Genomic DNA, 118,801 nt, shown 5'->3' on the forward strand with positions numbered 1-118,801 from the left:
CTCCTCCTTTCATTAGTTATTTCATTAATTATTTCTTTCAAACTATGGTTACATGACCTAATTACTATACCTTCATTCTTTGAGTAATATATTTACACTTAACTTATTGTCCCTATTCCATACAGTTTCTTTATATCAATAATTAAAGTTCACGCTTTCTTGGCAGGTAACTACGAGTTGCTTCATTTGGTTGCTCTCAGTTCTTGGCCTTGGTACAGGGCTGTACAGAGGATTTCATAGCAGCTTTTGTTGTGCAACTACTAGTTTCATTAAAATATATTTCTTATTCCTCTATATTTCTATTAAAGCGATTTTATAAAATCAAATAAAGTTGATGAATTCTAACCATCAGCAAATCTGTAACATGATGAGATGGCGAAGGAGGTGACGGGTGAGTAAGCAGGTGATAGAACCGTGTAAAGTAAGGAGTGGTATGGAATGGTAGGAAGAAACCCCCTTCAAGGGCAGATGAACATCTGGCTAAAATAAATGATGTCTTAACTCAATGGATGATAGGAAGCATTTTCCACCCAAGCTGGAGTTCCTTTGGAGTCATTGCTGAGGCTAAGAATTTCTCAGGAGCCTAAAAGGGAACATACGTGTATGTAGAGGATAATAATAGTCTCTTTGTTATAACGTCAACAACCATAACCGCTTCATGTGGCAGGGCCCACAAAGGCAGGCGGGGGCGCCGCCCGCAGCCCGCGGTGAGGCCCCGGCAGCCTTTGCCCGGCACCTCAGCGCTAATACGAACACGGCGCCCGCCCACCCTGGATGCGACGCCCCATTTCCCACCGACAAATAAAGACCAGCGGCTGCCCCACGCCTCGCGATACTCTCCTTCCCTATCGCGAGAGCCCTGCCCCCTCCGCCCGCTGCTGCCCGCCCCAGCCCCGCCTCCTTCCCGTGACGTCGGAGGCGGAGGAAGGCGGGAACGGCGGGCGCTCCCGGTGCCTTGGCGCCAAACTTTGAACGGGGTGGCGGCGGGAGCGTGCTGTGCGGTGGGGCCGTGCCCCCCCCACACACACCCCTACCGCCTGAGGCGATGCTGCGGCCGCCGCGCCGCCTGAGGGGCCAGCGGGAGGTAAGGGCCCCGCGTGTGGCTCGGCCCTGCCCCGGGAACTGCCCCTTCGCCGTGGTATGTGTGGTGGGGGGTCCCTGCTGCCCTCTGGGGATTTAACCCCGCTGGGGGGGTCCCTCCCACAGCCGCCTGTTCCCTCACAGCCTGGCTGGGGGGCCGCGGCGGACGGGGCCCGGTCTCTGAGGCACCTGCCCGTGACCCGGTGGCGGCTGCACAGGCCCTGCGTGTGCGTGGGTGCCCGGCGGGAGCGTTCTCTAGCGGGAAGCAGCGTGCGTGGGTCGCTTCGCCTTTTAAAATGCAGTTTTGAGGCAATTTTAAATTGCTTGGCTTTCTGGCTTAGGGTAGTCTTTATCTGTTTTTTTTTGTTTGTTTGTTTTTTTTTTCAATGCCTGCCTTTACCATTTTTTTTGGCAAGGCATCGTGTGTAAAACATCCATCTCGTGGGAAACATTTTACTGTGGAAACAAGATATGTACCAAAATAAACAGGGATGTTTCTGTGAAAGTCTCCTTTATGCCTGTTTTTTAATAGAACTGTGAAACTGGCAATGTCAGCTCCACTTGAAAGCAACTTTAAATCAAATTCTTGGCACATAAGTTATAATGGTTGTAGGAGTTTGTATGTAATAGCATACATTCTATTCTAACATATATTAGGGAATGTAGATTTTTTTTTTATTTGTGCTTAAAATACCTCAAAAGTCTTCTGTTGGTTCCATTTTGATTTTCACCTGTATTCACTGAGGTTTTTTATTGTCTCTGATACGACTCCTTATGCTTTTCTTGTCTGTTGTTTTCATACCAAGTTCATCGTTGGCAGTGTTTAAATACATCAGAGTCCTAAACCTGAATAGGTTGGGTTACAACACACCTACCAAGAAATGCAGGAAAGCAGGCTGAAGACTTGCAGCCCTGTGACATTAGAATAGCACTGTATGAAGTAATTCCTTATTTTATCTCAGGTTTTTCAGCAACTGTTCCAGTAATGTTCTGAAAAGAAAATGGCTTGCAAACCTGTGGAAAGACCAACTTTCTTTGAAATATTTAAGGCACGTTGCAGTGAATCAGGTACAGCTTCTCTATAGTAAATAACTCTTATTAAGCTTATTTTCTTGACATTAATACTTTGTACACATCTGCTGTATATTCCATAGAAAAGCATTATGCCGATTAGCATAGCTGGTTAGCTGCTCCTCTTGCCCCAAATCTGTATTTGCTAGTATATGTTTCTTGAAATTTCTATTTGTAGCTTTTTTTCATCATGTGTACTCAGTTACTTTTTTGGTACTTGCTTTTTAGCTGTGGCCTCCTTAATGTACCCACATGCAGCCTGGGTTTGGTCTTTTGCCAGATGCACCTGTAGTAGTATCATTTGTTGATATTAAAAGGAACCTGTTTAACTTGGTAGTCTGAGTAGAACAAGAGATAAACTAAAAGTCGGAAGTATATTTTTCATTGTAAACAAACTGGATATTTATCTGCTCTTTGGTTAGTTTTGTTAATGGTCTGAGAACTTGGGCAGGCATTATTTTATACTCGGGTATCAAGAGTTCAAAGCTGTCTAGAAACAAAATAAACAGAAGTATGACAATGGAATGATCAGTGGGATTTTGCTGCTAGCATTTAAATGCCTAATGTATTTCCACATCCTGCATGGAGGATCCTTTTTTTCTTTTTTCATTTGTTTTTCTTTATGTTTTTCTTCATAGACTTAGGGCCTATCAGTCTCAACTGGTTTGAAGAGCTCAGTGCAGAAGCACCTCCATATGAGCCTAAATTGTTGGGAGAACTTGATGGTCCCTTTGGCTGGCTTGATCCAACATCTTTTAAAACTCCAAGGGCAAAACCTACCTACAGTCAGCTGGCATCAACTCCACTGATTTTTAAAGAACGAAATATAATACTGCCACCTTATTCTTCTCCTGGAAAAGAACTGGATCAGAAAAAAACAGGAGCAAGTAAGTGATTTTTATTTTTTTTTTTAAAGTGTTACTTAAAGGCTGCTTTTGCTTTCCAGAAGCAAGAGACTTTTTTTTAAACCTGTTGTGTTGTACCTGATGATTATTAATGGAATAGATAATGCTACTGCAGAGATTGTATGACTAAAAAGATTATCTTAGTAGGCTTCTGAGGACCACCTATAAAAATGCAGAATGGATCTTAATGATTAATTCAGCCTTGCAGTGAACTGGTAATATTCCTCGCAGAAAAGACATTGTAATGGTCCTTATACTCTAAATACTGTTAATATATGGAGATATGAGCTTATTAGTGTAACCCGTTGACTGAGAATCAGAGTGGATTTTTTTTAGCAGTCTGATTTTTGCTTTATGCAAAATCTGTGAAAACCTTCAAGAGAGAAAAAAGTTCCTTATCATGCTGAAGCATGAAGCTGTCTGTAGGGTACTCCTTAATCTTTGTTAGAAAGATCTAGAAGCACTAAGCTCTTTTGAGTTAGTAAAACTGTAAGTCATGGAAAGAAGTTACGCTTTTCCATTTGGAAACAAGGAATGATTTCCAAGTCTCAAGTACATCATGAAAGTACATGTCACACTGCTCCTTTTTGATGTACCTGCAAGGTAGTATCAGATTTGTACATCTACCATGTCTGTACTCTGCTAACAATACAATAAGCTTTTCTAAACGGGTCACAGACAAACATAGGACTCCCTTTATTACCAGAATTGTTCTTAGATTCTAAAGCAAAGTCTGTAAAGGTGCAGAACTGTGCGACTGTTCAAATACACTTTACAACATTGCTTCCATTGAATAGCGTTACCCGGTTTGTTTTTCTTAAGTTTGCTTAAGAAAGTGAACTTCTGCTCAACTTATTCTCAGCTGAGAGCGTTTTTCTTCTAAATGTAGCTATTTGGCCTTTTACAGTGTTATGTTCCTAGTGAATTATTGGTAGCGTTGCATAAATTGCAAACAGAGGAACCTTATGATTCTTCCGTTTCAAAATGGCTTACTTTTGCTCTGTGTTTGTGCGTGCAGACATTTGTATATGCTCCCTAAGGAAGGGAAGATGGCTATTGCCAAAGTTTACCTGTGGCTGGCCTGAGATCTCCTGGTTTTCTTAGCTAGACCCAACTGGCTCGTGTATCTAGATTTTCTTCTTGTGAAAACAAGAGCGTGGATGGAGGCTGATGGTTTTCACCGGGGTATGGTACTGAGCTGCAGCTGTGCTGTGCATGTGGATTTGGGAACTCGGAAGCAGAGAGAAATGCAGAAACCTAGGTGTAATTTCTGATACAGAAGTTGTTTGGAAATATCTGCATAGGAATTCTTTTGAGTAGTTGCTTGTTCGTGTGAGAGGCTCACTCTTCAGAGCATTCTGCTGCTTTGGTGGGCATGCTCTTTCTCTTTGCTTGGACGTGCATAGTACATAAATAGCTACTGCCACCAGTGGCGGTGCCTTCACTAACGGTTCCATAAATAATTTTTCCTTTATACTGCTTATTCAAATCAAGATGGGTATGTCTCAAGTAAATTTGAGGGAAAGCTGGTACAAGCGCACGTTTGCATGTATTGAGTTTCTCCTAAGAATAGCTTCTGCAATGACAAGAAAGGCACAATATAGTATATTAAAACTGAAATGGAACATTCAATGACTTGAATAATATAAAGGAAATAGACTGCAACACATCTGTATTAAGTGAATGAAGTGACATAATGAGGGTTTTTTTGGCCATGCAATTGAAATGTGTTTAGCATTGTTTGGATATAGAATTGTGTTCAAAACTCTAGAGAAATAAGTAGTGTTGGGTTTTTTTGTAATGAGGGTTTTTTTGGCCATGCAATTGAAATGTGTTTAGCATTGTTTGGATATAGAATTGTGTTCAAAACTCTAGAGAAATAAGTAGTGTTGGGTTTTTTTGTTTTTTGGTTTTTTTTCTAAAAACTAAAGGTCAGACATTGCATAATTTTTTTTAAAGCTTTTCTTTAAACTTCAAAATTGAAACTGTTACCTGTAGTTTTGCAAAGTTGTGTTGATTATTATATTCTGTATTGTAGGCAAAGAGAATTTGTTAAGCCCGGATATCACAAGAAGAAAAATAGATCAAGAAAATGAAATAGATCAAGAAAAATCTCCTGGTACCTGCTGCAACTGCCTTGCTGCTAGGTATGCTAAATATGTCAACACAAACTAAACTGCACCTGAAGAAAAAAGCAACATTAAATCCACCTTATTTGACTGGTAGATTTTTTCAGAGCAGTGACTAATCTTGTATGTCCAGTATGTTTTTATGATACTTGTAGGTAGCTAAGTGAGTTGAAAATAAAATGCTAGCTAGTTTTGAAAACTTCCTTGCTTTCAGGCTTTCTTCCTTTCCATTTTTCTATTCCTTCACAGCTGGCATATAGCATTTGTTGACATTATTTCAGCTTCCCAAATCCCCAACATACTGTGCAATGTGTCCTGTACTTCTGAAGTAGTAATTTGTAAAGTATTTATAATATTTACTGAGGGTTTTTTACTACTAGCCTTGACTTTTACATTTAAATTATATTTCAGATAAATCTGATCAAAGTACTCATGTTGTTTACAAGAACAGTTAAACTAATTAAAATAAATTATGCCAATTTTTGTAGTTTCATATAGCTATTTAAAAATGTATGGTTATGTTGAAATCTGTTATGTGTCAGACAAATCATCACTGAAAACTAATGTATTTAAAAAAAAAAAAAAAAAGTATTTTACAGTTTGTCATAAACTTATGGTAAGGTTTAAAATCCTGACTGATGGTTAGGAGAAATCTATTTTATTTAGTCAGGGAAATAGCCATTGTTGCAAAGAAAGAAAACAATGGAGGTAGTAAGTAAATATTTCAGATATTATGTATATTATTTTAGAAATTGAGAAGTGAAATTAATATTTTTATATTTGATTTCGTTTTGCAGTCCAGCTATTGTAAGGAATACTTATAGAACACCTCAGAGAAATAACATGCCTGGTTTGTATTTTCAATTTTTGCTTTTACAAAATATTTGACATCTGTAGATATAAATCCTTATGTCTTGGGAATTATTTAATTTCCTTATTACATAATGTTTTTTAGGACCATATGGAAGCTTGTTTTGCACACCAAAACTTTTGGAGGTGAGTATTTTATTCTTGTATTTTGTTTCCTTTTTCCCCCCTGAGTAGTACATTTAGAATTCTGCATATAAATAATACTTGTTAAATATATTCCTAGGTCAGAACTCCAAAATGTATTTCTGAAAGCCTGGGAGCAGAAGTGGATCCAGATATGTCCTGGTCAAGTTCTTTAGCTACACCTCCTACACTTGGTGCAACAGTCATAATAGGTATTTCTGAAAATGAACAGTTGCTAACGGTTAAAAACTTCTGGGTTCGACACACTGGAAGTTCACTTGGTGTGAACTGTTGTTTGGTTGGTTGGGGTTTTGTTCATTAAAAAGGGAAAAAACTCTTATAAAGTGAAGCTTTGTGGGTGTCTATATATAATGCAGCCCTGAAAGGAAGAAATTGTGTCATTGCTTTCCAAAGGTTTTCTTCCTTTGTATAATGTATTAGGGAATAAAGATATAGCAACAACATAGCAAAGCATAGAAGGAGGATTAGATAATGATTGCTTTGCAGTATTGCAAAACTAGATACTATTAGGTTATGTCATGTGATTGTTTATGAAGTCTGAGAAGGTAGCCTGTTGAGTAAACTGTCCGGAAGCAGTGCTGGCTTCAGCATTTTCAACCCCTCTCGCTGTGCCTATCATCACACTGATGCAGTGAGAGGGACTGAGATACTGGTCCAGTTGAAGACCACATTTCCAGGACAGGGCAATTCTTGGACCTTATTTACTGTGCAGCTGCACAAACAGCTGTGCCACCATAACTGTAAACAAGAATGAGTGGGTGGTAACTGTGTAATTGGTAACTAACAGCAATGCTAAATATCGAGCCTTGACTGGAGGCATTGCTGTAAAAGGGATTTCATTAGCATATGGTAAGCAAAATGAAATTTGGCTGTATGACTTTATGAAAAACCCTGAGAAAATGGGAAGACCTGGATGTCTGCTTATTTCCTGACACTGCTCTTCCTAATGTTAAACTGTCACTGTCTAAAGCATGCAAGCACATAAAAGATACTAAGAATGAATGCTAGAATACCTCTTGGGAGGGAGGGGTGGCACTATTTACAAGACTATTGAGTTTGTGCCATTTTGGGTGTGTGTTGATTTGGAATGATGTGACCTGAAAAGAAAGGCTGGGGGAAGTACCCATAGCTGATTATTGTTTTGGGAGATGAGCCGTGGTTTGAGCTCTCATTCTTCCACTTCCTAGATGAGCCTGGTATTTCATAGTAGTGATGCCCACTCTCTGCTGTCTGGCACATGTGAAAGGGAAGAGCGAGTCATTTGGTTACTATATGGAATCTAGATGCCATGTCTATGAAATGTTATTTGAATAGACACTTCTTCAGGCATCTTAAAAATAGGGTTCACTTTCTCCTATTGTAATGTAGGTGAAAGGTATTACTGCTCTTGTGGGAGGAAATGAAAAAAACCCCAGAATTTCCTGACAAAGGCTTGAAGATCTCATCCAGGTCCTTTGACAGAAAAATACCAGGGAGTGGTGCCATGAATAACTGCTTGAAAGTGGAATGGCAATGGTGGTGGTCTCAGGGTGGTAACTGGTCTAACTGCGCAGCAGAAACAACTTATGATTTAGGGTGTTTTGTGCTGTTATGAAGCTGCTTTTGTACCCTGTCTTTGTCTCACATGGCAGAACTTTTAGCTAGTTTTCAGTAGCTTTTTGTTTAGGGATTTCAATTGCGTTTAAAATAATCCAACAGAAACCCTCCCAAAACACAACCATATTTGAACACGCTCAGCAAATTCTTTAGGAGCAAATGAATTTACTTGTGTGTCTTTCTTCTAAAGCTAGAGAGAATGATTCTATATCTGGAGCAAAGCAACAGGATGAAAGAGCTGATATAGTAAGTAGCTTTAAGAGCTATGCTGTCCTTTAATTTCACTTAAGCTATTCAGTTACATGTTTACGTTTCTTGAGCCAAGAATTAAAAAATCTGTCATTTTCATTCTAGGCTGTCCTATATAGCTATTTTTGAAACTTACTGCTCATAAAACTAAACTTGCAAAACCTGGCTGTAGACTATTCTCACAAATAACCTCCTTTGAGGAATGTTTTTGCTGTCTTAAAAAAAAAAAAACAACAAAAACCACCAAACACCCTCAAACAACAAAAAAACCCAAACAACCCCACTTGGATTCAGCAGAAGTGAGTAACTCAAAGAGAAATCAAACCTAAGAATTGCAATATGCTACTTACCTGTGGGTTTGTTTGGTTTTCTTCCTCTTATGTCAAAGTTTTGGGAGTTATTTGGCAATAACATCTTGTGTTCAACCCCTACACCAAGAGTTGAAATTGGGTATTACTTTTATAGTACTGGGGAGAGTTCTTGCATAATTGTAATTCTACTCTGCATATATGAAAGCTGAGTGATTAATCAGACTGAAAACCAAGGATAGATGCTAATAGGATTCAATTATAAATTTACATTTGATTCTTAACTACCTGAAACTTCACAGTTAAACCATTACAAGTTAGAATGAGCAAAAAGTCTTTCTGCTTCCTCCTGTCTCTTTTGTTCCTTTTTTTGAGAGGCTCACTTGCAGTTAGCTGCTGAACCTATTTACAGCCCTTAATTTAACTGTAGGATGGAACCTGATTTGCATTGAAAATGGGGTTTATCTGCTTATTTATTTTCAAGCGTACCTGTGAAAATGTTACCTTTCACTTTAAGGCATGCAGCATTATGCAGATACTGCAGTAAATGTTCTGAGTTGCATGTTTTACTATTAAAGTAACACTTACTGGTATGTAATGTAACAGCTTATGTCTTTGGTTTACAGATTTTGCACAACTTTTTTTCCAAATATGACAAATATCCTGGGGTGAGTGATAAAAGTATGCTATCTGTTCCAGAGACAGTTAAGCCGAATGCTGAAGATGATGTCAAAGATTTTGGTATGCATTGATGCTTTACTACTGAGTATGCTTTGAAGCAGGACTGAGGGTAAAGTTACACTGGATGATTTGAGCTAATCTTAACTGCGTATTTCCTCTGCCAACTGTGTACTCCCACTTCCTGAATTGATTCAACTTTGTAAAACTGATCTGGCCTTAAAGGGAATCAGTTTTGACTGAGTCAGTGAATTAAATCAGGTTACCATGCCAGTGGATGACAGCCAGATTAGTACTGGTGTAAGTGAAGGCATGATGCTGTATGGGAGAGCTGAGAGAGAAAATGGTACAGTGTCAACAGGGAGCAAGACTACTACTTCTAGCTATTGAGTAGGTTTGTCATGAAGTTTCACCCAATACTCGTTATTCTGTGGTGAACTTGTTTTTTGTTTTTTAATCCTGCTATATATTTATTATTATATACCTTTAATTCATTTACTTCCTATTAGTAATTCACAGCTACTACCTATCAGTAGTTCAAAACATGACAAATTGGGCCCCTTACGATGAGAAAGACATTGAGGTGCTGGAGCCTGTCCAGAGAAGGGCAGTGAAGCTGGTGAAGGGTCTGGAGCACAAGTCTGATGAGGAGGAGCTGAGGGAACTGGGGCTGTTTAGCCTGGAGAGGAGGAGGCTCAGGGGAGACCTCATTGCTCTTTACAGCTGCTTGAAAGGAGGTTGTAGCAAGGTGAGGGTCAGTTTCTTCTCCCAACTACCAAGCAATAGGACAAGAGGAAACGGCCTCAAGATGTGCCAGGGGAGGTTTTGACTGGATATTAGGAAAACTGTCTTCACCAAAAGAGTTATCAGGCATTGGAACAGGCTGCCCAGGGAAGTGGTTGAATCACCATCCCTGGAGGTATTTAAAAGACTTTAGTTGTGGTGCTTAGGAACATGGTTTAGTGGTGGTCTTGGAAGTGCTGGGTTAATGGTTGGAATTTGATCTTAAAGGTCTTTTCCAACCTAAATGATTCTATGGTTCTATGAAATCATTTAGGAGAAAGAAGTGTTTATTTTTTAAATGAATGCAGAAAATACTCAGCAAGGGAACAAAATGTTTTCATTCTGTGGTCTCGGATATGTTAGTGGACAAGTGAAAATGTACACTTCAGTGTGAGTTTCTTGATTTTTGTTGAGAAATTATAGCAAAAGGGAAGACTATTAAGAGGCATTTGTTCAGCACATGTGAGCGTAATAGGGTGCTGTAGAGGCCGATGCAAGCTAAACAGGGTGGTATATCCTTAGGATTGTATGTCTGCTTACCTGTATCAAATGGGCTGCCCTAAAAATAGTTCAGTGGTACGTGTAAAAATTGTGAAAGAATCAGTTTAGAATTTGATGGGAAGGGCCAGGAATGCTGAGGTCAGGAGGCATTGTTGCTTGGAGTGACATATACTGCAATTTTTATATTGTAGGTTCAAACGTGCAGAGAAAACATAATTGGAAGTAAACATATCCAAGTATCTGTAATCAGTAAAATACTTCTAGAAGTTAAGGACAAATTTATGTCCTGTTCTGTACTCCAGAATAGCTTATTACATCCCATACTGCAATAGAGAAGGCTAGTTAAAACAGTATCTGATTAAAAATAACAGGAAGAAGAAACCACTTCTCTAAAAGTACAAAATACTTTTGCAAATGTTTTTGGGGTTTTTTTTTCCTTGTATCTTCCCTTTTTGATAGTAGTGAACTTTGCATTTGAAGGTGCAATATAAAAAGGATAGCTCAAACCTCCATATGTGTAGTTTTCAAATGTGTGTTTTCTCTGGAATAGTTTTGTATGATCGTGAGATACAGTCAATTTTATTGGATATGTTTTGTTTCAGTAAAAGAAAATGAGAGAAAGAATACTGAATTGAATATCTACATGATTTTAAGGATATGATGAGATTATTTATATTGTACTGGTTGTGTTCTTTATAGCAGTGAGACTGAATACATGCACTCAGTCCAAAGTACAAGAACTACAAAGTATTTAAAATACTAATTTTTTTACTGGATTAATTTGGCTTTCAGTTGTAATAATTTGGGGGAAGAGGAAAGCTTTTAACTTTTAACTGTTTACTTTTAGTATAACCATGGACTGAAAGGAATGTACTCTCATGTAATAACATTCAGCTCCTTTTGTAAAATTCTGAAGTTTGCGTATAGTCATTAAGTATACTCATTCATAAGCCAGTCATTAATTCCTAAGGTTCACGTCCCTAGTTTAAGGAAGTCTAAGACAGGTCTAGCAAGTCTTAAGGAAGTCTTAAGACTAAGCTTTAGGTATTTGGCCCTTGTAGCAGAATTCACAGCTTTGCTGTAGGTATATAACCATGGATTCAGAGTTAAGTTGCTTCAAAAACAGAATAATCAGCATGTTGACTGGGAAGCTATTTAAATTGAAAAACTAACGGGAAACATGAAATTCTGTAACTTACAATTTACTCTGACATGTTGCTCAGAACTTGATATTTTAACTCTTTAATTCAAGAAAGAAAATTGCATCATTCATTCAGTTTTTAACCTTGATCAGAGTAAATGGTCTGTATTTAACCTCAGTGGCTAGAGCTGTTCATGAAGTAGGAGAAAAAGGTTCAATACCCTCTGATAATGACCGCATTCTAAAATGGGGCAGTATGTTCTAACAATCGGTTAGTATGTGACTGCAGAGTGGAAACATCTAACTTTCAGAAATATCTAAAGCCCCTCTTTTCTGAGTATTATCTACCCAGAAGGAGAGGCACTGAGAAAACAAATTAGGTAGCTAACTGCCAAGTTAGGGCACTTACTGAGAAAACAAGAGAATTCTGTTGTGCAGTCCTTTTTTTTTTGGAGTTGTCATTTCACTGACCCTCTAGTGAGATTAGAAGTCAAAATGAACTTCCCTGTCAGTCTACAACCAGTAATTTTACAGTCTCTCAGATGCTCCTGGTTTTCTTTTTCAATTAAAGGTAATGGGTCCTGTTTAAATGAAACAAAATACATCTGTGTCTTTTTAGAAATCTCTGTTGACAAATTATTACAGGATAAAAGGATGTGTACATGGGCGTTACTCCAGAGGAATGTAATAAGGAAAAGGACCTGTACACTCAATCTGTAGTGTTACAGTTTTTTCCTTTCCGTATCTTGGTGATGCCTTCTGCCACTCAGGCAAGAAACAGATGATAAAGAGAATGATTAACTGTTCAAGAGAGGTGATGAGAGAAGTTGTTTTGTGCCTGTAGTGTGGGCATGAGGCCTTAATGGCTGTATTACAAATAGTTGGATATGTGTGAACAAGTATTGGGAAGTCTATGGACTTCCAAATGGCAAACCTTTTGGACAGTAGATTATTTAAAAGTTTTGATAGGGAAAACTATAGAATTCTAAATTATAGAAAAGGCTGATGGAAAAGTTAAGCTGTTGGCTGTGAGCCCAAGGAAAACAGAGGACAGCGATGGTTTCTAGGTGATTCATTATTTTTTTTCTTTGATATGAAAAAGCCTTAAAAAGTACTTTCAAAATAAAACCTAGCTTTCTTTTTGAATGTAAACTATTTTGATAGCTGGGTCTAGTTTCGTACATTTGAGAAGGTAATATTTTATTTGGTATGTGTAAGCTTTTAAGGCTCTCTAAAAAGTAGAGTTTATGTTATTTTTTCCGCCACTGCATATTGTTTCTCTACACAAACAAAAAATTCTCATAATTTTTCTGATATTTGTGCCAATCATGTGGAACTTCTTAAAAGCTTCCCAGTCAATTAAAAAATTGAGGTTATTCTCTAAATCTTTCTAGGTACTATACTATTCTATATCAAATCAAAAGTTTAATAAAATAATCCTTAAAGAAGTTTCCTTAGCTGCCAGTTATAGACAAAATATACAGCTTCTTAAGGTTTTTAGTGCCTATCATCAGGTATAAATTCTGGAAGGAAAACATCTAGACTTTTATCTTGTAAAGTTTACTACTCATTCTTTTGTCTGTAGGGGGGGAAAAAATAATCTTTTGAGACAGCTAGGTTTCATCTTGGAAACCTGCTTAACCCACAGTCCTCAGGAGGCCAGGGCATCTGCATGTATATCCTTTGCCTCCTGTTTCCTCTAACAGCTGCTGTTGGAGGGCAACCTCTACTTTAAAGACATGTAGGTGTGCCTTTCCAAACTCTCTCCTGAGTAAAGGTAATTACCATAAAATTGAAAGCTGTGTTTACCTAAAAAAATGCCAATGCTGTTGCCAAATTATTTCCTAAAACTTGATTTTTTTACTTCTTTTTCTCTCCCCATCTTCTCTAAACTATTTAGAGTCGGAGATGTTAGACGGCTTATTTGGTGAGATGAATAGCTTTGAGGATACATTCAACATGCCTGCTAAGTCCAATGGAACTCTCCTGCTGATGCCACATGGTCTGGATGCAGTTGAGAAATGTGAAATGAATACAGATAAAGCTCAAGGAAAGGGGGATGTTCCTTCTGAGCAGCCTAATAGAAGAAAGACTGGCATTTCACAGGAAATGAAAACAACTAACTGGACTGAAAAAAGCCATTCTATTGAAGTGAAGGATTCTTTACTGAGAAACACAGGTGAAGATCCGTGGGATGGTAAAGCAGCCTGTTTAATAGGACAGGAAAAGGAGTCTGAGTCCCTTATGATCACAGGAGATGTGCATTACAGAACACACAAGTCATCTGAGAATGAGAAGCCTGTGAAAGAAGATGTGCAGTCTTCAAGCCAGTGGTCTCAACTGAACTTATCTGATCTTGATGTAACTCACTTGGAAATGTCTGTTTGTAGCTCTTCACCCTCTGACTTACGTAGAGAGAAAAATTTAGAAGAGAAGTCAGTACTAATAACTGAGGATGATACTCTGGAAACATCTTTACTGAATACTTCAGACTTGATAAAAGCACAAAAGCTGTTGAGTATCAATTTGTCAGAAAAGTGTTATGAAATTAAAAATTCTGAAAACAACCCGAAATTGGAAGTAACTCCAGTAAATTCAGTGTGCCTGAGCGTTCGCGATCCAAAGTTAGCAAAAGGATGTGCAGCTGAGAAGGTTTCCAAAATGAGCTTCTTAAACTGTAATTCTTTTTTAATTGAAAGTACAAATGTCATGGAGTATTCCATAGTCTACAATGGCAGCTTTTCCACACATTTAAAAGCAATTTCTAAATCTGTCATAACAGATGTTGTGTCTCACCCAGTTGTATGTGGTGCTACATCTCCAGATAACTGCAATGACCTGCATTTAATAAATAGAGAAAATACTCCTACAAAGTCTGGCTTTAAAAGCCTGAATATGTTATCCAGCTTGAGAAAGAGATCCAAGAGACTTATTTATACAATAAATAATACTTTACTGTATCAAGAAGAAAAAATACAGAAAGAAGTAACCTCTGAATTGCCTATTCATCCTGTATTAATGCACTCGGAATCTGATTTGTGTGAATTTAAAGGCTGTCGTGTGGCCAGTGTTGATAAGCAAGGTATATTATTGAGCTTTTCATCATTTGAGGAGGATTCTTTACTTATTAAGACTCTCTTTATGTAAATGTTTCAGATAAAATTGTGTAAAATCCTGCGTTAGTGATAAAGTAGCTCTGCAACTGGGAATTAAGGTATGGAATTGGTCTGTTATAATAACAGTGGCAGAACAGCATTATTGTCAAGTAGTTTGATGCCAACTTACTGGTTTAGTCTCAGATTAGTTTTTGGAATAGAAACTTCCACCTTGAACTGTTACTCTAATAAGGAAACTTAGTTATCTTTGTCAATGCTGTTTAGGCACCCATAGTGTTGAGGGCCATCCTGTCCAAGTTGACAACTTCTAAGAAATCATAAAGAATGGCAAAGTTGTATTGTTGTTTTTCTAAAATTAGGGGGTTTGAGACTGTACATCTGTTTCTTACAGAAGTACAAAATACTTTAAAAAACAAAATATATAATGAAAGCAAACACACGCTCCTATTTTTAAAAGCTGTTGTTCTTGCTGGAAAAATAATGTTAGGATTTGAAGTACTTCTCTTTAAAGTTTGAAACCCATTCCTTGTGTCTCAACATGAGGATTTAAGTCCATCTCTTCAAATTTTATTACAATTAAAAATCAGTTGTTTTTCAGCTGATAACATTAACTGCAGCCTACTCGCTTCTGGCTATTAGAACATGATTAGATTAAATAGATCTCCAATCTTGTCAAGGCATTCACATTTGAAAACAAAATTGATATTTATGGTATCACTGTTAAGTGTGTGTGGAAATGATCTTAAAGGGCCAAAATTTTAGGAAAAATTGAATTTGCATTTGTTTGAATAAATGAGAACTACTTTATTAACATGGTTTTCTCTGTAATGTCTTCTCTTGTAGACTGCTTGCTTCTTGCTGAGAGAAAGTGTTTGCAATCGAATATCAAGAAAAATAATTTCAGCACTTGTACTTCAAAAACAGATGTAATGGGTAGCGCATGGGATAATTCCTTCAATGATAGGTTGAAGCAACAAGATCAGAGAGGCTTGGAGGGAAATGCAAGAGAAGATCAACCTGCTACGTCATTAAAATGCGTAGAAGTATCTAATACACAGAAAGAAGACACAACAACTTTAAAAAGTAAAATAATTCCAAATACAAAAAGTAAAGCTCTAACTTCAGCATGTCTAATGGCAAGAAAGTGTTCCAGATTGCTCCCTAAAGGCTGTTGCTTAGAGAAGGGTGAGGAAGATGAGTACGTGAGTGCTAACATGAACAATGGAGATACTGTACTTCAGAGCCCGAAAGAAGAACTTGTGTGGTCTTCTCCTAGGGATAATGAACACTTGATTGACGTGCACCGTGACACTATATCTGTGACAAATAGCAGTTGCAGTAATACTCAGAGTCAGATCAACTTTTGCATAAATGGAGTCAGTAGTGATTGTTGCAGTAAAATACCAACGGGTAGAAGGCATGCTACAGACTGGCGGTCAGTAGTTGATGGCAGAGAAGCATGTGAACCTTTGGGAATAAACTACTCAGAAAATTGTAGTATTGGATTAAGACAAAGTGAGAAAACGGATGCAGCTGCCTGGTCAGAAGTTGTAGCCAACAATGAAGAGCCAAAGTCAGCTGAAAACAAGGAAAGCCCTCAAGCAGCTGCTTTCAATAATGTAGCTGTAGAGTCTGCTAAAGAGTTGTTAGATTGTATAGATAATAATTCTTTAAATGAGGTAATTTCTGAAGAAGATAAACAATTCGTACCTATGTATTCCAGCAAAAACCCAAATGAGAACCTGAAGAATAAAGGGAAGTCACCAGGAAATCTTAATGCTTGCAGTTTGAATCTGGGCTTTGGTGGCTTTCAGACTGCTTCCAATAAGCAGATTAAATTCTCTGAATTCAGTATAGCGAAAGGCAGAATGCTTTTCAAAGATATTGAAAATGAATGCTTTGAAGCCTGTTCAATGCAAAGAGTCGGAAACTTTTCAAATAAGGTTAAAAAGGCGAATATGTTTTTCTCAGATTCAGAAAGCAAGTTGGGTGGTAATTTATCTGATTCTTTAGATTCACAGACAAGTTTTCTTAATCCCAGGCTTACACAGTTTATTCCACATAAAGTTGGCTTGTGTAAAAGCTTTCCTAGAAGTCCACAATCCTTGCAAGAAACAAATCAAACCTTGACAGCAAGCCAAGAAGCTGAAATTGCTGAACTTTCTAGTATTCTGGAAGAAACAGGTAGTCAATTTGAATTTACACAGTTTAGAAAGCAAAGTAACGTACAAAGTCATGCCTTTCAACAATTTGGAACTTTAGAAACATGTGGAACAAAGAATGTGGAAAACATTTTTGAAAAAAGGAAAGATGCTGATTTTTGTAGCACTTTTAAGTCTGAAAATCAAGTGAAAAATGACAAGTATTGTACTAAGCAGGAAGACACAAATGAAGACTTAAAAGTGGTGGAATATGAAAAAGAAAATGCAGTGGTTTTACATAAAAATGACAAACACGTTACATTTACTAAATTAGACAGAAATAAAAGTAGAATATCCAATAAGAGCTTTCCAATAGCTAAACAGGACTGTTTTTCTAATTTTGTAGGCTTTACTTCAGCTGGAGGTAAAAAAATAAATATTTCTAAGGCGGCTTTGAACAGATCTACAGAGCTCTTCAGGGACTTGGAGGATGATGATGACTTGTTTAAATCTTCTGAAACTAGTACTAGATGTCACAATTCAAATGGGCATATGTCTTCTAACTGTAATTCTGTCAGATGCCTGACAAAAGAAAACAAACAAAAAACTGTTTGTGTTTCAGACTTCAAAAGCATAGATGCCATTTCCCACAATACACAGGAAAAAAATGATGAAAATACTACTACGCCATTTAAGGAAAATACGGAAAATCAAACAAAAAGATCAATAAATGATACTGAAAATGTTCATTTCAATAGTACTAATGCTATCATCAACAGTCTATCATCTGTTAAAAAACATAACCAGAATCTTAAAACTTTCAAACAATTTTTGAATCAAGGAGATGGCCAAGTTGAAGGCAGGTTGCAGGAAGACTCATTAGGTGTAGCATGTCTGGGAGATGCTGTTACAACTGCAGAAGAACATAATTTAAGTATATCAGATACAGTGGAGAACCTGTCCCCTAATGAGAAGGGAGAAGACAGAAAGGAAGATGAACGCTTGTCACAAAAATTTCAAACTCCAGCTGGTGGTGATATATCCAGTTCTGATGCAGCATTGGATCATTCTCTACACTTGCTCAATATACAGTATGGAGGAAGGGATGTAAATGTTTTGGACAACTCTGATAAACAAAAGATAAATTGTGAAAGTATGGAAGATGACACCACCCATGATAAGAAGCTGTTACTGAATGAAAGCAGAATAAAAATAGGTTCTTACCATCATCATCATCAAATACCTTTTGAGCAAGAGGTGAATTTTGAAAAAAATCAAGTGAAGGGGAGTTACCTAACTGGTTTTCATACTGCTAGTGGCAAGAAAATAATAATTGCCGATGGATTTTTGGCTAAAGCTGAACAGTTTTTTGCAGAAGATGTTGATGTAGGAAGGGAATATAATGATAATTTTGAGAATCTCATAAAGAAAAGGAAACATGGTAAGAACTGCATAAAAGACTCTGATTTATGTATTGAAGGCATTGCTCGGTGTGATCTAGAAAAACCTGGAGATCAATTTAAGCTGGCAGTAGAGAGCAGTCCTGTTAAACACACTGTGGTTCTTGATCCTGTTGAAGTAGATACATCTGTTAATCTAGGTGAAGGTTGTGAAAGAAGTTTGGTAAGTTCATATGCACATAAAAAAGCTGATGTCAGACCTGGGGAGTCAGAATTTGAATCCCTTACTAGACAGGAGAGTGATACTTTAAGTAGAGCTCATTTGCCTAAAGATGGAAAACTGTTTGCAGAGAGAAAGATGGAATACTCCCCAGAAAAGAGCGATGATTCAGAAAACATACGTGATTTTCCTGTGCACTCTGCTGCATCTCTGCATTTAATGAAGGTATCAGATAACCTTGAAGATAATTCTGTACCTGGAGATAAAAAAAATACTTTTTTTGTTGAGTATAGTAACAATAGATCTAATCGATCCTTCCTCTTAAATTCAAAAAGTAGCTCTGTGAACTGTGACGGTAAGAAATTTGATTTAGAATGTTTAAATGAACCTTGTGCTGATAGAGACTGCTTTGCAGACACCATGGTTAATGCTTGCCAAAACCAGTCACGAGTCAGTCTTCCTGAAGATGAAAATAATTTAGCCAGGTTAAAAGAAACAACAAGTAGTGTTGAAAATCAAGAGGGTAATCTGAAACAAACTGTGTTTAGTACAGCAAAAGGTAAAGCCGTTTCTGTTTCGGAAGGTGCATTAGCAAGAGTCAGACAGATGTTTCAAGATGACTACAGTGAATCTGTAAAATATGAAATTGAGACTAACTCAAGGACTGAACAAACAGAAGTTGCTGGAAATTCATTTGTCATTCATACTGAGTGTCCTAATTCTGCTAAGTTTTTTAATGCTACAAGAAGTGAAGCGAGTAATTCAGCTGCATCCCATTTTATTAAAGTAAATGTAAGTGTTAGTGAAAATGGTCACCAAGATACAAACACATTTGCAGATGCAAAGTCTGTTTCAAATTCTCAGAAGCGATGCTTTGAACAGAATATTGAGACTTCAGGGCACTTGCCTGTTCCAGATAAGCAGATAAAGCTGACAGATTCTTCTGTGAGCAGTCTTGGATTTTTCAGTACAGCGAGTGGTAAGCCTGTACAACTATCAGAAGAGTCACTCCGGAAAGCTAGACAGCTCTTTTCTGAAATGGAAGGTAATCATTCAGCCCATGTACAAGAAGACTTTTTAATTGAGGAAAATATTGAAAAGTCTGAAATGTGCACTGAAGTAGTTCCTAGGAAAATGCAGATAGGGTTACCAAAAGGGGAAGAGAATGCCAGCACTGAATTGATTTCATATCCTGCTTTTGGGTTCAGCACTGCAAGTGGAAAGCAGGTAACTGTCTCTAAAAATGCCTATCAAAAAGCAAAGGCAATTTTAAAAGAATCTGATGACTTTGTAAGCAGTGGGCTTTGCATTAGAGATCAGCTGAGTTCAGTTAAAGAGAGTGGTCAATGTATAAAATCTTTAACTGATAAAGTGAACTTAGAATCCAAAGTTGAGAAAAGCTGCAATGAAGACCTTGAATTAAAAAACTTCCACCCTGAGGAAATGAAGTCTTTTGCAAGCACTCACCATGTCAGAATGCCTGAATATATATCACATAGTAAGAAAACCAAGCAATTATCATCACTTAAAAATAGCTTTCAGCAAGAGGAGACTAGACCTTTTGGAAAAGGGCAGCTGAATCTGGGGATGAAAACAGAGTCCGAAGCAATTTCATGCAGAGCTACTGCTAAAGGAGAAACTAATCTTCTCCAGACTCCAAAAAACTACTTTGTAGTGGAGGCTGAAGAAAGTGCAAGAGCATTTATGGAAGATGATTTTTCTGATTCTGGAGTACAAACTAATGCTGCACGGACCTTCAGTAGCAGGCTGGATAAAAACTTCCAAATGAAGACCCTTGGGAAGAGGCACTATGAAGAAGAAAACTCACTTGGTAGGTCTTTATTTTATAGATATTCAAATCAGTTTTCTGCACAATGGGTTGTTTGAGGTTTTTTTTGCATATCATGTTGCTTTTTAGGTTGTATAGAACTTTAAGTTCTTTCTTTAGGTGTCAATGACAAAAATTTTTGCTGCAGGTGATAGTTTCTCCTCTCTTTCCAGCCTTAAATGCACAGTACAAGCTAAATTTGCAGTTAGTAATTTTGAGAGGTATGCAGGTTTTGTTGTTTTATAAAGTTATGGAAGAAAGCTGCTGCTCCTTTTCTGTCTGAGCAGACTTCCTTCTGGTTTTTTTCTCTGCATGAATCTAGTGTTTTTTCATTGAAAAATGAGTAGCAGCATTTCCCTTTTCACCTTTTTGTGCCTTGTAGGTGAGGACACAGTTTCACTTGTATTGAGATTGCTGGTCTGGTAAGAATAGTTGTTGGTCTAAAAGCATGGTTTCTTGCCATCTAAAACTGATCTGTCTCGGAGCTGAAGTGTTGGTACTTAATGTTTGCAGTCACTCAGACCTGTTCAGGGACCTGGGCTAGATGAGAAGTATTTATGGAAGGGTAGATTGCAAAAGTCGCTGCCTGGCTGCACAAGTTCAGGTACAAAGCGGGCAGGCTACTTTCTGGGAAAGTTTAAGTAGTTGTGAAAAGGCAGATAAGACTCTTACCAGGTCCAGCTTGAAACAGCAGTGCCACATTTGAACCACATCCATAGTTACAGCTTCTGTAAAAGATGCGTTAACCTCCGCTTCTTTAGAATTCTGCAGGGACTCTTTATTTGCAGAAAGTACAGCTGTGCTGCCAGCTGAAGTCCGCTGTGGTGCACTTTCTGAAGCAGACTGTCTTGAGTATGTTTGATAACTTAAGGCTCACAAACTTTGAGTTGGATGGAACAGACCTACTGTCCACAAAAGATTCTGCAGCAGACTTAATTACATCTTGAAATCATTCTTGGTAACGTAATATGCAGTCATTCTGTACAGAAGAAACTTTTGCAAATTGTGAAGTAGCTCTGTGTTCAAAAAGGCTCTTGAATACAGGGGTGTGATCTGAAAACTTGCTACTTGTGCTTGCTCTGACTTCTTGAGTGGGTTTTTTTAGAAATTAAAATTACAGTATACAGCATTGGAAAGAAAATGAGCTTAAAAGGAACATCACTTTTAAAAATCTGTGGTTTTGTCCTAGGAGGACCTCCAATTAAGAGACAGCTACTCCTTGAATTTAACAGAACAAAGAATCCCCCCAGATCCTTGAAGCCTTCAGTAAGCACCCCTGATGGTAATTTTAGTCTTTTTTGTGTTCTAATTAGTAATCTGATGTTGGTTGTTACCTTTAGAATTCTTCAATTTCAAATAAACTAACATAATAAGATTGCTTAACTGCTTCTTTTATCAATATAGTCATGGAAATTCAGGGTAGTTGCTATAGTAATGTTTCCACTGACTTGAAATCACATGATTAATGGTATGCCTTACTGTGTAGAATCTAAACGTATTACAGTGTACTGCTACTGCAACAACGTGGGTTAATTTTCACCTTGGTAGGAATTCAGGTTCTCACAATCCTAAATTTCATAAATTCTAGTCTCAGTAGGAAGAATATGTTTTATTGATCTGTAATTTCTAAGTCAAAAACTGTGTCTGCAGGAAAATGAGAAGATACTGGGAGTTTTATCAGAAAATAACTTGTGAAGACTATAGTTACTGATAAGTGCCTACATTACAGATACTTTTTGTATTTTGAGCCAGTAATATGGAGGCTTATGAAAGTGGAATCAAGGTTTTAAAGTTTGAGTTGATGCTTTCTGTGAAGCTAGTTAGCGATTAGTATATATTAGCGTCGTGATTTTTTGGCTACAGTGTTTGGTTATGGGATAAGCTGTGTTCTTTAAGGAACTTGTTCTAAGCACTGCATGCTTTCATCTAGGATTCAGTAGTAGGATTCTTTAAATATATTGGTGTAACCAGTATATTGGTTCCTGAATGCTGTCCTAAATCTGTTTGAAGCATAAGCCCCGTGATCTGAAGTTTTAAGTGGAATTTGTAAGTTGCTGCCAGAGAATAATTTCATACCCTTCATATGTTAATATTACCCTACTCTGCAGCAGGATTTTAAGTGTTATTTGGTGGAACAACTGAAAACAGTTCTAATCTCCAGTACAGTCTTTGACTTCCAGAACACGTGGCATCTTGTACATATGACTTCTCATCTGAAACTTCCTTCTTTGTAGCCTAAGGACAAATATAGGACAAATTAGTTCCAGTTCTGGGCAGGCAGGATTTAGTTATGTTGGCCAAGATAAGCATGTCCTTCAATGTTGGAAAGAGGAGTTTGTGCAAATGTACCCATTTCTGTTACTACTACAAAATAAAAAAAAAGTTGAGAGTTCTAACTGAATGGTGAGTCTACCTGGCGTTAAATGTATGATAAACATTTCCCTTTGAGAAGCCTAAAACATCTTTCAAGCTCACAAACAGGAACTTTTGAGAGTTCAGCGTTGTTGTCACTTACCCTTTAGATCTGTCTGCAACTAGTGTGAAGATGTCTTATACAAAGATTTTAGCAGGGGGATGGGAGGGGATGAGAACAAAGCTATTTAAATCTACTCTGGAAAATTTTCTATATATTTATACCATTAATATAGAAAAAAAAGTACTGTAAATATCTATCCATGTAATGTTACATTTCAAACTTTATTTTTCTAATTATCTTGCAGGCATTTTCAGAGACAGAAGAAAATTTATGTACCATGTTCCTTTAAAACCCATAACATGTCAACCTTTTGGGTGAGAAACTTATAATACATTTTAGAATTCTTCTAATGCAATTTCATAAAATCTCACAAGCCCTTGTAACTTTTTAAAAATACATGGTAATAATTTGCTGCCCAACTTTATAAAAGTCTTAATAATTTTACTTCAAAATAAACAAATTGCCATATAATAAATATTGCTGCAGTAGACCAGTGAGATGCTAAACAAATTTTACACTTGTATTTTTGTTTTCTCAATAGTGGGAAATTAAGTATTATGTTTTTAAAATGTTAAAGACTGATACTTTGTCTTTGCTTTGAGGTAGTGTTGAAACTTGTGTCACTAAATTAAGAATACAAAAATCCTAACAAAGTTTTCTGCCAGGAAGCTGCAACCGGTATGTTTCAATGTTTTAATCTCTGTAGGGCTACTAAAGAACGACAAGAAGTCAAGAATCCTAACCTTACTCTACCAGATCAAGACTTCAAAGGATTAAAATCTAAACATACCATTTTTCAGCACTGTGCACTAAGGCAATCTTCAAATGCTACTTCTGGGTTTTCTACTCCATGTAAGGCCTCAGCAAAAGAGGGTGAAGAAACAAGAAGTTTGTACAAATCTGGCAAAACTGCTAAAACTTTCATTCCACCCTTCAAAACCAAGCTGACATTTTCTACAGGCGAACAGGGCAGCAGCAAAAGATGTGATTCACTGATCAGCAAAAATCTGACTGAAAAGACAGAATTGGGTCGGATCACAACTGAACAAAATATTGCTGAACCTCAAGATCACCAGTCTTACATCCAGCATATAGCAGACACTGACCTAGAAAATGGCAAATCAGGTATTTTCAGATTTTGATCACTTAACTATTGCGAATACTATCAAAATCAAACCTTTAGGGGTTTTGCATATTATGGCAGACTTTTTTTTTTAAATAAAAAGAAACTTTTTTTTTTGCAAGAAAATTAGGAAATAACTGCTTTCCTACTGTTTCATGTTACACTGCTGATAAAGCATATGCAACTCATCTCTGAAGTTAATTAAGAACATGAAAAAAACTTGGTTTCACACAGTGCTTCACAAACAAGATGGCTTATGTTTCATTTGATATTTAATTTTATATGCCTCTTAAAATATTCTAGGAACCTTAAAAGACTAGCCTTGCTTCATTCAGTTTTACAGAAGCTTGTTTTCATTCTGTTTTCTAATTAAAATGTAGGCTTAACAATATAAATGGCTGTGTCATTTTCAAAGAGGCAGAGTTTAAATGCTCAACTGTTTGACTTTAGCATGTGGGCTTATGCCTTCCGAGCTCTTTTGAATATTTCAATGTGTATAATTTCTGTAACTATTACAATCACATAATCTGGGCTTTTTCAGATGGACTTACTGTTCGTATTTGAACAGGTGCATGAACATTTGCAGAATTAGATCCCATATTTACAGGTGAAAATCTCAGGATTATGACTTTGTAGTCATCAACTAATTTCTGTTCATTTGCGGTTTTCTATGAAGATAGTTCAGTCTGAGAAAAATAAGTGTATTTAAGTTGAGTTCAGGGACTTATTCATTTCATATCAATATTAAAACACCTTCAGTAAAGACTGCTTTTTAAATGCATTAGTTTTGAAGAATTAGACATTGCAGTTTCTAAAAATAGAGTGTGGCTTAGAAAATATGCTTTTCTTAATCTGCTTGTATAGTGTGACTGTATATCTTAAATCAATATATACTGTTAACGGGTTTTGATGTTTTGGAGGTTTTTTTTAATTTGCAGCTACGGTCAAGATGATGACAAATCTCCGCTTTGCCAGAGATCTACAGGATATGAGAATTAAAAAAAAATATAGGCAAAATATTAGCTCCCAGCCAGGCACCCTTTATGTCATGAAAACATCTGCAAGAAATAGAATCTCTCTGAAAACTGCAGTAGAAGAGAAATCTCCTAGGTTTTACTCTATGGAAGAGGTATATTGATCTCTTTTTACTGTGTCTTTCCTGGGATGTGTTCCTGAAGAAAAGCAAACAAAAACTCAGTAGCTTTTGAATAGATAAATTCTTCAGTTTTGAGATAGGTATTTACAGTGGCTGTTATACCAGCTGCTAATTTTTAAGTACCTTTGCATATCCACAGTTTTAAAGATTATTCCAAATAGTAAAGTCATAAATGTCTCTGTAGTGTTATAATCAAACAAGAAAAACATCAAACAAGGAAAAAATCCAACAATGATAGTTGCTATTGGCTTTTAACCCACATGAATAGCTATTTTAAGATAATGGTTAAAATTTAAGCTTAGCGAAGTGTATCAAAGCCCTCTTGCTTTTGGTACAGTGAAGGTACAAAACCTATGGAATTTTTTTAAACACATTTAAAGCACACTGATGCTGTTCTGCTAAAATAATTTCTGGGAATTCCTTCGTTCTCTTCGGTTTACATACAGAATTACAAGGTCAGGCAAAAGCTGTCTCAACCTCAAGCAAATATTTTATCTGAATTTATAACATTAGATATAAAAACTCTCAGCTGAATTCTTACTGTATTATTTCTTTTTCATCAAATTTTTTCAGCTGTACACATACGGTGTTACAAAAAATTGCATACAAGTTAATAGCACAAATGCAGAATCTTTCCAGTTTCTCATCAAAGACTTTTTCAGTAAGGAGTATTTATTAGCTGGAAATGGGATGCAACTTGCTGATGGAGGATGGCTAATACCTACAGATGACGGAAAAGCTGGGAAAAAGGAGTTCTACAGGTACTGTTACTTATGAACTTGAGACAAGTATGGTATTTATTAGTAAGTAATTCTGTTATCCCCTAGAATAAGTCCAACACAGTGGGCTTTTAAAGCCTCTAACTATTTTTTACTGTGCATTTTCAGTACACCTCTGCTAGTGTAAATGAAGATGCGGTAGGGTTGTCAGTTTATGATGTAGACTAATGTTAGTGATCCTCACTGACCATTAAATAAAACAAAGTCAATCTGGAAAATTCTGGGATTTCTTCAACAGTGTAAATAGTCTCCAAAAATTACAATTGTCTGTTAATTCAGCACTTACCACTTTGTTTAATAGGTTTTGACTTTAAGTGGAAAAGGATTTACCTTTGGGCTCTAGAGTTTCGTGATGGGAATGAAGGTTGATTGGGGAAGTGCTTAGGGCTTCTTTGTCAGGACAGGGATGAAAATTTTTTTCAATGTAATTTTTTTTTAAAGCTGACGTATGATTTGAATGAAGCCAAGACTTCAGTAGCAAAACTCACTGATCTGTTCAAGCTTTCCTTTGAGTATATGTAAGAAGCAAAAAAAGAAAAAAATGCACAAACAACGCTTGCTCTTGCACTCTTCCTAGTCCTTTTATCCCTCCTTTTGCAGGTCATTTCAGATGAGCTGGAAAAAAAGTTTGAGTGCATCTCTCCTAAACACTTTTGTAAAAATTGTTTAGTTTTACTGTAAGCAGGTTTGTACCTTTAACTTAATGAAAAGCATGTGCAATAGAACAAGGAACTACCAGTGCACTGTTCTTGCAGCAAAACTTCAGAAAATATTAAGCATTAGTTTCTGACTGACTTGGTATATTTGAGGTGCTCTTTTTTCAAGTCAATGTCGCTGTTGGTATGCATTCATACAAACTCAAGGCAGGGACATGTATTTGAGTAGTATTTGTAGTCAAGCATGCATTGCCAACCTATGTAGTATCAGAATTCAAGAAGTTTGCAACATTTGCTTCGCAGTACCAAAGTGTGACAGAGACAGGTGTGTTCCAAACTCAAGGACTGCTTTTATTTGAAGCTTATCTACTTATCCAGCCTATATCTATCACCAGTTCAACGATAGAGAGACTATTAAGAAATTATCAAAGTCTTGCTAACATACGCAACATCCACTGCCCTCCCCTTGCCCACAGCACCTGTTACTTCATCACACAAATCAGTTGGGTTGGTTAGGCATGATTGACTCTTAGTATATCCATGCTGACCATTTCCAACCACCCTCTTGTCCTTTGCTTGTTTAGAAGTGGCTTTTAAGAATTTTTGCACACTACTCTGAAAGTCCTTGAGTCTCTCTAACAGTAGAGTTTGTCTCCATGGGTTTTTTCTAAATCCTATAAGGCAGAGTTAATCCTCCCACAGTTTCCATTTTGCACCCTGTAGCATCGCATGCCCCAACTGTTTTATGGACAGCTATGGGATGTGTAGGCATATGCTATTGTGTAGTCACTCAGAGGCAGAGTGTGCAGAACTTGACCTAACTTGTTACTTGTCTGTTTCCTCCCCATTTGGCAAGTATTCTGCTAATAGCAATACCGTCCCTGATTCTGCATTTCCTTCTAGTGGTGACATGATTGTTGAGTGTTTTGGGGATCTACCTTGCTTGATGGAATGCTCATAAAAGCATTTATGGTAATAAATAAAACATAAAAGACATGTTCATCCCTGTGCAGTTAACGGTGCAGGACCTCTTGCCTACATGTCAGTCTTCTGGAGTTGCATGCATTTTTAGAAAGCATGCTGCTCATTATTTTTTTTTCTCATGTGAAATTGCTATTTCTAGGCTGACAAGTAACACCGCTACACAAATTAATAGGAAACGTGAGTTTTGAGGTTGTTTCTGTCAAGAAGCAGTAGATCTCTGGGAACAATCTGCTGCTTAAGCATGTTGGACGTAATCTTGATCATTTCCACACAGTTTTCCTGATAATGGGAAAGGCATTAAAATATTTGCACAAAACACCTTATGCCTAATGTGCCAAATATTGGCCTTTTTAGGCCAGTAGGAACTTCTTGTTCCAGAGGCAGCTTGTCTTAATAAATCATTATCAGATGTGCTCCTGATTCTGTGATCCAGGCCATCAGGTATATGGCTTTCCCCACATTCATTTTTCAGAAACAGAAGAGAGAAACCACCAACATACTACTAAATACCCCAGAATAGCCACAGTGGTTTTGGTGTGAGAACCTGCTCTGGGTGGCAGTGTTGTTCTGACCCTGAATCCCAGATAGCCTCTTGAGCAGTTTGTAGAGGTTGTTCCCCAAGAGATTGGCTTCAGTTCCTGTATGTTTTCTGGATTTTGTTAGATGTTAAAGCATATGCTTGAGAATAGATACCTACTGGTTGGTCAGCTGAATCAGCCTTTTTGTCCCTTTAAGTATATTAACTGGATCTCCATCAACTAGAATATATGGGTCTTCATTTAGTTGTCTGTATTTAGAATCTTAATCTTGAACTGAATTCTGTATTCAGCTGAGTTGTATTGTCCTTCACAAAGGATTACAGAGTGTCTCCTAAAGTCTTGAGATTGATTTGCTCTCTTCTAATGTAGTAGTAATTAATTTGATGGTCATGTCTGCTCCATATCTTCCTATATATAACTTTTTGGGGTTTAAATTGTCTCTTTTCCTCAGGCAGCTGCAGTACAGTTCTTAAAATCTTGAGGCTTTATGACAAGTTGGAAATTGACTTTTTGATAGGCCTTAACTTGTGTTCTAATAAGTCTAATGGCTTAGTTCTTTGAATCTCTGGTCTAATTCTCTTCCTCCTTGAATTAAATGGCCTTCCTAGTGACTGAGAGCTGGAAAAAAGTAGATGTTTCCAACCTAACTCATGCAGGTCACGGTGGTACAGCTTGGACTCAACACAGAATGAAAGTCTATTTCAGTGGTCACCCAATGGAGAGAAGAAAGTTCTTCAGTAGCAATTGAAAGCTCTTTAAAATGTGTTGTCCACATGCATGCTTTAAAAAAAATAAACAAAACCAGAATATCCAAACCACAACTCCAGAAACCGTGAAGTTAGAGGGGGATGGATTGTAATGAGCTCATCAAGCAAGCAGGGGAAACTCCAGGGCTGAAGGGGAGCAGAGCACACCTCTGTCCCTCTATGCTATGTGCATAACTGCACGAAGCAGACAGAGCATGCTCCTGGAGCTACTGCTAGAGTCAGAAGTATCCATTTCAAGAATGCGTGCATCTATGTGTGTGCATGCTGCCAAAGCGTATGAGGACAAAACTTCAGTATTCAGAATAACTGGATCAGGTTATGGAGCGTAACCTTCCTGTTTTCACTGTAATAAATATTCCTTTGTTAACATTGCCTATGTACATACACTGAATATAATGCTAGGAAGAAATATGCAAGTAAAAACTTAGAGTGAATTTCAGGTTAATTTATTAACAATTTATCTGCAGAGCCCTCTGTGACACTCCTGGTGTGGATCCCAACCTAATAACAGAGGCCTGGGTTTACAACCACTATAGGTGGATTGTATGGAAATTGGCAGCCATGGAAGTCTCTTTTCCACATGAATTTGCGAACAGATGTTTGACACCAGAAACAGTACTGTTGCAGCTGAAATATAGGTATGTGTATAGCAATGTATTTGGAGTTATAATTTGTGATACTGTGCTTTCTAGTTCATAATAGTACAAAATAAGCACTTCTACCTTGCATTTACTGTATCAGAATGTTTATATTGTTAAACTTATGCATATCAGTATTAAAAATTTACAGGGTCATATTTGCAAAAACTTAGATAATATTTGCTTTGCTACAGTGTAACTTCAGTCACGCAGATGGATTTGCTACAATTGTTTCTAAGGAAAAACAATGATGGATTTTGTTTGCTTTAACAAAGTGTCATTTAATTCTTTTTTGTAGGTATGATTTGGAAGTTGATAAAAGTAAACGATCAGCAATCAAAAAAATAATGGAAAGAGATGATGCGGCAGGTAAAACACTTATACTGTGTATTTCTAAAATCATATCGCTAAACACCGTTGCATGTCCTAGCAGTAGCAATAAGAATGTGGAAAGTAAAAGAGCAGCAGCAATAATTGAAGTTACTGATGGCTGGTATGGGATTAGAGCTCTTCTGGACCCACCTCTCAAAGCTTTCTTGCACAGAAGAAGGCTGACTGTTGGTCAGAAGATCATCGTGCACGGAGCAGAACTCGTTGGCTTTCAGAACGGATGTACGCCACTGGAAGCCCCAGATTCCCTTATGTTAAAGGTAAAACAAAGTATTAGTTCCGCTCGTTTGGATGTGACTGAGAGATGTGATAGGTGCTATTTAGTTGAGCCATGTTTTGGAAACAAACAGTTTTGTCGGGGCTTTATAAGCAAAAAAGTTTTGTCAGAGTTTAATAGCCAGATTTGTAAGACATGACACAAGGTAGCTGGCAGTATTCAATTGGGTTGGGAGACAAGTTTATAGTACAAAATTCTGCCAGGGTTTGCTGCATGTTTTCACGGTTCCAGCTCTTCAGTTTGATTAAGCACCAAGATACAAAAAGTACGTATCCATCACAGACAATATGGAAGTTGGGGGAAGAACAGAGAGGGGTGGAACCAGGTTGTAAGGATGGACTTGTGGAGAGAGAGGGTCTTGACTTATTTGAGAATGATTAAAGTCCTGGGTGAAGTGTCAGCATAAAAATTTTGCTCCTCTGGTATGAGGGAATGGCTTGTTTCATACGTGCTCATTTCCTAGAGAATTTTAACTCGTCAAATTTTCAGTTCCTGTTTAAAAATACATTCTTGGATGTGAAAAGAAACCTTGAAATTAAAATGTAGTATGTTCAGGTGCAAAAATTCTTAGCGAGGTCAGTGTGAAAATAGTCTTTCCTCTAGATATAGTAAGTTGGATATCTTTTTGACCTCCCAATGACAGTTTATCATTTAACATTTAACTTATTCAGATCTCGGCGAACAGCACTCGATGTGCACGATGGCATGCAAAACTAGGATTTCATCGGGATCCCCGACCTTTTCCTTTGCCTTTGTCATCACTTTACAGTGAGGGCGGTGCAGTGGGGTGTATTGATGTAGTTATTCAAAGAACTTACCCTATTCAGGTATGGTATAAATATTCTATGAATCTAACAGGTTGTGTGAGATCTAAGTTATATAAGTTAATAGCTTAATATAGAATAACATAATATAGAAAGCTAAAAGATTTAAGATAAGGTACCATTATATGTAAAATGAACAGGAGTGGTTCTTGCAGTACACATGTATTTAGTATTTCAGGACTGTGGAGTATCCTGCTGTAAGAAGAATTGCATTTGCACTTGGTATCTTCTGGTTGGCTTTGCTTTCAGCTTCAAAAAGCCAGAAATATGTTAATTTTAGTTCTGTAGTCTAAAAAGCATAGCGCTTGTTTTAAAGGAGAAAAAAAAATTGATAGTTGCAACTCCAAGTTGAAGTGAAACACTTCTTTTTTCTAGTATTAGTATTTGTATCCCTTCAAAGAAATTAAATACTTAAAACCATTAGTAAGGTTGCTTTTTTCTTACATGTAGATGGCTATGTTGTGTAAGATCTATTATTTAAAAAATATTACTGAAAATACAGTGTGATTATGGTGTGAAATAAAATGAAGATCTTTTAAATACCACTTGATATCCAGACGTTTTAAATATGGTCAGACTTCACTGTAACTACTTGCTTTTATAACAATACCAACTACAAAAGGAAGCAATATATTTGCTTAGTAATCAGTCCTCTTAATGTTAACAGTTTAACCAGGATACAACTTTCAGGTTTTGTTTTCTCAGAGTATGTTACATTTGGCATGTACATATAGTTGGGGTTTTTTCCCCCAATGCTTTTTTCCCAAAGTGTTGTATAACTTGGTTGATACAGAAAATTCTGCAAAGGTAACACCAATATTTGGTTTGCATCATTACTTTGGTATTTAGATCCTTGCTGTAATGGAGGAAATTGCAGCACTTAATATGTGAACTGCCTGAGAGAACTAGCATTTATTTAGGCCCCAGAAAGGGGGCTGTAATCTGTAATCGCATCACAGTAAATGGCTTCCAGACTGGGGAGGAAAGTAGTGCTTTTTATCTCACTATATTAAGAGATTGTGCTGATGTAGGTTATTGTTGTTTTTTTTTTAAACACTGAGACCGTTGCTCGAACAAATCAAACTGATAGAAAAACTTGGGCTGTCTAGTCTCCTTTTGCCTCAAGAGTCAAGGAGTACAGGAACTACAGTAACCCTAATTAAAGGTGTCCAACTGTGAAGAGTGCAGGAAATACATGAGATGCAGTTAATGAGGCAGGCAGAGCCTAATTCAGCAATTCCCTGCCTCATGAGGATTAGTCCTTCTTATCCTGCTCTCACTATATTCTCTTGCTGCTTCTCTCTGCTAAACCTGGAGCTCATCTGATCCTGTGGCTTAGCTAATGTAGAGTAACTAACTAATAATAATTCAAAAAAACAAAGAAACAAAAAAAAGACAAAACAAAAAACCCCACAAAAAAAACAAAACAAACAAAAAAAAAAACAAAAACAAAAAACACAAAAAAATGCTGTCTATTGCCCTAACAGACTGATGTGGTCTGATGAGCTCAGACATGTTCTAGAGCCAGTGCAAGGGAGAAGATGGGACTGTGCAGCAAAGAGGAAAGGAAAGGGACTGCTTTCAGCAGCAGTGACCTCTTTGTTTGGCTCACCTGTCTCCTTAGATCAGACAAACAGGTTCTGGCAGGGCTGTGAACAAGGCTGTAGACTATGGAACCATTTAAGGCAGAAAAAGTTTAAGAGCATATGCAGGAAAACATCATCGTTCTTTCACATCGTCTAATCCAGTGTCTGAAAGCAGACAGTTGATGTGCAAAGACAAATTGGGTAGAATGCAGTTCTGGTATGTTTTTAAGCATCAAGATTGGTTTGTATCTTAGTAGTGTATCTGCCAGTGGGATCCAGCTGTCTTCTAAATTACATCATTGATACCTACTACTATAAGCTATGGCTTCTTCAGCTGTTAAATCATGCAGTTTTGACCACTGCGCCACTCTGTCTTGTCTTTGAAGCGAATGTTTACCCAGCCAGTGCTGTGGGGTTTTGCCTTTTATCTATTATACTGAAAGAACTTGCACTCTACTGCCTGTTCATTTTTTTAAAAGCAGTTTTGCATAACAGTGAGTATTAGAAGGAAGCTAGATGAGGTTGAGATTTTTTTTTAAAAAGTCTGTTTTTTTGTTTGAATTTTTTCATTTCAGTGGATGGAAAAAACATCAGCTGGTTCATATGTGTTCCGTAACAGCCGAGCTGAAGAAAGGGAAGCTGCCAAGCATGCAGAGGATCAACAAAAGAAACTGGAAGCTCTGTTTGCAAAAATCCAAGCAGAATATGAAAAGCATGAAGGTAAAGCTTTCATTCTTTCAGGACATGTATTAAGAACACACAAATTTTTTGGCATTTACAGAAGAGTTTGAAGAAAAGTGGCAAAAACTTCTCTGGTCACAGAGAAGCAGACAGAGGGTGTGGGTTGTTTTCTTTGTTGCTGTTGGTTTTGTGTTGTATTCTTTTAGGCTTTTTACTTTGCATGTATCAAGGCCGTTCACTACAAAACAGTTACATACTTGCATGTTTGGCTTTACAACTATCCAGGAAACTCTTCCTGAATGTGTTGGTAGTCAAGCTACTAAAAAATTACAGTTGAGATGATGCTGAAGGAAGTGCTGCAGAATTGTAGAATTGTTAATTCCGTTCTCTTCAAAGACCTGACACTAATATTTCACGCAGAGGTGGGCACAGATTAGGATGTGTCTTGGTAGACCTGAACACCAAGACTGAGCATCTTTCCTCACAAGCATTGCGGGACAGTGGAGATACTGATGGCAGTGGAGCTGCTAAATGGGACAGGGACCCTGGTGGCACAGGACATGGAGAGGGCAGAGTTATTACTGTGTGCCTCTTTCACCTCAGCCTTAACTAGCAATACCAACCTTCAGCAATCGCAGGCCCTGGAGATCAGGGAAAAGTCTGGAGCAGGGAAGACATACCCTTGGTGGAAAAGGATCAAGTTAGAGGAAACTTACGCAACCTGGACATACATAAGTCCATGGTCGGTGACAGGATGAACTCACAAGTGCTGAAGGAGCTGGCTAGTGTCTTTGTGAGGTGGTTTTGCATCCTCTTTGAATGATCGTGCTGATTGGTAGAGGTGCCTGAAGACTGGGGGACAGTAAATATGTCTCCTGTTTTCAAAAAGGACAGGAAGGAGGACCCAGAGAGCTAAGGCCAGTCAGCCTTCCCTCGATCACTGAGAAGGTGGTGGAACAACTAACCCTGAAAACCATTTCCAGGCACATGAAGGACAAGAACATCATTGGGAGTAGTCAGCAGGGATTCACCAAAGGGCAGTCATATTTGACCAGTCTGACAACCTTCTGTGATGAAATTACTGGCTTGGGTAGATGAGGCAAGAGCAGTGCGTAATTGTCTGTCTTGGCTTCAGTAAGGCTTTTGACACTGTCTCCCTTAAAGTCCTCATAGAGAAGCTGACGAAGCAGACAGGTGGATTGAAAATTGGCTGAACGGTTGGGCCCAGGGAGTGGTGATCAGTGGCACAAAGTCTATTTGGAGGCTAGTAACTACCAGTGTACTCCAGGGTCCAACACTGGGTCCAGTCCCGTTTTAATGTCATCATCAGTGGTCTGGATGATGGGGCAGAGTGTGCTCTCAGCAAGTTTGCTTGTGATACAAAATTGGGATGAGTGACTGATACACAAGGTGGTGTACCTCCATCCATAGGGACCTCATCAGGCTGGGGAAAAGGGCTGACAAAGAACCTTGCGAAGTTCAATGAAGGGAAGTGCAAATCTTGCACCTGGGGAGGAACAGTCCCACGCACCAGTCTGTGGCTGGGGCTGCCCAGCTGGAAAACAGCTTTGCAGAAAAGGCCCTGGGGTTCCTGATGGGCAGGTTGAGTGTTGCCAGAAGGTCTAAGGAGGTGATGCTTCCCCTCTGTTTAACACTGGTAAGGCCACGTGTGGGGTACTGTGTCCAGTTCTGGGCCCCTTGGGACAAGGGAGACGTGGACATACTGGAGAGTCTAATAAAGGGCCGTGAAGATGTTCAAGGGATTGGAGCATCTGCCATACAAGGACATGCTGATAGTTAGGACTGTTCAGCCTGGAGAAGGGAATGCTCAAGGGGAATCTGATCAACGTACATTAATACGTGAACGGAGGGTGCAAAGAAGACGGAGCCAGGCTTTTCTCAGTGGTGCCCCGTGATGGGACCAGAGGCAGCTGGGTACAAACTGAAACACTGAAGGTTTCCTCTGGGCATCAGGAAACCCTTTTTCACTGTGCAAATGATCAACAGTGTTGCCTAGAAAGGCTGTGAAATCTCCATCCTTGGTGATACTCAAAAGCTCGCTGCACAGTCTCGGGCAGCTGGCTGTAGGTGACCCTGCTTGAGCAGGGGGATTTGCCAAGATGATCTCCAGAGGTCCCCTCCAACTTCAACCACTTTCTTGATTCTGTAATGGGCTGACACTCTACACCTCTGCCAGTGATTTTGAGCAGTAGTTTCTGGTCTGCTGTTGCTGTAAGCGCCACAGCTGACTGCTGTGCTACAGCTTCACGAAGCTCACCGCTGCACCAGTCATGTTTGGTTCCCCTTTGGTTGGATTCAGCTAACTGCAACGAGGAAGGATGTCAGGATTCTTGCCACGCTGATTATGGATTCCTTGATGGCATGCCTTGATATTGTGGTCTGGTTTTTGTGATTAAGTTTTTGTTTGTTTTGGTTGGGTGTTTTGGTTGGATTTTTTTTTTCCCCAGGAACAGGTAGGATTCCACACTAATGGTAGCTTGTGCCGTTCAGATTTCTCAGGGTCATATCTACAACCCAGATAGGTCTCCCTTTCCATAAATGTTTCTCGTGGTGATCTGTAATGCTGGGACGTTCTCTAATTGCTTTCTCAGAATCTGGAGTTGCTCATGAATTGCAAGGAAAAGACAATTAAAGCTATACTCTAAAAAAAAACAAAACAAAACAAAAACAAAAACCCAAACAAAAAAAAACCCCAACAACAAACCCAAACCAAAAAACACACACACAAAAAAACCACACCACCGCTGAATTCTTAGTTGAAATCGGAGATCGCTTTATAATGCTTCATTTCACGGGTAGGAACTTGAACTTCCACATATCAGTCACCTCTTTGAGTTGTTTCATATTTGACTGTAAACTTGTCGATGCTGAAGTCTGTTATGCTGAAGGAATTCATTGGAATGCTAGCAGCAGAATGATTCATGTAAGAAAAGGGTAAAGTTTATGTGACAAAGTTAACTCTGCTTTTAGCTGGTGACTAAGGAGGCTTCATGTGCAGGCCTGTGGTCACCTGTTGTCCCAGGTCTTGGTATCTTTGGGACTTTTCTGCTGTATGAGAGGAAGAGGAAGTGACAGACATGCAGAAAATATGGTCAAGTATTGATGAAGTTTCCTGGCAGCCTGTCAAGTCTCCCACTCTCTCCCAGGTGCAGACACTGATACCGGCTTCCCCCAAGTTTGTATAATACTCTGATCTATGCTGTATTTAAATGAATGAGATTTATTTTTTTTTCCTGCTTGTATTTTTCTAATATATGTACACACATATATCTGTTCCTATACAGAATTGTTTTGTATTTTTATTCCAGCAAAGCTCAAGCACTACCATACCTCTTACATAATTATTTCTTCTTTCACTTTTAAAGTATCAGCTGTACTGAACATAAGGGCTTTTTTTTAACAGAGAGAACTAGCAGGATAACACCAAGATCGCGCATAGTCACAAGACAGCAAATCCGTAATTTGCAAGATGGTGCGGAACTCTTTGAAGCAATTCAGAATGCATCTGATCCTGGTTATATGGAGGTAACTGTAGATCCTACTGGGCTAATTTGGAAAGGCTCGTGGAATAATTTACAATTTAGTGCCTTCTGCTAAAACTGTTAAATTACTATTTTTGCTGCCTTTTCAGGTTTTTACAGCGTGCTTGCTGCTAAATGAATTAAGATGAAAAATTTTTCAAAATATGTTAATGAAGGCTTGTTGAAATAGTTTAATAATAGCTCAGACTGCAAAAGAGAATGCTGTTTTTTATAAAAAAATCCAGAATATAGCACAACTAAAAGTTAACTGTTCCTTGTAATTGTATTACTTTGCTTTGCCTTGCACATATGAAAGCTGAATGCACCTCGTAAGCCTTGTTTCACATACCTGTTCTTGCATGCTGTTGACTGAAGTGTTTGATTATATGGTCATTGTTCTCTGCTTTCCCTGTTCCAGTTCAATGACAACTTTGAAGTATTTATGCCTTTGTTAATAAAGATGCAGGCGATTAGTCCCTGCCACTTGTTAAAAATTAAATACCTGCTTCGCCTTTTGCAAGTCGGGGTCCTTGACTGTCACAAAGCCATACAATCTGTGACTTTATTTGATAAAATGTTATGCATATCTATGTTGCTACATGTAAAGGCATCTGGATCTTGAAGGCTCGGTCAGAAAGGTAACACTCCAGATGCATTTTGATGTAAATGGCTGCGTCAGCTTAGAGGTAGCAGCCTGCTGAGAGGTGCAACCCTTCTCTTACAGATTTTTTTTCCTAATATTTCTTCTTTCTTATGAAACAGGCAAGCATGTCTGTTATATTAAATATTAATATTAGTTTATGCACTCTTAAGCAGGTTTCTCACTAGTTATCACATAAGAACAGTACAACATAATACTTAAACAGTAAAGCACCAGCTGAGTACCAGTCAAGACTGGTGACTCCTGTTGTGTTAACTTGAATTTCAAGTCTTAGTAGTGAATGAGTTGAATTGCTTATAACAGATCAACACTTAAGAAAGAGGTTATCAAAAAATCTTGACAGGATTTTTTTCATTAATAAAAAAGATACTAAATACATTTTCTTTTGGTTACAGGGATATCTCAGTGAAGACCAGTTAAAAACTTTGAATGCTTACAGGCAGTTGATGAATGATAAAAAGCAAACTCAGATACAGGAAGAATTCAAGAAGGCTTTAGAGTCAGCAGAACAGGAAGAAAATGGTGGTTCTAAAAGAGATGTGTCTGCTGTGTGGAAATTATGTGTGGTAGACTACAGAAAACAAGAAAAACATAAAGGTTAGCACTTGGGAAATTATAAATAACTTGTATCTAAACATGGTAACTGGCCAGCACAGCAGGTAGATTTGAAGTTTCCCAGCAGTATTCCAGCTTGCATGTTAATGTTTCCAGTTTCATTTGGGTTTTGGTTTAGCACTTTTGGGTGGGAGGGAGTGCTGTGGGTGGTTGTTCTGTTTTAAACACAGTTTTTATTTTGTTCAAAAGCCTCCAAATTAGTATTGTGTAGCTAATATATCTTAATCTTACATTGTTAGGAGTGATCCTGACTATCTGGCGTCCACTGCTGGATGTCTGTTCCTTGTTAAAGGAAGGCAGTCGGTACAGAATCTACCAGCTGTCAACATCACAGTCCAAAGGAAGATCAGATTCAGCTAACATACAATTATCAGCAACAAAGAAAACTCAGTATCTACAACTACCAGTAAGTGCTTTAAGTGCATAAAGATGTATCATTAGAATGTATCACAGTCACATCTGTAAGTGTGTTATAAATACTTAAAAAATCTTGTGTTTCTTCAGGTATCACAGGAGATGCTGCTACAGGTTTTCTTTCCGAGAAATGCTCTAAAATTCACCAGTTTGTCAGATCCTTCTTTTCAGCCACCATGTGCTGAAGTTGATTTAGTTGGAGTTGTAGTTTCTGTTAGCAGAACAGGTACGTTGTGGACCATGTTCATGTCCTCCCACTGAATAGACAGTAACTTTATTTTAAAAGTCAAAATTATCTTGCTGTTTTACCTGCGTCTCAGGCCTGTGAAAACCTGCTAATTAGCCCATCACCGTGACATGCTGGCAGATAATTCTGTTTTCCTAAAGAAAAATTGTCTGTGCTTATTAGCTCAGGAAGAATTTAGTAAGGGAGAATGGAAGCTCGAGAAGCTTTTCTTTCTCTCCCTGCCCCTGCACCCCCAGGAGTGGTGGATCCAAGTTCTGACATCTGCAGTACTAGCATGCGTGTATGTGAGCTCCCTGTCGTGTGCAGTGTCATGGAATGAGTGGAACGCAGGTACTGGAGCTCAGGGTTAGGAACAGGCGGATAATCTTCTGAATAAAAATGAATAGCACCATAGAAGTATTATTTTTTTAAGCACTGGAATACAGACTTTGAGTTGTTTTCTGTAATCACTAGGGAGATTAGAATATGTATGTAGAGTATGAATGAAGTGTGAGACATCTGTTACTGTGCAGATAGGCTGCCATGTTACATTATCAATTTGCTTCCAAGATGCACGTGACTCTCTTTTTATAGATACAAATTGCAGTATTCAACCTTTACTTAAAAGATTCAAGGGTTTAATTCAGGCTTTTTTTTCTTGCTTTTAGGTTTTACTACTATGGTGTACTTATCTGATGAAAGCTATAATTTAGTGGCAGTAAAGATCCGGACAGATCTCAGACACTTCGCTATTGAAGATCTAGTTGTCCGCTGTTCGTTCCTTTCTGTAAGCAACCTTCAGTGGCAATCTGAATTCAGATCAGAAATCCCTGTGCTGGTGGCTGGAGAGCTTTCTGTATTCTCAGCCAGTCCAAAGGAAAACTACCTTCAAGAGAAGGTTAATGAACTGAGAAGTACAATAGAGGTAAATCTGTAGACTTTTAGTTTAATGATTAATTTTAATTACTGCTGTGTTACATTTTTCACCAAAAAGTCCATTAGTAATAATAAATCTTTAAAACAAGTAACGCACATAATGTTGAATTTGAGGGGGTTTTTTTTCTGGGAGGTATGGAATAAGGTGTTAATGCACTTTTCATGGAGGATTCTACGTATCACCTATTGAACGTCTTTTTTATTTTATTTTTAAATTCAGCTCAGTCAGCACTATCTTTAGGATGTGCCACGGAATACTTTCTGGCTAGCAAAAAAGTATGGTACCTGTCAACGGGGGATCTGTCATGGCCAGTTTGGCTCTAGCCTTCTAAAAGTTCAAATTTATCATCTTGCTCAGTATCGGATTGTTGATTTCATTTATTTATTATTTCAGTTTTCTAACTGTGCTAAATAGCAGGTCCTGGTTATGTATTCCCACTTCTTAGTGATAAATGAGTTTAGATACAAAGGGGATTTTTTTTTTCTTGTTGATAAAAGGAAGGTATGATATTTCCCTCCATGGAAAGTGCAGCATTCTTCTAAGTTGTTGGTTTGATATAAAAGAAACATCTAGTGGGATTATCATGAGAAAACAAAATTCTAAATACTTTTTTGTGAGTATATAGTACATACACAATTTGAAAAACAACTATTCTGCTTTGTGCACCGTCCTCCTTTACAGAACGTGGCCTCCTTTTGCTCTGATGCAGAAAGTAAAATGATGAATTTGCTACAAAGAAATGTCTCGCTTACACAGAGTTTAACTAAAAGATGTGACTTGGAACGCCCCTCTCCTTCCTGCAACTCAGGTCTTTATGCAGAGAATAAAAGTTTGGTAAGTTTCTGTTAATGAATATGGTGTTTATACTGCCAGTACATACGGTAAGGACACAAGCAAGTTTTCCAGTGATAGCTGTGGTGAGTGGTCTCACTTCTCGGTCTACTCCTTTCATTCTCTTCAGGGCAATGCAGGGAAAACCTTGAACCGTAGATTTTTCTTTGACTGCACTCTGCAGTTCCTGCCTTTGGTTACAGAATTTACCTCCTGGTTGTCTTTTCCTAGCTAATGTTTACTATTTCCAGGATTTAAAAGGGAAGAGGTATTGTTTTGTAAATGTAAACATTTTGTAGCAGTCTTGACAAAAGTTCAGTGAAATGGTACTCCAGTTTCCCATGAAGGTTGCTGGCAGCAGGTTGTTGCTGATGTGGAGTACTGAGTGCAGTCAGAACAAATTTTTCTTGCCACTAGCTGTGAGGGAGGTGGAAATACCCTGATGTGACATCAGTGCCTGGGGACTAAATTTAACCTTATAAGGCATCTTTTTCCATGTCAGAGAGGGTGCTAATGTTTAATTCTAAAGGTTTGGTTTATATCTGTTGGTTAAATGTATTAACCAAGATAAATGAGACGTTAAAGGTATTCTCAAGTTAAGTACATTTGAATGATTTGCTGTGCAGCACCCATCTTGTGTGCATTGTTATGTTTTTCAGTCTATACGCTATCCCTTTTCTCTGCATTTTTTTCCCTTGTTTTTCCCTGTTTAACAACCTGTTGGGGACATACCCAATGCAGTAGTAGACTTAACTTGTTTTTATGAATGCTTTGACTACTTACCATCTGGCACAGAAAAATCCCTATACATCTAGCTTGGATCTCAGAAACAGAATGTAAATGTACTGTCTTAATGTACGTGTAAACAGTGGCTTATCAAGCATAATACTAGTCACAGTCAGGAGATAACAAACTAAAGTTGGTCATGAAAGATGACGTAACATTTTTATATCAGTTTCCCCCCCCCCCCCATTTTGTGAAAGTAATTGAAGAAGCTAATGAAATAATCTGGACATTATTCAACATAAAACCTATCTCTTTTTAACTAGATCTCCTCTAAAATTGAAATAAAGCATCAGAGCCCTTTGTCAGCTAGAACATCAAATATGAAACTTGTCACACAAGGGTCAGCAAAAACTCCATCTGTCACAACTAATGAAGACCATCCCAAAACCAGCAAAAAGCGAAAAGCGATGGACTTCCTCAGTTGCATACCTGCGCCTCCACCACTGACACCAATGTGTTCAATAATTTCTCCATCTTTAAAAAAAGCGTTTCAGCCACCCCGAAGTTTGGGTTTACAGCATAGCAAGTCATCAAAAGAAACAAATCAGAATGTTGGTCACGTCACACCCTGTAGAAAATTGAGAGAAACTGTCCATCTTCCTGAGAACGACCTGGTTGCTGATGAAGAACTTGCAATGATTAATACACAAGCACTCATGAATAATTTACCAGAAGAAAAGAAGATTGCTTATGTAAATGAAAACAGCAATACAATAGTTCCTGATTTATCTGATGATCCTTCACCCCACAACAGTTCTACCGGGGAAGCAAATAACTCTGCAATAAGCAGGACTGAAGTAGCTGAGAATCTTCAGAAGAACAAAAAGGAATGTGAGGACTTGTTACCTGCCCACAGAACACTACAAAGACAAAACCTCCGAAAACGCTACTAAATGCGCTTGTACAGTATTGTATATATTTCAAATTATTTTTACACTTTGTACATTAAGTCCTGATTGTATTGAATAATGCTCTATTACAAAACCAAAGACTCATTAAATGACATTTCATCTGCAAAATAATTTGGAGTTGGGTAATTAGACATTTCTCAAAAACATGTATCGTACAATAGCATCAGTCTGGCTGAAGGTTTGATGACGTTTTGTGAGGCATTGCTCTGATTCTGTTGTATTCTTAAATTCCAGCAGGATCTTTGTTTCAGTCTAAAGCAGGGGTCCTCAATCCGACCCCCGGTATTTACAGAACCCCCCTGCTGGGGTTGGGGGGGAAACCAAGCAGCCGCAGATGACTGCCTGCCACTGCATCCGTGCGCCGGCCCCCTGGTTAAAAAGTTTGAGGGCCCCTGGTCTAAAGCAATCTGTTTCGTTACCCTCTGCAGCAGTGTAGGTGTTTGGCTGTCAGAGGTGGCACAAGGCAAAATAAACAATTCTCTACGTTTACTGTTACCAAAAATATCACTTTAGTTCTGAAACATTGTTGGGTAATTGTGGCACAGTTCTTGTACCTTTCCTCTCAAATTCCTCTATAGTGCTAAAAGGTTTAGAGAACAGCCGTGATTATTTGATTCATAGCAAAATGCTATACAAAGGTATTAACGATAGATCCTCGGTCAGTGTTTCTGAGCTACTCCTTCTTAAAGAAGTACATGAGGCCACAGCATCATGCAAGATTATCAGATCTTTCTTTGATTTCATCATGAGATCTTTCTGCTGGGAGTGAGTTAGTTCTTGAATTCATTACTTTGTTCTCATTAATTTCAAGAGGTGAAACTTCTCAGAACTGGAGTTTCTGCATTGGAGAGGGAAACAGTCCTGCTAGCCGGGCTGCCGACTCCATGGTTTAGTTTGTTGTCAGGCTGCCCCTTGCCTTGCTGCTTCCCAGCCCTGAATGGTTCCTACTTGGCAACCTTTGGGGGTCCTGCGCCATTCACTCAGCAAGTGCTGAACTGGGGGTGGCTCCACTAAGTGGTGTCACTAAGCTGGACATGGTATGGGACTGGAGAACTGTAATGGGCTGACACAGGTGTGCTGATGTTTCCGTAAACCTTTGTGCAATGCTTCAGTGCTGGGTCTTTAAACACAGCTCCAGTAGAAAATGCCATTCATGTCATAGGTTTGCTGTGTCCTGAAGACAGCTTGGCTTTTGCCCAGAAACGCTATATTGCTTTATACCTCTTACACTTCTCTGCTGTGCACCTAGCAATTTAGCAGTTACGCCCGTATTTCTTACTATCCAGTGTAGCTGTCTTCATTTCTTACTGCAAAATAACTCACTACTGTCCTGTCATATAAGCACTGCCTAATAATCCAGACTGTTAAAAAAACCACAACTGTCATCACAAATGCTGAGTTTTAAGAATGTTTCATGATGAGGATATAATCAGCAGAATTTAAGAACAGATAAAAACTACTGTAGGATAGTTCCTTTTCTCACTCATCCATCAGTCAGTGGCTTCTTGGCACTTAGTGGTGGAGGAAGTCCATTTCTCCCTGTACAAGAATGTTGTGGTGTTTTGTTTTTTTTTTACTTCCTTTCTTCAGTTGTCATTTGTAGTTCTGCGTTAGTCTGGGTATCTAGTTGCCTTGTGCTTCTGCTATTCAGAGCTGCTCCTGCAGCCTCGTTCCTGCTTAGTGAACAGGCCCTACCTAACACTAATGTTTCCTTTTAGGATCCTCATCTCGAGATCAGTTGAACTCCTATGTCTGGGCAAGATAAAGGGCTCGGTTTGGCGTGTTGAAGCGCTTTGCCTCCAGGCTGGAGAAGCTGTTGGGCTGTGACAGAGCTGAGGTAAGGCCTGCGTGAATGCAGCCAGCAGAGAGGTAGACAGGGCCCAGCATCGAATCTCGCTACAATCTGTTAGTTACCTTCTGTGCCCTTCACTCTGCCTCTCCCAGCACGGCAGAAGCGCTCTAGCCGAGATGGAGTGGGAAGATACGAAAGGTTATACAGCCAGATACAAAGTATTACCACAGCAGTAAAGGACAGCCGCCGGGAGAAGGAATTGGCCCAGTAGCCTGTTAGAAAGAATGAATTTAGGAATATTTATCATTACTTATTAGCGACAAAGTGTGATGCAGGGAAAAAAAAAACCACCAAAAAGCACATGGCACATCCAGTAAGTGCCACTGTAAGCTTGGATAGATTTTCATGGAGGAAGAGGGGTGAGAGCAGGTACAGCTTGTACTGGGGATAGCACTCAGATTGGGTGCGTAGAGCTGTGAGATCATAATCTGGTGACATTTAAAGATTTTTAAGAAAAGTAATTTAGAAATGTAGTAGAAAAATACAAGAATAAAAACAATTTAGAAAAAAGATTGTAAACCTAGAAACTTTTATACCCTGATAATTAAAACACACTGAGGAATCCACATCTTCAGTGAAATGGCGTGGTGTTCGTATGTGCCGCACGAGGTCTTCTGTTTGAGAAGGCTGCAGGGGCGTTGGAATGGGCACCCGTGCCACAAGCTGCATTTGGTCCGCTGGAGCTTCTCTCATCTCTGCTTGGTTTCTCAGACCACAGAACGCTGTGGAAGGTAACGTTGTGCTCATATTGTTCTTTCATCTGCTGTATCTTTTGTCGAGGGACATGATGAATGTTTCTTCTGTAAAGTCAACATTAACAAGTATTTAGCTGCCCATGTAGTAGAGGTTATCTTAAGCTTGCTAAGGTTCCTGGTATGTTCAGGGCAGTGGTTCATGTCTCTGCTGATCTGTTCCTAGCCCTTTTTGCCAAATTGTTGTTCACTTTCACCTACTTCTTAAAAATATTACTGTGACTGCTGAAGAACATAACGCAAGTAGTTTTATGGGTAGCCAGGACGTAAGTTGTTAGACAGATGCTTTGAAATGTGTTACGTCAAAGACCCATGTATTATTTTACGTGAGTGCTGCTGGGGTTTAGCGCTTACGGCTTGTTGGCCCCAGGGTGAGCTTTTGTGCATCTGGAGAAACGCAGGCATGGGCTGTAGATAGCCCAGATGCTGGCTTGTAATCAACAAGTATTAGAGGTCAGAAAAATTGTTGCTTTGCCTAAGCACAAGTGGGGAAAAAATCATACCTGAGGTGACTCAGGCTGCAGGGCAGACCTGTAAATGACCAGTCTGAGCGGGAGGGAACAGGATGCGCAAACATGCAGCGCTTTCCAGACAGATCAGCAGCAGCCACAGTCTCTCAAGACGTCAGTGGGAACTGTTTTTCCAAAGACCACTAGGAGTTTCTGCCTGTCTGTGAGGTTGCAAACAGTATCTTCGGCTTTGCCATTTAGCTCTGTAAGGCACAATTTGTGATCTAGAACCCACAGGCTTGCACCCCAGCAACCAGCACAAACCGTATGGCTGGGAGAGACACAACGTGGAACAACCAGAGCGGGAGCAACCTTCAGCTGTCCACGAGCTATCTGCCGAAGAGCTGCTCCAAACTGAGCGTATTTGAATTAGTTTGACAGTGCTACTGTAAAAAGCAGTCTTGTTTCAAATGATTAATAAAACAAATTACAAGTTACCGAGCAGCTCAGCCTATAATGAATGATTACCAGTAAAATCTGCCTCTGCAGTGATGCCCCCCCAGTGGCTCCCAGCTGGTACTGGTAAAGCAAGAGCTGACACTTGCAAGTGACTGCTAAGGCTGTTGGTGTCCTCACCTGCCTTCAGCCCCAAGCCACTGGCTGCCATCTGCCAAGTCCTGCCTCCCCCTGGAGCTGCCAGCGCCCTGGGCCACAGATCTCTGCCGTTTGTCTCTGTCACGCACAAACAGGAGCAGCGCTAATTTTGTACTAGAGTTCCCAGCTGACAGAAAACACATAAATGAGAATGAAGCAGCCGTGCCGTTTTCTTGCAATAACAAAGAAGTTAGCACATGTTAGCTTCTGGATTTAGTAGAGCACACTATTCACGGTAGTGAGCTTTGCATCAGGTTGGTTAGCCTGCATTAATTTTTTTTTTTTTTTTAGTGAACTAGCATACATAGAGCCGTATTTGGCTGCCTGTATATCCTACCACATTATGCAGAGTTGAAACATTCACTGTATCCCTTTTGTATACACACGTTAAGATCTTTAGAAAGATCCTCTAGAATCCCATTTCTTGACCACAGTTAAGGTAGCGCCCCACCATGCTACAGCAAGACGCTATTTGTTATGATTAGATCTTCTTACAAATAGGAGCCTGAATATTGTCTGTAGTGCTTGGACACGCTTTTGTGCCTGTGGAGGGTGATGCTGAAAATCCAGAATGAAAATCGGGGTTCCTGCCCCAAGAAGATTGCAGTATAAATACATTGCAAGTATAATATATATATATATATTTATTTATTTATACTGCATTTTGTATATATAAATGCAGGGGTGTTGCTTTTTCTACTGTCTGACTCGCTTGAGCATGGTCAGGCTCTTTCAGGGCTGAATTCACTACAGACCAGGTAACGAGTAATAGAAATTTCCACGACAATCCCCCTGTTGTCATTTACTACGTCGCTTTTTAGGGTATATGAAGAGGAAGAGAGCTGACCTCTCTCAGAGCACATCAATAAATGAGCAGCTGTCTGCAACAGCAAAGAGAAAAAGAGGTACCTTGTCAGTTCTTGAACGTTGAACTTCCAGGGTGTATCTGGTTCTTGGAATATAACCTCATACCGATTTTCACGTGCCTGAAAGGACACAGAAGTTTTAGACATCAGGCTGCTGAGCTCAGGAGTAGCCAATCTTCCAGACCCCCAGAGGTTTTATGTGGCTGAGAGATGTATCATATGTACCAGGGGCCAGAAAGAGGAAGATAACCATGGCACCCATCAAGGTGCTGGGCTGAGTCCTAGATAGTTCATTTCCTTCTGCATCAAAGGATTGGGGTCTCCCAGCAAAACTTGCCTCGGCATTGCCCCCAGTCCCTCATGGCAATGGCACCCTGGCACTGGAACTCTCTGGAAATCACCGATGGTTCAAGAGCCGCAGGTTGGCCATGCCACTTGGGAGCTTCTGGGAGTGTGAAGTCAACATCCATCAGTCATGCTATTTCCAGCCGCTGAGTCTACAGGCCTTGATTTTTTTCAAGGTAAAGCAAGGGTATTTGCATGTGTATGTGTACATACATACACGCACACACACCCCTATATATATACACATACACACACAAATATACATGTATATGTATTCGATACAATGATTGATTGCTTTTGTTTCGATTTAGCAAAAAGGAAGCAGGGAAATCTGTTGACTTTTTTACATCTTGCCCATCTCTGGCTGTGCTCTCTCACTTGCTTCCTGGTCACCCACAAGCATTCACAACGGCTGCTGGAGTGACATGTCCGGGCTTCCCAGAACCACTATTAACTCCTGCCTCTTCTGCGCTCCCCTACAAGTGATACTTAGAAAATATTAATATATCAGTAATACTTGGTATTAAGAAATACCAAATTTCTTAACTGACAGGACCACAACCCAGGAACAGAAGCATGAGTATAATGTTAGCAGCCAGGCCACATTATGCAACTGTACCAAAAATATTGCCATCTCTACCAGAACTCCTGACAAGAGATAGCAATGCATCTTCGAAAATTATTTATGGTATATTTTTCACAAATGGTAAACTAAAATTGTAAGTAGCTTGAGATATTTGTCGTCAAACAGTTTGGGAACTGTTCAGTTCATGTCACTTCTGGGGAAGGGAATGGCATCTTCATGGCCAAGAACTAATAGGGCAAGTCCAAAGACTGCTGGATCTTTCCAAGTAATTTTTCCTTCACTGAGTTACACAGCTGACTAGATAAACAGCCACACTGGTGCGTTTCCCCCCTACTTCATCACAATAACACATCCTTAACTATAATTAGAGAACTAAGGGAAAATTGAATTAATTATTTTTAGCCATGCTAAGTACCATTTCAGTCAGATCACCTTGTAATTGTCATAGCTGAGCATATAAAAGCAATAAATCAGAGCTTTCCCTACCATCATCACATACGGCTTCATTTCCCAAGCATGGATGTTGGTATTATCAACAATAACCGGGCTTTTCCCATTCTTCATTGCTTTGCGTGCTGTAATGTAACACATCGAGTAAAGCTAACGTATTCGGTAAGAGACTGAGCCAGGCCCTAGTAGCCCCAAAGCGTCCTTTCTTTGCCCACTGCTAGCACACTTGGTTCCCCACCAGACTTGCATCTCCCAAGGGGAGCAGAGGTCAGTGCCCAGCTGGTCCTGTCCTAAAGGAAGCGATGCAGCTCCTGGCTGTGCTCAGCAGTAAGACCTGAAGCTCTCACAGAACATACTTAGCGGTACAACAGCTAAAAATGACAGTTATTTGCAAAAGGTGCCTGGTTACACGATCTCAAAGTATGTTCGCCATTGCTAGAAATGAGTTTGGAGCACAGCCGCAAAAGCATGTTACATTTTTCTTTCTGAAATTGAGACCTGGGTTATTTCATCCTCAAACTTATAATTAGGTTTGCAAGTTTTCCTCCTGGCTATCACTAACTTCCCCTGTAACACCCCTTCCAAGTCAGGACAGACACCTCAGAAGTTAGGGTGTGAAGGACTCGGTGCGTACAGCTGTAGCGAGCCGCTGCTGGGCTGGTATTTGCATGCCACCTGCTGTTACCGAGCTTCAGCAGTGCTACCTCATAGTCACTGCTTTACTTTCTACAATAACATCTATCAATCAATCATCAGCATTTTTTCATTTATAACACTCTCTCTTACAAGTCTGAAGAAATAAAATCAGACTTTTTATGTGATAAATGTATTTTTTTAACCAGTAGCCCATGAACTGCGGTGTATGACACCACTTTGAGGTATTTTATTTTGGGGGCTAAGTTTAAAGACAGATTGAAAAGCAAAACTCTTTTGCAAAACCCCTGCACTGAGTTCAGTCACCTCTCTTTTGGTTCCACTTGTGTGCATCCTCGAGGAAGTCAGGCTCAAACACGTATACACCATTTTTGATAAAGAAGTCATCAGTACTAAGAACTACAGCACTGGGATAGTCATGTTTCAGCTGTCTGGGGGGAAAAAAAGATGAAAGAAGGGTTAGTATATGCTGACACATCTTTAACAGAGACCATTAAAACAAGAGTCATAGGAATGCTCTGCAAATACGCACAGTGCTTCATTTCAAGAATCCCAGCTTAAAGGATCTGAAAGCAACGTAATCAGTAGATGGACACACAGGAGGAAAGGAATGGAGCTTAAAGGCATGGCCTGGATTTCTTTAATTGGGTAGAGCAATCTACACTGGACTACCAACATACGAATCTTTAATCATATTGCTATAATTAGTTTCCTTTCTGAGTTATTTAAGAGGGTATGATTTTAAATACAAAACAAAAAAACACCACCAACAAAACCAACACCCAAATCTGCTAATCCCATGAAATTTGTCTTAAAAGACAATTTGACCTTGGGAGTTTTACTACAGAGAGATTTGTGAAAATAACCAGGAGAAGCAATTATGTCATTTTGAAAAGATGGTTTGTATTACCATCAGTTTGCCTTATTCTTTTTTTTTTTTTTTTTTGGCTAGGAAGCCATAGCACTTTTTTTTTAATCATATATGTTTACTCACAAATATCTGAATGATTAGTCAACATTTCTTATTATTTGTAGCAGTTCTACAGTTCTTCCTGCTTTTCACTTGTCCCTGTTTTACTTAATCCTTCTCTTGTAGATTTGAGTAATGATTATTTTCAGCTTCTAACCAAATTTTGTAAGAATTGCCTAGACTGGCAGCCCCAAATGCAACAGATCCATAGAAGCGGTCCCCTGTGGCCAGTGGCCGTGGCCATTTCCCCTTCCCCTCACGCTGATGTGTCCCCCCCAGCGATGCTCCCTCAGGCCCGGGCTGCCCACAGAGGGGGCTGCATGTCCTGCCGCGCTGACCAGCTGCCTGTGGGTGCCAGGAGGTGGAAGTGCTGGCTTATGTGGTGGTTTCAATGTGAAGCATTCCTCTACCAGTACTCGGAGAGCATTAAAAAACCCCTTGTGTTCCCATCTGCATGTAACACATTGACAGAATTGGTTTTTTTTTCAGGCAAGGGAGCGCTGGGGGAGGATGGAGTCTCTGCAAGAAGTCAGGGAGAGCCCACGGCATCATCTCACTGCTCTCTGTCTCCCTAAGGCCCAAAATGTCTCTGGAAAGGAAAGTAAGGCCAATCGAGAAACCCTGCTATCTCACATCACACGGTCTCCAGTCCCTGGAGCTTCCCTGATAAAACACTTCTCTTCCATCCCCATAAGCTGCCAAACAACTATTTCTCAACGTCTTATCTAATTGAGCAACAGCAAGGGAAAAGGTGCCTCTAGGATATCGGCAAAAAAACAGACACACAGGCAGAAAAGGCTTAATTCTGTCATCTCTAGCTAACCATTTACTTACCAGTTTTACCCTAATCTGCCTGCTAGCAGCAATTCTTTGCTAGGATTGCATGTCGCGTTTAGCTGAATAAAGGTCAGCTTCTGACTTCACTCCGCCTCCGCTGTAACTTCTACCATCTGTTGATTAATTAACATTATTTTGTGGTAGCAACCGCCCCTGAGCAGAGACTCACTGCTGACAGACCGGCCGGGACTGGGCTGTACCACTGTTACCTCTCATTAACAACCTATGTGTCATTATCTTCTAGCTCCAAAAGGATGTTTTATGCACATAATTACTGCTGGACAAAAAAATCTAACAAAAGTCATGTCGCAAACTGATAGCAAACAGTCAAATAATTATTTTTGCTTTGATTTTGTTCCCAAGCAAGAATCCTTACCATGAAAAGCATGGGAGTACCTAATGTTACTCCTGATGTTAAAGGAGTACCTGGTTACTCCTGGGCTGAGAAAATGATACATTCGGCGCTCACTGTGATTCAGTGCCTCACCTTTCACACTGCTTTACCCATCTGCATCACCACCTCTTCTCTAAAAAACTGGCTGCACTAAAATACATGTCATCCCTTTAGCTACTGATATGCACATAAAATTGTACAATGTTAACAAAAGATCTCAAGATTCTTTTTTTCCTTGCTCACTGCTTCTTTTAAAAATGTTCTCAACCAGTGCAAATTTTAAAAATTCATTTCTTAGCATATATACCTTACCGAATTTTTAACACAAATATGCACAGTCCCATGACAGCTTTGATGTTAACCCTTAAGCAATCTAAATAGTATGTGATTATCCATAAACTCAGTCTGCTATCGTCCCATCACCAGTAATTAGATAAAACTCATGCTTCCAAGGAGGAAAAACACAGCACAAAACATACTAAGAACTATGAATTACCATCACATTTGCTATGTTCATACCAAACTAACAGTAACGTAAGAAAACATTAAGTGGGAAAAAGATGTTTTACCTTCTTCTTATTTTGCTGGTTTTAACTTCTAGCTTTCTAAAACAACCAAACTGACACAAAAGTTTATGACCATTATGACCCCCATTGCCCATGAAGCTGACAAAAATCCTATTTCCTCTGTCCTGTATTATTTCAAAGGGTGCCCAAACCTCCTTAGTATGTTCCTTGAGAAATCAAGACTTCTACAATCCACATAGGACCACAAGTTGGCTTAGAACAAAGTTTTTACACAATCACATCAGGTTCCTAATCACTACACACAATAAAAATAACTGTATTTTAGCAAAATATACACCAGCTATGCAAAATGGAAGGAGGTGTGACCAGTTTTATTAATTAATAAATTTTGAGCAGCACTGTAAAAAGAAAATTACCCATTGCCACTAGATCAGTAAGTGTAAAGCATACTAAGGAGGAAAAGAAAAATGAAATCTCTTTGCAAGAGCAAAGAGTACATACCAGCAATGTTCGCGTTTTTTAAAAAAAAGCCACTGAACTTGAAGCGCTGCGTTGTGATAAGCAGCATCTGTCAAAGGTTCGGCATTAATTTGCCTGCTTGGGGCATTTAATCGCACAGTATTACAGCACTCTGTCTCCCAGTAGGTAGATACAAAACGCAGTATGCTCTATCTTGCTAAAGAAAAGCTTGCTGATGTTTCAGAAGATACAAAGGGTAAGAAAGTAAGAAGAGAAAGGGGGAGGCTTCCTCTGCCTGCAATAGATCTCCCCAAACCCTATTTCACCCTTCTGCAAGGCGAAGCAGATGTCCACGCCGGGTACCATGTCTCATTAGATTGGCTGATACAGCTGGGGGGAGAATAAACTTGCAGGTGCTTCTGCTCTTCAGCTCTGACCAAACAGCAGCAACCTCCACGTGCCTACCAGCAGGGCCTGGAAACTGATGAAGCCTCTGGAAACTCGAAGGAACACACAGAGGCACAAGCTTCACTCTCTGCCCGCTGGCAGCCCGGGTAGCAAGGGTGCTGCCGGACGATGTGGCAGCTTGGCTAGTGTTGGCGTACAGTCACCTGCCACCTCCCACCCTGGTCAGATGTGTGATGGCTGCTGTGATGAAAAACGAGAGTCTTTCTGTTGAAAACAGAGCTGTGAGTCTGTTTCACCACAGCAGCATCGTAACAACTGCCTTGGTGAACAGACAGGTGATCTTAGAGTCTCCTGTGCTACTCACCTGAAGATATGTTCCCATAATCTATACCATTTTTAAGTAAGGTTGCCTTTTTTCTAAAGAACATCTTTCTTTCAAACAATTATTTCAGATTATAACTGTATATACAGACAAAAAATAATTACTCAGGATTTCAACTTGCTGGATGCATTACAGTGCCTGGGAGAAGTCTCCATGATCACTAGCAATATCATTGGAGAGTAAATAAATAAATAAATATCCATAACTGTGTTCCGTAGCCTGTCATGTTTTTCCATCAGAAAGTCTGAAAATAAATTTATTTCTGATTTGAGCCTGGTAAGCAGATCGGAAGGAACATTTCCAGTTCTCAGAAGGCAATAGAATGGTATATATTGGGCAGATCTCAGAGCCAGTAAATTCTCAGTCCACTCCCAATGTAACAGAGACCAGAACACATAGGTACTGACACCACGTGCAACCACTTGCTCTGGTCACTCTTCCTAACATAAAGCATTCCTGTGGCATTTCAAAGCCTTTAGTTTCAGCAGAAAATCAGAACTATGAGATCTGGAGCACGTGCCGCCCAGCACTATCAGCTGCTTGCTGTGTTTTAACAGCTTCTGGTGCCCTGAGGACTTTGCCCCAGCAGAACCTGCCAGGCAGCCCTGGTGCTGGGTGGCACAGCACAGATGTGCCTTCGCAGCTCACCTGTGGGGACTGGAGCAGCAGCTTTGTGAAGAGAAAAAAAAAAAAAAAAAAAAAGATAAACACATTCAGGAGAATCACCCAAAGCAGTTTTATACAAAGGTAAATGCTTTCGATGCCCTGCTGCCTGGAAGCAGGAGCTGCAGAGCTGAAGTCCATGCACCCTGTCAGAGGGGTGCCGGATGGCCCGGGGCTGGACGTGCTGGAATGAACTGGGCAAAAGCAGCAGAGGGAACTGGAGGAGACCCAGATCACACCAGGCAGTGATGCCCCAGTGCCAATGCATTTTTTCCCTTCTGTTCTGGAAGATTGCTCCCTCTGTGCTTCTTAAGGAAGTACAAGAACGACCTCATTTCAGATGAGAAATCAGCAGTGGCTGAAAAGTTACATGTTTGATCACACCTGGCCTAGTGCTTGAGCAAAACTGCTCAATAAAGGGTTACGTGTTACATGAGCTGTGCATCACAGCAGTATGTTGAAGAAGAGCTGGAAATACAGCTACTGTGCAACAAGGAGTCTGTTGGGGAAGCAGGTATGAGCTCGTATGCGTCTGGTTTGATTTTTGGCGGCGTTTTGGGAAGCTATACCTGTTACTGCACCTCAGAAAACTGTTTTCTTAGTAGTTGCCTCAGTCCGATCACAAAATCTGTACTGTGACGTCGAGGGGAATGCACTCAGGAGAAGCGTGTTCCACGCGCCATGTGGAGGCTATTGGAGATGTAACTCCCAGCTGCCCCTCTCCTGCGTGCTTCTGCTGGTGGTGGCGTATGGTGAACGCTTAGAGGGAAATGGTGAGGGTCACCTAAAATATGCAGTTCAGGGAAGTGTATCCTTAACAGTGAAGCAATTGGAAAGTTTTGGAGCTTGGTGGTGAGCAGACCGACTCCTTGTTGTGCCTTGATTATTCAATGTATCACAGGTGGTTCCTTCGCTGTCTTTACCAGAAACCAAAAACCAGAGCTGAACTGATCCACATACCAACGTTGTGCTGCTCTGAGCTGGGGAGCAACAGGGATGGGGAAAGCACTTTAACAAAGAACTAACTAAATCTTACAAAGCTGTGTCCAAACTGTGCTGGATGACACTGAAAGGTCACGGAAACTAGTCATGGATCCAAAAAGGTTGTTCCTAGGATTGCACAACAAACTGAAAAAGGGGCCTTTCTGCTAGAGCTGTCACCAGGTCACGATGTCACCAGTGATAACTTTCATGGTTCATGACACTTCTGAGAACTGTAAAAATGCACAAGTTGTAACTGAAATACTGGCTGATACAAAGAACAAACGAATGGAGGTGTGTGTGAACACACCAGAAGAAACAACAGAGCAAAAGCTAAAACAACGGCACACACTGACAACCGAGAACATCGTTAACAGCAATAAAACTGGGAAAGGAGCTGTTTACACACCCACAAAGGCCACCAGTCAGCTCAAGCCCAGCAGGGGTGACTTGCTGTTGGAAGACCCATGCACTGAGAGCAGGATAGCCATCAGGTCACACCAGCTCTTCTTCCCCTTGTTCCAAAAGGGGGAGAGGCTGCAGCTGAAGAAACACCCAGAATGGGAAAATTAAAATAACGGCCAAAACCCCTGCCTAAGATACACGGAGCACCAAGTAAGGAAAACTCGAAGGCAAAAAGATGGCAGCATAGAAATTGCTGGCTGCGAGATGGCATAGCAGACCTGACTAAAACCCACCCTGTCACAACCAACCTAGAGGAACCCAGAAGAGACAGTGAGGATGGGACAGCTGAAGGTCCTTGTCCTCTCTGATTTCAGGCAGACCACCTGTGCACATGTATCTTGGTGCTTGCAAGTATTTAGCTGCGATAGTAAGTGAATAAAATCTGAGACAATACATTTGAATAGGTAAAATGAGCTTACTGAGGGCTTTTGCAAATAAATCACCTTCATCCTCTGGTAGGATCTGGCACCAAGCTTCGTTGCAGTAATTTTCTGCAAACATCACTTTGCTTAGCACATTGCATTTACCAACACCAAAAGGTACACAATGCGGGAACAGCAAACCTTAGAATTTTCTTGGCACAGTCCTTTCATAATCTGGACAGAGTTAATGAAGAGGTACTAAATGCTGTTTGTACAGCTGCCCTTTGATCTGTGTACGGCCAAATGGCTAAATGCAACGATAAAACTAACGGCAGCTAGAAACAGAGCAAGCTCCTCAAATGTTCATCTCACAGGGGACTAAAACAACACTTACAACTGATTTTGTAAATCTGTCATTAACTATTAACCTTGTGTTTTGACCTGAAAAAACATATGTGAGTCTGTTAGTTGCACTGCCTAAGAGTATGGCCCCAACTCATTACATTCTTACTGTACTATAAGAACACCCAAAGCCTTCTGAAGGAGAAGGGCCTGCACTTACATGGCCTGTTTAGGGAGAGGCAGGTCATGTAAGTGGCCCCAGGAGACAGGACGATGCTGACAGAGCAAACTGATCTTTGAAAAACAACGTGCATTCCTTCATCAAAATGTCACCCCTGAACTAGGTCCCCAAAGCTTCAGGCTCAGTTTAAAAATCCTGGCCACCTCTCCCTCCAAATTCAGGGACTGCCACAGTGCTTCTCTGTCGGGAAGGTTGATCTCCTATAAAATGCAGCATTGCTTCCCAGCTGAAGATGTTCACCACACCAACAAGTGAGATCAACCCCTAGAAGAGCACGCTGCCGTATGCCCTTTGCAGAGCATCCATTATGTTTCTACTTCATCACCACCTACCCTCATCTCACAGGGAACCAAACAACACTTAGAACTGCTTGTGTAAATCTGTCATTAACAATTAACCTTGTGTTTTGACCTGAAAAAACATAGGTGAGTCTGTTACTTGTACCGCCTGAGAATATGGCCACAACTCATTACATTCTTACCGTACAACGAGAACACCCAAAGCCTTCTGAAGGTGAAGGGCCTGCACTTACATGACCTGTTTAGGGAGAGGCAGGTATTTTGGGTGTCAGTAAATACACAGCATTTGGCCATTCATTAAAGAACTGGTCTTGCAGAAGGCACAGGTGACAGGAAAGGCTGTACTGGGAAGAGGAAATGTACATTCACCTGGTGTGTCACAGGGCTTCACGCTGCCACTTTCCACAGCACAGCCCTCCCCTGGCAGCCTGTAAGGCCAGCACGGGTTCCTCACCCCAGCAGGGCAAGACGACAGCGAATGTTCTGCTTTCGCTGGAGAGCGTGTGCATGGGGAGCCGTGAGACACCAGACCGTGAGATCATCCCATGCCAGGTTACGGCTCCTCTGTACCACGCCGACGGCAGTGCCACCTCCCAGCACGTCCCTCTGGGCTTTTCCCACCTGGTCTTGGAGCTGCCGGAGCGCAGTCCTGTCTCCCCTGCCCCTTCCATGCACCTCTACAGCTCTGCCCAGGAGCACAGGACATCACGAAAACAGGAGTCAGGGCTGCTGCCGGCTGCCCGGCGCGGGGCTCCGGAGCCGGGGCGTCAGCTCCGCCGCGGCCCGCCCGGGGCGGGGGTGGGGGGGGGGGGAAGCGGGGCCCTGCCCCGCTTCCCCCCCCCCACCCCCGCCCCGGGCGGGCCCCACCGTGCCGCCCCCGCCACCCCAGCCCTGCAGCGGGGCTCGGCCCTCGGCCGCGGCCGGAACCAAAGCAGAAGAGAATCCGCCGCCGCCACGAAGCGCTCCGCGCCGCCGCCTTACCTGGCCAAGGTGCTCTTCCCGGCGCCCGGCAGCCCCCGCAGCAGCACTAGCCTCCGGCCGAAGCGGCCCCGCGGGGGCTGCAGGCTGAGCCCCCCCAGGGCGCGGAGCAGCTGCTCGTCCATCCCCGCCGGCCCCGGGAGGGAGCGGGGGCGGGGACGGGAGCAGCCGGCCCCAGGCCCGGCCCCGGAGCGGGGGGGCAGGCCCGGCCCCGGGGAGGCGGCGGCCAGCGGCGCGCAGGGACCGCGCAGCGGGCGGAACGCGCGTCCCTCGGTGGAGGCCGGGCCGCCCGGGACCCTCAGCCCCTCCCGGGACACCCGGGCCCTGCCCCGGGACCCTCAGCACGCCCCCACGGATCCCCCGGCCCCCTCAGCTCGGGACCCTCAGCCCCTCACGGGGACCCCCAGGCCCTGCCCCGGGACCCTCAGCCCCTCCCGGGACACCCGGGCCCTGCCCCGGGACCCTCAGCACCCCGCCCCCGGGACCCCCAGTTCCCCCACGGGTCCCACACCCTCCCCCGGGACCCACAGTCCCCGCCCCGGGACCCTCAGCCCCCTCCCCGGACCCCCAGTTCCCCCCTGGGTCCCCGGCCCCCCCAGCCCCCTCCCCGGCAGGGTGGCAGCGCCCTGAGGAGAGAGGCGCGGGAAGGGCCAGGCGGCGGCGGCGGCCCGCACAGCGACTCCGTTCCAGCCACTTTTTCTACCTGGAACGCGAGCCCGAGGTATCGACTTCAATTATTTAAAACCCAGATTAATGTCCAGATTCTCCAAGATGGGCAGAGAACAGAAGCCAGCGCTGAAAGCGTTCAGTCCCGGGTGCTGCCCGTGTGCCCCATGAGGTGCTGGGCACCCCAGAAGCGAATTACCAGCTCACCTCGGGGAAGCGGGGCTCTCCGCCGGACCGCCGGCTCAGTCCAACCCTTGTTTTCCTCTCCCCCCACCCCCAGCAGTGCTGGAGCCACCGGATCCCACCCTACCACAAAAGCAGACGAGGACTCCAAGCAGATGCTCCTGAACAAGGGCCCTGCGCCGCACAGGTCACTTTCCGTGTCACGCCGGCGGCGTTAGCATCACTTTTCAAACATACCACATGAGAAACTGCAGGAAACGTAACAAAATTTAACCAGGAAACCTGATCTGCTCTAACATGGTCACCACACAAGCCAATACTAAGAGTCTCCAGCAAAGCCAAGAATAGCTGGTGCGGGATCACGCTCTGCCTCTGGGAGCCATGCACAGCACCGACGCCAGCCGGGCGAGAAGCCAGCCTCAGGGACACGCCGCCACCCCGCTACAACGCTGGAGCTTTAGGCTGTAAAGTTTGCAAATAGCGCTAAAGAGAGTGTTCGCGTACAGGGGGAAAGCTTATCCCACCGCGGGATGTGGCACACCCACCCCAGCTGAAGCAAGTGGGGAAAAAAACCAAAAGTGACAGGAAAGAAAATACATAAACTTTGAGATCCCAGAGGGGTTTAAAGTAAACTTAAACCGATACTGTGACATTTTGCAAACCAGTTTTATTTTAAGCATTCTGAAAGGTCAGTACTCAGTAACAGAAAATACAGGCATTCAGATTTCTCCCTCAACAAACAGAAGTAGGAAGAAAATACTGATCCTTGAGTGACATTTTCTTGAAACCACACTAACTTTTCTGCTGCGACTGGTACATCCGGTAAACCCGAAGCTGTGGTTACAGCCAGCAGAATTGCCTTCCTTCTCCCCATGACATTTTGTATAATGTTCTGCTGGTAGAAGAGCAGCACGTTTCTAACCAAGGAAAGGAAAACATCGCATGTGTACAGAGAAATGCATGAAAAGAAGTGCAGCCAGTGAATTTGCCAGTTCAAATACAACATTAGTTTAGAAATACATCCATCTTTAACCGCTTACATGTATACGCAAGTGTTTTTTTAAGTGGAGAGCGGGGACACATTGGGAATTTAGACCATGGTGGGTGGAGCTTCAGCATGACTGCAGTCAGGTACTGGCTGTTCAGCTGATGCACAACGAAAAGAGTGCCGGGAAAGATGAGGAGGAAGAGATGAAAGAATAAATGGATAAATATTCTGGATCTGGAAGCCGCAAAAGAGGGAAATATTTCTGACAAGTACACACAACCTAAGCTTCCTTGTTTCTCCCTTTCTCAATGATCTTTTCTCACCCTGAGGAGATCGTTCTTTTCTGTCACTCCCTCTCACTGCAAAGAAATACCTTGCCTTATGCACGTCTCTTAATTGACAAAGGCTGCTCTTTCTGATTATTTTTCTGATTAATAATTAAGTTAATTAGGTGTAATTTGATGTGTCCTTCCACCTCCCTCCATTCTGTTTTGCCTGTCTCTTCTTCATTATTTGCTATTTCAGCAAGCACTCATGATTTTTTTCATGAGGAGCTATCCTCCTCCTCCCGTTTGTTGTTACACTCACGGCCTTCTGCCAGTGAAGGTGCCATCATGAACTCAGTTGACCCTCAGCACTCCATTCCCAGGCATCACAAGCACCACTTCAAAGACAGATGGCACAGAACGTGTCACACTATTTTACAGACCACAGCAATACATCAGGGCAATTTAGTGCTTTTCCAGAAAAGCAACACCAACAGAGAGCTGGTGGGAAAGCATTGCCCTGTTTACAGCCTACATACACACACACACACACAAAAAAAAAAAAAAATCTAGATTAATCTAACCACACCTCAGAGAAAAACCCAGGAAACTGTGTTTTAAGATCATGGGATGAAATTCATCACCTATGTAATTTAGCTCATTCTACATACGTAACGTATTTCCAACTTTCCTGACACCCGCGTGGGCCTTACATACATATGTATGTAAGCAAAATTTTAGATTTTACTGTCAAGGGTTCATTGATTTCTGCTGCTCATCTGCCCCTGGAAACCAATACTCCACTCATGTTACTGGGACAATTTCCTCAGTAACAGAATTGCTACTGGTAAGGTTACTGTTCTAGCTAAGGAATAACCACCATGCTTAATGTTGAAGGAAAACCACGATACTTAAAAAAAACCAACAAAACTGCACACAAAACCCCCCACTATTTTTAGCTTAATTTTCTCCTCACCTCCTAAGAATTTTAAGTAAAAAATGGCAAAAGGAATACTACTAACAGAAACGTCAAATCACTGATTACCAGTGCTAGTTATAGGTCTTATCAGTCTGCCACAAACCATGCGCATCTTTCCTCCAGTGTGTTTGAATCAGGTCTATACTGAAATTTTCTCCTTATTTCTATAGTGCCAACTGAGTCTAGTTGAAGGGAATCATTAGGCCTGGTTTCAGGAGAAGGCAAGTTGTGTACCCCCGGATGAAAGAAAAGGAGTGACTAATGAAGACTTACGTCACTTGAAGTTGTAAAGAGACTGGGATGTAATTATGCCTGACAGGACAAAAGGCAGAAGTAGGATAAGACACGTAACAGGCACCTTTCCCTGCAGGTAGGCATCCCTAGCAGTTCATGTACCAGTTCTTGGGGCAATATTTTGGATACCAGAGCCTGAAGGTCACAACTCGTGCTGACAAGACAGCTCTTTTCTGCTTACTGGTCTCTGCTCTCAATCTCTTCGTATGACACTCAAGGATATACTGAGAAGGTATAAATCCCAAATGACTTCAGAAAGTGACCTTTTGCCACACAAGACAAAGTTATCTCCATTTTGATTTTTATTCTATGGACAAAGAAGTTGATATCAGGGGGCTGCAGGGGGGTGGGAAGGGAAGATAGCCAAAGATTCACACCAAATCTCTACAGCGGTTACTTTCTTCCAGGTTATTCCTCACATTTTAAATCCTTGGTGGCCAACTGAAGTCCTTCCATGGTGGAATCAAAGTGAGACGTTTCTGAAATAAAACTAAAAAAAAAAAAAAGAGAGAAGATTCTGCTGAAATACCACAACAGCACAGACCGTCGAAAGACTTTAATGGTTGCACAGCCAACCCTCAGACTGAGAAGCGTTCACCTGTCTGATATTTTTAAGTGTCTCTTTCTTTCTCATACTCTGCTGCTGGTTATTTCTTTAAAAAGTTAAGAAGAATGGAGAGGAAGCAGATGATGGAGAGCAAAGGAAAAATAAAAAATGCAAGGAGAATGAAAAATGAAGAGAAGAAAACTTGGGTATCAGAACTAGAGACAGTAAGAACCTAGCAGTCTCAAGGCTGAAAAATAAGGAGAAGAGTAACACAGTGGAACATTTTTTTTCTCTACGTCACAAATAAATAATGAATAGCCAGCCATTCTACCAGTAACTATAGCATAGATACATCTCATAATTGTTGCATTATGTTGCAATTTTTCCCCATTACATTCACTCAGGACCTCACAGGCTTCCAAGTTACCGAGCTTGTGTGAGGCACCAGCACAACCTGACGGTTACCCTTTTCTGAGAGCTCCAGAAACACTGTTCTGGGCAGCTCTTACTCCCCCTGGTAATTATACTCTGCTTAAGTAAATTTTAGGCCAGGTTTTCCTGGTAAGCACTGTAAAAGGCAGGTGAGTGTTTCTGGTCATAATTCTGTGCACTTTTTCACACTTCATTTTGTTTAAAGTTAGTAGTCAAAAGATAGAGAAAACACTTTTTTATTATTGTCATGTCGAAGCAGCAACTGGAGGAGGTTTGGCCATGGGATGATATTTTCTGTGGCAATACTGGAAGATTGCTTTAGTCAGCTTTGTAGCTCTTAGATTATTTTTTTCACGCTAGCCAGAAGGTGGTCCTGCCTGTTCCAGCTGTATGTTCCTGCTCCTTTACCTGCGTCCTGCTGATCACGTGGCTCTAGGCCAATTTGTTTCAGCTCAATGGTCCAGACTGAAAACTTTTTGGATATCTTCACATACTAGACGACAGAGCTGAATTGCCTCACACTCTGGCTGCGGAAGCATTGCGTCCAGCAAAGGGAAGTGACAGGAATAGCGCAGCCAGGGACAGACGGAGTGGTAACACACGTCACCAAGAGATTTGTCTCATCAAAACCATGACCCTACCAGGCTGTCATGGAGGAAGTCTTCCTGCAGGGAGTTACCAACTGCTGTGCTTCACAAAGAAACATGCCAGCTTTTGTTTTGCAGTAGTCCTGCAGATAAATGCTTAAACTGACATCGGGTTTTGTTGTCTTGTTCTGCATTTGTATAGCATCTGGCACTCGGGAGTCCTGGTCTACAAAGAATTTCCAGGCACCAAAATAACGCTCTTTTCACCGATCTCAGCTTTCTTTTTAAACCAGGGTCTCTTGCTTAATCTCCAGAACAAATACTGATGTGCTGCCAAGGCTGCAATAAGGAGCTCTCACAACTTGAGATTAACCGCGTGGTTTCACAGAGGAACACCACTACTGTTCACTCTCCCATTTGAATAAAAACACCCTTACTCAACATGAATACAGAAGCATGATCATCTGGCTAACAGACTGTTGCACTTGGCCAGTAAGGCTTAGTTTACTTTCCAATCTCAAGGGACTGAAATGATCCTATAGCTCTCCATTTATTTTTCTATGATTTTAAAAGCTTGTGGTAGGAATGCCTCTGTTTTCTGACTTTTTTTTTTCCCCTGACATTTGATGAAATCAAATCCATTTCAACATTTATAGTTGTTCTCTTGAGCAGTTTTACAGCCACTCCGGGACATCACTCTTGGCAAGTCTGCTTTAGTCAGCAACCAGGAGAGAATGAGTTTGTGGTGAGGAAAGATAACGTTACCTCTCAAAACCAGGGGCACCATCAACCAGAAAAACTCCCCTGCTTTTTACAGCCCTTACACATGCAGACCTCAGAGAACTGCTGCAATACCCACATGGGTCTGGCCAGGGGTCTGCATCACCCAGTATATCCTGTGCCTGACAGCGAGCACAAATCAATTGAAACCCCTAAGGGATGCTTTTTACTTTTTACATACTTCTTTCTGTATATTTCTTTAACATCCTAACATTTGTATGAGCTTAAGAGCAGCCTTTAGTCTGAAGGTATGGTTGCACAATACATGGTCCCTGGTATCAGAGCTGACTGCCACCCCAGCAGGAAGCTGTGTGCGTCCTCGCCCTCGTGCCTGCAGCAGCCCAGTCCCGTCTGCTCCCTGGACCCAGCTTTGGCACCCACTCGGACCTTACACATGCTTATTTAGATTTGCCAGCCCAGCAGAAAACTATCCTGTTGTTTGCTTCCTGTGGGGTCAGTGAGTTAAATTACAGCCTTAATGTCGCCAGAGCGGGTAACTGGCGCAGGGCTGGGAGGCTGAGCACTTCCCACTTTTGGCAGCCATGAGCTGTCACACCAGCTGCCCGGGGCAGCAGACCACAGCTCCAGAGCAGCCTAAACAGATCCAGCCTCTGATGTCCCACCCTCTTCCTCCAACAGCCAGCAGGACTTTCCCTGACTCGTTTCAGATGATCAACTAAAAAAACCCCAACAAACAAAACACAACCCCAACAAGAACCCCACAAAACCCTGACTAACTTCCCTCTTCCTCCCAATACAAAGCCCCAACCAGCTAAGCCTTGTCAAGTCAAAGGCTTTGCTGAGCACCAAAGCTGCTGCAAGGAGGATGGGACCATGCGGCCTGGACCAGGGCAATCAACCATCACACACGCTTCACCTGCCAGCAGGGACCTTTGACTTAACCACACCACCTCAGCCTAGATGTTCGTGACCAAGTCCTTCTGCACAGAGCACGCACTGCCTTTTTTAATGATTTTTTTTTTTTTTTTTTAACCCACACACTGACTGGGCGTCTTCTTTCACAGCAAAGTACTCATTGCTTTAATTCTGTGTTCTTTAGAGCTAATATAACCCAGCGCAGCAGAACATCAGACTGCAGCATCACACAAACGGGTTTAACAATGTTTGGTTTCAGACCAGCAGTCAGTGGCTGGCTCACAATCGCACAGGGCAGCGGATCACTTCAGCTGTGCTCACAAGCAGGAGAGGAAGATTGAAACAGCTTTGGGAGTAGCATGGCAGACAGAAAAAGGGGCCAAATTAATAGAAAAAAACAGCTTGTTGGATACAGCAACCAAGTAAAGGTATGGACAATAAGGCAGGATACTCTGCCAGCATATGTCTTTCCTTTCTTGAAGCACACACGCAAGTCAATTTCCAGGTTAATTGCAATTTCTTTCAGGGAAGCAATGCAGCTCTCCAACTTTGTTTCTTTAGCATAACAACACTTTCATCAATAAACCTGAACATTTCTGCGTAGTAGATTAGGGTACCAATCCACTCTGAGACAGCTAGTCAGTATCATAAGCAAAACTCTTGCCTGTGGATTGTTCAGATTTACAATACTAAAAATAAATAACTTATAAAAAATTTTGGCCAACATAGGACTAAGTATTTGGTGAATTTTTTTTTTAATTACTTATCAAATATTTTAGTATTTGATTATGTAAAAGGACCGTACTGCTACCAGATCTTCTTGATGTTATTAATAATCTGTGCTGACAGATCTGTGCAAGATCAGTGCTGTCTGTACTACATGGTTCAAAGAGATTCCCTTCATCTTCCTACACGTTAATCAGCAAATGACCTGCAATTCATTTTTGTCATCAATAATATAAAAATGCACATAATCAAATCAACCTCCATTCAAGATGTTTCGATTCCAGCCCAAACGATCCAATTACTTTAGTTCTGTCATGATCTTCCACTGTGAAAATTAAGAAACCTTCTAAAAAGTCATCTATTTTTGTAACTCTCCCAACACAGCACTTGCCCAGCCCTTTGACTCCTCCTCCAGCCATTGACTTACACTCAGGTCAGGCACAGGACACCGGGTGACACAGACCCCACACGGACTATATACCAGTAAACTTGTGCCATCTGGATGGGAATAATTTAAGCCTTAGGATCTGGATATTTTTTTCTAGCTCAATCTGCTCATGGTGCAAATTATTCTTTTTCCATATACCTCAGTTTACTTGTTTTAAAACTACAGATTAATCCATTTTCCACTTTGGAAAGAACAACTAATGGAAAATGATACAGAAGTTAAACTAGCATTTTACAGCTGGATCCAAAATTCTTTCCTTCTTACGACAATCTGCCTAGAATATCTCTCATAAACGAACCATAGAAACTTTGCAAAGTTACCAAAGGGTTTAAAAATTCACTAGACAAGCACGAACACGGTACCATGGTTTCTAATACTCACTAGCACACTTTGTCATACCAAATGAAAGTATTTATGAAAGATTAACACTTCAGTATATGGAGTCCTATTGTAACCTCCTGCTGCTGATTCTCTACTGAAAAGCAGAACTGCCACTTTTTCATAACTTGGTGAAATACTGTATTATTGCTCATACTGTGCTCCTCATAATTAGACCTTTAATGGAGTCAGCATTGCTCTTCATGCTGAAAAGATGAGGAAAATAGTACCAAGATGATATGACTCACAACAGATCGCCACAGTAATCAAACTGGGAACAAAGTCCAACTATGAGGCATTCTAGACCATTGCTTTCACTTTACCAGGCAGGTTTTAGATTTTGAAGAAAAAAATAATATTCATATGTCTTTAATAACAAAATACTGCCTTCTCTTTTCTGCAGTCAGGCTTAAAAAAACCCCAAAACAACCAAAATCAAAACCACCTGCAATCCTAACCTGAAGAAAAAGAACAAATACATTGGGTGATACTAAATGCACCTTAAAAATTATAACAAACAATGTTCTTTAGATGTTTGGTGAAATACAATACCAGAAAAAACCACACAAGCGTGATTGATTACCTTTTCCTTCATGCAGAATTTAAGATGGTCAGTCACAACCGATGAAACACATCATCCAGACTGTCAGTGCTAGCATGGGTCAGGATGTTCTCCTCTGTCACCCCTTGAAACAGCTCCACTTCTGGAAGTGTTTCCGAAGAGTCTTGATTCTCTTGGTGATTTTTATTTAGATCTTCAAGACTAATAATATAATCTAAAACAACAAACAAATTACAAACTGTAGCCAAAGACACCTGCAATTACCTTACGTAGTCTGTCACTTAAAGTACGTGAGGATAGAGTATTTCTAAAGCAAGCTTTCATTTCATCAGAATACTCTTGATTTTGCCTCCTAAATGGCCTCCAAAATAAACTATATCTTTCAGGTTTGTCTCTGACAGGGAGGGGGGGGGGGGGGGGGGGTGGAGAGAGAGAGAGAGAGAGAGAGAGAGCATGCATGCAAGCACATGCACGTGTGTGTAGTCTTGCTCTTGTGCTTCCTCTCAGCTCTCCAAGAGTGTCCTTTTCTGTGTTTTTAAAATAGAGAAACTCCTCTCCTATTTTACAGCAAATTCTATCAGCTTCCAGGGAGCTACTATTGTCCATTTTTAATCTCATCTTATGGAACTTGTGAAATTATACTACACTAACATGGAAATAATGGAAAAAGACAACCAGCAACCTCATCCCATAACCTCCACACTGCAGGAATTAATGCACGCAGAAGTCCAGAGCTTCCCATGGGCCCTGACATCTCTTGCTGCTCAACTGTGTGACCTATTGTTATGCTGGCAATTTTTAGTGATCATTAAGTTTAATTAAGTTGAAGATGCTCAACCTTCCAGAGAAATAAAGTCTAAAGACTTTATGTTAAACAACCTTCTGATCTGGAATGGGTAAACGTCAGCTAAGTATTGGATTAATCTCATATGGGAAACTTTAAAAGGCAAGGAATTTCAGCACTTGCATCAGGAAATGTGAAGTGATGACTCACAGCAACCATAGTTCTGCCACACTATGTACAAAATCAACGGAGGCACAAATTAATTTATCGCATCCTAGTGCTTTTGCACAAAGGAGAGTGTTACCACTCATTTGTGCTGAAAACCTTTGACACACTTCAGCATTAACTATTTTCTCTTCTGAACAAGAAGTATTAGATACAGGTTTTGATTCACAGAACACACCTACCCAAGGCATTTCCATCCTGTGATAGATTTGCTTTCTGTTTTTCCTAAAACAGATAATAATAGTTCAGATAAAAGAACAGGTGAGAAGAGATTTTATTATTTTGGGAAAGAACAAGGTCTATGCTCTATTTTATAATTATTATTTCCTTGTATTTACAGGATTTTCCTCATTTCCACTACCAGACACTACTTGTGTTTATTATTATTAAAGTGCTCCTTAAATAAAAACAAACCTTCACAAAGTAACAGCAACAGTGGGGGGGAAAGTAATTTGTAAGTTAACACTTTCTAACTAGACAAGGAGAATTCATTTGTTGTCAGTCACCTAGAATGACTTCTCTGCTGCAACTCTTTGTAGAAGTAGCTATGAACTATACACTATATATACACTACAGGTATAGTGGAGGATGAGATTCGATGGGAGAAAACTTTAAGGAAAACAACTGGATGACGGTAGGTTGTACTTAATGCACATAGGCCAGGTCAGGACACAAGTATCAAGGAAAGGGTTTGGGTTTTATTCTCCTTCAACTACTTCATACACATTTCTGAAGCTGAACTTTCAAAACCTGAACCCTACCATGGCCTCGAGCCGATTCTGGAAATATTCAGAAGAGTGCATAAAAAATCTGTCTCCTCGTTGTGGGCATGAAAAAACAAAGCAAATTTACTAGCAAAGAACATAATTTTGCTTATGAACTGAAGAATTCCTCTTTATACCTGGAATATTGGAAAGCCTTCCAAAATCCCCTAAAATTCATACCTCCACAGAGGTCTTCCACAGTAAATAGATCATCTTTGAAACTTTCCAGTCAAGAGGAACTATATAATCATCTGGCAACAAGGATTCTGCAGAAGAAAATATTTTTTGCAGTTGAGTGTTCAAGATCTCTCCATAGCCAAAATATATCACTGAATTACAATTTTTGCACACTTTTTATATATATATATGTACTTTTTAAAAAGCAGCTATTTAAGTGAGCCAGCAGCAAAGTCAGAATTTACATTTCTAGAATCTAGGGACAGCGCACAGGAGGGGAGGATGGGGAAGGAGATTTGGGGTTTGTTTCTTTTTTTAGGCAAAGGCTTTTCTACAATACTTTCATTTCCACACATACTCCCCCGAAACTAGGCACGAATGAGAAAACCAGAAAGCTTTCAGCCCACAAATTAAAGAAAATGCAACTTAAGTAACAATCTTTAAATTTTAAAATGTTTAATTATAGGAATCTGTGCAATATCACTAAAGAAATTACTTCCATAATGTTTTAACTCTAACACCCTTTAAGAAGCTGAAGCGATTCTTTGTAGGAAACCAGTCTAAAATACATTCTACACTTGCATGAGAATCATACAGGCTAGTCAGTCAACTAAACCTTCCATTTATAAATAACCAAAGATGTTTATTTACGAAAAAATTCCCCTCCAAAATAATTTCTGCAATTGCCAGTGTTGTAAAATACTACAGCTCAAATATGTACATGAATAAATAGTAGTCTATCAGTACATAACAGGCCACAAAAAAGCGTAAGAATTTTTAAATTGTAGGAAAATTATAGTCAAATGAGAATGTGGCCAGCAGGCATAATTTTGATGGGAAAAAAACCCCACCAAACAAACAGCAATCACAAGCTGTCAGCGCTTCAGGGAGGTATTCAGGTGGCTTTATATTTCTTAAAGGTTATTTCCAAAGGAAACTCATGTAAACACCAAAGAAGTTCACCTGTTACTGAATCAGAGAAAAATGGCATTTGGTTCATTAACTGTTTCTGAACGCCTGCTTTTCCTTTTACCCTGGAAGATCCCAGTTTTCAAGTCATGACCAACTCCTTCTAAGACGATTAAATTTAAGATCACAGATATGAAGACTCACCACGTTTGGAGGAGAAAAACATTTTATATGTAATAGCTGAGGACACCAGCAGTACTTCCCTGCCCTGTTTCAGCTCTTTATGGTAAGTTCTTTGCTGTGTGGTTGCCAGACTTAGATAGCGCACTGCAGGTCCTTTGGGGACCAAGCCACGTAATGCTGCCAGTGGTCTGCATCACTGTTCTGACATTGCCATCAACTTTTGTAATAAAAGAAAAGAATCCTGAGGTCAGTTTGGGCAGCTAAACAGACATAAGCTGCTCCTCAGCTGTCATCTTAACCTTTTCATATGAAAATACATGCTTAACCTTAAATTCTACTGAAACAAACAGGTGTAAAGGTCTACGTGATGAAAAACCAGCCTGTGTTTCTTAATCCTATTTGTTGGCCAAATCAAAGTTACTGTTTTGCCACCGATTAAATTTGGACCAAAGAATTTGCAGAACTTTATGCACAGGGAACATGGCTCTTTCAGCAGGTGCATACACAGCACCATGTCCTAGGGTGACTTCCAAACAAATGTCTGTTGTTGCTGCTGCTGGCTGCAGCTCCATTAGGTTACATCAGCCTGCAGTAAATCTGGAAATCAGGGTTGCCACACACAACTCCTTTCAGGACCGACTGCCATACTTCTAACTGCTAACTTGAAAGGATTAAACTGAAAGCACAAAAATATGACAATTGGCCCTCTGGAAGGCAAGTATACAACGCTGCAACACTTTCTAATCATGCATGATTAAAAAGAAGGTATTCACTATCAGAAAATGCATCCCTGTAAGTCTGATAATCAATTTCAAGTTAAATAAGATTTTGGGAAAGATTTTCAACGGTACCTAAGCCACATAAGAGTGTATGAAAACTACTAAATAAAGAAAAAGGAATGCTACTATATTAACCAAGTGGAATATAAAAACAAACATGCAACCTTTGTATAAAAGCATACATTTTATACCATGTTTTCATTCAGTTTTGTAATCAACGCAGTAAAGTCTTACTCAGTAGGATGTATTAAAACATCAACAAGAGCTCTATGCTTTGGATTTAAAGTTAGCTAAGGTTTTGTAACCAAAATGACCGTGGCAAAACCAAATGGCACATTTGACAGACTGAAAAAATGTTTAGGTAATAAATAAAATAATCACCAAAGCAGCAGTGATTCCTTTCAATAGCATTAATATTTGATTAATTGGTACCTGCAATACAAATGAGTATTTAATCATAAGGTTTTTTTTGTTTGGGAGGAGTGTTTTGGGTTTTGCTTGTTTGTGGGTGTGTGTGAGGTTGTGGGTTTTTGGGGGTGTGGGTTTTTGGGGGTTTGGGTTGGGTGGGTGGGTGTTTGTTTTTTTTTCTTTTATGTAGGAGTAGTAAGAAGAGTATTACCCAGTGGAAGACCTGGAGAACCAAAGAGCTGCACAAGTTGAAAAGCAAATCCTAACGATAAGGGAAGTCCCAGAAAACTACATCTCATATTCTCATCTTGATTATCTTCAAGTTGTGAGGCCTCTGCTGGCTCAGGGTCATCTGCTTCACGCACGCTTTCACTGCAGCTTGCCAATATACTAGAAACTTCTGGATATTCAGAAAAAACTTTAACAGAAGACACAATATCTGGTTGGCTATTTGTAACCTCTGAAGAACACTGTTCACTCTCGCCCTCTTTTTTATCAACCACCTGTTGTTGCTTAAGAGTTCTAGCTTGCTCCTCCTTCATCCTGGAAACTACAGAAACCCTGCAGGAATATTTTGGCGTAGAAGATTGTTCTGAATGAATGTAAGAAATATCATGTAACAGAGCATCTGTATCCAGGGTGAGTAGGGAATAGGTTGCCTCGGTGCCACTGTAAGGTGCAGAATATTCCTGCAGAGCATGGGCCTGTTCACATTCCTCTCCATGGTTCTTGCTTAGAAAGCTTTTTTGCCCCACTTCCAAAACACTTTTTTGGGGAACATCATCTTTTATCGAAACTTCCTTCCCTTCCTCTGTACTACCAGCAATCTGTCTTGGTAGATTAAACTTCGGTGCCAAGTTGACAATTCTTCTGTATTTTTTCCTCTTTGATATAATTGGTGCAGCATCAATTCTTGGAACATTTACTTCACTTGAACGCTGCATGAAGGTGGCCCTGGTTTCCACAAGGGAATCAAAGTGCACTTCACCAGCTGGAGTTGCCAACAGACCGTTGCTTATTACATTGCCAGCCTCTTCAGTTACCGTTACATGATGGTTTTCCTTTACCAATCCTTCATTTGACTGAGAGCAGTTTAGCTGTGTTGAACAGTTCGTATGAGTCTGTTTAGGTTTCCTCATTTTTGGGGGTTTTTGTTCACCTACAAATTTATCCTCAGACGAAGAAGAAAGAGAAACTTGGTTATCAAAGCCCAACTGCAATTCTTCAGTAAGTAAATTAACTGAAAAAAAACCCCAGGCATTAGAGCTATTCTCTTCTGCTTTTAATGCACCTTTGTCCCCTGTGTTATTATCAGGCATGTTATCACGTACGTTTGAATTGCAAGGCTGAGAGATTTCTTTTTCTTCACCATTTAAACTTAACAGTTTAGCTTCCATGTCAGGTTCCAACGTACTCTGATAGGATCCAAATTTGTTTTCTGTGCTTAACAGTGGCGCGTTACAATCCTCAGAGATGCCTTCTGTTTCCTGGATGGAATTTTTATCACTGCTTATTTTTAGGAAACTGCTTCTGCAAAGATTTTCTTTGTGCCTTGGATTTGTTTCCTCATCATCTAATGCATATTTGGTTAGGTTTTCAGTAGGAGAAGGGTTTATATCTATTAGAAGTGAACTGTCACTTTCTACAGGCAGCTCATTTCTCAATGCACTGTTCAACATTGTTGAGACCTCAGACACAGTGATGGGAAACCTTTCTCTTGAACCCACTGCAGCTTGTTTTAGGCTTTCATCATCACCGTCAGGCTGCTCTTCACAAACTGTTACTGGATCCTCTGGACCTTTTCTGAATGTGCACAATGATTTGCTGTTTTCTTCTGAATCATCCTCTGCACTTTCTGGTATGTCCTGGTCATCTGGAACTGGGGGATGAGCTGCTCCCTCTAACATTTTCTTCATACTTTCTGTGTGATTACCTTTCACTTTTTTGTTTCTTTTTCGCTTTTTCTTCTGCTTTGCTTTTGTCAACAGGTGCTCAGAATTCTTAAAAATCGTCTCCCTATGTGAAAAAAAATAGTTAAATGTAAAAGTATTTCAGTAACAATGTATTTGTGGCATTCAATTTGAAGAATAGGTACTTCATGTTAATATGATGATCAAATACAGATCACCTGCTTTTTAAAATAGATAAAATCTCAAATAAAACCTTCTATCGATTAAACAAATTTACACCTTGCAATTCAGAACAATCTTGAACACTTTAAACCAATTTAAATAAATATAGTTGTCATCTCATTAACATAGTTTTACAAAATGTATCACAAATCAATGCAAGACCAAACAACATGTTTCTGGATGTCTCTCTAAATGATGTTTCAGTAATAGATACTAAAGAGCTACTGCTATTCTGAAATTTCATTAAATGTCATGCTGAGCAGGAAGGTACTAAGTGGAGGATGCAGTAAGAAAATTTCATCCATAAAGATTAAATGGAATATACTTAAATAATCTGGACTCAAATTCAAAACATACTAACCAAAAATCTGAATAATGTAAAGATACAGTGACTACAGCAATTCTTGATATTTACTGGTCAGTATATTAGCATGGATGGGTACGTATTTGGAAAAAATATTTCGTATTTTATCAGCAACAAAATAATACATCACAGAAAAAATAACACAGTTGTAGGCAGTTATTTACAACTAATTCTGTAGCTCTTTTCAGAATGTCTGATTTTTTTTGGTCTGCACTTCTCATTGAATTTAACAGGTATCAGCCCTAACAGTGACTTCTCTGAAATCTTGATGTCAGCCTGTCAGCCAGCCAACCCTGAAATGAACATATGTAAGAAAATCCTTGTCCAGAAACGTAACTTTTCCCTACGCACCTCTTCAGAGAGAGATGAGATTTTCAAAGCTAAGTTTGACTGACAAATCTTTGTATCAAAGATCTGCACCTTTCTGTAATTCTTCACTTTTCTGTAACCCTTTGTTCAAGATGGTACTTCACACAACATACTAAAGGAAACAAATCAGCAGCTAGAAGAACTATAGAGTAAAATCAGTTAGTTTCTGGGCATTTATATGTAACATAAGCTGGTTTTAAGTGTTGTATTCTGAAATTTTTAAGAGAGAAAAAAAATTACAAGAAGGGGTGACTGTGTGTGCAGAGGGAAAGCCAGTCACTGGGACCTAAAGGTCGCCTACAGAAACCTATCCTTCCCCTTTAATCATTTTGAACTCTGTAAAGCAAACCCTCCTAATCCTCTGTGAAGCACATCAGCAGCCTTCTCGGCCTCAGCGTAGCCACAAAGTCACTTGACTGGAACCGGATTCCAAAGTCTCGATGCCTTGATATCGCTGCAACAAGCACTACAGATCCCTGAAAAGATCTTGGTGGAAAGCACACAAATTTTATTGCCCTATAACGGCATCCAGATAAGACATCCTACTAAGAAACTGGATCTCCTTCAACTGTTGGCATTTACGTCCACATGGTGCTTTCCTCTGAGTAATGAAAACTGACCTCTCTTTTTCCAAACCAGCCTATTTTCAATACAGTGCCCTACGATGTAAGTGCAGTTCTCTATACTGCAGATGCTTGAAGTTAGCAAAGACAAATTCCATGCCGAATTCTGATCACAACACATTCCTTACTCAGCAACATGCCTTTCTCCCCCAAAAAGAGACATGGGATACCAAAGGTTTAGGATTTAATAGATCTTATTTTTCTATTGAATTAAGTGATATCAAAGTGAAGCATCTGCAACAGCAGTTGCAGAGATTACTTACATATAACCCAGATTTGCAGAAATGATACACTGATTACAGATTATGTCTTAAATCCTGAGATTAACTTTCTTGTTCGGTGATGAAAATTCATGACTTGAAAGTGGTTTTGGAAATTATCTGAAGTTTCAGAAGCATAAAACCCCTTACCAGTTAAATAGAAAATAACGGCCCATTTTTAATTGTTTTTAATGGAGTGGGGAATAAAACATCAGACTCGTGCAACAATTCCAAGAAGAACTTAGTATTGTACCTAAAGGCCCTTGTGCTGCCATAATAACTCTGCAGAAATGACAGTCAAATTGGAATGTCAACACCAGCACAGACAACTAATGAACTTCTCCAGTCTTGGTATTACTGTAGTTACACTCTTGCTTACCACCCATGTCTCCCCAGTGGGAATTTGTGCTGCTGCTGATGGAAATGAACATCTCCCATACCGATTCAAGCATGTTTCAGGTGTCTAACCCCTGGCACATCTGTCAACACTTTCAGGACAATGTTGATAGAAACTTTCTTAGGATAGGATGCCACACCAAAAAGTACTGTGGAACTTAGCAGATATAAGCGGGGGGTGGGGGGTGAGGAAAACTCAGAGGTCATCACATTTATTTCCTCCCCCCATCATTAATCCTGAATAAGGAAGGACAACCACACTGGACAGGATTCACTTTAGAATGTGAGAACAGGAGAAATGCATCCACCAAATAATGGAAGAACCACCACCTGGATGAGCAAGAGAAGCTAACAGCTATTATTGCACGTCAAAATAATAATGAATACAAATGTTGGTCCAGGTTGATGATATAGCATACCTGGATATGACCTTCCATAGTGACACTCAATAGTTCATAATAAGTACAACAACCATGTCGTATCTATGCTTTGGAAACATGGAGGTTTTCTAGCAGTTCAGCAAAATCAGTTCTCTAAAGGTTTGGAGCTTCTAAAAAAAGGACTAAAGCAAAAAGGAAACTGGTGAACTACTAAATGCAGAATAACAGAATTTCTTACTCTTCACTTTTCCAGGCAACTTCTGTTTTCCGACTGATTCTAAGAAAATACTATCCCAAAGAAACACTCTAATGCACTCTGATGGCATACCTAAACACTTCCTGCTTGGGGTATACCCAGTACCATGTTAAGGTTTTTGCATTTAATGAAACAAATCGTTTACTAGTTTTGACTAGTTTTATCTTAGTTCCTCCTCTTTTAATCCACCTACATGCCTTTTGAGGAGTTTTCCTTATTGTAAAACCATATGGCACACAAACATTGAGAAAATTCGAGAACCAGCATGGAGATAGACTTGTCTTCTTTACAGGGGCATTTGCTAGCAAGTTGTTTTTAAACACATACAACACATGCAAAAGGTAAAACCAAAAAGGTGCTGTTTTGGACAATATTTAAATTTTACTACATAGTATGCATTTTTAAAAAAATGGTTAGTAATAAACAGACCAGAAAAAAATGTAATAGTATTTGTTGAAATAGGAATTCCCTTTCTGTAACACCACTTTGAAATTTCTCAGCCTACCGTTTAGACAATATTAAAAGCTTTTTGCCATATCTCTGTTACATGTAGACTGAAAGGTTGTAACCTACTGCTCAAAACAGCACTGCCCAGCTTGACTGAGAGACAGTGCTCAGATGACACACTTTTCTGGATAAACAAATGCATTTTCATGATCACTGAGGCAGAACATACAAAGCAAATAATCTAAAGTTAGTCACATTTTTCTGGAAAATGGCAAAACTAGAAAAGAGTTAGTTATTTGCAGTTGTACAAACTTCAGCTCTAGCATACATCTCAGCTGATGTCTGCTTGACATCAAAAAACGCCTGCAGTCATTGGTGTAATGAAATACAGAATAGAATCATAGAATCATTTAGGTCGGAAAAGACCTTCCAGGTCATCAAGTCCAACCGTTAACCCAGCACTGCCAAGACCACCACTGAACCATGTCCCCAAGCACCACAACTAAAGTCTTTTAAATACCTCCAGGGGTGGTGACTCAACCACTTCCTTGGGCAGCCTGTTCCAGTGCTTGACAACCCTTTTGGTGAAGAAATTTTTCCTAATACACCAGCAATATAGAGGAAGTGATAAATTTATAAAGCAATTCTATATGACATTTAGCAATGAGGTACATACCTTTTCTGAAACTTATGTTATCATTAATCTCCAAAGTATCTGCAGTAGGTTTTCAACATCAAAATTCTACAAGAGCTGCTTACATAAAATGATATTTACTGGGATACACCTCACCTTCTTCACCTGGTAAGTCCCAGTGCACTGTTGAATTCCTTCTGACTTGACTTTACTTCAGCAACAAACAGAAACAAAGTTGCAATTTTGGAATCTCAGAAAAAGTCATGGTACCAGCCTTTTTGTCACCTATCTTGCCTGTAATACCGAATTGAGTGGTAAAGATCCAGTTCCTCAAAACCAAATCAGATATTGGTATTAAGTGACCAAGGAACTGGAAAAAATACATGCAAAATAACTTGTCAGCATTATTAGGCTTCCTGAAAGGTGAATCCCATCAGAAAGCTGAGTATCCAACTTTGTGATTTATTGCAGCTGAAGAAACAGCTTTTGTCAGCCTTTCTTCCTTCGTTCCAGGTGTCACTTCCACTGCCTGTCTTTTGCTGGCTCTACCACCCTCCTTGTGGTGGAGTTACCTGCCTAAGCCAGCATCAAAAGGAAGTGAGTATGTCCTTTGTTGTTGGGCTGATTTAACTTACCAAAGCAAGAAGTAAAACGAGTGTATAGCTAAGACAAAGGGAAGTGGCTCGTGGGAGCAACGTGACTACTTTCAGCAGCAACATGTCAGGTTGACTCACAGTCCATCTTAAGGAAATTCACCATAACTGATTCATAAGAAATGTTTACACATTTCTCCCCACCCCAAACCAGTAAGATCCTACTAATTGGATTTAATCTGAAGTGACCAGTATTTATTATTCTTTTGTCTCTCAACAGCATTGCCAGTGGTGGTGAGATTTAAATACTCGTCTTCATAAAATATGCTAACTTAGCACAATGCTTAAAGAACTACTCCAATCTTTACCACTTCTACAGGACTGATGTACACATAGTTCTGTGCAATGATCAGCCAGACTGCTGTCCTGTTATAGACCAGATACAAGAGACCTTGATCTAGAGAGCACACAGAGAATACCGTATAATTGGTTTGATCTAAGCATGCCTTTAGAAGGTGTTCATTTAATCAAATACATGGAAAGTGCAACCACTTTTCAAAGTGAAAAACCAAACAACAAATAAAAAAACCAAACAACCAATACACAAAAAAATCTAAGTTCCTGAGGTGCTAGTAAGAGCAATTCAGTTTCAAATGACAGTCCATTCACTCCACAAGAAGCTTCAGGTGGGGTGATCTGACTGATTTTTGTCCTGCTTGGTTCATTTAAGTCATAAATGTCTTATGACAGAAAAAGACAACTGAATATACTGATTGATATATATGTACATACAAACTGAATATACTTGTGCCTAGTATCAAACATTTACATCCTGAACCAGTGAAAGAACTCAAAAGCCACTTTCAACTCATTTTAGATGGCACAAATATCTCACCTGACACAATTCAAAATTCTAACCAGAAAATAAATAAAAAAAAAATCAGCAAGAAGTAACTGATGGATGCTAACAGACAGAGGAGAGACACCATTTTTTGTTTGACTGGGATTCTCTGCTCTGTGAAGTATGGTTCAATGTTAAAAAGCAGGTGAAGAAGAAGAAGAAAAAAAGACAAACTGAAATGCTACAAGTGATCTGAATCCATCTTAAGGGGATGTACTTAAAATACAGAGAAGAAACCTCAGCTTTACCATCAGCCTTCTTACCTATGAAGGCTCATAGAATTGATTTTCATTTAAGTTCTCTCTGTCAACATTTAGTCTTTTGAAGAGAACATGATGGACACAGATGCCAATGTTATGTACTGGAAGTATGGTATGAAACATCTTGTCAAATTTGATGGCATCAGTTCTATTACTTGGATGATACCAGCTCAAGCATGAAAACAACCTGACTGAAATTAATCCAGGATAGACAAGAAATACATTGCTTTGAAAAGTAATTTGGAGAAATAGGAATTACGGTCAAATTTGCACTAGTTAGTAAAGTTTGGTGTAACCAGCTGTGCAGCAGTGCTCCTTTCTATTGATGTAAAGACATTTCTATATGAGACTTCAAGGCACACTTTCAAAAATCTGTAACAGAAAAATCTCACCTTCCCAGACAATGATCAGTCTCAGTTTTTCATTAACTTCCAGACAAACTACGGCACTACTGCATCTGTGGCTATGAAGCAATTAGACCTCACTAAATCCTAAGCATCCCCCTCTCAGCGACACCAGAGCACACTGCATCATACAAAGCTGATGGTCCAGGTTGAACACCACGAAGCACACTGGTGAAGACTGCGACTGACCACACAAACAACATTATCCACTGCAAACAAAGCCCATTTGCCTAACGGCCAACTCACATCTACTGAAAAAACATACAAAAGGTAGAAATTACCTTACAAACCTCAACCTTTTTCTTTCCAAATGAAAAACTGAGTTGCTGTTACACATAGAACATAATCCACAATGTGTCTATAAACTAACCAGTTCAAACACAAGACAGCATCATATCTGAGTGGATCCTTGATTTTAGGAGAAATAAAATCTCTGTTCAAAACCTCAATTCTGTGAGCCATCTCAGAATCCATTTTTCAGTTCCCCTCCCTTACAATCTACTGCTTTCCAGGCATGTGCTTATGGAATTCCACTCAAGAAGTTCTATCCAGGAAAAGACAATTTACTGAGGATCTCATGAAGTTGTGAAATAAATCATGTCCTAAAACATGGTCCACAAATAAAGCAGACTTTCCAGATCCTAATTCCTAAAAAATACCCTCATTGTATATTTTGGCCACTATGGAGTCTAACTAAATAAATCACTACTTTAACCAGAAAATAAGAACTACATATTGTGATATCTCATCCTAGTATTTGAACACATAGATGACAGCCATTCAAAACAGAATATATGGATAAGTAGTACATGAAAAAGATTTTAAAAGTCAAAATTAGATTTACAGGGTGAAGTGTTGGCCTTTCTTACCAAGGCACATTCACACCCAAAACAAATGTAAAATGAAGTTTGAGATAAGGCACAATCAAAATCAACTTGAGAAAAACACGGGTAGGAGTGCAAGGAAGCAACAGAGGTACAAGAGCAGAGTGCAATATTTAGAGGTATGTGATAAGATACGTTCTGTTAGGAACTTTCAATGAAAGATGACACATTTTAGCTGTGTTTAAAATAGCTTCAATCAACAAAACTGGAGAAAAGACATGTAATTAAATATCCACCAGAGCACAGATCATAATTCTGGGAACAAAAGTGTGAGTTTCAAAACCACAGAAAAATATACTGTATGACAGAAAATACTACATTCAGCAGAACAACAAAAAAAAAAAATTCAAAAGGAAAGCCTGGGGGGAAGGGGAATATATATACTCAGTTTTTAAAATAGCACCAGTTTGAACTGAGGTGTTAAAAAAATAGAGAACAAGGTGTAGCTCTCCACACAAGTTTATAGTTCAGGGAAGAAAAGGGGAGGGGGATATGGATCCAGAGTTAGGAAAACAACTGTAGTAACTGAACACACATGACTCAGACAGATCAGACAGATGAGTCCAAGAATAAGGGAGGGGAAAAAGTTGCAAGAGGAAAACAGTAAAGAAAACAAATCAGTAAATATTAAGTAACCAGACTCTAACCTAGGTTATAGCAACATTAAAATTCAAATACTTGCAACTGCAGACAATGTTGCTAATCAGAACATCTGCTCTGGGTATTGCAGTCATTCTATGCATCAAAAATGCTACATGAAATATTGAGAGCTACATAGCATTCAATTATAATGGGCATTCTCTGGAAGGTATTAAACCTTTTCAATAGATTTCAGTACTTTGTCATACAGGCATCCAACTTTTACTTACTATTTCTGCATACTACTTATTGCCATTAGTTCATTTCCCTTTTAAACATCTTTCACCAAAAGGACTAGAGATACACAAAAGACACTACGCTTACCCCTTAAAGTTGATTAGTTTTTATGAAACAGCCTTGTATTGTTCATAAAATCATAGAATCATTTATGTTGGAAAAGACCTTTGAGATCATCAAGTCCAACTGCTAACCCAGGACTGCCAAGTCCATCACTAAGCCGTGTCCCTAAGCACCACATCTATGTGCTTTTTAAACACCTCCAGGGATGGTGGTTCCACCACTTCCCCGGGCAGCCTGTTCCAATACTTGACCACACTTTCTGTGAAGAAATTTCCTAGAGTGTTGTGGATGAACAGATGCAGAAAACTGTCTTTCAATCTTCCAATGTGGAAGTGTCAATAGAAGTCTGATTTTGGACAGAAAAAAAAAAAATACTTTAGATAAACACTAATATATGCCAGTATTTTCCAAGTCTGGAAAGACAATACAATTAACAAGAGACGCTGTCATGGACACTGCCTGGGGGAGAAAAAAGGTGATCAGCTACAGGTGGTGTCAGGAACTTGTGAGCAACTCTGCCAATACAGCTATGAAACAAAATAACTGGAATAAATGGCACAGCCAGTTTTGCTGCTACAGTTAAAGCCAGAAACTTAGTGCCCAGCTGAGATAAACAGCAGAATGATGGACTGCTGTATTAATGCAAGCCTGCACCTGACACCCTGAAACCAGGCAACAATTGTGTTAGTGACTTAAAGTCTTTTCTGATAGGTAAAAGCCAACTCTTCTGATATTCTGGACACAAGTCTCACTATATTTATTAGAATATAGTAATTTATGTCAGAAAGGACCTCTGGAGACCACATGGTCCAACCTCTGCTCAAAGCAATACCAACTGAGATCTCGTTGCCCAGTGCCTTGCGCACAGACAAGTTTTGAATACTCCAAGGATAGAGATTACACAACCTAATATCCAATTGGAATCTCCCATGTTGCAATCTCTACCCATGGCTCCACCTTCATGCTCTCCCATTTGGGAGGGGAAGACAGCATTAAGCTGTCTTAGCCATAGCCTTCTCTTCTTAAGGCTGAATGATCCATTTCTCCCAGCTTCTCCTTGTATGTCGGGTGCTCCAGGCCCTGACCACCCTCTGCTCAACTCACTCCGGTATGTCACATCTTACGTGCTCCAGTGAGCTCAAAGCTACCACAACTAACTAGGCAAAAGGCAAACTCATTTAACCTCTTTACAGCTCAATTCCCTACGAAGCAGTGGAAAGCTAAATCATAGTTAGCTATCTTTACTCACAATAAAACCTGTCCTCAAGATCTAGGACCAAAACGGGAAGCATTAGGGACATAATCTAGGTGTTCATTGTTTGAAGCAAGAACTCAGTCTGGATTGCTGGAACAAAAAAGAAAAGAATGAAACGCAACGCTCTAACCGTGCCTTCTACATACACAGAATACACAGAACTCCATTCATACTCCTAAATATAATGCAATTTTGCTGCACAGCCATAAGCACAGTCTTCCAACTGCAGTTTTCATACAGTGAAAATAGTTCAGCAATTTTATCATTGAATATTTAGCACATGTACCAAACCACTGCAAAGAGCTGCAAATGAAGCTCAATTATGTATACCTGCCTTGCTTCAGGTAAAAGATCAGTTGTCTATACTTCTGTTGTCAAGATCCCTGTAAAAAAGTGTATTCATCTTATAAGCAATACAGGAAAACTATCAGGAAAAATGCTAAATGGGGGAAAAATAATATAGTTATTCCACTTTTAAGTCTGGTTCATAAGCCTTCATAACCCCTTCATGGTTAAAGGCAAGATGTGGGATAAGCTGTTCAGTGACTTCTTATAGACTATTATAACCTACAGTGTATATGTTACCAAAACCTAAGGCTGAGTAAAGAGAAAAAAAATAAAATATTGGAGGTATCACAAATAAAGTAACAGCCAAAACCAGGATTACAGGCCCATGACCAAGACTGATCTGTAAATAATACAATAAAGCACTTAGAAATAACCAAAATTTTATTCAGTCAGCTACAGCAGCACTTTAGTCTGTTAGCAATTTAAGATGACATTAAACAACATCCACTAAAGAATTCACTTTTTTAAAATCAGTAGTTAGACAACATGCAAGCACACGTTCCAAAAGTTTTGCTCATAAATTTTTTTTTTACTGTTTCCATCAAATCCTAATTAGAGTCAGTACCAGGAAAATACTTTAAAAGGACAAGCAGGATGATACACACAAGTATAAAGCAGTTACTTTGACATAATTTTCAGGGACCACAAAAGAAAAGTTGAACCCGATTAACAGCCCCAAAAGAAAAATATTTAACATCACTAAAAAGACGAAGTACAACTGTAAATAAGTTACTTTGTGGATACAATATATTCTGACTTGGCACAACATGGTATTGTTACAATGGCACTATATATCAGTAAGATACACATTAAATGGTCAAGGACTGCCTGCCTACCTGAGAAATGAAGTAGCAGAATTATCAGCTAGACGAGAACTGTGAAGACCCGCTCCAGATGCAATACTTCAATGCTTTTATTATCCTTGATCTAGAATGACATTGACAGTATCTCAAGCTAAAGCTACCACTTGCTGCTTCTTCATTACTACAGAAATAAATTTGTCTAATTTGAGATTATCTGACCTTGACAAACCCTGTTTCTTACTACTTTATCTTCTAAATAATTAAAATAGCTCTGTTTTCATATACTTTTCTGTGAACTCAACATAAGCTGATTTACAGGTAATTTCAACAAATTAGCCTATAAGATGAAAGACACCCCACCCCCACCCCCCAAACTGACTGATGTACAAGTAGATTCTCACCTAGGAAAATATTACTGAAAAGCTTTAATCTCTGCTCTTGCTTTTATTTCAAAAGATGAAAATGTAAACATTGAATTAAGTGTCACTGTGGAAAGACTTAAGTATTTCCATATCCAATCTATATGAAGCATCTGACCACTCTTAAATTGACTACTTAATTTCAATTTTGTGAACTGCATTTCAACACTATGTTGTCTTATTGCTCTTTACTGGGCATTGTAATAAACATCTGTTCTTTTGTACGGAAAACCCTCAATTCTCATCTTATACCTAATCACCTTATCTCCACAACGTACCAGCACAGAGGGAAAACATTTCTTCCAGAAAACTGCATTGCTAGGAGGAAACCACAGTTAAAACTACAGATATCACACACATTAATGTGAAAATACAAAAGTAGTATTTTTCCAGTTCACTGGAAATTAATCCTACTGGTCAGCTCAAAGACGAAAATACTGGCAAAGTCTAAATTGCATCAGGGAAGACAGACACAAAACAATTACATATAAACGTTATGGGTTCCATCACAGCTGGACGAAGCCTGGTTTTCAGTTATCTATTAGTGGATAAACAAAGAAAAACTACCATCTCTGCAGAAATTTTCAAGGGATAGATGAGAAATAACAAAACCTTGGCTTTCTTCTTAACAGACAAAAAGCTTAAAAAAAATTATGCAGCATGGAGACCTAGATTAAAGCAAACCTAGAGGACATGACTACATGATCAGAAGACAGAATTCTTCACAGCAGATCATTTAACATCACAGGTTAAAAATAATACAATATTACATTAGCCTGTCACTGTTTAACCCCAGCCAGCAATTCAGCCCACGCAGCTGCTCGCTCCCTCCCCCCTGGTGGGATGGAGGAGAGAATCAGAAGAGTAAAAGTTGGAAAACTTGTGGGTTGAGATAAAGACAGTTTAATAGGGAAAGCAAAAGCCGTGCATGCAAGCAAAGCAAAGCAAGGAATCCATTCATTACTTCCCATTGGCAGGCAGGTGTTCAGCCATTCCCTGGAAAGCCGGGCTCCATCACGCATAACAGTTACTTGGGAAGACAAACGCCATCACTCCAAATGTCCCCTCCTTCCTTCTTCCCCCAGCTTCATATGCTGAGCATGTCACATGGTATGGAATATCCCTTTGGCTAGTTTGGATCAGCTGTCCCTGCTGTGTCCCCTCCCAACCTCTTGTGCACCCCCAGCCCACTCACTGGTGGGGCAGCGTGAGAGGCAGAAAAGGCCTTGGTGCTGTGTAAGCGCTGCTCAGCGGGAACTAAACCATCCCAGTGTTATCGACAGTGTTTTCAGCACAAATCCAAAACACAGGCCCATGCTAGCTACTGTGGAGAAAATTAACTCTATCCCAGCCAAAACCAGCACATAAGTCTTCCAGGGTTTGGATTTGTGGGGTTTGGGGTCGTTTTATTTTGTTTTGTTGTTTTTTCAGATTGTTTAGGGGTTTTTTTCTTCTCCAAACAAAAGAAAAATAAGAACATTAAATCACCTGTCAAGGACAAGGCTGATGAAGACACTTGATACCTCAAGAACTAAACTAATCAAACAAGAAACAGCAATTTAGATGAAACAGTAAAACCAGAACTGTTTTCTTCTATAACAACACGTAATCCTACATAGCTGATGCTAACTGGTAAACTGTATGAATGGAATTATATATGTTCTGCAAATTAATTCTCATTTAAATTCCATGCTTAGAAGAGTAAGATGTTAAAACTACAGCTATCATAACTATTCTGTTTTAATTTACTTACCAAACATCTCACTAGTTTGAAGTATGCAGCAGATACTTAGAATCTGAAATTGTAACATTAAGGTACTATGCATTAGTTACAGTAAAAAAAAAATGCTGACACTATCATTTCATGAACGATGAACCAGCAATTTACTAAAAATCTAAAACAACAGGAAACCTTCATTCTAGGTACATTATCATCAACAAGATACTGCATTAAAACTATGCCAGACATTAAAATTTTAAGACTTCCAGTCTAATTGATCAGCAAGTTCTCACATTTCTTGTAGATACTTTTTGACAAAGTAAGTAATTTTCCTTGTTTGTGAGGGAGCAGGAGAAATTAAGTACCTGCAACATGTACTTCACATCACCTTTTTATTATTTTTACATATAAATATTGTAGCATAAAAGCAACTTCAGAGATACATGTATGACCATGACTATCATATCCTCATGACATATGAATGTATTATGAAACAAAAATCTGTTATACCGACAGTAATTTCATTGTGTTTTCATGCACCATGTCATTGCACTTACCCTGGAATACAGCTTTATAGATTAGGTAGTTTACAAGTAATGTTTGATACAGTGCCAAGTTGCAAAGCATTCCTTTCTTATGTGTCCTTTGCAAACTGCAAGCCTATTATCGATCAACGTGTTTTGCCTATCAAAAACACTTACCACCCAACAATAATTTATGAAAAAGGTAACACAAAAAATGCTGCACCATTTTAAAATACTATGAATTCACATCTATTTAAATACAAACTTCAGTTAAAGAAAACTTAAATATCAGTTAAAAACTGCTAAAAAATCCATTTACTTTAAAAACTGAAGGCAGAAGGTACCAAAAGATATCATAATATCCATTTTCAATAATCAGCTCTTTTTTGTCATACCTTAGCACACTGTGTGAATATAACACAAAGCCTCAATAAATTTTACCACATGATTATGGCTTAAAGTAACATAAATAAAATTAGTCTTTCTAAAACCTCTTTATCTTCCTCCCACTTGAAATATGCTTTCATGTTTAAATACAAAAACTTCAGGATAACTGAAGTACTTACTGACTGTTTACAATGATTTCCATGATTCTTTTGAGACACGGACAAAGATAACCACAACAACTAAAATACAGTAACATAACTGGTATGAATAACAGACGAGGGACGACAATTAATATAGTTGAAGAGCTTTTATATATATATATATATATGTAATTCAATATATTAACAATCCATGCACTGATGAAGTATTCTAAATTATTTTTCAAATAATTAAAACAATTACTGTAAAATGTGAAACTGCACACTTCAATTTTTATAGTCACCAATCTCTGATGAAAATATTACTGCAGATATACATTGAATCATACACATTTAGATTTGCACAATAGGTGTAGAAAACTACGGAAAGCTATTTCATCATATACCTAGATTTTCAGCTTTCATGGTATTCAGACTTTAAAGGTGAAGACGTTTTTTGCGCCTATTCAAAAGTTGTCTAGAAGTAAAAAAAATTATGCTGGCAACTGTTCCACAAAATTAGTAACAGAAAAGCATAAAAATTCTTTTAGCTACTTACTCGTGTTCTTGACAAAAGTTCCTATTCAGGATTTAATCATTCAGTGTATAAGGAAATCAGATGTAGTTAGAACTGAAGACAGGTTGTTTCAGCTGGCAGGTTAGTAATAATGCTCATTTGTACAAAATCCTACAAGCTTGAAAACAGTAAAAACTGTTGCACTGAACTACTAGACCAACACTGAAGACAAATGTATTTTATTAATACAGCAGGCTGTTAGAAAACAAGCATAGTGAAAACTTACACATTCATAATTTTTTAAGATAAAAAGGGCAGTAAATTAGTCAATCTCCATGTTGGCTCATTCTTTGTTATGTACTAAACAGATTACATTGGCTGTGCCAAAATCAGAAATGCAATATGGTTTTACAGAATTATATCCACTATTTATACTGAATTGACACATCCCAACTGTGGACTGGGACTTGTCAACCTAATGCTTTAATACTTCATTTTTATTGTAAATGAAAGAAATTGACTTAAAAACAGAGCTGTGAATTTTTTGTGTTTTAGTAATAAAATTTAGGCTTTTTTAGTCAGCACAAGAAAGGTGGTGTTTATATACTACCACAGAGAACAAACACAAAAAAAATTAATTCAGGTTGCACAGTTTGAGGCTGGTGAATACTATACTGGCAGAATGCTGCTTCAGCTGCCAGATGAGCTTTTGAGACAGAAGAAAAACTCAACCACCACAACTGAAACCAGAAAATACATGCCAAAATTTTGCCAATTGGCAATACATGCCAAATAGAACAAAAGAACAATCCAGGACATAAGTGTTTTCCAAAAAATCTCCTAGAAGAAGACTAAATGACAATCATTAAAATTGGTTATTACATAAATAACCTCTTCTTCTGGGGCTTTGATTCGCTTTTAAAAGATATCTAATATGACCTCTTTAAAAAAAACTGCTCAACAGTTACTTGATATATGACACATCATTGTCTTCAGTTTATGAAGGCAGACTCTGCTATATGTCATACTCTATTAAATATTTTACTGAAATCGAAGTTATTACAACTGTAACAAATATAGTTTTAAAAAACATTTAATGTACAATTTTATTTACATGCAAGTCCATTAAAGGAACAAGCTCCAGAAGAAAATGGTCTTGAAATAGGCCTATTTAAAACACGGAAGATCCACTACTTTATTGGAGATTATGATGTTTTAGAAGGGCAAGTAACGGACTTTTATTAACTGACTGCAACTGTGTTATCGGCTACCGGAAATATTGAAAGAATTCCATGAGTCTGTATTGCCTCCCCACCTATGTCTTCGCTGCAGAGGTGGCCTTTGAGTGTTTTTGTGGGGAGGTACCATTGAATTCATGACAATAGGTATGGATATTTGATATTCATATCGTTCCAACATCTGAGCAATCTTCTCACGAGTGACCCCATGTTTATTCCTCCTACAAAAATAAAAATTTAAATAAATTGTCTGGTATGCTTATATGTTTACAGTCTTCAAGAAAAAGAAAAAACCTTCTAATTTCACAATTTTCCATCTTGCTCTTCATAGTGTAATAGAAGTTAAATTTCAGATATAACTTCATTCTCTTAGTATTCAACTTAAGTGTTAAGACTTACTCTAACAATTCACTACTGCATATATTAAAGAACGGAGAACAATACAGTCATTCTTCTTTGTACAGAAATGTGATGTTATTCAGGAGGACTATGTACCTAAATAACCCTAGAAGGACTTTGCTCAATAGATTTTACATAGCGTACTACCTAATGAGTAGAGGGATGAATGATATTACAGAGTACTACTTATGAACACAATGTTCAAACTAGCATAAAAAATGAAACTACATGGTTTCAAGACTTAATGACAGAATATTTTCTCATCAATAAATCTCTACATAAAATAAGGACCAATTTAATTTTTGAACCAGAACAGCATGTTCACAATACCTTTACCTTCTAGCTCTTACTTGCTGTAAATTTGGAAATGTACTGAAACACATGTAAGGGAGGAGAGGTCAGAAGTGTTGTCCTGTTCTTGCAGTGTTTAGTGAAAGGCTACTTTCAGTGAGAACTTGGCCTATTAATAACCTGAGACGTTAGACATTATTAGAATGTATCCAGAGTCTTTAGTATCTATAGAATAGGATCTTAAAATCAATGTTAGCAGAAAATTTCTGTCTCTGCCAAAAAGAAAACCATGAAACTCATGCACAAACTGTCAGAGAATTGCTAGCAGTGTAACAGAACTGAACCTAAAAGAACAGATACAAAACATAAGCAAAATGTTCTGATAGTGTAGACAAGCATTTATCATAACCCAATATATTCTTATCACCAAGAAACCTTTGTCCAAGCTGAATTATTTCCACGTTATACCAACAGGGAATATATGCCTGCATCTTTGCGCTTTCTGCCAGGGACAGAAAAGGCACGGGCCTCCTTACCAACTTGCTCAGTTCTGTGAAGGAGAAATCAATACTGGGAACAAACAGGCTATACTGGAAAGAGGATACCATATACAGAAAGATTTTAAAAGATTGATCCCCCTCTCACCCTTCCCCAGGGTGTTGTAATAAGAAGCACAAACAAGAAGTATGTGTCAAGTTGATAAGGGTTCAAAGTCAAAGCATACTGTGAGAAGCACACTAGTTTCACATTCAGAATGGAAGAACTGGTGATCTCAGAAGTAGTCAGAATTATGCTGGCTCCTTAAGGTGTATTTTATCAGCTACCTGTCTGGGAAGAAAAAGCCTAAGTAGACTATTTCTGTCACAGATACTCTTCCCTGAGACAACATAAAAAGCCAGAGCGATCATCACAAGCGGCTCAACATTTAAATGCTACTAATTTCCACATTGTGCTAAAGAAATCCAGGAGAAGCTGCATGTTGCACTTAAAAGTTCACAAGTTTTAACAGTTTTGATTTTATTAACAAATATGAACTAGGTTAATGGTAGAGAAAAAAGCCAAGCCCCTAGAAATATGAGGATTCTATAAAGCACTGAACTCTCACAAAAGAAAAAAAAAATGGAAGAGGGAGTCTAAGTCCTTTTATGCCGAACAGTGGAAGCACAAAATTATTAATTTTTTTCCATATCTTAGTACTCCTAGAAAAAGATTACAGCTCAAGTGCTCTGGGCATAAAGTGCACAATCATCCACAACTGAATGGACTTGTGCAGAATCACTTCATAAATGAGCAAGTACTTTTCCTTGAAGAAAAAGGCAGGATAATAGAATCAGCAACAGCAAAATCACATCAAACGAAGAAATTAATTTTAAAAAGGAAACAAATCTGCTCTATAGTGTCATTTAATATGGGGAACTCCTCTTCAGGTATGTCTTCTTTCATCCTGTGGAGGCTTGGCTATGCTGTAAGAGCATAAAGCCATCCACCCTTAACCAATACAGATGTACCAGCAAAAGGTCCTAACAGACAATTATGCTTTGGAAGATGGTTTTTGCTTGGAGGAACACAGAATCTATTGATAAAAGCGAAGTCCTGCCACTATTAAATGCTTCTGCACTAGAAGAATCTTACATACCAATACAGTGGCAAAGTAATTCTGCCTAGACGTGACTCCTTAAAAGAATCAGCAGGAATTTAATGAAGTCAATACCAAATTGCAGTTTTATGATCATACTGAAGGAAAAAGGATTATATTAAACGTGTTTGTTTCATGCCTGCGTGAAGCTACACGGCAACTTTTAAAGAAATTATCATCTGTCCCAAAATACAGATTATATACAAGACATCTGTTATTCCCCAAAAGCCTGAATAAAATGTACGTTTTTTAAAAGAAAAGTTCTAGCTCTCAACTGACCAGCTTCTCAGAAAGCATGCAAACATGAGAGGTTAATTTTTTCATCCAGAACTGATTAGACACTTAAAAAAGAAAATAACAATAAAAAAATTATCTCTCTTCTACCAGTGATTTTACCACTCTTTTGTTCTTTCACCTGCAGTTTTCAAGATTTCCTAAAAATTGTATCAAAGATCCTTTATATAAAGGTCTAACAGTTGACTTTGATGACTTTTGAGTGATAGGAGGCAAAGGTCTTTTCCAACCTAAATAATTCTATGATTCTATGATAAAGGCTATGCAAGAAGTTTTGAGCACTACAGCAAGACGTGCCTGTTGAGTCACGATGTTTTCACAAAAGTTATGTGCACAAAACAAAACTAAAAGCAAAAGTCACTCATGAGTGACTCTAAAGATAATTTGTACCTCATAGGCAAACTGGAAAGAAAAGACACTGACACTCATTCCATTGGTAAATGGTAAAACATCCGTCACATTCTTCACATCAAGAATCCACCCAGTGTTGACCTAGAGAGCCTTTTCACAGATTTCTCAAACACCGCACAAAATGTTGAGCTCAAATTTCCTAAAGGGAATCCCAAAACTACAAAAAAATCTCTATAGTGATCTATTACCCAAATACAAAAATATGGAAGAAAAACCCAACCAAAATAAACCCCCAAATTCTTAAAAAATTGAGTGCTCTCCCCAAGGAACTGAAAACCAAAATGAAACCTCACATCACCACCCTTTCTAAACTCTCAACAAATAAAGTTTCTAAGACAAGGGGCCTCTATTCAAATATTCGAAGTAACTGGAGCTGCTAAAGCATTTCTAGGAAGCTCCTAAGAACCGACAGCATCACTTCACAGTTCAAGGGTTTCCTTTGGTTTTGGGAAAGATATAAACTTTATTCCTACAATTAATGACTAGACAAATAAATTCAATGATAACAACACTTCACATTTTCACACCTTCTTAACAGATAACAGGGGAAAAAAAGTGAATTTTCCTGGAAAACAAGTCTGTCTCATATACAGAAAATCTTACACTGAACATCTTAGTAGTGTCTAATTACTAAGACAGTTTCCTAACTGAGCTGTGCTGCACCCCAAACTAGAAAAACTTACTAGAATTCATTCTACAGAGAGAGGACTCCATCTATAAAAGTAAGTTGGTGGTACCTTAGGAGCAAAAGATGAAAGCTTTAAAAGATTTATAAACACAATAAAGTCCAAGTCAGTAATGTAAGTATTATACACACATACTTTGTGCGTTGTAGGGGCTACTTTACAAAGCTGAAACAATTACAAGCCAAGTCAGTTGGAATCATATAAAATGACAATCAGTAAAAGAACTCTTAGTGATCAACCATGAAAATATTACATTACATTTCAAGCAATGAAATATCCCTAAGACGGTTTGATACCTCCTAGATTCCTAAAGCAGACATATCTGAGACAAAAGAGACATTAACCAGGATTAATAAGCAGCTTCCCAGGCACTCTAACATCCCAACATGTCCAACAGTACCCTTAAGTCAGATCCTTTGAAGACTGGGGACAATTTCACAAAATCTTGCAATAGAACGATATAAAATCTGAGCTTTCTTTTTAACTTTTGCTGATTAGTAATGGGCTGTTGTTCTTTGACACTGGAACACGTATAAAAGTAGACGAAAGAATGCACTTACACTGATGCACTCCTTACAAAATGTGTACTTTCTATTCGTCTTCTACCTATTTCTTGATGTCAGCATTTTGCAGCAACAAATTTCTCAGAATAATTATTACAATAGCAGCGATTCTTACAGGGGTCAATCATTTCTCTACTCACATCCAACAAAGTTTTAATATCAACTTTTTGGGCCAACAGAAGAGGACCTCTATTTATTTGTCTTGGTTGCTCCACAACACTTCCATTTAAAGGTATATCTCAAAATGCCTGTTTAAATAAAATGTATTTTATACTAGCAGTTAAGTATTTAAAAATACGATACTGAATAAAATATAATGTACTAAATATATATTTATGTGCACCTGTTTATCTGTCTATATATAAAAAGTACAATGTTTTCTGTAATATAAACCTTACTTTTCTAATTCTTCAGGATCAAACTTCCACCAAGTATCTGGCTCATGGAACTCCACTCTGTATCCCTTTTCTAGAGCCTGCAGCAAGCAAAGAAAAATATGTAGGATGTGTATCATTATTACATAAAATGTAACAAAAAGTTTCTAGACCACTATAATAAACAGATGTAGTTAAAGATGTAGTTAACTGCAGTGGTAGCATGCTGAGTTTCACTTAGTCCCAACCAGTCTTAGCTTTCATTCCAGGCTAAGCAGATTAGATGAAGTCAGTCCTTAAACTGGTCTGAGCTATAGCCATGCCAATTACTGATCGTATCAATAAGCAGTCTCTTTCTAGGAACTTGAGTAAGGAAAATATTTCTCAACAAAACAGACCAACTTATCACACGTGAAGGTAAGTCTGAAAAGTTGTAACAAATGATATAATCACACAACAAAACCTACCGCTTCCACATATGGCTTCATTTCCCAGGCTTGAGTATTTGTGTTGTCTATTATAACTGGAGATTTTCCCTGCTCCATTGCTTGCTTTGCTGCAATGAAAAATAGTGCAAGTTAATAAACAACTATGTAACTCAAATAAAACGTTAAATGTAAATAAGGTGTTCCAGATGTTTTTTGCACTAATCTACTCTGACTGAAACACCCTGTTCTAAAAGAAGGAATAAAAGCACTGAAAGGTAGAAACAGGAATGGAAAGTAGTAGAAGCAAGAAGGTAAGAAAAATTAAGTGAAGGGCTTAAAAAATAGGTGGTGGTGAATTGATGCAAAGAGGTGGTAAACGGGAAGTGTAGAAGTCAAAGCAAACTGCCTAAAGCCTGTGGCCTGCTGAGTATGGAGATCCTGGTATGAAACCATATCATGGTTCCAGCTTTACCAGCTCTGCTGCATTACACATGGGGCATGTAGAACTGAGACCTGTGGTCAGGTGTTGCAGTTCTTCTCCAACAAAATACTAAGAAACAGGCAATCTTCACAAAAAGACATCACACCTCTGAAATATTTCTGAGCTCCATTAAAAAAAATAATTACAACCATGCTGTCTCCACTTGAATAATGTTTGAACTCATTGGCCAATTTCTACCAAATCCAAAAGAGGGCAGAAGCTTGAGGAATAATAAACTGCTTCTGAGTTCTATAAACCAGCAAGCAGTAAGAAGGCATATCCAAATTCACATCTTTATTCATAGAAAGACAGGCAGAACACAGTCATGATGCAATTTGTTTGGCAGGACACTTACGCAGTAGCATGCTTTTAACTTTGAACCAGCAGAAGTATACTGCTTCTTACGCAGCAGAAGAACCCTAGAGATTACAGTGCAGAACTGAGATTGGTTGGAGGAGTTTAGGGGATAAAACATGCAAATCTCTGGGCTACCTGAGATTCATCAGCTCCACAGCACAGAAAACATTTTAATATTACCAATGCCTAACATGGTATCTCCTCACAAGCCCAAGACTGCTTTAGTCTTGATAAATCAATTAAGCATCTATCTTATGCCTAAAGCTAACTCTGATCTTGAGATCGGGCATTCTTCTAAATCCCTTACACAGTTCATCCAGAAAACGTTGTCAGAGGACTCCTAGCCCACATTACTAGGATTTGTGCCTGAAAAAAACAACACTGCACAACCATTTTTTTGAGCATATGCAGAGAGCATGATTATGACATTCAGCTTCTACATAATGCTACGCAGGAGACTTACCCAAGGAAGTGGAAAAACTCAGGTTCTACACCCTTACCAGGCTTGATACCCACCTCCATTTTATACAAACTGGGACAACAGTTAAGCTATTCTTACCAGAAGTTCAGCTACTATTAACCAGAAGTTCAGAAGGAACTCCTGCAGAGGAGAGTAGCCAGAGAGGGTATTTGAGTATCCCACTTTTGGGACAAATGGGCTACCTTAATTTTCATTGTTTTAACTTCCTTCACCTTTTTACTTTGAAAGCAAAACCTCTGCCATTCTTTGCAGAAAGGGACACAATTTTTGTATTTTTAGAAAAGAACTACTTTGTGCATGAATCAATAAATGAGGTTCTTTTTGCAGCCTGAAACTAAACCAGATGGAGAAGCAGATGTCAAAGTTATGATTATCAGATTCATGAAGAAGATTCTTCAGTTCCTCCTACAACTACTCTAAAGCATCTGACAATTGAAAGTAAGGCTTTTATAAAATCTATTCCTCAGCTTCTTTGTGCATCAGTTAATCAGTAAAAACATAACAATAATTCCTTATCTATTTTACAGAAGCATTGTGAAAATGAATTCCATTTAAAAAAAATATCAATTTTCTGATGCTACACGTTGAAGCCAAGAAATTTTTTTTGTTTGTTCTAAGCAGTACTAGCAATGTCAGCCACAAACACATCAAGAATTTCACAGAAACAGCCAGAAGCCATTATCAGGTGAGAACTGTTTGGTGGTCTTGTAATTGTGAAGTGTTAAGCCCTCTCATCTATTCAATACTACTTTATCAATTCTTCTGTTCCTTAGGTTCCTGCTGGGAACCTCATTCAAAGTATTTGTTACTGCTGCATTCCAACCTCAAAAGTGCTCTTTATAAATGGTATTCTAATGATCGCTCTAAGAAGTTCCTTCACTGTTCATACAGAAACGTTCCCTGATGTATCATAAATTTTGATTAGGGTGAGGAGGGGAGATCTGTTTGGGTTTTTTTCTCCTTGGCTCTCTGTATCTTTTGATGCAAAGCAGTAGTCCTCTAGACAGTAAGGAAGCATCTGCTTGAGACACTGCAGCACAGAGTATTCTGCATACACAGGCAATGGAGATGTTCAGTTTGTCCGCTCCTTAGAGTTAAACAAACAGATAATGAGGTTCTTAGATACCTAGGGTTAGAAGGGTAGCAAATTCTTGCCCTTTCTGTAGCAGTTTTCTACTTCCTTACCAGTTAAACCCCAACCTCTGGACATTTATAGGTATTAAGAAAGATGACTTATTAAAGCTGTTAATTCACACAGGTGAACTAAAATCTTCCTCAGAAAAACTCTTCCATAAACTCTGGATGAACCTCAGATCAGGAAAGATACTGGAAAAAATAGGATACTCTGCTGTTGCGGGCATTAAAAAGGTTCAATTCTGTCATCAAGATAGTAGTATCAAATGTAACAAATCAGCTTCAAAATTTAATGTACACATCTACATCAATTAAAATGTAAAGATTACTTTAAATATATACTTCTATATAGCCTATACTAACATATATACACACACTCCTTTTCATATAGACTATTGACACACATGCCCATTACACTTCTATTTTCTAAATATAAGCATAATTTAATCAGAATAATTTAATAGGATTCCTCTTATGCATTCAAACCTCTCTTCTGGTTCCAGTCATGGGCATCACCAAGCTGAGCAGCATTGTATGTATATCCATCTTTTTGACGAAAATAATCATCAGTGCTGAATACAATGCCATCGCGACTTTGACCAAGCAGAACACTGTTAAACAAAGGAAAATGCAAAAATATTTTAATTTTTATTTTTTGGATAGAGAAAAAGACACAGATAAAAGAATATAGCTAAAATAAATTTAATTGTGCCCTATTTCTGAACTTCAAACAGGTTTATAAAAGTACACTCAAATCCAAATTAAAGCAATATATTTTCCTCCTCTCTACTATTTCTGTATTTGTTGTTTCTTCTCCTCCACCCCCCAAGACATGCTTGTACCCATCTAATTAATGGTTATATTGCTATAAGTTCTAAGTACCCCATAATAACTGAATATATTTACTAACATTATCCATATCAATTATCATTTGGAATTATCTCTAGAAACCAATCTGATCATAAGAAATCTGGATGCAACTGAGAAATTAACTGGATTATTAAATCCTTTTTCTGCACCTCAAACTCTCAGCATGCCCTCCTCTGACCTTTGCCCATGCTGCCTGCACATACAGTGTGGGTTGAACAGGAACAGCAAGAGAAAACTACAGATGTTTACAGCAATTTCCTTATTTTCAGGGAAAATTAAAAGATCACAATAAACTTTGAAGATTATCCTACTACTGAAAATCAGGATTACAGAAGTGCATCCATATTCCTTCAAGATCCTATACTCTTCTATTCCAGCTCAATGTCTTCTGCAATCCTGATGACACAGTCCTACTTGCCTCTGTTTTCTCATCAATTCTGGCATTCACTGGATCTATAAACCACTGGAATTCACAACCCAGAAAAAAGCAATCAGTTTCTGTCCTTCTTCACCCTCCCCCGGGTTAATTCTTTGAAGCTTTAGCAGTTGAGCCTATTTAAGAAGAGGCCCCAAAAGGTGATACATCATAAGCAGCTATCAGTGGAGACCTCTCCTAGTTACACAGCAGTAAGCTGCTACACAGGTTACCACACGTTGTAGAACTGCAGTTTCAGTCTAATAGATGACAAGAAAATTAAGATATAAGAATAAAAACTTTCCATATCTCAGTTTGTCAGGGAATTACACTGTTTTTCCATATCATTCATACTTTAGGGCTAACAGGGTGATCAGAAAGCCATGCATTTTACTATGCCTGAATTTATTACTTCAAATCAGGAGTAAAAACAATCACTTCCTGAATCACTTAAACCACTTGACTGAGTGTTTTAGCTTGATTTCCTAAGGCAATGCCATTCCATGGTGACTTCTGGACATATAGACCAATTTCAAGAAAACCTGACAAAATATTATCTCAAAAATAGTATGGATTTTTATGGGGGGGAAACATACAAATGAAAGCAAAACAAATTTGTAAACAAATGGATAAAATGCAGAGATTCAAATTAGAATCCGTAAAGATTAAAAAAGAGCAAAAAATTGCAACACATCCTACATTAACCTAGTCTTTTAGGCCTGCCATTTCCAAGCAACATAGATTTTATTTGTTAGAAGTTTACTTCATTTGTAGGTCAGAATAAGTTGCATTACATTCTGCTTCTTGCACAGCTAACACTGAAGATCATGGGAGAAATTTAAGTATGCTCTGGGAAACAAAGAAGAGACACGGTGGGGAAGCCAATGAGCGTAAAAAGGGGAACTCAGAGGGACACAGTTGCAATGTTCACTGTCTACATGCTTTTTTTTATTCTATATTGTAATATTTTAGATTACCAATAATATGTTTATTAATTCCAGAAGTTATTGTAATGGGTGATGTAGGACTACTACAAAAATCCATTAAGCTTTTCTAGAATGCTGTATTTCCATTGTCATTAAACATCAAAGACAAAACTTTTAGAAGAATCATAGAAGTGCCTCTTGGATTTAACTAAAATTCATCTTAAGTGTTGCCCGGGCATGCCAAGAAATACATGTGAGTCTGAGAAACTGATTATAGCAAAGTTGCAGGGAACAATTAACTGCTGATTTATCAATAACATCAGAATCTTTGTCAAATCAAATTCACATTAATCCATTCCAATGGGCAATCCCCATTGTGCCAAATGTAAACTTTATTTTCAGAAAGCCCTTGGAAATTGGAAGATTAAAGGAAAACCTTATAAAACTGAGATAACAGTACAATTCTATTTAAAGTCTGATCTACAGAATAAATGTGGTGACAAAACCTCCTTGACTATTTATGTTTTCTATAGTATATCTAAACCTGAAAATAGAAAACAGCCAGGTAGTGCCACAGAGTATTTATAGCCCATTGCAACACTCAGGTATCATTCCTATGGAAATTTAGGCAACTATTCCAGCTCAGAAATAGACAATGTACCCAAAGGCTACAAGAACCAAACTGCACTAGCAGTATGCGGGAGCTGAGGTGGGACACTGTATTACATATTAACTTACATTCCTACACCTTTGTTGTTCCACAACTATGCTGTCGGTTATTTTTGCTTTTAAAATACAGAGATCTGTAACAACAAAATTCAGATTACTGAGGACCAGAAGAAACTACTAATAATGCAACTGTCAAGTAACATGATCAAAGCTGTGTACAGGCTGGTTTTTTCCTCCTTGCTCTTTCTCTCTTTTCCAGAGTACCAAGGTTACCTCAGGACAAATAGCACTGTTATGTCAGAAAACAAAGCATGATACACCAGAAGTACAGACTCTTTTTTTGGACATTGTTCAATAATTATTTTTGTTAGAGCCTATGCTTTTTAATAGGATGTGTATTACACTGGTTTAGGAGATCACAGATCCAAAGCCTATTTTTGTTCTATGCAGATAAAATGGCACCAGTAAATCATACATCACACACAACAGCATTTTTTCATCTCTACTTCTCTCTGGTATAAAATACTTAACAGGAATTTATATGAAGCTACTTGGCTGTGATTTCACACACGGCCCAATTTTCTTATTTATTTATAGCATGCTACATTTTGCAATTAATAATGCTAGAAAAACTGGATCCATCTTCCACACTCACTTTTTGATTGCCAAATACATGTACACACAACTTAAGGAGTAAGGACCATCTGCCTTAATAAAAGAGATAGCAAATAGGAAGTGGGATTCTTCTACTAGCTGAGTAGATAGACACGCCCCTACAGCTTCTAGGAGCCTGACCATCAGGTTTCTGTAGGATTATGTATGAACTGATGAAACAAGACTAATAGGGCATTCATTTTCATTTTTATTTCTAGGAACTTACTCTGTTTGCTCAGTGTTCTGGAGAATAATTCACTTACTCAAACTCTTCTGTTGCATCTTCCAAACATCATTAGTCACAATTAAGACACGCAATGACAAGGGTTTGGGAGTCTTGCAAACCCATAAATAACATTTATTCTTGAAATATTTTGTTATTATTCCTTGAAGTTCAGAATACACAATAATTTATTTATAAACCTATATAACTGATATAACAGACTTAATCTAGTAAACTGTATTTGCAAGAATAATCTTAAAAGTACAGAATTTGGGAAGGCAAAATGACTACCAAAAAGGCCTGAGTAACTGAACCTTTACTCTATAGACAACACACAAGCTATCACAAAGTAATGAGTTTAAGATGTGAAACTTCAATTATTGCAACAACGATCATAGCCCATTTCTAAATTGTGAAATTAAATCATAAAACATAACATATTCCAAGCCTGACAATCACCTCTTTCAGAATTCACAGTATTTAAACTTGTAAAATTTAAAACACAAAGATACTAGTTGACATTATATAGAATAACTCACAACTTCTAACTTGCAAATAAATTTGGAAATAAAATTTATCCCAGGATCATCAACTAGGAAACAAACAACAGAAAGCACATCTATGCAAACAAGGCATTACTATCGAAACCCACAAACAGATGACAGCCCACTTTTGAGAGATGGAGAAACAGAAAAGCTAAGATAAATACGTTTCTAATAAGAGAGTCAAATTACAGACCAGTCAGCATTCGTGTCTATACATGCTGGAAAATGAGTAGCAGTATTATCCAACTGCTGTAATGCAGCTTTTTCACCCTAAACCTTCCCTACAATTGAACACCCACCTTTGAACGTAGTAGGACAGGGAAATTAAATCAGCTCACCCACTTTTTCCAGACACGCTATCTGATCTAATAGAAGATACCAGCTCAACATACAGAACTCATCTTGAACCAAAACTCTTATTTTAACTAGTCAAAAAGCAATACACGTTTTTTTCCAGTGCACATGTGCATGCATGCACACACAGATGAATCCTACCCTGATTTTTCTTCAAAAATAGAATGGTCCATCAACCTTCATCCTGGTTAGCCTACATTGACAGATGATTTTATGATACAGAAGATCTCTTAGAATCTAATAATTCACCTATTTAAAACAGCTAACATCACAGATGAGGAAAAATAAGACAACAGCTAAATATAATTTTAAAATCATAGGATCATTTAGGTTGTAAAAGACCTTTAAGATCAACAAGTCCAACTGCTAACCCAGAACTTCCAAGTCCATCGCTAAACCATGTCGCTAAGCATCATATCTACATGTTTTTTAAACACCTCCAGGGATGGTGATTCCACCACCTCCCAGGGCAGCCTGTTCCAATGCTTGACCACTATTTCAGTGAATAATTTTTTCCTAATATCCAATCTAAATAACTTAAGGCTGTTTCCTCTGTCCTGTCACTTGTTATCTGGGAGAAGAGATGGACCCCACATGCCTACACCCTCCCTGTGTAGCTGTAAAGACCAATAAGGTCCCCCCTGAGTCTCTTCCTCTCCAGATTAAACAGCCCAAGCTCCCTCAGCTGCTCCTCAACAGACTCGTGCTCCAGCCCCTTCCCCATCCCCGTTGCCCTTCCCTGGACACGCTCCAGCATCTCTACATCCCTCCTGAAATGACAGGCCCAAACTGAACACCAGATTAGAGGTGTGGTGTCACCAGTGCTGAGTACAGGGGGACAACTGCCTCCCCTGTCCTGCTGGCCACACTATTTCGGACACAAGCGAGGATGCTGTTGGCTTTCTTGGCCACCTGGGCACACTGCTGGCTGTCAACCAACACCTCGAGGACCTTTCCCTCCCGGCAGCTTTCCAGCCACTCTTCCCTAAGCCTGTAGCACTGCATGGGGTTGTTGTGCCCCAAGTGCAGGACCCAGCACCGAGCCTTGCTGAACCTCATACAACTGGACTCAGCTCATTGATCCAGCCTGCCCAGGTCCCTCTGCAGAGCCTTCCTGCCCTCCAGCAGATCACTGTCCCCCAACTTGGTGTCGTCTGCCAGCTTTCTGAGGGTGCACTCGATCCTCTTGTCTAGATCATTGATAAAGATATTAAACAGGACTGGTCCCAAAACTGATCCCTGAGGAACACCACTTGTGACCAGCCATCAGCTGGATGTTAACTCCATTCACCACCACTCTTTGGGCTCGGCCAGCCAGCTTCTAACCCAATGCAGGGTACACCCATCCACACCATAAGCAGCCAGTTTCTCCAGGAGAATGCTGTGGGAAAGGGTCTCAAAGCTTTACTAAAGTCTGGGTAAACATCCACAGACTTTTCCTCATCTACTAGGCAGGCAGGACCTGCCTTTCATAAACCTGTGTTGGCTGGGCCTGATCCCCTGGTTGTCCTGTACATGCCATGTGATGGCACTCAAGATGACCTGCTCCATAACCTTCCCCAGCACTGAGATCAGGCTGACAGGTTTACTGTTCCCTGGAACCTCCTTTCTGCCCTTCTTGTAGATGGGCATCACACTGGCCAACCTCCAGCCTTCTGGGACCTCCCCAGTTAGCCAGGACTGTTGACAGATGATTGAAAAGTGGTTTGGTGAGCACTTCCAACAGCTCCCTCAGTACCCTTGGGTGGATCTCATCTGGCCCCAATGACTTATGCATATCCAAGTTAAGCAGCAGGTCACTGACCATTTTTTCCTACGGGGACTTCACTTTGCTCCTTGTCTCTGTCTTCCAGCTCAGGGGGCTGAGTACCCTGAGAAAAACTGGTCTTGCTATTAAAGACTGAGGCAAAGAAAGCATTAAGTATCTCAGCCTTTTCCTCATCTTTTCTGATAATGTTCCCCCCTCACCCCTCCAATAAAGGACAGACATTCTCCTTGGCCGAAGTATTTGTAAAAACATATTTTTAAATACATAAAACCTCATCTTTAACAGCAGTGGCCAGCATGATTTCTAGCCGGGCTTTTGTCTTTCTAATCTATCTAATCGCATAACCTTGTGACATCCTTTAGACCTCCTGAGTTGCCTGCCCCTTCTTCCACAGGTACTAATATATTCTTATTTTCCTGAGTTCCAGCCAAACTCCTCTGTTCAGCCAGAGACAGGTTGCCAGCAGGCCTGATACCACGTAAACTGACCCATGATAAAAGAAAACAAAATTCAGCTGTTGACACCAGGCCCAGAGCCAGGTATTGATCTGTGTGACCTTCCACTTACATGCCCCGTCATTCCCTGCAACTGACAGAAGAGAACAAAACACTACCTGTGCTCCTGATCCCTCAACCAGCCACCCCAAGGCCCTGAGGTCTCTCGATTGCTGTCAGACTTCTTGTTGTTTGGACTTCATCATTGCCCACTTTGAAAACCAGGAATGGATAATAATCAGAAGGCCATACCAGACAAGGGAGTTTTCTAGTAACACCCCTTACCTGGGCCCCAGGGAGGCAGCAGACTTCCCTATGGGCTGGGTTCAGTTGGCATATCAGGCCCTCTGTTCCTTTAAGAGTGGAGTCACTGATTACAACCACCTTTCTTCTTTTCTTAGCAGAGCTGGTCATGATGCATTGGGTTGATTGACTCGCCCTGGATAACTCCTCCAACCTGGATGAGCCTTCCTCCACACCATAATTCTCTTGGCCCTCAGGCTCTAGAGCAGGGGTCCTCAAACTTTTTAACCAGGGGGCCGGCGCGCAGATGAAGTGGCAGGCAGTCATCTGTGGCTGCTTGGTTTCCCCCCCAACACCCGGTGGGGGGGTCTGTAAATACCAGGGGCTGGATTGAGGACCCTGGGGGCCGTATCCGGCCCACGGGCTGTAGTTTGAGGACCCCTGATGTAGAGCCTCATACTTACTATACAGGAGGAGCCTGGGAAGGTGAATTAGACCAGGAGGCAATTTGCCTGCTGCCCCAAGCAGGGACCTGTTTCCATTCCTCCTCATTTCTTAGGTGCCCTCCTTCTGCCTTGTGGTGAGAGGGTATGGGATCCTCCACTTCTTTGAGGTGTCCATCTGGTGCACTTGTCTCAGCAACGGTAGAGCACGGCTCCACCAGTCTATCTCCCTCTCACATTGCCAGATCTCCTTAGCGTTTCTACTTCCCCTTCCAGCTCTGCCACCAGGCTGAGCAGATCGTCCCCCTGGTCACACCTCACACAAGTGCTACCTTTGCTGCCCTTCAGTAGCAGTGACAGGCTCAGGCACTTCCTGCAGCCCGTGACCTGGACAGCTGCATGTTTACCTGGGAGCTCCATCTGGGTCATCACATGCCTTCTGGTACTGCCTTTTGGCAGAGCAGAAACCATAGCTAGGTTTTCACCAGGATCTGTAGTATTACTAAGCTGGTAAATGCTACTCTAAAAGCATTGCTTGTAACACTGTTTAAAGAAATTGTTAGAAACAACAGCACACAATTGTTTCTACATTCAGCTATAAATGCTAACTAACTCTGCCCTTCAAAAGATCAAGCTCTTAGGAAGAATGGCCCCAGATAAAGCCAACTGCCTAAATATTCCTGACAATGGACTTCATTTGAAATGTACTTCTTACATGACACCAATATCTGTTCTTTCAACCTCATTAAGCTCCTTTCTATTCAAAGTCATGTTCAGATACTTATGGAGGAATGAAAAGTTGCAATTGCTGCCAAATTCATTAGCAAAATATGCTAAAAATCCAAGTCTGTTTCCTTGTAATCTTTTTCCAGCATTATAAGATCATGTTATTATCTACTTGTAATTCTAGCAGACTTTTGTTACTTGGGCTAAAGATATCATTGCTAGGTATCTGTTTGGCCAAATTGTTTTAGAAAATTTCTAAATAAATGGTCAACCACTTTCAAAACCAAGGAAGAAACACAGCATTTTTATCATGTTTTGTTATTCCAAGCTTTTCTCTGAGAAGCTTTGGACTGAAGTGGTGAAATCCAGCAAAGTGCGTGCGTATGTTTTTCCTACAAAAATTTTCAGTAAATCTGCCCAAGCCGTAGGACTTTAAAATGCCATGTGCACAGAAAATAATAGTGTAAAGTACTCATTTTTGTTCAACGTTGAGCAGAATATGCAAAGATTCTCACTTCACCAAACCCACTCCTGAACAGCACTCTGACAGTGGCAGGAAGCTGATTCAATACCAGCACTGCATTGTATGGGAGAAATTTTTCCCAACATAAGAGCAGCAAGAGAAGGACCAACATTGGCCTAAAATAGGAAGGACATCAGAAGCATAGTGATATAAAGACTGGAACAAGCAACTTGGTACTGGCAGCAGATCTAGGAAATCGGGAGAAGACAAAGAGTGAAGCTCAAGGCAGAAATTGGTACAATGAAGCTGGGAATGAGATAGTACCACTGGCTGAGACAGGGTCATTTTGCTAGCATGAGTGGTAGAAGTATGTCTGCAGGTGGTAAAGATGCCAAGCCTGCAAAGATGCCCGTGGGTACTGATACGACATCAGAAGACTATTTGCTGTCCTAGTCGACACCACAGAATTCTATGATGTTACACAAAAAAACATATTCAACTTTATTAAGAATAAGACTTAATTAATAATGCATATATTTTCCCCATAGGCAGCCATTAATTCTGGGATTGTTTTTCACCCAGGTACCTAAGCCCCTGAGACATTATTTCATGGGAATTAGCAATTGCAACCAAACACTGAACATATGAAACTGCGTATAACTGAATACACTGCAAAACAAGTCCCATGCAGTTCAAATTCTGCACCCAAATTTGGTGACTATTCTTGACCTTGATCTCATAGTGCCCACTTCCCCATCTGTTAAATAAAATTAGTAATTGATCTCACTAGTGAGAGATGAAAAAAGCATGAATATGTGTTCATAAAAACCTGAAGATACAGAATCTTTTGGTTAGCATGAGTAGTATATTAGGATAAAGATTCAGAGACAATTCAGTACACCAAACATGGAAAAAGAAAATATTTGATATCTTCACACTGAATATTATCCATTTACTGCACTGAATGAGGCTTCATTTTTTACAAAGGGTTGTATTTTACATTTTATATTTTGCTTTCATATAGTAAAGAGATTATTGTAATAATACCCACACAGGCACATGTAGCTTCAAAAATGCAGGCTTGCAAAATAAAGCAATCAGTAACTAGAAAACAATATAGTTGAAGTCTACAAACATGTAAGCTAGAAATTTCTAATAGGTATTTTTCTATGACATGGAGATCATGACCTCCTAAATATCAGGAAAAAAGCCCCATAAACAGCAAGATTACTCCTTTATACAAAAGACAATGAACATGATCACTGTGTCTATGTCATAGACTCAGTATACAACAGAAAATAACCACGAAGACAACCCATTTGTGATGTACATTTTCTGGATGAAGCTCAATCAGTAAGTAATGATATAGTAACTTGTTTGGGGTTTTTTTTGCTATGCAAAAGAAGCCTCTTTTCACCTAATACAGATAGCATCTGTGCTCTATGTCAATTTAAGTGCTTTTTAAACTAGGCCAAAAAAAAAAAAAAAAAGAAAAAAACCAGAAAATCCAAGTTGGAGGTGGTACCTGCTTTTAACCCTGTCAGACTTCAGCAAGTATATTTTTAAGGAAAAATAATATTTTTCTTCCGTGTTGTTCACAAATAAACAGAGAAGTTGACAGACCATAGTATGAAAAAAATGGGACCAAACTGACTTTCATCAGCACACTGAAAACAGCATTTTCAGCGTAGCAAAATTATTCTAATGGTCTTAGAATACTTTTGCATGGGCATGAAAAAGTACTTCTGGTTCAGTCAAATTAATGTTGTTACATTTGACAGAAGGCTTTTTGAATGAAGAAATCTAAAAATTTAAAAAAAAAAAGGCAGACCATCAAACACTAGCACACCTGGAAGTTCCAGAATAAAATATTATGCAATTTAATGAATACAGAACATTTTAAATTTAACACAAAACAGCTCCTGTTCATCAAAACTCTAAAGGAGACAAAAACCCCAAGCATATAATTTTAATACTTACTGTCATTTGTCCACATAAAGTAAAAATTACTGCATTTTAACAGCCTAATTTACAAATACCAAAGTTTCCCAACTGTTTACAAATTAATTTTTTAATTATTAAAAACTTTTATTTGAATAAGCTTTTCCAGCTTTACATCTTCACTTACCGAGAAAGAGTTGATTTCCCTGAACCAGGTAGGCCTCTTAAGATCAGGAGTAATTTCTGTGAACAACTGAATCTTTCTTCAGGTAACCACAAGGAAGAAAAGCTGTGCATTCCTTCTGTATTGTCAGCTTTTGGATCCTTCCAACACTTTTCGCTGGTTTCACAGAAACCATTATTTTGGAGTCCATTCTGGTCATTAGTTCCGTTTATGAAGACCTGAGTAGTATGGATATCAGTATGACCAGCATAGTTGCTACTTTGATCAAGCAATGGACCATGACTGTTGATATCAGTAGCTCCATGGCAACCATGATCATTCTTGTACAAAAGTTCACCATTCTGAGAAGGGAGAACATTTTTTTTTTGTGGTGGGGAATTAAGTATCTGAAAACGTGACTGATAGTTGAATCTAGGAGCAAGAGGTCCCTGAGGTATGACGAAAGAGACTGTTGACTGCCAAGCAGGTCTGAATTCAGGCACTGAGTAGTTCCAATATTTAGATTCTGCTTGTCCATTAAAGGTATTTTCAGTTTTCCAGCCACCTCCTTCCATGACAAACTGCTGCTCATTGCTTGTTTTCTGACTGTTCTGTTCCCCAAAGAAACGCTCTCCATTCTCATAAAATGTTTGTGAGCTGCCCAACAACATGCAGTGATAATCCTCTTGTGAGATTTGACTACAGTTATATGGAGAGCATTGTTCCTGAGAAGTTTCAGTTTTTTCTTCCTGAAAAACAGTATCTAAACTTTCATTTTCCAGCTGATTAATCTCTTTATAGAACTGGTCCAGTTCATCATCTATTTCTTTTACAGCGGAAGAAACAGTCTGCATCTTCTTTGCCTCCATTCCTTTAGCTCTGTTTTCACACAATTCATTCTGATCTCCCTCACTGCTTTTACATTCATTGCGACTGCCAGATTCATCCCGTTCGTTACATTCGGCAGGTTTGTAAATAGGTCCAATAAATTCTTTGCTTGTAAAAAACTCTTCATCTGATGCATTTCTATTTATTGAGAATGATATACTGGTATTTTTAATATTAGCCTCACCAGCATGATTTGTAATAAAAGTGCCTTTCTTTTCTTCAACTGTAGTGCCATTTATTGATACAAATGGAGGATTTACATTCTGCACAATTTCTGAATCAACTGGCTGACTAAGCACTAGATTATTTTCAGGGAGCACTTCATTCAGCGTTCCCAAGACACCAGTAAGTGTTTCCTCTTGCTTCTGCATTTCCTGTTGCCCTTGGTTATCTGAGGCATACGCTGGTATCAAATCATTTAATGTTCTCTCAGCATCCACTTCCTCCTGAATAGCTTGGATATCATCATCATCAGAGAGTTCCTCGTAAGCTTCTTCTGTTGACTTCATTTTTTTAGAACATGGTTCAATTGTGATTTCATCCTGACACTCCAAGAGCCTTATTCTACTTTCAGCCTGAAGCATCTTAGAAAAAAGAATAATAATTAACAGCACACACATTTTTAAAGTGTAAAAAACCATAAGTTATTCAGACGTATGACATACATCCTCAGACCCTCCATGGTCACAACTAAAATGAACTCAACCAGAAGAAAAGCAGACATCACCTACTGGAAGTACCATTTAAACAAAACTGCCACATTATCACACAACTTTAGCAAAGAACAGTAGTGCTGTACCAATCTAGCAGCTGCATTTTATGATAAACCTTAAATAACTTTTAAATGCAAATATTTGAAAAATTAATTACATCAGCCTGTTCTCTACTGACCTATGCTAATCTGCCAAGTGTTATAAATCTCTTAAAAGATAAACATGTGCCAATTTCCAATGTACAAACTGATGCCTGACATCACTGCTAATATGACCAACAAAACCGCAAATACTTCAATCATGAGGATGATTTTCTGTGACACAAACTGAATCCAACTAATTCATTTAACAATCAAACAGATGCTGGATAGCATTTATAATTTAGTACTCTAGTCAAATAAGATTTAAAATTAAATCTGCAATCTGTTATTATATTCTGGTTTTGGAACAACCAAAGACTTTTTTTAGGGACCAAGACCATTTGGGTTTATGTTTTCTAAAAACACACACAAAAAAAGCAATGCCTGCCCCAAACAGATTGTACTCTAAGAGTGAGCCAATAAATTCCGTAAAGATTCAGAAACACAACAGCAATTAGAAACAAAGTGAGATGCCACTGACCACCATGACACCCAGTCATGCCATTATCCATCTATTAGTTAGAATTACTTGGATTTTCCTTTGTATTCCAGAAGTCTAGACAGAATGCCATAAAAAGCAGCAGTAATATTATTATAAATCAAATGTCAAGTAGTTTACTCAGCAAACTGCCCCACGCCGCCCAAAGCAAATGCAGTACCAAACAAGGAAAAAAGTATTCTTCCTACTACAGAGTTTATTCCACTGCTCTCTGTGAACGTATGAGCTTTCCAGGAATAAATATTAACAAAACATCACATGCTCTTCATTCTGGACAAGAAACAAGAGGTTTTTTCCTTTATCTGAGAAGGATATGCAGGTAGTATTAAGGGAAGATTTCCAAGTAACATTTATCATCTCATGTTCACTTGCAAAACTGGCAAGGAAAGGTGTTACTCTGGGCACTTTCTCACCTATTATCCAAAGGAAGAGAATCCTGCCATCCCTAGTCTCAAAATGTCTAAACCAAAGCAAATTTAGTGTTTGCGTTTGACTTCACTACTTGGAAAAAGCACTAATGTCAGAGGGGGGAGAAACACAGCCATGCAACTTTCCCTCTTCCTCAGAACCTGGTGGAACATTGGGGGTACTATGGTCTCCCCTCCCCTCAAGATGTATGCATTTTATGCATACCCCCAGCTTCTCAGTTCCTCCTTTCTGTAAATTTGAAAGCAAGCACAACACGGTATGAATTGTGGACTGTATCCTCCATTTATCAAAAAATGTTACTCCTGCTCAAAAACAGGATTGGGGAAAAAAAAAAGTTGCTTTATAAGCTCCTATGTCCTCACCTGTCTTCTGGGATGGTGTTTAAGCAGAGCCCATATTCTGATGTGGAATGAAAACAGAGCATGTGAGCACTTGCTGTATGACAACAACTCTAATGATGGAAGACATTGCTCTGTGACTGTTCCACACAGGAATATGCTTTCTTGCTAATCCAGACTTTCTCTGGCTGTCTTTTCGGACAGCAAAATTGCACATGAAAACATCTCGACCTGCACTGTTGGGGAGGACAGAGCAACTATGTCCTGAGAAAGTGCAATTTATGGCACAGCCTGGCCTCTTGAATGTGATAGGCATAGGTCTGTCACATTTCTATAAAGAATGGCTTGTAAACATTGGGCCTGCGTTCGCCTATGTGATTCAGCAGGCCGGCTCCTGCAACGACACTAAATTAGTACTTTAACTAACCTGCCAAACATCCAGAAGACTCCATCAAGTAACTCAAGGCCATAAGCTCCACCTCTACAATAAATTCCCAAATGGAAAAAGGTGGCGTACGTGGCAGAACTTACAGATGGAGGAACTGACTGGCTTTGCTTGCGCGACCACCTCCTTCAAGGCCCGGAGGCGACAAAGCACGTCGGCCAGCGTCCCTCGGCCGGCGCCAGGCCGCGTCTCAAGGCCGGGGGACGCTGGCGCTGCCGCCGCTGGCAGCGGGGGCCCCAGGGCCACCAGCCCCGGCTCCCGGCAGTGTGCCAGCCGCCCCCCCCGCCCCGCAGCGCAAGGCACCCCCGCCGCCCGCCTCATACACGCACGGCTCCCCCGGGCCGGCGCCGAGGCCGCCACAACCTCCGCAGCCGGCTCCCGCACGTTAACGCCACCGCTCCGGCGCTGCTCCCCTCTCCGCCCGGACGCGGCGAGCCGAGCGCTCGCCCACGCCCCCCTCTCGCCACACGCCGGTAGAGGCGTCGGGGAGGAGCGCCTTCCCGGCCCCATTGAACAGAAGCCGCAGCCACACGCGGGTGAGGACACCAACCTCAAAGCAGAGGCGCCCGCCCGTCTCCCGCCGCCTCGGCGAGCGGCGCACAGCCGGCGGGCGGGGGGGGGGGGGGGGGGGGGGGGGGGGGCAGGGAGGGGCAGCGCTGACGACCTCTACCGCCTCCCTCTACCACTTCACCCCCGCGGCCCCGGCTGCTACGGGACGCGCGGCTCCACCCGCCCGCCGGACTGCAGCTCCCAGCATACCCGGCGGCGCGGGGCGGGGCGGGGGGGGGCGGCGCGGCGCGGGGCGGGGCCGCCACTTCGCGCGAGGCGCGGGAAGAAGCCGTCGGGGGCGGTGGCGCTGTGGGGGGCGGGGGCCGTCAGCCCCGCCGGGCGCGCCTGTGTGTCCCGTGTACACCGCCGTTCCCCGCCCCGCGAAGGACGGTGAGCTCAGCCCGAGAGGGGCAGCGGGGTTTAGGCTATTTTAAACTCGGGGCGTTGTTTTCTCGGTGCGGGGCGAGGTGTTGCCTTTGTGAGGGCAGTGGCTGTCTCTGTGGTTTCCCAGCTTCAGGGGCTGCAGGCTGTACTGCAGTGGAAACGGCGAGCTTGTTTTTCTGTCTCCGTATTGACACATCTGGTGTTTTATTCTTGGTGAAACTGGAAATCTCAGCTACTGAAAGCACGGGGCAGGAGCTTGGCTACATTTTCTACTCTCCTGCCTAGGCCCTCAGCTGTGCCTGCACCACATTTTGGCTCCGATTTCTGCGGTACAGTCTACCTTCCTAAAACTGCCTGGTGGTTGTTTTTACAAAATCATGGAATCACTTAGGTTGGAAGAAACCCTTATAATCATCAAGTCCAACCGTTAACCCAGCACTGCCAAGACCGCCACTGAACCATGTCCCCAAGTACCACAACTACAAGTCTTTTAAATACCTCCAGGGATGGTGACTCAACCATCCCCCTGGGCAGCCTGTTCCAGTGCTTGACAACCCTTCTGATGAAGTTTTTCCTAATATCCAATCCAAACCTCACCTGGTACAACTTGAGGCCATTTCCTCTTGTCCTATCCCTTGGTACTACGGAGACTAATAATGAAATAAAATGTGGAGGCATATTTTGCCCAGACGTTTGGCCTGTCTATGTTGATTTCAATAAAGCTTATTTTTTTGGCTGTAACCCTAAGAGAGAACATTTATTATAATGGGTTATGTATATCCGTGTGCTAGATTAAGTTACTCTTACTACTATGTTAAGGATAGAATACTTTCTTCTGTAGAGTTTCGAGGATCAGAATGTTTATTTTGCTTTAAGTGGTATTCTGCTTTCTGTGTAAGAATAACAAAGAAAGATTTTAGCAAGATTATGAAGTTCTGATGAGGATTGTCCCCAATGTAAAATTTGCCCAAGTTTCCTATGTGTGCATTGTACTTACATGAACTTGCAGCTTTTCCCTGCAGCATAAATAGAGCATATTTTTTCCATTATGTGACTATGTTCTTCTTTTCAAATCTTGTGGTGTTATGCAAAGCAAACCATATTTTTCCTAAGAAACAGTCTTGTAACAGTAATTCCCCAATTTTCATTAGTGCACACAACAGCTCCTATAACTGATGTGCCCATTTGAAATACCTGGAACATTTATGTTTTCAGATAACACAAATAAATCAGAAATATGTTAGTTTATAGAATTTATAAAATCCTTGAAATTAGTTTATTTGCTATAAATGGTAAAAATAAAACAGTGATTGTTAAAATCCATGGCAACTATTCCTTCCAGTTACCCCTGCAACAAAAACAGTCTCCTTTTCAGTGCTAGATGGTAGCCTTGTTTTGTTAGAAGGTATGGATGTGTCTTTGGAAACATTTTAATTTAGATCAGAAGTGAGCTTTTTAAGTGAATCTCCTGATTCTTCTCATTTACTATGCTTTGTTAAGATTAGTGCTCCTCCAGTTTAAAAGCTACTGAAATGTGTATTGTATGAATGCCACAATCTCATAGGATCAAATACTTTTCTGTATTGATTTACACTTAATGATGCTGCCTGGTTATGTAGACATTGTCTGCATCACAACCAGATCTGGGAAATCTGCGTGCACCTTCTGAGGAATAAAGGTGGCATAACCTTGTCACTCCATTTCCAACTGGAAAAACAATGTGTGAATTCTCCTGGAAGACACGAGCAGTCCTGTGTTTAGATATGGCCTTGCTGTGGCTTTGGGGCCTGCATTTTGTACCGTGTTTTGGAATCCACAAAAAGACAAAATGTACAGCTATTTTGAAGTACAGAAAAACTCAGAAGGAACTGGTCATTTCTGCTGGAAGGAGTTCTTTCAGGAAGGAAAACAGGAAATGTCTCAAAGAACTGACCTTGGCTATGAAGAAAAATGTAGAAACGTGAGATATACAAAGGAGAATATTATTGCAAGTTGGTGGAATATTTCTAACACAAGTATTTTCAGAAATACAAAAGCTACACTGCTTTATTCTTGTACCCTTTTTCATGAGATTTTCTAAAGATAGTAAAGCTAGTCTTTAATATTAAAAATATATTGCAACAAGATTCTTGGCTTCTTGGAGAATTCTAATAGTAAGACTTTAAATTATTTAGACCTAAGGAAAAATATTTTGCATCTGAAATCATGATTATATGCTTCCCTAGATGAGCTAAATCATTAAACACCCAAGTTAACCATCTAGAGAGAATAGGTGTTTGCTGCACATGGACCTTTTGCAGGTGGTATCTAGAGAACAAAGCTGTCAAGCGCTTCATATTGTGTATCTAGTAATTGTCTCAGATGTATTTCATTTTGGGAATTCTCCCAGTACTTGTGTACCTAATTAAATAAACCACATGTTACAACTGACAATACCCTAATGTCATTTTTTCAGCCTCATTGAGGGTAATAAAATACACTTTCCCTGATGATACTATTCCAGCTGCTACAGATCCCCTATGGGAAGATGTATGTATTTGAGACAAAGCTACAAACTATTACCCTCACAATCCTCAGGCTACACTAGATGATAAAAGAAGCTCCATCAGAAACATCATCAGGAGAAGTTGATACGGTAGTGTCCAAGGGGCACTGTAATGGTGAAAATATTTAGAAAGAAGCATTAACAGATCATGGATTTTCTTTGTTTGCAAAGGAGTCTGAGTTTTATAACATTTTTTTTTTTCATATGTTTATAAATTTGCATGGAACTCAACCATGTACCAGGTAGAACTCTACCATGTACCTCTACTATATGTCACCCAAATCATGCTTCCTGTAACATACAAAACTCATCTATGGTTTTGGTGGAAACTTCTCATAGAAGTAAAAGTGTAAGAGTGTAGTAGTGTTATTGCATGGGTAAAAAATTATGAAAAATCATCTATTCTTGTGTTTCTTGACATTTATGCCATTACCTTCCTATTAGCTGATGAAATGTTGGCTTTAACTGATCTAAGGGAAAAGGAAATTTTTCCACTTTATTTAATCAGATTTTGATTCAGTTTGCCAAGTATCTTGTACATTTAAGTTGATTTGAACATTACAGATAGCATCACAATCTGTATGCATGAGGGAAGTGAATAATGTTCTAGGAAAATAATTAATCTTGACATTATTTAACTTGAATGTTTGAACTTGCAAATGGAGCATTTTCTTAGAATGGTTTTTGTATTTTATTTCCTTAATTAAAAGGGGAGAATGGCAGCTGTCCACTTAGGAGGATCATTCTGATTCCTACATGGTTTACTGGCAGCTGCATTAAAGTAAGTAGTTGCACTAACAGGCAACTCTCTTCTGCATGGGCCCAGTTTCAGGTTCTGTAGAAAAAAATGCCATAATGTGGAATTTCAAATGACAACTAAACCACACTAAACCTAAACTACTGGCAGAAAAAGTGTGTCTGCTGCTCTTCCCATACATGGGCATGCCTAGCTGCTGTCCTGCCTCCTCTCTCCTAGTAGCTTTTGTTCTTGTTTGATCCCAGAGAGAGCCAGTGCTCCTGCATCACTGGTGGGCCCAGGCCAGTCAGTGCCAGGGAAGCAGCGGGAACAAGTAGCTGTGGAGGGTGCAGGGACTGGTACATCTCCTTTCAGCAGCATTCAGCCGTTGCATCAGTTTAACTGTATCACCTCACCCTAACGATTACCAAGTTACGTGACCCTAGCCACCATGTTGCTGTACCCAGTGCCTCCTTGCAACTGTTTTTACACACCAGTTTGTTTCTACCCACCATGACTGCCCATCTCTTCCTTGCCTCTACTGTTCCTCTCCAGTATGATTTTGCTTCTTGCCTGGTTCCCACTATTCCTTTATATTCCATAGTCCTGTATCATTTCCCACTACTAATGCTGTGCTTTTCCCCCCTTCTCTCCCTTGCTATTTGATTCAGGGTGTTTTCTTCCTTCTGTTTTTTAGCACTTTCCTCTTTCCTGCAAAAGACTAATGTGCTGCCTTTACCTTCTCATGCATGTCTGGAACACAGCATCAGAGTGGCATCCATTTGCTGAGGGAAAACTACAGAAAATATATACGTTCTCTGCAGTGAGAGAGGTAACTGGGTACACTTCAATGGCAGCAGGAAGAGGAATATTCATCCAGTTTCTCAAACTACAAGTTTCTGTTTCATAAAAGGGGAAGAACTGGGGTTTTTTTTCATAAAAACATTATACTATTTTTTTGTGTAAGGAAAGATTTCCCTTAAATCTGCTTTTAGAAACATTTTAGATAAAATTTCCCAAAATAAGACAGCATGAAGAAGGTAGCTGGCTTGAAAAATATGAACACAGAAGATTAAATGTTGGCAAAACAATACATGTCTGTATTCTGTCTTTTAATAGAAAACATTAGGCAAATGTAAGATAGAGAGAATTATGAGACTCCATCTGTAATAACAAGGGGAAAAAAATCAAGATAAATATCCAGCGGGCACTACTTCAGATTGGTTTTTACAATTAAGGTTTAATATAAAAGGAATGATAGCTCAATCATTTCGATCTTGTGCCTTGATCTTGGTAGCAGAGTTGAGGTAGCAGAATACTCTTCTTCTCCTAACACTGTTCTTCTAATAACAGTTGCATTTGCATTCAAGAGGACTAGTTACATACATTTAATCACGCAGCTTTCTAAAAGATAATTACCTTGGGCCTTAATTTGTTTTCTCACTCTGTACTTCACTAAAACTTGTTTGAATAAATGAGGCTTCAAGACATTTTAGAAAATATAGGAAATACTCTTGTGTCATTCTTTGAATTTAAAACAAACTAGAGAGAAATTCCGGTGACCATTAAGAGAACTAGTTTACTCAACCAGCTAGGAATGTTGCTTGCCAAATGGCTTTCTGAAACTTTTATGATGAAGAGGAGTCATATTTAATGATATGTAAATGTCACATCAAAATTTCAGTCATAAAAATCCAGTAACAATGTTTTACTTACTAATTTCCACAAATAAAGTGGAGGGTTTTTATTTTCAAATTTCAACTTGAGAATTAACCTTAGGAATTATAATTCTGATAAAGTTATATCTTTTTATGAAAAAAATATACTTACTAGCCTGCTGGTTGTGACAGACAGGAGTATGTTTTGATATATGCAACAGATAGTAGTAAGTGATACTTAAGCCATGGATAGATTAGTGTTTCTTTTGACTATGGTATAAGTAGTCTTGTCATTTAAATATTGTTACTTTATTCCCTTCCAGTACAGGATGAACCCCTTTGGAGATAAAAATAGCAGGGAGAAAATAAAAGGAACATCTAATTAATTCATTTTGGAGGTTTTTGAAACCTTTGATGTAATATTTTAGGAAATTTGGGAAATTCAGATTTTAGCTGAAATCTGCATGTGTAGATTTTTTTTCTTGACAGTAAAGCACCTGTTCTGTGAGGCACTGAACAGCACTGTAGCAAAACAGAACTAAAAGAATGGTAAATTTTAACTACTAAGGCAGAGTGCTTTAGAAAATGTAACAACTGCTGGCCTACGGCAAAGCTGAGCTTCTAGGTTGTGAAGTATTAGGGGAAAGCTAACCAAGAAAAACATGATTCTGAACAATTCATGTGTTCCAAAGTAGAGCATGGGGAGTTTCTGGGAAGCGACACTCAGGGTGAAGGTCCAGGCACTGCTTAGTCTGCAAGGCTAACTAGGGGCTCACATTTACATTAAAATGGAGGAGACTGAGTGTAATGCCTTCAGTAGACTTAAATTCAATGGGACATTCAAATAAGTAGCTTTAAATAGAGAGCAGACAGTGGAATGGTAAAAGCAAAAAGTGTGAGTAGAAGAAAAAGATCATCAGATAAAGCAAGTGAAAAAATACTCAGCATTTTACACAGCACAATATGTTTAAGTATTTCATGCTTAATATACTAACCACTGTTTAAGTGAAAGGAAAAGAGATGATGAAGTACTACCGAACTTTAGTGCAAACGTGCTTAGTTAAGGCAGTTAACATCCCCATTGTTTTTGTACAATACTTATTCATTTTAAGTACTCATTTGTTACCTGAAATTACTTTTATTTGAATACTTGAAGTTTAACAACAGAGACACTCACCTTTCAGATACAACTTACAGTAAAAAGTTCTTAAATATGTTTCCCATTTTGTCATACTAACAGCATTGCTTAAGAATATTTAGGTTATGTACTCTCCTCTCCCACTTTCTATCCTACATCTCAATTAAGGATGGAGAGCATTTAAATCAATTAAAGGTAACTCAGAGGAGAAGAACTAATTTAATTCACTGACAAAATGAGCTAATCACCAGGGAAAGAAAGACTACTGGTACAGACTCCCAAAATGCTAATCCACTACTGTCGTACCTGTCAGCAAGGCACCAAGGGAAGAACCATTTTTTTCCCCCTGGCTACTGTGGCTTTTTAGATGCTGGCTGCCATAGGTTATATTAGTGTTCAGTCATAGGAATACACTGTGAAAATAGCTGGAGTGATCAGTGGTCAGCAAGAAGATTCCATGACACTTAGCAATAAAACAGCTGTTAAGCCATGCCAGAATGAAAAAACCCAACAAACCACAACCAACAGCAAACTGGTATTAGAAGCCTTAGAGTTTTGTGTATTGATGCTCTCTAACTTAGTCCTATCAGACAGCAAGATGGTTAGATTGGTTTAGCTAAAGCTTAAAAGGGTTGGTAGTGAAATAAACACCATCACTTCCTGACTGCAGTAGAGACAGATTCTGTTTCAGACCAGAAACAATCTAAATTATGTTTTTTGCTGCTGTAACGTGAAACATTTTATTGCTCTCTTCCCATACATGTGTCCAGAAAGGCACTGACCTCTTCAGGATCCTATCTGAAGAAGAGAGGTCAGAGATGAAGATGCATCTAAAGGTGACTTGAGATGGCATGTTTTGGGAGGGGGTAATAGTTTTTGTTTTAATAGAAAGACTTACTTTAGTAGGTCATTTAATCTTACTAGTGTCCCAATGTAACTGTTAACTGTTTCATGAAGAAAGCACATGAGTAGGTGGAGTGAAAGGCTTCCTGCAGTCCTCACCCTGAAAAGCAACATAATGTAATCTCTATAAATTAATTTTTTGAAAATATCATATAGTACTTGACTCTTGTCTTTTTATTAGAAAACAACCACAAGAAAGACACAAATATGTATTTTTGGTAGTCAGACTTGTTAGCACTAAGATTAAAGCAATACTTACTAAACATTAGAATTAATACTGCACATGTATTAAAGCTAGTTGCTCCTGAGCATCACTGTCTTATTCAGCTGTTTGATTTTTGTTTACAGAGACACAGCATTGGAAACAGCACTCACAGAGACAGTAAGAGTCTAAAAATTCCGGTCATCTTAAGTCACTGTTTCCATGTGGCTTCCTTGCAAATTACTTAAGAGACGTATGAGATACTAAAATTAGTTGCTAAGTTAACTCATGTTCATAATAATGTCAACCATTTAGTTGAAGAGCCAACACTACTAAGTGAACTATTTCTTCTCTGAGACAAATTGCTATACCTGCAAGGCAAAGGTGTGTATAGGCACTAACTCCCTCTTAGATGGCAAAAAACCTTTCAGTGTGAAGGGCTTATGATATGTTACATGTATTTAATTTGAATTGTTTTTCTAGTACAATATTTTTGATGCAATTGTTCACGAGTCATAACTGCAAGAGAAATAAACGGAAGGGAAAGGTGGTTATACCTATGCTGGAAATAAAAGTATAAGTTTCACAAACCTGCTACATTAGGAAAGGGAATTTAGATAAGTATGATGGGGAAAAAAAAAGGAAAAAAAGCACCCTTCTGTCTCTTAATCCAATTTTTACTTTTCTGTTCTGCCTTGATTTTGCCCACACCATCTATAAAAGGAAACAAAAGCTACTTTAGGATACAGTTAAGTGTGTGGGGTTTTTTTTTTCCCTTTGGGTCACTCATGTAATGTTGGAAACGTAACTTGCAGTTTGCATTCAAATAAAAACCCTATCAATTGGCTTACATTCAAATTCTGTGTTATTTGTGCTGGCCCTTCATCAGACTCTGGTGATGACTGTATGGAGGGATTTGCTTAACAGCTACTCTTAAATCATGTAATGTTAATCTTTAAGTAGTAAAGTTGATAAAACAATTTACAACTTATTGCTATCAAAAGCAGGTGTTCTTGGTCTCTGCTGTGTAGTCCCTCCCTTCTTTCTTGTGTTAGTTCACCTTCCTGTGAGCAGAATGAGCTTGCTAGCCAGGACAGAATTTTGTGATATGGTGAAGCTAAAATAGCTGCTTCTCCTGGGAAAGAAAAAAAGATTTTGCTGTCTCCAATCTATTCTTTCACTTGTTCTGTCTGGGACTCTAGGATTTTGTTAGGCAATTTTAGTATTTCTGTGTAGTGAATCAGTAGGGATTGCTGAGGTCTATGGCATTGAGTCATTCTAGGACCCAGCTTCCTTCCAATTTTTCTTTGTCCCACAGTGGAATGCTGGGGTGGATTGAAAGTCTATGTCACTTCTAACATGTCAGCTTTCTTCCTGAAGTCCCTGTCTGTTCAATCCTGTGAGATATATGTTAGAGCTCTTATATAAATAAAGGTATGACTGGTAAAGCTAGGATGTTTGTCTATTCTGTTTTGAAGTATCCTTAAAGTTGTTATGTCTTCCCATACTTCTTTGGTTCAAGTCCATGAGTGAAAAAAATGGAGGGACTTTCAGGCAAAACATATAGAGAGATTCACACATGCAAATGCCTTAGGGTTACTGTGGTGAGGAAGGAGACACAGTGAAAAATATTTAGTGAATCTTCTGGTGGTGAGTTACCTTGACAGTTGTTCCTACTTCTATCTGCATGGAAAGACCAACACTATAAAAGATCACTGGGCCCATGGGTAAACACAATGTCTTGGCAAAGCACCAGCACGGTTTCTCTGAAGGGAGATACTGAGATGGTCACAGGC

At 39.5% G+C, this 118,801-nt stretch overlaps 3 protein-coding genes across 12 annotated transcripts; 1 reads left to right on the top strand and 2 right to left on the bottom strand.

Moving 5' to 3' along the window:
* Positions 1-912: 912 nt before the first annotated feature.
* Positions 913-42,070, top strand: BRCA2 (BRCA2 DNA repair associated). 2 transcript variants are annotated; one of them, XM_055702410.1, is made up of 27 exons: positions 913-1,084; positions 2,043-2,148; positions 2,790-3,038; positions 5,095-5,203; positions 5,983-6,035; positions 6,141-6,181; positions 6,279-6,390; positions 7,986-8,041; positions 8,979-9,093; positions 13,356-14,537; positions 15,415-20,163; positions 21,350-21,442; positions 22,881-22,950; positions 23,343-23,761; positions 24,698-24,888; positions 25,489-25,676; positions 29,108-29,278; positions 29,577-29,928; positions 30,617-30,772; positions 32,931-33,075; positions 36,461-36,582; positions 37,635-37,836; positions 38,094-38,260; positions 38,359-38,494; positions 39,163-39,419; positions 40,113-40,265; positions 41,312-42,070. In XM_055702410.1, exons 2-27 carry the CDS (start codon positions 2,082-2,084, stop codon positions 41,939-41,941), a joined length of 10,185 nt encoding a protein of 3,394 aa, XP_055558385.1. In that variant the 5' UTR covers positions 913-1,084; positions 2,043-2,081; the 3' UTR covers positions 41,942-42,070. The 2 variants fall into 2 exon arrangements, with proteins under 2 accessions (XP_055558385.1, XP_055558386.1); XM_055702411.1 differs by having other exon boundaries at positions 2,052-2,148.
* A 2,480-nt stretch (positions 42,071-44,550) lies between these two features.
* On the bottom strand, positions 44,551-76,857 carry LOC102060217 (uncharacterized). 7 transcript variants are annotated; one of them, XM_005446475.4, is made up of 7 exons: positions 70,028-76,857; positions 67,541-67,626; positions 66,779-66,821; positions 65,609-65,801; positions 57,749-60,741; positions 48,874-48,998; positions 46,576-46,652 (listed from the first exon to the last, which is right to left on the bottom strand). In XM_005446475.4, exons 1-4 carry the CDS (start codon positions 71,730-71,732, stop codon positions 65,641-65,643), a joined length of 1,995 nt encoding a protein of 664 aa, XP_005446532.3. In that variant the 5' UTR covers positions 71,733-76,857; the 3' UTR covers positions 46,576-46,652; positions 48,874-48,998; positions 57,749-60,741; positions 65,609-65,640. The 7 variants fall into 7 exon arrangements, 3 of the variants coding, with proteins under 3 accessions (XP_005446532.3, XP_055558387.1, XP_055558388.1); XM_055702412.1 differs by lacking the exon at positions 46,576-46,652 and adding an exon at positions 48,026-48,038; XR_008730949.1 differs by lacking the exons at positions 57,749-60,741; positions 65,609-65,801; positions 66,779-66,821; positions 67,541-67,626; positions 70,028-76,857 and adding exons at positions 44,551-44,611; positions 54,598-54,731; positions 56,267-56,389; positions 56,519-56,533.
* Positions 76,858-84,581: 7,724 nt separating this feature from the next.
* Positions 84,582-109,521, bottom strand: LOC129735373 (NEDD4-binding protein 2-like 2). 3 transcript variants are annotated; one of them, XM_055702416.1, is made up of 6 exons: positions 109,441-109,521; positions 105,463-106,910; positions 95,028-95,152; positions 92,128-92,216; positions 91,685-91,761; positions 84,582-87,227 (listed from the first exon to the last, which is right to left on the bottom strand). In XM_055702416.1, the coding sequence occupies exons 2-6, from the start codon at positions 106,908-106,910 to the stop codon at positions 87,029-87,031; spliced, it is 1,938 nt and encodes a 645-aa protein (XP_055558391.1). In that variant the 5' UTR covers positions 109,441-109,521; the 3' UTR covers positions 84,582-87,028. The 3 variants fall into 3 exon arrangements, with proteins under 3 accessions (XP_055558391.1, XP_055558392.1, XP_055558390.1); XM_055702417.1 differs by lacking the exon at positions 109,441-109,521 and adding an exon at positions 108,977-109,153; XM_055702415.1 differs by lacking the exon at positions 109,441-109,521 and adding an exon at positions 108,873-109,153.
* Between the last annotated feature and the right edge of the window lie 9,280 nt (positions 109,522-118,801).

The sequence above is a fragment of the Falco cherrug genome, chromosome 2, assembly GCF_023634085.1.
Source record: "Falco cherrug isolate bFalChe1 chromosome 2, bFalChe1.pri, whole genome shotgun sequence".
NCBI classification, from domain to species: domain Eukaryota; kingdom Metazoa; phylum Chordata; class Aves; order Falconiformes; family Falconidae; genus Falco; species Falco cherrug.

What these genes read in the sequence shown, in the direction of transcription:
- LOC129735373 (XM_055702416.1), bottom strand. Translation starts at nt 106,910, where the DNA reads ATGCTTCAGGCTGAAAGTAGAATAAGGCTCTTGGAGTGTCAGGATGAA. An exon ending in GGGAAATCAACTCTTTCTCG is followed by an intron (nt 95,153 to 105,462) that starts GTAAGTGAAGAT and finishes TTTGTTTAACAG; the next exon opens with TGTTCTGCTTGGTCAAAGTC. An exon ending in GATCCTGAAGAATTAGAAAA is followed by an intron (nt 87,228 to 91,684) that starts GTAAGGTTTATA and finishes TTATTTTTGTAG; the next exon opens with GAGGAATAAACATGGGGTCA.
- BRCA2 (XM_055702410.1), top strand. Translation starts at nt 2,082, where the DNA reads ATGGCTTGCAAACCTGTGGAAAGACCAACTTTCTTTGAAATATTTAAG. An exon ending in GGCACGTTGCAGTGAATCAG is followed by an intron (nt 2,149 to 2,789) that starts GTACAGCTTCTC and finishes TTTTCTTCATAG; the next exon opens with ACTTAGGGCCTATCAGTCTC. An exon ending in CAGATTCCCTTATGTTAAAG is followed by an intron (nt 29,929 to 30,616) that starts GTAAAACAAAGT and finishes TAACTTATTCAG; the next exon opens with ATCTCGGCGAACAGCACTCG.
- LOC102060217 (XM_005446475.4), bottom strand. Translation starts at nt 71,732, where the DNA reads ATGAAGAAAATGTTAGAGGGAGCAGCTCATCCCCCAGTTCCAGATGAC. An exon ending in TGTGGAAGACCTCTGTGGAG is followed by an intron (nt 66,822 to 67,540) that starts GTATGAATTTTA and finishes TATCTGTTTTAG; the next exon opens with GAAAAACAGAAAGCAAATCT. An exon ending in ACAGGATGGAAATGCCTTGG is followed by an intron (nt 65,802 to 66,778) that starts GTAGGTGTGTTC and finishes TTGTTGTTTTAG; the next exon opens with ATTATATTATTAGTCTTGAA.